General features: G+C 37.2%; 3 protein-coding genes across 5 annotated transcripts; all 3 read right to left on the reverse strand.

Annotated features, from left to right (window-relative positions):
- Positions 1-11,876: 11,876 nt before the first annotated feature.
- On the reverse strand, positions 11,877-101,535 carry BTBD8 (BTB domain containing 8). Of its 3 annotated transcripts, none has more exons than XM_081226542.1 (18): positions 101,176-101,535; positions 95,251-95,445; positions 85,713-85,963; positions 78,084-78,201; positions 51,435-51,524; positions 47,318-47,398; positions 45,668-45,764; positions 40,731-40,819; positions 40,197-40,299; positions 28,828-29,010; positions 28,034-28,171; positions 26,957-27,086; positions 24,444-24,505; positions 18,911-19,619; positions 18,555-18,642; positions 17,949-18,088; positions 14,304-16,634; positions 11,877-13,021 (listed from the first exon to the last, which is right to left on the reverse strand). In XM_081226542.1, the coding sequence occupies exons 1-18, from the start codon at positions 101,322-101,324 to the stop codon at positions 12,552-12,554; spliced, it is 5,424 nt and encodes a 1,807-aa protein (XP_081082668.1). In that variant the 5' UTR covers positions 101,325-101,535; the 3' UTR covers positions 11,877-12,551. The 3 variants fall into 3 exon arrangements, with proteins under 3 accessions (XP_081082668.1, XP_081082670.1, XP_081082669.1); XM_081226544.1 differs by having other exon boundaries at positions 101,426-101,487; XM_081226543.1 differs by lacking the exon at positions 95,251-95,445.
- Positions 101,536-110,809: 9,274 nt separating this feature from the next.
- LOC308630285 (lysophosphatidylcholine acyltransferase 2B-like) lies at positions 110,810-112,437 on the reverse strand (the record flags this gene model as incomplete). The annotated part of the gene is given in 5 exon segments (XM_081258796.1): positions 110,810-111,051; positions 111,054-111,459; positions 111,463-111,900; positions 111,904-112,062; positions 112,066-112,437. Coding segments are annotated over 5 exon segments (1,617 nt in total).
- A 2,577-nt stretch (positions 112,438-115,014) lies between these two features.
- Positions 115,015-138,928, reverse strand: EPHX4 (epoxide hydrolase 4; the record flags this gene model as incomplete). The annotated part of the gene is made up of 7 exons (XM_081258809.1): positions 115,015-115,258; positions 117,765-117,913; positions 122,687-122,790; positions 126,358-126,486; positions 128,481-128,638; positions 135,713-135,798; positions 138,698-138,928. The coding sequence occupies 7 exons, from the start codon at positions 138,926-138,928 to the stop codon at positions 115,015-115,017; spliced, it is 1,101 nt and encodes a 366-aa protein (XP_081114935.1).
- Positions 138,929-144,179: the final 5,251 nt, after the last annotated feature.

The following is a 144,179-nucleotide window of genomic DNA, read 5'->3' on the forward strand; positions in this document are numbered from 1 at the left end:
CTTCTCCCTTTTTTTCTTGATGAGTCTGGCTAATGGTTTGTCTATTTTGTTTATCTTCTCAAAGAACCAGCTTTTACTTTTATTGATCTTTGTTATCATTTCCTTCATTTCTTTTTCATTTATTTCTGATCTGATCTTTATGATTTCTTTCCTTCTGCTAACTTTGGGTTTTTTTTGTTCTTCTTTCTCTAATTGCTTTAGGTGCAGGGTCAGGTTGTTTACTCGAGATGTTTCCTGTTTCTTAAGGTGGGATTGTATTGCTATAAACTTCCCCCTTAGAACTGCTTTTGCTGCATCCCATAGGTTTTGGGTCGTTGTGTCTCCATTGTCATTTGTTTCTAGGTATTTTTTTATTTCCTCTTTGATTTCTCCAGTGATCACTTCGTTATTGAGTAGTGTATTGTTTAGCCTCCATGTGTTTGTATTTTTTACAGATCTTTTCCTGTAATTGATGTCTAGTCTCATAGCATTGTGGTTGGAAAAGATACTTGATACAATTTCAATTTTCTTAAATTTACCAAGGCTTGATTTGTGACCCAAGATATGATCTATCCTGGAGAATGTTCCATGAGCACTTGAGAAAAATGTGTATTCTGTTGTTTTTGGATGGAATGTCCTATAAATATCAATGAAGTCCATCTTGTTTAATGTATCATTTAAAGCTTGTGTTTCCTTATTTATTTTCATTTTGGATGATCTGTCCATTGGTGAAAGTGGGGTGTTAAAGTCCCCTACTATGAGTGTGTTACTGTTGATTTCCCCCTTTATGGCTGTTAGTAGTTGCCTTATGTATTGAGGTGCTCCTATGTTGGGTGCATAAATATTTACAATTGTTATATCTTCTTCTTGGATCGATCCCTTGATCATTATGTAGTGTCCTTCTTTGTCTCTTCTAATAGTCTTTATTTTAAAGTCTATTTTGTCTGATATAAGAATTGCTACTCCAGCTTTCTTTTGATTTCCATTTGCATGGAATATCTTTTTCCATCCCCTAACTTTCAATCTGTATGTGTCTCTAGGTCTGAAGTGGGTCTCTTGTAGACAGCATATATACGGGTCTTGTTTTTGTATCCATTCAGCCAATCTGTGTCTTTTGGTGGGAGCATTTAGTCCATTTACATTTAAGGTAATTATCGATATGTATGTTCCTATTCCCATTTCCTTAATTGCTTTGGGTTCGTTATTGTAGGTATATTCCTTCTGTTGTGTTTCTTGCCTAGAGAAGTTCCTTTAGCATTTGTTATAAAGCTGGTTTGGTGGTGCTGAACTCTCTCAGCTTTTGCTTGTCTGTAAACGTTTTAATTTCTCCATCAAATCTGAATGAGATCCTTGCTGGGTAGAGTAATCTTGGTTGCAGGTTTCTCTCCTTCATCACTTTAATTATGTCCTGCCACTCCCTTCTGGCTTGTAGAGTTCCTGCTGAGAGATCAGCTGTTAACCTGATGGGGATTCCCTTGTGTGTTATTTGTTGTTTTTGCCTTGCTGCTTTTAATATGATTTCTTTGTGTTTAATTTTTGACAGTTTGATTAATATGTGTCTTGGCGTGTTTCTCCTTGGATTTATTCTGTATGGGACTCTCTGTGCCTTCTGGACTTGATTAACTATTTCCTTTCCCATATTAGGGAAGTTTTCAACTATAATCTCTTCAAATATTTTCTCAGTCCCTTTCTTTTTCTCTTCTTCTTCTGGAACCCCTATAATTCGAATGTTGGTGCGTTTAATGTTGTCCCAGAGGTCTCTGAGACTGTCCTCTGTTCTTTTCATTCTTTTTTCTTTATTTTGCTCTGCAGCAGTTATTTCCACTATTTTATCTTCCACCTCACTTATCCGTTCTTCTGCCTCAGTTATTCTGCTATTGATCCCATCTAGAGTATTTTTCATTTCATGTATTGTGTTTTTAATCGATGCTTGATTCATCTTTAGTTCTTCTAGGTCCTTGTTAACTGTTTCCTGCATTTTGTCTATTCTATTTCCAAGATTATGGATCTTGGAAATAGAATCTTGGATCAGCTTTACTATCATTATTCTGAATTCTTTTCCAGGTAGACTGCCTATTACCTCTTCATTTGTTAGGTCTGGTAGGTTTTTATCTTGCTCCTTCACCTGCTGTGTGTTTTTCTGTCTTCTCATTTTGCTTATCTTACTGTGTTTGGGGTCTCCTTTTTGCAGGCTGCAGATTCGTAGTTCCCGTTGTTTTTGGTGTCTGTCCCCAGTGGCTAAGGTTGTTTCAGTAGGTTCTGTATGCTTCCTGGTGGGGGGGACTAGTGCCTGTGTTCTGGTGGTTGAGGCTGGATCTTGTCTTTCTGGTGGTCAGGTCCACGTCTGGTGGTGTGTTTTGGGGTGCCTATGGCCTTATTATGTTTTTAGGCAGCCTCTCTGCTAATGGGTGGGGTTGTGTTCCTGCCTTGCTAGTTGCTTGGCATAGGGTGACCAGCACTGTAGCTTGCTGGTCGTTGACTGAAGATGGGTGCTGGTTTTGAGATGGAGATCTCTGGGAGATTTTCGCCGCTTGATATTATGTGGAGTTGGGAGGTCTCTTGTGGACCAGTGTCCTGAAGTTGGCTCTCCCACTTCAGAGGCACAGCACTGACTCCTGGCTGCAGCACCAAGAGTCTTTCATCTACGTGGCTCAGAATAAAAGGGAGAAAAAGTAGAAAGAAAGAAATAGTAGAAGAAAGAAAGAGAGAGAGAAAGAAAGGAAGAGGGAAAGAAAGAAAGGAGGGAGGGAGGGAGGAAGGACGGAAAGAAAGAAAGAAAGGAGGGAGGGAGGAAGGAAAGAAAAAGAAAGAGTGAAAGGAAGAAGGGAGGGAGGGAGGAAGGAAAGAAAGAGAAAGAAGGGAAGGAGGGGCGGAGGGAGGGAGGAAGGGAAGGTAGGAAAAAAAGAAAGAGCAGGTAAAGTAAAATAGAATAAAGTATGAAATATAGTAGCGTTATTAAAATTAAAAAGTAATTATTGAAAAAAAAACGGACAGATAGAACCCTGGGACATATGGTGGAAGCAAAACTATACAGAGAGAATCTTACACAGACGAACACACATACACATTCACAAAAAGAGAGCAGGGGGAAAAATCAAAAATCTTGCTCTCCAAGTCCACCTCCTCAATTTGGGATAATTCGTTGTAAAAAGAGGAAAAGGGCGAGAAGTCTGAAATCTTGCTCTCTAAGTCCACCTCCTTAATTTGGGATAGTTCATTGTAAAAAGAGGAAAAGGGGGGAAAGTCTTAAATCTTGTCCTCAAAGTCCACTTCCTCAATTTGGGATGATTCGCTGTCCATTCATGCACTCCACAGATGCAGGGCACATCAAGTGGACCGTGGAGCTTTAATCCGCTGCCTCCGAGGCTGCACAGAGAGATTTCCCTGTCTCTGCTCTCACAGCTCCCGGGTCTCAGACTTGGACCTGGCCCCGCCTCTGCGCGTAGGTCGCCGGAGGGCGTCCGTTCTTCGCTCGGACAGGACGGGTTTAAAGGAGCCGCTGATTCGGGGGCTCTGGTTCACTCAGGCAGAGGGGAGGGAGGGGCGCGCAGTGTGGGGCGGGCCTGCGGCGGCAGTGGCCGGCGTGACGTTGCAGCAGCCCGAGGCGCTCCGTGCGCTTTTCCGGGAAAGCCGTCCCTGGGTTCCGGGACTCCGGCAGTGGCAGGGTGCACAGGCCCCCCGGAAGGCGGGGCGGACAGTGACCCGCGCTCGCACCCAGGCCCCGTGGCGGCGGCAGCAGCAGCCGCAGCGTCCCACGCCCGTCTCCGGGGTCCGCGCCTTACACGCGGCTCGCGCCCGTCTCCGGCGCTTCCCCAAGCAGCCCTCTTAATGCCCTCTCCTCGCGCACCAGGAAACAAAAGGGAAGAAAAAGTCTCTTGCCTCTTCGGCAGCTCCAGACTTTTTCCCGGGACTCCCTCCGGGCTAGCCGTGGTGCCCTAACCCCTTCAGGCTCTCTTCCTGCCGCCAGCCCCAGTCCTCTCCCTGCGCTCCGACTGAAACCCGATAACAGCGCCCAGCCCCGCCCGCCCTGGTGGCCGAGCAGACAAGCCTCTCGGGCTGGTGTGTGCCTGAGGGCACCGATCCTCTGTGCCAGAATCTCTCTGCTTTAGCCTCCACACCCCTGTTGCTGTGCTCTCCTCCGCTACTCCGAAGTTTTCCCCCTCCGTCACCTGCAGTCTCCGCCCGCGAAGGGGCTTCTAGTGTGTGGAAACCTTTCCTCCTTCACGGCTCCCTCCCACAGGTGCAGGTCCCGTCCCTATCCTTTTGTCTCTGTATATTCTTTTTTCTTTTGCCCTACCCAGGTATGATGGGGAGTTTCTTGCCTTTTGGGGGGTCTGAGGTCTTCTGTCAGCGTTCAATAGGTGTTCTGTAGGAGTTGTTCCACGTGTAGATGAATTTCTGATGTATCTGTGGGGTGGAAGGTGATCTCCGCGTCTTACTCTTCCGCCATCTTCCTCCCCCCATTTATAGTTATTATAGAATATTGGCTATATTCCCTGTGTTGTACAGTATATCTTTGTAGCTTATTTTATACATAATAGTTTGTACCTCTTAATCCTTTTCCCCTATCTGGCCCCTCCCCCACTAGTTTGTTTTCTATATCTGTGAGTCTGCTTCTTTTTTACGTTCACTAGTTTGTTGTATTTTTTAGATTCCACAAATAAGTGATAACATACAGTATGTCTTTCTCTGTTTGACTTATTTCACTTAGTATAATGCCCTCCAAGTCCATCCACGTTGTTGCAAATGGCAAAGTTTCATTCTTTTTTATGGCTGAATAATATTCCACTGTGTGTGTGTGTGTGTGTGTGTGTATTTATATATATACACACTGCATTTTCTTTATCCATTCATCTGTTGATGGACAATTAGGTTACTTCCATATCTTGGCAATTGTAAATAATCTCACCTTTTCTTATAGTACTTTTTGGCCTCATTGTTTCAAGTTAAATTTTGCTATCTACGGAGATGATTTTTCTATATTTGACCTATTAATATGGATGTAGTATATGAATAGGTTTCCCAACTTTAAATTGTCTTACATTCCTTAAATAAATTGCCACATATTATTATTTTAATATATCTCTGGATCTTTTAGGAATTTTGCATTGATTATTATAAGTGATATTATTTCATAATTTTCTCTTTTATGCTATCTTTAGTTAGATTTTGGTGATCACATTATGATGGCTTCTTAAATTGCATCTGGAAGCTTTCTTCTTTCTCCAGTATGCCAAAATGATAGATCTTGAATGCTTTCTCAGTTTCTTCCAAGGCTAAAAACCTGTGTAGATTTTCTGTCTTTTTTTGAGCCTGTTTTGGTAATTTATATATCTCTAGAAGTTATTCATTTCATCCAGGTTTTCTACTGTATTTGTATGTAGTTGCACAAAATACTACCTTATTAATTTCTGTTGTTTTTTCTAATATTGTGTACTTATGCTTTTCTCTCCATTAAGCTAGTGTGTGGGTTGTTTTGTTTTTAAGAATCAGCCCTTAGATTTATCAGTTTTATTCTTTTTCTGACTTCTAATTAAGTTCCACTATTGCCTGTATTAATTCCTTTCTTCTATTTTCTTTGGATTCAATTTAATGTTATTTTTCTAACTTCTTGAATTTGTGTTGTTCTCTATAATTCATCCAGATCAAAAGACTGTAGGAAAGTATTCTATTTACTTTCTTGACTTTAAAAGTAGATTATGCATGTTTTGAGAGTTTGGATCTAAGTAAAAGGACAATTTTGTAAGAGCGTTAGACATCTTCTTCCCTAAGCATGTAATTGTTTAAATGCAGGTATATTTCTATTTTAATTTTTTATCTAGCTCTCTTGCCAGACTAAAGTTGACCATAAATTGAATAAAAAGAGGTAAGCTTCAGAACATTTAATGTGAAAACCCTTTTAGGGAAAAATACTGTATTTTTTGGTGTGGAAGTATTTTTTCCTAATATCTTCCTGATTTGGAAATGTATTATTTAATTGATTGGGATAATGTTATCATAAAATATAGAATCAGAATAGAATTGAAATTCTCAGATTAGAATTAAAATTCTTGTGATAATACTGGCTAAATTTGGAAGTAATTAAGAAACCATTGTGTGTAAGATGAATCACAAATACTGAAAGTAACTCATGCAATATTAACATGATAGAAACGTATACTTCTCATATCTAACTAGCTGGATTCAAAGTAGTCTTAATATAGGAATTTATAGTATAAATAATATACATATCACTGGAGAAGAGTATGTAGATAATTCCAATCCCAAAATAGCTCCTGCAATAAATCACTAAATTGAGACAAACCAAGTTCCCACCCCCTACTCCCCCCAACCAAAAAAACCCAAAGAAACAAAACTAGCAGTACATGGAGTGGGGAGTGGAAAGATCATAGTTTGTTGGGTTTCTGAATTTTGAAAGACATATTATATACCTTGGTTGTCTCAACTGCATTTCAAATGTGACATGTCTAAATTGAAAATTATCTTTTTTTCAACTACAAAGCATCAGCCTTCCGTTTTTTACCTATTAGAATTCTGGGGTATGAAGAGGAATCACCTTTATCCGTTCTTCCAAGTCTTCATACTCAGTTGGCAACCACATCTTGTTCATTCTACCTCCTAATTTTCTCTCAAATCCATCTTCTTATTTCTATCTTCGCCATTTTTTCCTTAGTTTGGGTCTCTTTTTCTCCTTAATCATTCCAATGACCCCTTTACAGGTCTTCTTTCTTCCAGTCTCTTCTCTTTCTAAGACATTTTTCCACACCATGCAGCTAGAATAATCTTAATAAAACAGTCCTGGACTTCCCTGGTGGTCCAGTGGTTAAGATTACATGCTTCCAATGCAGTGGGTGCAGTTTCGATCCCTGCTCAGGCAATAAGATCCCACATGCCGCACGGCAAGGCCAAAAAAACCCCAAAAACAACAAACAAAAAAGTCCTATGTTTACCTTTGATTTAATATATTTAAAATATTTAATATGATTGCCTAAATGGCTTTCCCCAGTCCTTGGCATGGCTTACAGGTTCTTCATGTCCTGGCCTTCCTGTACTTTTCCAGCTTTATCTTCCACTACTGTTCCACATGCATTTAGTGCTTTAAACACCTGAAGTTCCTTGAAATGCCCTATATCAGTTAGTATTCTTTGTGCTTGATCCCACCTTCTCCTGCCTCTTCCTAGATGGCCCCTGATTCATTGATTATTCCCAACCTCTTATTTTCAAAGTGCTAAGGTTACTTGTATCTTAAAAACAACAGTAACTTCAAGCTACCACTGTCTCTTTTTCAGTCAGTCTCCTTAAAAGAACGAGTTCTACTTCCTTACTTCCTGTTCACCTTTCAACCCACTGTAGTCTAGTTTCTGTCCTTACTACTACCCTAAAGAAAACACCAATTGACAAAAACTACCAATAAAGTCCTAATGTCCAAATCCAATATACTAGTCTAAGTGTGAACCTTGACATTTCAAACAGCATTTGGCACTATTAACCGCTACTACTTACCTAAAAACAAACATACTTATTTTTCTGTGCCTTGTAGAAAACATGGAAAATATGAGTTAAAAGATAAAAATAATAATCACCACTTAACCATAACCACTATTAATACATACTTATTTCCTTCAAGTCTCTTTTTCTATGTACTTATAAGTATAGAAAATTGGATGTTATATTTATACATTAATATTCTGGGTTTTTTTCTTATAAGTATCTTCTCTTGACATGAAATAGATTTTTTGAAAACAATTTTAATCATTTCATAATGTGTTATATAGATGCACCATAATTTAGCCTTTCTGCTACTGTTGACATTTAGCTAGTTTTCAGTTTTCTCTTATATATCTAGCTCTCTGACAAACATTTTTGTAGACAAATCTTTGTCTCAGATTCTTCTTATTTCTCAATGGCAGGTCCCAAGAGGGGAAAGGACTAGTTTAAGGATATAAAGTTATAAACATTCTTGACATAGATTGCCTAATTACTTCCTGGAAAGGTAATTTACACTCCTACAGCAACATACAAGGATCCCAAACTTACCATTCTCTTGCTAACGTTGAATTTTTTTTACAAACTTTTAAAAATCCTTGCCACTTTGATAGGTTAAAGTAGAATCTCAGCCTTGATTTGCCCTTGATTAGTAGTGATTATACCTTCACCACTGTCTCCTCTTATCTTTGGCCTCCTAGTTCTCTTACTTCTGAATATTCCTTTTCAGTTTCCTTCTCCGGCTTTTCTTTTTCTGACTATTCCACAGTATTTTGTCCTCAGCCTCTTGAATGTCCCACAGGCCTCACAAACTCAGTATGTCCTAAACTAAACTCATCCCCACTCCTCAGCTTGCTTCAATTTTTGGCTAATGATGTCATCCACAACCCAGGCACTCCAGTCAGGATCCTGAGTCTTCTAAGATGACTCCCTCCTCTCACCCAAAATCAATGTTTCTCCAGTCCACATCTTAAGTCTAATATGGCCACTCTTTCTATCTCCACAGCCATTGCCCTAGTTCAAGCCTTTATTAACACGCATCACTAGTCTACCTGCCTTGAACCCTGTTCTACTCAATTGTACATACTGCTTCCAGAGTGATCATTCTAAAATGCAGATCTGATCATGCTCCTCTCTGTCCTATATGTCCCTGTCCAACTTCATCTCTTGCCCTCCCCATCCATTCCCTTCTACTCTTCAGCCATATGGAACAAGAATTCCCCACTGCCTCTAAACTCTTTTTCTGCCGAATATGCCTCTTCCTTTGTTTTGTGAACTCTTACTAGTCCTAAAATAGTAAAGGAGCCTATCCAAATATCATTCCATCATTTCTCTCTCCTGTGTACACTGATTACACATCATACAGAGCTTTATTTTGACACAACATAACAACGTAAAAAGTTTTGTTTAACAATCTCTTACTAAACTGAGATATTCAAGGACAGATACAATGCCATTCATCTTTTAATACCCAGAACTATCATAGGCCCTCAAATATGTATGGAATAAGTGTTATTTTTGATAGCAATAAAAAAATTCCTTTCTATCTTCTCCCACCATATCTCAATCTACCTAATGTCTCTGTTACCAAATCCTCTTCCATTCCCCATTTCTAAGGTTGACCAAACTATTGTAATTGCATCTTGAGATCTGAGTGCTTCTCCAAAACAGGCCATCTTGATTACTGCTGACAGTTATCTTTCTGAAACACCTGGTTGTGTTACCTATTAACTTAAGAAACAAGTTTGATGACTACCCATTGTGAGCAGTAGGTGGTTATTTCCCCAAGAATGTGCAAACAGATTGTCCATGGAGAGTTAAAAATAAATAAATGAATGCATAATGGAAAGAGACATGATGCCTACCAAATCCAGAGCTTTGACTATTTAAACATTTAAGCATAGTATTTAATAACTTCCAGAATCCAACTCCAACTCAGCTTTTTAGCCCTATCTTCTACCACTCTTTGTCTGTATCCTCAACACATCCTGGTCACCATTCCTTAAGGTGCTCCTATGTCTAGAATGCCCTATCACCAAGCAAATTCCTACTCATCCTTGAAAGCCAGCATCAATTGCAAGAGACAATCTCTTGATTGCTCCAAGAGATGGTACAAAGGGGCTTTAGACTCTTTCCATAATCTTCATCAGTCCTCCACCAAGAACTCAAATTTAAAAAAAAAAAAGATTTTTTTGTATGGATGGAGTTTTTGAGTCTTAGGTAAACTATGTATAAAAGCATGTTTTAAAAACGTTTGTATTTTTATTGATCTGTAACATACAATCTAAGGAAAAGCAAAGTACTTCCTATAAAAGTTTGTCTTCAAGTCAAGTTGCCTGGCCTACACTTCCAACTAGATTGCAGCCACCAAGCCCCTTTATAGAAATTCTGAAGCTTCACTGAATATTACTTGCCCTTAAGAAGCTTTCTCTAACCTTTTCTTCCTGACAATCTGTTCATAGCTTTTCCCTCTGAGCTATTACAACTCTGACCATATACAATTGTTATCTTACCAAACAATGGCATAATGTGTTATTTCTCTCTTAGTTTCTTCTACTAGGGTAGCTCATCCAGGGTAAGGATGCTACATCAGTCTCCTTATGTGTAAAATAAAGATAAGACATATCTCATAGAACTGTTGTGGGAATTAGATGTTAATGCATATTTAAAGCACTCAGCACAGTGTCTAACATTTAATAAGTGTTAAATAAATTTTAGTAGTTATTTTTCAGTATATGTTTGTTGAATGATGAAGAACTAGCCCAGAGTCTTGCAGGAAACAGACTGGTAGATGTGTTGTTCACAAAAGGGCATGATAAGAAAACACACGTCCTGAAATTACCTAAGAGGTCATACTTAAGGACTTAAGTCCTTCCCTACTATCTGTTTGCAAATGTGACATGAAAGAAATGAAGTTTCAATTATAAATTTGTGAACTTCTGAGGTAGTTTATTAAAGATAACAAAACAATTTCACATTTGGAGAAAAAGAAAACACACTGTCTTGGAAACCTGTGCTGTTTCTGACTCTATCATATATTATTTCTTTATGCTACAAACTATCTATGAATGAATTTGTTTTCAGATTTTATGATAAAAGTCAAATGAAGTGTGTTGTGTGGTAGAAATAACATCAAACTGAAATTAAGGAATACTGAATTCTAACTCACAAATCAGTGTGGGACCTTGGGCAATTTTAAAATTCCTCTGGGCTTCAGAGTCCTCCTTGGGAATTTGAAGGGATTAAACTAACCTTTAAATTCCCATCCAGCTTTAAGACACAAAGTTTTTATAATACTGTTTTTGACCTTTTTCTTATATGGTTTTCCCTCCTCATTAGAAACTGAACTCTTTTGGGTGGCAGGAGTCAAACCTTATTTATCTTCACACTTCAGTGCCAAGAACAAATGTGTTTCTTGACTGTTTGAATTAATGAGTGTCCCTTGCAGAGCTTCTAGTTAAAAAAGGTATGGTATAACAGGTTAGTAGCTAATGTTAACATTAATATGTTATTATATAAGAACACCAAATGATTGTGCATTAATATAATTGTTGATATTCAATATAGTTACAGGTTCTCTCTAATGCTGATCATTTGTTGAAAACTTTGTGAATTTATTATTTTTTAATTTTTATTTTTGGCCACGCTGCACGGCTTACAGGATCTTAGTTCCCTGACCAGGGATTGAACCTGGGCCACAGCACTGAAAGCGCTGAGTCTTAACCACTGGACCACCAGGGAACTGCCCGAAACTTTGTTAATTTAGAAAAGGAATTCTAAGCCAAAATATTACTTTACTTCTGATCTATTTTAGAGAAATTATGAGTTAGTTACAAAGATTTGAGAGGTGCCAATTCTACTAAATCCCATCACCCTAAGGGTAACATCCACCAATATCAAGTAGGTAACCAAGTGTTCACTCCCCAGTAGAATTTTGTAAAAAAGATGTTTATCTTTGCCTTTCTACCAAAATTACAGACTGAAAGACAATCTGATCAAGGAAATAAGGAACTAGAGCATATAGACAAATGGAAAAAGCAAACATACATGTATGTGCACACACATGCACACAATTTATAACTCAATTGCGTCGTGTACCCATTTTCAAGGTAATATTTAGTGCAGGATTACTGCAGGTGCAGTTCAAAAATATCTCTACCATGGAATGAAAAATGGAGAGTGATTAACTATAAAGGAAGTCTATATAGATAAAACAGATGGACAGCTTTCCCACTTTTTTTCAACAAGGGCAGATGCCTTTCTGCGGATATATCCCAAAAAGAGTTACAGGAAATTCCACTTCTCCTGTTTTAGCAAAAATGTCAGTGAAATTTGAGATGCATTTACTTGTCAATTTCCTGGACCTGAATTGTTGGGAAAGCGAAGGTTTTTTCTAATATTAATATCAGCCTCAACCATACCAACCTGAGTTTGAATGTTACAGATTAACTCTACATAAATTGACACAAGCACAATAAGTTTTTTTATTGTTAAATTATGGTTGCCATATGCAGAGCAAAAAGTAAAGGGACTGTTCTACTTGTGCATTCACATTTTAAATTATTGAATGATAAACACGTAAATGAATGATCAGTTAGGAAAGGAAAACTAAAGCAAGGGTTTCCTTACAAGTCTTCTAATTTCTCTAATAATTATAGAAAACATGCTCAAGATTTTTAGAAAAACACTTTTCTACATGTGATATCATATTAATAAACTATGTTTACTTCAGTAAATTGGAAAGACTTCCTCAATATTAAGGATAGTCTAATAGGCTAATGCAATTATCATTTGGATATAATATAAGCATCAAAAAAATAAAGGGGTGGCATAGTTTAACATTTTCCAAAGTGTTAACACTCTTTTTTTTTTTTTTTTTGCGGTACGCAGGCCTCTCACTGTTGCGGCCTCTCCTGTTGCGGAGCACAGGCTCCGGACGCGCAGGCTCAGCGGCCATGGCTCACGGGCCCGGCCGCTCCGCGGCATGTGGGATCTTCCCGGACCGGGGCACGAACCCGTGTCCCCTGCGTCGGCAGGCGGACTCTCAACCACTGTGGCACCAGGAAAGCCCCAAAGTGTTAATACTCTTAATGCTGAGTTTCTAGTTCCAGAATTGTCCATTCCCCTTGGGGTGAACAATCCTCAGAGGAAAAACTAGCCATGGTGATGCTTGCTGAGGAATCATCGAATGGAGATGTTAGTTCACTCCATCTGTTTAAAGTGTCAACATGTGCTTTACCCTGAGGTTTTGAGCTGTCTCGTGCTAAAAGTAGTGTCTGATTGATTAGATACTGTGCTAAATTTAAGTCTTCAGGAATAGAATTTGTAATATTTAAGTTTGAATCCTCTTCAGAGAGCAGTTGCTTTAATAGCGTCCAATCTTGTTTTGCAAAGTGTTGCTCATCTTCAAAATCCATGTCTGTAACATGTGTTTCTGATTCCATTTTCTGCTCAAATGCTTCTGTTACATCCATCTCATATATTGGAGAGAGGGTTTTTGAAGGCCGATGGTCATACATGTAGATTTGTGCCACTGTGTCACAATCATCTATGTCTCCTGAAATAATTCATAATACTACACAATGTAAAAACTGCACATGTTGGTACCCCTCAGAGTTCTGTAGAACAATATTAACACAATATAACAGTTATTGTCCAAAAAAATACAGAGAATGGGAAAAATAACATTTATACAAAATTGACAAGATTTCTGAGGCATTTCTTTTTCTATGTTTGAAAAAAACCCTCAAAGGTAATGTTTAGCAGCAAAATCAACATAGGCAACTAACAATAATTCTCCAGTTTAATTTGAAAACTTGTGATACAGAAAACAAAAATTATTTAAACATAAACAGAACGCGCACATGTATCTAATTCACTACAATAGAAACTTAAAGAGAAAATAAGAGGCCGTTATTTGATGGTGACTTTTAAGGTAAAGTCAGTTTCAAAGGGAGAATAAATACATTTTATCTAAAGACTTATATATTGTACATGCAAAGGAGGATGCAAGCAAGGACAAAAAAAAGTACAACTTTAAAGAGTTCCCTATTCTTGTGATTTTGCTGAACAGGGACTACTGGTAAGTATTTTTCTTAGTTCTGGTATACAGTAGCTACTCAGTCAGCCACTACTGCATATTTTAAATGTGGGTCATGGTTCAAATTACTATAATAAGGAAGACAAACACACAAAACAATTAGACAGAAAACCATCTATACATATGAAATAAGCCTGGGATTTGTTCACATATTATCATTGCTTCTAAATATAATCTCTTCTAGGAAATTTATCTTTTTACTTGAAAATTTTAGAATAGAATTATAGTGATCCTGAAAGTCTTAATCTCTGTAAAATGTATATAAATTTTAATAATTAATCTAGTTAAAATAGTTCAGTGCTTTTAGTTACATATTACTATACTTATTGCACAGCCCTCTTAGATATATATTAGCATAGTTCATAAATCATATCCAATGTATAATAAAATTTCTAATAGTCAATAATTCCTATGTTAAATTAGACATAAATAACTAAATAATAGCAAACTAAGTTTTTCTCTTTATTCTTTCATGTAAAATCTCTTAGTAGGTTAGCTCTAATAAACCACCAAAATTTTTACTAGATATTAATTTTTCACTAAGATTTTAAGTGAACAATAAAGAGTAACTAGCTATATTCATTCTATTAAGAAATTTCAGTTTTCATTTAAAATTTGAATCTGTTGCTTAAGTAATTATTCTATCTAACTAAAATGTAACATTCAGGGCTACCTACAACTTTAAAATTCTATAAACTCATTTTCTTATGGATTTAGCATTTCTATATCTGTACATTACCTGCAGATAAAGCAATATTAGCTTTCTCGGTAGCTGCAGAATGGCTCTCTTTCACTTGACCTTCTGGAGGCAGAACTTGACTCCAATAAGAGTCCAGAGATTTTGTAGAGCTGTTCTTTGGTATGTCAGAATTGGGGTCTCTTTGATGAAGTTCCAAATGACATGGTCTTTCTTGAGATTTTATATCACTATCTGAAAGTTTGCTGTGTGGCTGAAAGTCATTAACCACATTGCTTCCACTGTTTACTTTTTTATCTTCTGGAGGAAGCTGTCTGCCTCCTCTGGACAGGACATCTGTTGTGCTCTTTTTTTCTGTGGCTGAAGCACTCTGTTTATCTTTTCTTGAAGAGTCAATGCTACTAAGACCCAAGGGAGGGCTTTTGTTTTGATATACACTATTGCCTTTCTCTTGTCTACATTCTAAAATACTACCTTTACTTCCTTGTGAGTATCTGGAGTAGCAGACCCTTCCGTGATGTTCATGAGAAAGGCCATCAAAAACATCAGAAGGTGAAGGAGAATCTACAGAAGGCTGAAAGGGAGCATGGACTTCCCCTTCATCAGATCCTAGTTCTTCACATTCATCTACCGAAAGTAAAACTGACCTTTTAAAATTTTTGGTTGCACGAAACTCGTGACTTTCATTTTCAGTTGCATCTTCAAAAGCTAAATTAATTATTCCCTGAAACTGCTGAAGAGCTCGGTTAGATGTAGAGAAATTTTCTGCAACATTTTCAGCTTCAGACCTTTCATCTTCTGTTTCATCTGCTGAGGAAGAAACCTGATCTACTTCCTGAGCAAACTGGATACTGCCTCGTGGAATATTTTCTTTTTCCCTAGAGTGGGCTCTTGTAGATCGAGACCAAATTTCTGGCCTTTTCCTAGGAATCTCATCATCACTTGTCGAATTAACTTGGAAAAGATCATTACTACTTTGCTTTTTCATTTTCACTTCAATTCTTAAGTTACTATCATATATTTTTAATTCTTCAGGAGTACTGGTGTCACTGCTACTTCTTCCAAGAAAATCATGGCACAGCATAGTGCCACATTTAGAAATACCCCTGTCATTTGACCCATCATCATCCTGAGACCCTCCAGCATCGTAGTCTTCAGATCTAGGCTTTATGTCATCAGAGGATGTTGTAGCACTGCCACTGTCAGATTCAGGACTCTCTCTCTGATGCAGAACACTGGTACTCAAATTCCAGTGACTCATGAATGGAGCTTCTGGAGTTTCATGGCTCTCTGGAGTTTCTGTTGTTTCCATATCTTTAGGAGAATTTTTCCCTGGTATTTGTTCCAAAAAACACTTGGAGGAAGTATTTGAGTCTACTGTACCATGTTTGTCTCCATTCATGGCAGAGTCATCAGAAAGCTGATTGGGAATTGTCTGTTCTTCTACATGAATTCTAGATTTTCTGTCATCTTGACCAGAATTTAAGGTACCATTTGTCTGTTCAGGAACACAAGGTAAAACATCTTTCACACATTTAATGTTTAATTTTTTGTTTGTATCTTTTCTTCCTGCTTGCTTCTCCCTATCTGACACTGAATGGACTTGCTCTACATTTGTTGAGTCTAGGTCACAAACTGGATTAGAGTTCAAAGAGTTTTCATTTGGATTTGAAATCATGGATTTTAGAGCAGTGGTGCTATAAAATTTTGGATCTACATTATCACTCTCATCAGAATGACAATGTATTTTAGCTGTGTTGCATTGATCTGTTTTTTTGTGACCAGAAAAATTTGTTTCACTTTTATCTGAACTAATCTGTTTTGATTCCAGTTCATGTTTTATTAATTTATCCAGATTTGAAATATTTTGACATTCTAACACCAACTTTTCTTTTTCTTGATTGTTTAATGGCTTTTGTGGGTCAAGTATGCATGGTGACTGAAATGCTTCTGTATCACTGATTTTGGCTATGAGATTAATTAGAGGTTCATGAGGCTTCTGTTCAGAAACATTGCCTTTGTTATTATTATCACATACATCACGAAGCACACTTTTTTGGACAACAGATGGTTCACTTTTTAAAGGTCTCAGAGAAGAAGGCTGAGTCTTCAATATAACCTGTCCAGGAAGTGTTTTCTGTTTTGAATCTTTATTATTCAAAGTTTCACCTTTTTTAGATTGATTTAGGTTTTTAGGCATTGCTACTATTTTTGCACTAATCTTAGGCAATGTTGTTTGTCCTTGCTTGACAATTTTTCTCTTAGGTGTTTGTTTATCTGTAGTTACACCGTGGTCCAATTTTGTCACATTTTCATCAGACTGCCTTGAAGACACTGAAGATTTTAATGAATCTGGTGACTCTCCTTGGGATCCTAAGTAAAGAAAATTCAAAAATATACCTTCCAGTTTGTGAGTGAAATTCAATATTTGTTTTTAAATCCCTTTAGAAGAAATAAAATAGATAACAATGAAATGGCAACATAATGATCAAATGGACAATTACAAATTAGGCGTTAGTGACGTGATAAAAACAAATTTATTACAAATATAGAGGAAGTATTCCAGCATCTTAAGTAAAATTATTAAAATAGGATCTCTCCTCCTCAAGTAAACAGCATTGATCCTTATGCCAGAATTGGATTTGCATAAATATATGGGGGTAGAAAAATCTGATTTTCTTATGCCAAAAGAGCAGTAAGGGTCTTTCTTCCCTTTGAAGTTCTAGGGGGAAAAACAGACTGTTCCACATAGCTGAAAAGCAGAATCAAGCTAAAACACAAAATAGAAATGTTGAAATTGTTGCAATTTTTTTCCTCAAACAGTAACAAAGCTAATTTATTTCTCATAACCAGATCACTATTATTGTAGCTCATTAGGGTTAACAACTTAGATCTGCAGTTGAAACTAAAGCTGGTAACTGGAAAGAGAGGATTAATTTTGGGAATTCATTTGTTTATAATGGTTGAAGTCCTAGAGATGATATTTTGAGCATTTAAATCTGTCAAACAGAATTATCAAATCTTTTAAAATGTTTAATTTTTAGCTGTCACTAGAACATGAATAACTTTTCTCTGGCTTACTTTTAAATTTACTTTCAGTATTAATTCATTACCTACCTCAAAACTGGTTTTAGTATTTTACAAACTGCTCTTACATATGTGAATGCTTAATGCATAAAGCAAATTAATTTTTAAAATCAGTTATTATATTAGCAAATTATGCAATCTGATCAGTATTCTTCTCTTAGAATATGGAAAAACAACAGGCATAGCACAGAGTCCAGAGGGAAAATTCTTCCTCCCTACGTATTACAGCTTTCTAGATTGTACCATTACTTTTTAAAGAGCTCTTTAGTGTTGGTTTTGCAGATGGAATTCTTATAATTATCAATGAAACTTTGAAGAAGCACAGGTATAATATACAGAAGGACCAGAAATGCAGATAACCTAGTGACTCCCTTAATTATTTTTTTCACAAAAGAAAATAAAAATTAAACTCACACCCCAAATACCAAAATACTTATCTGAAAAGTGGAAGAATAAAATCTCATCTCTAAAATACGAAATGAATGTAAAATGAGTGAAACCACGTTATACTTTACTTATTTGCTGCTAAAGTTCCAGAATCAGAGTTCTGCTTATTCAATTTAAACAAGGAAGCAATACCTGGGAGTATTTCAACTTTACCTTGAGTTTTAGCAAGATTAACTGTGGCATTCTTTGTTCTCTGCTGAGCTGTAGCGCATCCATTGCCATTTCTTCTTTTCTTTAAAATTGCCTGTGGTACTGGATCACTGTATCCTTTGCTGGTGACCTTCTTTAGCACACTAAGGAAAATTATTTGCGTTCAGTATTACACTGAGATTCCAAAACCTAATTTTTTAAAAGACCCATACATGAAATATATTTTTTCACAACACTGTAAATCAACTATACTTCAATTAAAAAAAAACAAAAAAAAAGAAAAATACTTTTTCTCAAAGAAATAAAAAATATATCTCTTTTCTGAAAATAGAAAAAACCATAGGTTCTTAAGTGTTTAAGTTTATAAAACTGTATATCAACTATGGTAAAGCAATGCATAATAAGGTGCCACAAGTATAAATTATTCTTCTATCATTTTGTATCAATCATCATTTTGCATAATAAATAAGAAAAGTTTTAAAATATCATTATGTAAATATACTAAATTTTCTAACAAAGGAAAGATATTTTAACAATATTTAGCTAGAAGTTATTATATAATTAACTTCCAGAGAAAGCTAATGTCTAGGTAAAACAATGAATGCTTACCTGTTATTTATATTAGTTTCTTGTTTATGAATGCTTTTTTTATTGGAAGTTCCATTGGTAACTTTTGAAACAGGTCGAGATTTTACTGCTATAAATTAAGAAGAGTGAGCCATGAGATTGAGGAATAAATATGTAATAAGTATGTATAAATTCACTGGTCATACACTATATACAAAATTAAATGTTACGGTGAGAAAAACTGTTTTCTCTCAGTTTGCATGAATATATGTTACTAAAATCTTTTTGCATTTGAAACTAAATAAAAGTCCAAACATAGGTTCATTTTTTTCTAGGAACTTTAACTGTTCCTAAAAAGCTCCTCAAGAGCTATTAAAAATTAGAGTGTTAAAACCCACCTACAGTGGAAGCTTTTATACTTTCTACACTGTTTTTCACAGTCTGTCCTGGAGAGTCACAAAGGGAAAGTTTATGACCAGAAGGCTTCTCTTTTATTGACCCATTTTCTTTTGGTTCATCCAGACAGTCAGTGGAAGTCAGTAATTCCATACTTGAATTTGTAGATCTGCTGGAGGGCCCTGAAATCCCGAGGCATGGAGAATCTTTGCCTGTCACTTTCTTCGAAGGCTTTGCTTTGGCATGCACGTTTAAGTTCCCAGTGAGTACCTTGGGTCTGGCACCTGTAATTTGACCTTCCTGATTTCTCACTCTTTTTCCATTTACTGAATTTTTCTGTCCATTTGCTGCTGCTGTTGCTGATCTTTCCACAACTTGTCTAGGTGACATGTTTCCTGACTTTGCATTATCACCGTTTTCTGTTTTGGGCTTTATTATAGGTTTGGGCTTTCCAGAAACATTTTTTCCCACAGTTTTTAATTCTTTTGTACTCTTGGATGCGGTTTTTGTACCATCCTTTTCCTTTAAATCATCACGCTTCAAAGTTTTATTTATAGAATTTCTATTAGTACTTGATGAATGTCCAGACGCTCCTAATCCATCAGATTTCATCTTTTGATTAGTAGAGGGATAACTCCAATACTCTTTCTTGTTACTTTCTCTCCAAGATTTGTTTTTTATAGCACCAGGGTCAGAAACTTGTCTCCTTTGCTACAAAGAAGAAAAAAATACTCTGTAACTTGACTGAAGTCTTGGACACATAATACTTTATGTTTCAATAGCTAGTTTTTCAAAGAGGAAAAAGCAGCAAAATTCAGATTATGATTTAGGGCCACTTAAAAGTTGAATGATCTGGGATCATTTGAATGTGTCTTTGATCACATTACCTTAATCAAATCTGAAATAAAACATACAAAATTAACAGGAAATTCTACTATAAAAGGCATACTATTTAACTTTATGAAGTTATGGTAGAGATGAATACTTAATGGTGTCAGGATGCCTTGGGTGAATGATAGCAATATCCTACATTTTTCGAGGGCCCACTCCCAGGTTCTGTGCTAAAATGCTTTTCATGTATCATCTCACTTAATCCTCACAACAATTCTATGAGATAGCTCCTGTTGTTATCTCCATTTCTTCAACAAGAAACTGGGGATTAAAGCAGGTATGTAATTTACCCAAGGCCACATGCTGATAAGGGATTGAACTAGGACTTGAGCTCAGGATTTACTGCTTTAAGCAGGTAATAATCTGTATGTTAATGATTTTCACCAAAAATTCTCTCTTCAATCCTATCCCAAATTCCAGAAATTTTATCACTAAATATTTAATCCTCTGGAGGCAAGGGCTGGGGGTGGGGGCGAGCCCCTGGGAAAGAACACATTACACCTGAAAAGTTTTCTTTTTTTCTTTTTTTGGCTGTGCAGTGTGGCACGTGAGATCTTATTCCCTGACCAGGGATTGACCCCATGCCCCCTACACGGAGTCTTAACCACTGGACCACCAGGGAAGTCCCTGAAAAGTTTGGTTTTTGAGAAAAAAAAACAACAACAACATAGTAATACACTATTGGTTATCTGGAGAAAGGAAAAGGGGTCCTAAAAACAGGTGAAATAGATAAAAAGGGGAAAGTAGAAGGGCACTAAAGACAATGCACCTACTTTATCATTTTTCTTAGAACAACGTTGTATGGAAGGGAATAACAAAATTTTAAAAACTGGTAGGAATTACAGAATAAAATTTTAAGAATATGTTGCCATTTGTTATGTAAATACTCCCTCCCTTTTGGAAGCTGTATGAGACTGTAGAGGTATGAGGCAGAGCCTGTGTTGTCTTCATCTTTGTATCCCTTAGCACCATGCCCATCACATATGGGGTACTCAAGAACATGTGATGATGGCTATCAAACCTGAGCACATATTGATATACAGTTCAAGGTCTAGTTATTTCTAAATATGAAAGCTTCTAATTACATTTAAAATTTGCCTAAGATAAAAATAACATAAATATGTGTGTCTATATTCACACATACATATGTATATACATAAATAATAAATAATAAATAACCTAGTTAAGTTTAGCAAAAAGCAAGGTATAATAATAAAGGAGTCATTAGATTCTTGTTCTAGCTTTGCTTTTAACTGAAGAATAGAATATAGGATATTTAAGAAATCATTACTAATATCTCTGGGCCTCAGATTATTCATGTCTAGGGGTGGAGACTGATCCCATTCAGTGCTGTGTACTAGGATTCTCTGTAATACTTATAAAGTTCAAATAGGCTAGGTCCAAATAGGCTAGATCAAATCTTAGCTCAAAAAAATAACATTTCTCGGGCTTCCCTGGTGGCGCAGTGGTTGAGAGTCCGCCTGCCGATGCAGGGGACACGGGTTTGTGCCCTGGTCCGGGAAGATCCCACATGCCACAGAGCAGCTGGGCCCGTGAGCCATGGCCACTGAGCCTGCACGTCCGGAGCCTGTGCTCCGCAACGGGAGAGGCCACAACAGTGAGAGGGCCACATACCGCAAAAAAAAAAAAAAAAAAATTTCTCTATTTTTAATACCTAAAACCAGGAAGACTCTGATGCTAGACCTCTTTCCACCCTTAAAACTAATCCTTCTTAATTCACTCTATCCTTGAATCTATCTACTTTAAAGCATCATGCTACGGGTGAGATCTATGTAGTATATGGGGTGCTCTACCCCTCTAGAAATTTCACATTAACATAGTATACCACGGTGAGGATTCAACGTATATGCATTTTTAGGCAATCTATGACTTACAACTAAAAAGTTTATGTATGTTTCTTATATACAACTGACCAGTTGGGAACGGTCACCACATGCTATTGACAAAGATAAAGAAAAAAGAGTAACACTCTAAAGCCCTCCTCTTGGGACTTCCCTGGTGGCACAGTGGTTAAGAATCTGCCTGCTAATGTAGGGGACACGGGTTTGATCCCTGGTCCGGTAAGATCCCACATGGCGTGGAGCAACTAAGCCCGTGCACCACAGCTACTGAGCCTGTGCTCTAGAGCCCATAAGCCACAACTACTGAAGCCCGTGAGCCCTAGAGCCCACTAGCCACAGCTACTGAGCCCATGTGTTGCAACTACTGAAGCGTGCGCACCTAGAGCCCATGCTCTGCAACAAGAGAAGCCAACGCAATGAGAAGCCCGCACACCACAACAAACAGTAGCCCCTGCTCACCGCAACTAGAGAAAGCCTGTGCACAGCAACAAAGATCCAACGCAGACAAAAATAAAAAATAAAATAAAAAAATAAAGCGTTCCTCTTAGACACACTTTCAGGTCTAGTACTATTCCTTTTTGTTGGTATTATTTTGTTTTACTTTTTATTATAGAAAAATTTAAACATAATCAAAGAAGACAGAACAGTATCATGAATCCCCACATACCTACTACCCAGTTTTAACAACTATCACCTCTTGGCCAATTCTGTTTCATATATAACTACCACCATTTTATTTTGAAGCAAATCGCAGACATTGTATAATTTTAATCTTAAGCATTTTGGTACCAGCACTGTTCTTAAACGTTTCTATTTTATCTCATCAACTTTCTCCCACCTCCAAAAGATCTCATCTCATTTTGGAAGACACACTTATTCATACCACACTTATTGAGGACTTACTACATACTAGACAATTGCACATAAATTATCTCACTTAATTTTCACAATAATCCCGGCTAGGTTTTATTACTCCATTCTACAGATAAGCAAACTAATACTCACAGATGCCAAAGATAATAAAGTCAAGATCTGAACTCTTATGATTTTATGTCCAGCACCAATTTCAGTACAATGCTGCCTTTCTGAGAAAAACATATTAGACTGTTTCCTTCCCATTGTGGTTAACAGTATAAACCCTTGGACAACCTGAAAGTCAGGAACTGAGGAAGGGAAATGAGATTTTGTTCTGTTTTGCTGTAAGGCAAGCAAGGAGGAAAAGCCTGGTTGACAGCAGTTAGTAGATAGAACAGGGGAAAGAAAGGCAGGTAGGCTAAATCCTGTTGGCCTTAAAACACACACACACATACACACACAAAAACACATAGAGTGAAAGGGAACATAGTACATAGAAAAAATGTTCTAAGGTGCCATTTCCTAACATATGTTCTGTGGAACTGTACAACATGCTTAAAAGGGGTCAAGAGGGAGTCTAGTGGTGTTCCATGGTTATAAAATTTGAGGAAATCTTGGGGAAAACAAAATTCAGAAGTGTTCTTTACTGTAGTGTTTCTCAGAGCTTTTAGGTGCTGGTGTGCATCGTTAGTGTCTAAGAGGAGCTATGGTGTGTAGCAATTCTCAACCTTAGTTGATGCTAGATGTTCTTAGGTAGAACATATGATGGAAATAGTATATTACGGAACACACTTAGAGAAATAGTCCTAGGAGGTTTACTAGCAAAAAGCTCCAGCGTCTCACAGTTTCTCACCCAAGACATTTAGAGCTTGACCTCTGCCTCAAGCCATCAGAGCTCTTGGTTGTGGCTTGAAGTTGTGTGAGTTCCTATCTACTGGCTGATAAGGAAGATTCCCAATTCCACTCTTGCAAGGGCAATATATTCTTTGCATTCCAAACTGGAACTCTCAGTGTATGTCTCCATATCATTGTAATGAGTGTCTAGGTTAGTGTAATTTTATGCTTCAAATATATTATTAAGTGACCATTTGTAAGTTAGCTAGATTGGAACTCTAACCATCATTAATAACATTTTAGGGGAAGAAAAATGTATTTCATGTTATAATGAATATACCAACTAACGTGTGTGGTGTGTGTGTGTGTATGCGCGCTAAAAAACAAATAACATAAAATTTACCATCTTAACCATTTTTAAGTGGGCAGTACAGTCAGGTTGACTATATGCGCCTTGTTGTGCAACAGGTATCTAGAACGTCTCATCTTGCAAAACTGAAACTCTATCCCCATTGAACAATTATTCCCCTTTTCCTTATCTCCCCAGCCCCTGGCAGCCACCACTCTACTTAGTTTTTAAGAGTTTGACTATTTTTAGTTAACTCATATAAGTACACCAAGTAACTTTTAAAGTGAACACAACTGTACCCTTGGTATTACCTGCCTTTTTCACACCAAAAATATATTATGTGGATTAAAATCTTAGTATAGAGAAAATTGGGACAACTAAAATCTTCTTTTGTAAAAAGTAGGTTAATTAGAAAAACAGACATGGAACTAGATCTAGAATTCTAGACAATTTCTGATCTGGAATAGTTCCAACATGCTAGTTGCCAAAAAGGTTTTCAAGGAAATAAAAATGGTAGACAATATTTCACTTCCCATACCAGCTGGATATAAAAAGTGCATATCATTTAAAAATTTACAAAATGTTCACTTGATTAAAAATGAGACTCAAAATTATTTCCATCCAGAAACAGCTTTAGTTAATGAAAGAATAGATTTTTAAAAATTATTCTGAAATATAACATGATAAAATTTAAATTACATGGTATCTTGTTTCATCTGGGCCTGTAAAATTGTAAAAGTTTACCTGAGAGCTGCTGAATATAGGCTTTTTGCCAAGTCTTCGGTCATCACCTTTGTCAAATGCAGCTGTAGGAAAAAAAAAGCAATTTAATTTTACAGGAAGCACTATTATTACCATAGAAGTAGAGGGAAAATAGTATATTAGCAGAAAAAGGTTACATTTTGATGGAAGTAACTTTTAAAAAGTTGAAACCAATCTAGTACACATAAATAATTCCCTATTTTAGCATTTTTCTTAAAGAACTTCATTTTGAATCTTATTTTCTTGTCCCTATGGATTTTATGCTATTAAAATTAATAAATGAGAAATGTACAGTCTCACAGAGAAGATTTATACATTTTCAAAAACCTAGAATTTTCTCAAGCTTGAAATTTTAGAGATAACTTCTTTTTAGCTAGTTTTCCAAGTTTCAAAAAATTGCAGATTTTTTGAAATGTAATATTGAGATATTTTGAGATGTAATATTTTATAAACTATTCAATGTGAGAAAATTTCTATCCTAAAAAATATTAAAATACTCTGTTAAAAATTTTCTGATTTTGCAGGTATGTCCTGAGGAAGGAGTAAAGAGAAAAAAGATAAGGTTTTGTTGAAAATAAAACAAGAGACAATCCTTAAACCTATATCATTCTTTTTAGAATTACATAAAAAATTCATTTTATAGATTAGGTTTATATGGGAATTATTGGGGAACTCAGTTTATGTTCTTCAAATAAGAATTTAAATAACGTCAGGGAAATATATAGGAATAATGGTATGAGAGCCATAAATATAGTTTAGCTAATGTATTTGTTCCCTTTGAAGGTTATGTAGCTTTAAAATATATTTTGAAGAAATATATACATATATTTTCCAAAATTTATTTTATTTTTATTAAAACAGCTGATGAAAAATACATCAAATTATCTGTAACCCTACCATGTACCTTCTACTATTTCTATTCTATAGGAACTATGTTATAAGACAAAGCAGGATCCTAGAAATAGCATTACAAGGATTGGTTTGTGATTAGCAAATGACTGCACGAAAACATACAGGTGGAAATTAATACAAGATTTCTCCCAAAGATCAGTAACTCAAACTAGAATGTAAGAAATGTTATAACAAAGACAACCTAGAATTACTCCTTTATCTGGGATTTCCCAATGCAATAATTATGCATGTCAGGACTCATTATAATTCAACATATTTAAGATTTTAAAAATTATTTTTACACTGATAGAATGTAATAGATTGAAAAGTTCTTTTTGACAATTAGTTGGATTACCAATAATATTTTGTTTTAGATATGTGTATATATATATGTATGTATTTACATGTATTTTAAATTAGCACTTTGAAGAATTAAGATAAAGAACATTGTTCGGGACCCAACTTAACTATGAAATCCTCTAAAAATGAAGAAAAGCAAAGTTTACTCCCAATCAGAAGAGAGCTGAATGACACCTACTCATGGAATGCTGAGGTTAGTTTTTTACACTGTATAGTACAGATGAACTGTCATCTAAAAATCAGTACAAAAATAGTCACAAGGAAAAAAGATCCAATTTCTAAAGACCTTCTCATGACTTTTGTTGTTTCATGGATTTTGTTGTTTTATTATTTTGTTGGAATTTCTTTGAAAAGTGCTCTTGAGATCACATCTGGCTACACCATCGTGTTATGCTCTTAATGCAAGACAGAGCAAATCATATTTTGATTAAATCATTAAAGAATTTAACATATCCATGTACTATCAAGAATATATTATATCACATATGGTCTCCATGTTTTATAGGACAGAAATATTTGCTTCATAAAATACAGTCTCTTAATTTAAAATGTTTTTAAAAGTATACTTACTGAATCTGTCCATATTTTTCCTAAGGTACCTGCTTTAACCCCAAAATAGTCATGAAGCCATTTTTAGTTCCACACCCTCAATTTTTTATTTTAACATTTTTGAAACAAACACACATTCTGAGCAGTATAAATCTTTTATTTAATGCTAATACTTCAAATGGTACCTATTAAATGTCAAAGAGCACTGTGCGGCTCCTGAGGGACACTCCGCAATAGCACACATCGTTATCACTGAACCAATCGATCATGGAATAAAGCCACCTAATCTAGGCAAAACCACAAGAAAGGGTATCTTATGCAAACGATGGGAAAGCTTTATGGAAAAATATATTTTAAAAGGGAGAGAAAGTATGTTTGGCAATCTGTTCTATATGGGTTACATTTTCCTATACTTCTAAATCTCTCTAAAAGAATATTTTAAGCAAATTTGGCTAGAATATAAAGTTGCTAAGATAAAGTAGAATTATATATGTATATATAAGGAAATGAGTTTCATTTTCTAAGGACAGAAAAAAAGCATGATTAAAACTGCCTGAACATACCAGCACCAGTTTCAATTAGCAAGCTATTATTGAACAGAAGCAAACAAACGTTAATCCTACCACTTATTAGAATCCCTTTAAAATATCTCTTGTCACAAATATAAAAATAAAAAAATCTCAAGGCTAATATACCTGCTTGGATTTTCTGTTGATCATCTGCACTCATCAGCTTCCAGCTTTCTGTGTGACGAACAGCATAGAAAGACTGAACCAGGAAGATCCACAGCTTATCACGCAGAGCCTGGATCTTGCACGTAAAACCCTGTGTTCAAGCAACAAATCAGCAGCTGGTCAGAGCCACATTGTCATAGCAACCAGACATTATTCCCTTCCGAATCTACTTACTCCTAAGCTAGATCAATGATGTCATCACTTAGATTTTTAAGATCGCCGGGTACAAGTTATTTATGAAGCCTTGCTCTTTAACAACAGAATTTTATAGTGAACATGAACCTTATCCTTTCAGCATTATCCTTTTAACCAAATACTGTTTTAAACCACCAATGGCCTTTATGTAAATACCTTCCACAGTCTTTTCAAATCAGCTATGACATTAGAAGGTCAAATACTCTATGCAGTAATAATAAATATGATGAAATTTTTTGTCATTCTTGTTGAACAAATAAAAAATGTCAATAATTTGCAATTAGCTGATTAATTACCATTGATTAATTGTATTTAAAAATAAGATTTTAATTTTGCTTTTTCTCAGTCAATCCAATTTTAAATGATTTTTTTCTTAAGACAAAAATTAAGAATATATTATAAAATTAAAAGACACTGATGATTAAAACTGTAAAACATTCTTTAAAATTCTTTAAGTTTTATATTTAGGAAATTTAATGTAGTGACTGGGGAGAAATACTAAACTTATGCTGTACCAATTAATATTGCTAAGTACCAAACTATGTTTAGAATTAGCCAGCCAAACTTCCAAATTCTAAAATTTTATAATAAGTCTATTTGGAGGTAAATCAAATTTTTAAAATTTTGTATTATGAAAAATTCCAAATATACACAGAAGTAGAGACAGTAACCAACCCCCAGGTATCAAACACTTAGTTTCAATGAACCATGCAACATTTAAAACGTGTATATATTTAAAAACCTTAAAACAGTTTAAATATTCTATCATTCGTGTATATATTTAAAAATCTTAAAACAGTTTAAATATTCTATCATTTTAATGAATTTTATTACATCAAATACCATTTCCTTTGTACTGTCAGAGTTCAGTAATGTGTCCAGAGCCGTAAGAAGAGAGCAACTATTCTCAGTGGTAATGTTTTCTTCAATTGCTTTTAAAATTTTGTCTAGCAGATCAGATGTGCTACTCATTGCTTGTGACTATAAAACACAGAAATTGATATTTAATAGGAATATATGTAAATGTGTAAGAAATGTGAAAGTCTGGCGTAACAGCAGACCATTCATCATAATTGGCTATATGAAGTCAATCAGAAGTCTTATTTCCTCTGTTAATAATAATAATTATTATCATTCTAATAATAAATATGATTCTAATCCCTTTCCTCTGTTAAAAATATCGGCACATACACACAGTTCTTAAGAGCCAAAATAGTCCTAAAACAGAGCCTAGAAATAAGTTATAAAAGTTCTTTATTAAGTAACTAAATTTAGAGAAAGTGGGTCCCAGTAAGACAGAGAATTCTGCATGAACCATAATTGTATTACTGACCAAAACAATGTCTTTATGACTTCAATTTCTAAAATATGGCTTATGCCGATTGAGGGCTGGAGTTGCCAGAGTTACAATGTGCCTTGCCAGGGCACTCAACCTGTCCCCTCCTCCCTTCATTATTTTATGAGCCAAAAATCCTGTCCATCACTGCCCTAAATGCTATGCAAACATGCCATCTGCTATGGAATTTATTTAAGTCATACTAATTTAATCAAAGGCAACCTGAATTTGAAAACTTACATAATTATAATCAGAACACAAAGATGGGACTAAATATAGGATATAATTTTAGATGCAGTACCTGTAAGAGGAGAGCAAAATTTTCGCTTTGAATGATCTTGGAGAAGTTTTCTATAATAAATGCAATACATTCTTCTTGGAGCTGAGATGCCATCGTCAGTGCTGCTTCTGTCCACTTCACTCTGGGTAAACTGATGATTAGCCTGTCACTTTCCATCAGAAGAAAAGCAGCATTCTTATCATTCTTATAATTTTGAAAATATTGGGGAAAAAAGTTAGATTACTGCTCATAAAAATAACTTTCCAAGCAAATTAAATACTTTTGTTTTCTTGTGACACTGCCTGCAAAAACCAAAATTCCAGGTAGCTAATATCTTTGTCATTAGCTTTACATATTTATTACTTCATTCAAAATTATCCAAAAGGGCAAACTTTGAGCTGGAAGCAAATCACCTTTAAAAGACAGCTAAAACAAACATGAGAGCAAAGTTATAACTACAAAGAAAAGCTTGACTTCCCTGAGATTTTTCACTACTGAATTAATTTTTGTGCTTATAGATATCATTCATAACTGCATGGCTACACTGACGTAGCCTTAATTCTTTTCTGACTATAAAATACATGTTATTACAAATTTAGAATGGCTAAAAATTACTTATAAACCCCAGTGACTTTTTCTTCCTTTCTAATTAGGTAAGACTCTTCTTTTTATATTATTTATTTAATAACAATTCATTTCTATACCATAGGAAAAAATGTTCATGAATACTGATCTCTATAAAAAATGAAATGACAATTCACAAATACCATGTGCTCTAAGGAAAAGGAAAAAATGGCAACTTAAAATTACTATATTTTATTCATGTTTGATTTCTAATTCTTAAAACGATCCTTAGGAAATAATGATTTATTGAATAGTTATCTGATCGATTGTAGTAGATTGAAAAAAATGGCCACAAATTCTGTGTAGCTCAATTCATCAAGAGGTGGACTCTATTTCCTCATCCCTTGAATCTAAACTGGCCTGTTCACTTGCTTGCACAAGCAGTGGTATTGTGCAAGTTTCAGAGCGTAGGCCTCAAGTAGCCTTGCAGCCTCTATCTTTACCCTCTTGGTTCTGGGACCATGAAGCCATGAAGAAGCCTGGTAAGAAAGACCACAGGGAGTGGGAGGCCCAGCCTCCAACTTAGCCACCAGCTGAAAGCAGCTGCAGGACTGAGCTCAGGCAAGATAAGCAGAAAAATCACCCAGTCAATCCACAGAGAATAAATTTTAGTTTAAAGCAACTTAGTTTTGGGGTGGTTTGTTACACAGCAATAAATAACTAGTAAATCTGGAAATGACAGTGCTTGAAATCCTCAAGCAGAGTCTTCCCTGATCTCTATACCTACTTCAGATTCCTTTTACACATGCCATCAGAGAACCTGTCCCTTCTCTTTAGAGCACTTACTTCATTTGTAATTATTCAATCATGAAATAACTACTTGATTAATACCCATCTCTCTCACTAGGCTGTATGTTTACTGCATGTGAAACAATGTCTGTTTTGGCTCACCGTTGTAACCACAGGTCCTAGTACAGAACTGAGTCACAATAGACACAAACATCTGTTGATCTCTGAGCATCAACAGAGACTGAGAGTTTGTAAGTGAATTCGTAAGCTAAATTAAGTTTAATCCTTGAACATCAAAACTTTAAAAATTTTCCCATTTACCAAGAATTCTTCTGAAATGTATTCTATACTTCCCTTGCTTTATTTGAGTAAAAAAATCATACTTTGCTATACTTTGAGTCTTTAAAAAGTTTTTTTTACATTTTTACTATAATTTACCATTATCCTTTCCTCCTCTGGTAACTTCCTGAGTAACTGTGCAGTTACTAAGAGTTTTAGGCAATAAGCCCAATCTGCTCTACTATAGGCATTGTTCTGATATTAGAGACAAATGTAGAGTATTCAAATAAACTTGGCAGGTATCTACAAAGTGCTTATTATATACATAATGTTATGTGCTCTGACAGCAATATCTTTTTCTTTTTTGGGGATTATTAACTTTATTTAAGCTCAGGAAGAAAATCATAAAAGCAATAACTCAGTAGAATTGCCAATCAACCTGTCTCTCCTCAAACAGCAAATGGCCAGCTTACAAGCAATATCTTTTTAAAAATACAGATGTATAGTTGTCATAATTTAGCTTGAAATCTATTGGAAAACTAAAACATGGACATAAATGATAACAGATGGTATGTGATCTTATTCCATACTGATCTGAATATATGATAACATTAAATGTTAAGAGTAGCTTAAGGTTCAAAGAAGGAAGAAAATGTAATATACTTCTAGACCAAACATATAAAATTTTATTTTATTTTTTTAACATCTTTACTGGAGTATAATTGCTTTACAATGGTGTGTTAGTTTCTGCTTTATAACAAAGTGAATCAGCTATACATATACATATATTCCCATATCTTCTCCTTCTTGCGTCTCCCTCCCACCCTCCCTATTCCACCCCTCTAGGTGGACACAAAGCACTGAGCTGATCTCCCTGTGGTATACGGCTGCTTCCCACTAGCTATCTATTTTACATTTGGTAGTGTATATATGTCCATGCCACTCTCTCACTTTGTCCCAGCTTACCCTTCCCCCTCCCCGTGTCCTCAAGTCCATTCTCTATGTCTGCGTCTTTATTCCTGTCCTGCCCCTAGGTTCTTCAGAACCATTAAAATTTTTTTCTTTTAGATTCCATATATAAAAACACATAAAATTTTAAATTCAATAGTTAACACATGGTTCAAATTTCAAAACTATATAAAAGGCATTACTAAGAAAAGTCACCCACTCATTCCTGTCCCCGGCCACCTATTTTCCCTTGTCCCAATCAATATTATTTATTTTCTGTATTCTTCCAGAGTTATTTTATGCATATACAAACAAAAAAAGTAATTTTTCCCTTATTTTACTCAAATGGGGGCATTAATATGCACAGTACTCTGTACTTTACCTTTTATACTTAGCATATACCTTGAATATTTTTCTTATCACAATATAAAGAGCCTTATTATTGTTTTAATAGCTATGGAATAGCCCATAATATGGATATATCAGAAGTCATACAACCAGTCCTCTACTTGTAAATATTTATTTCTTTCCAGTTTTTGTTATTACAGTGTTGTAATGAATGACCTTGTAGATAACATTATTTCAAACATATGTGAATATATCTATAGGATAAATTCCTAGAAATAAAATTGCTGGGTTAATACTACTTGTCTTATCCTGGGTTCTGCCTAATAACTGAGCCTGAGAAATAGGCTTGTACGCAAGTGATCCCAAGATGACCCAAGAGTGAAACAGGGAAGGAGGGAAAGCCAGTGGAAGGGTATGTTTTCCAGCTCCTTGCTACTCAAAGTGTTATCCACAGCAACCATTACCTAGAGCTTGTTAGAAATGTAGAATCTCAGGCTCCGCCTCTGATTTACTGAATTAGAACCTACATTCAACCAAGATCCTGAAGTGTTTTTTTTTTTTTGCCATACCACACGGCATGCGGGATCTTAGTTCCCCAACCGAGGATTGAACCCTGTGCCCCCTGCAGTGGAAGCACTGAGTCCTAACCGCTGGACCACCACCAGGGAATACTCAGTCCTGAAGTGTTGTGTATATACATTTAAGTTTGAGAAACAATGATACAGCATTTGCTATTGTAGGCAACTGGGGATCAATCTTGTTGGGGGCCCTCTGAAGAGCCACAGAGAATACAATTTGAATTATTCATCCAAGGGATAGATCAGGGAAACATTTAATCACTGGTTAATCACTGACCAATCTCCCATTGGTCAAGGTTTGTCCCCTGGGATATTCATTCCCTTTCACTTCCAGGTTTGAAGAGCTGTAGGTACCCTGGGTAGAACAGCAGTGAAGCCTCAGGACAGAAAGTGAGAAATACGTGTGATATGGCTGAGGGAAAGTGCTGTCAGATTATACCTGTGTGCAGCTGGATGCTGCAGCAATGGTTGGAGTACATACATGGGTCAACAGGATATGAGGTGGGGCACCAGGAGGATACAAAACATTGCCAACATATATTCAACGGAGCAATGTTTTCCAAACTGTAGTTTTCTCCCCTAGCAACCTAGAGAAATATATTTAGTGGCTTTCAATCAGCATTAGAAGACAAAACAAGAAAGAAGAAAGAGATAGAAAAGAGAAAAACAGAAAATATCAGAATATCATATGGAATATGGTAAGTATTCTTTTCTGAAACTTGTTTCAGTTCTACATGTGTGAGTTAACTGGGTTATAACATAAAAAGAACTTGCTCTGGGTCAGTAAAAAAAGTTTGAAAAACACAGCAAAAGTTGTGCTAATTTATACCCTTCCCAGGAATGAATAGGAGTACTTATTCCCTACATCCTTGTTAAAAGAGTACAAATTTCCTTTTTTCCCCCATACTAAAAGGTAGAAAACAGTCTGACATGGTAATTTTAATGTCCATTTCTCTTAAATAAATGAAGTTGAAGATATGTTCATCAAATTAAGAGGCATCTATCTGTATTTTCTAAGTGAACTATCTAGTCTTACCCTACATTTAGCTATTTTTAAAAAATCAACTGGTAGGAACTCTCTATATTAGAAAAGTTAGAATAAGAGTATGATATGAACTGTCATTTGTTTTTTGACTGTGCTTATGGTAATTTTTACTATATAGAAAGTTTCCATTTTTATGTAACCAAATTCTTTTATGGCTTCTATATTTTGTATCCCCACTCCACTGATGAGGTTATAAACTAATTCTCCCAGGACTTAACTGTAGTGTTTTAGGTTTCATTTTCTTTACTTGTAAATCTTTGATCCATTTGGAATGTATACTGGCATACCAGGATGTAATGTATAGATCCAACTTAAATTTTTTCCAGCAAGCTTCCTGTTGTTGTCCTAACACCATATACTGAACAAACACTATATGATTCATACTATTTAATTCTTTTGATATTGTGTTAATTAAATAGGCCTTCAATTATCTTTTGGCCTTAGGACTAAAAGCATAATATATATACAACTTTAGTTTTATCCTAGTGACTATCCCCCATGCCTATTTTTGTTTCAATTTTCCTATATTTAAAAACTATTCATAATTTGCTTTTTTTTAAAAAAAAAGGCTTAAACAAAACTTTTTTTTAAAACATCTTTATTGGAGTATAATTGCTTTACATTATTGTGTTAGTTTCTGCTGTATAACAAAGCGAATCAGCTATACGTATACCTATATCCCCATATCCCCTCCTTCTTGCATCTCCCTCCTACCCTCCTTATCCCACCCCTCTATGCGGTCACAAAGCACCTAGCTGATCTCCCTGTGCTATGCGGCTGCTTCCATTAGCTATCAATTTTACATTTGGTAGTGTATATACATCAATGCCACTCTCTCACTTCGTCCCAGCTTACCCTTCCCCCTCCCCGTGTCCTTAAGTCCATTCTCTACGTCTGCGTCTTTATTCCTGTCCTGCTCTTAGGTTCTTCAGAACCATTTTTTTTTTTTTTAGATTCCATATATATGTGTTAGCATACGGTATCTGTTTTTCTCTTTCTGACTTATTTCATTCTGTATGACAGATTCTAGGTCCATCTACCTCACTACAAATAACTCAATTTCATTTCTTTTTATGGCTGAGTAATATTCCACTGTATATATGTGCCACATCTTCTTTATCCATTCATCTGTTGATGGACACTTAGGTTGCTTCCATGTCCTGGCTATCGTAAATAGTGCTGCAGTGAACATTGTGGTACATGACTCTTTCTGAATTATGGTTTTCTCGGGGTATATGCCCAGTAGTGGGCTTGCTGGGTCATATGGTAGTTCTATTTTTAGTTTTTAAAGGAACCTCCATACTGTTCTCCGTAGTGGCTGTATCAATTTACATTCCCACCAACAGTGTAGGAGGGTTCCCTTTTCTCCACACCCTCTTCAGCATTTATTGTTTGTAGATTTTTTGATGGTGGCCATTCTGACCCGTGTGAGGCGATACCTCATTGTAGTTTTGATTTGCATTTCTCTAATGATTAGTGATGTTGAGCATCCTTTCATGTGTTTGTTGGCAATCTGTATATCTTCTTTGGAGAAATGTCTATTTAGGTCTTCTGCCCATTTCTAGATTGGGTTGTTTGTTTTTTTGATATTGAGCTGCATGAACAGTTTGCATATTTTTGGAGATTAATTCTTTGTCAGTTGCTTCATTTGCAAATATTTTCTCCCATTCTGAGGGTTGTGTTTTGGAAGTTTTAGCCACAGCAATCAGAGAAGAAAAAGAAATAAAAGGAATCCAAATTGGAAAAGAAGTAGAACTGTCACTGTTTGCAGATGACATGATACTATACACAGAGAATCCTAAAGATGCTACCAGAAAACTACTAGAGATAATCAATGAATTTGGTAAAGTAGAAGGATACAAAATTAATGCACAGAAATCTCTTGCATTCCTATACACTAATGATGAAAAATCTGAAAGAGAAATTAAGGAAATACTCCCATTTACCACTGCAACAAAAAGAATAAAATACCTAGGAATAAACCTACCCAAGGAGAGAAAACACCTGTATGCAGAAAACTATAAGACACTGATGAAAGAAATTAAAGATGACACAAACAGATGGAGAGATATACCATGTTCTTGGATTGGAAGAATCAACATTGTGAAAATGACTATACTACCCGAAGCAATCTACAGATTCAATGAAGTCCCTATCAAACTACTAATGGCATTTTTCACAGAACTAGAACAAAAAATTTCACAATTTGTATGGAAACACAAAAAACCCCAAAGAGCCAAAGCAATCTTGAAAAAGAAAAATGGAGCTGGAGGAGCAGGCTCCCTGACTTCAGACTATACTGCAAAGCTACAGTAATCAAGACAGTATGGTACTGGCACAACAACAGAAATATAGATCAATGGAACAGGATAGAAAGCCCAGAGATAAACCCACGTACATATGGTCACCTTATCTTTGATAAAGGAGGCAAGGATATACAATGGAGAAAAGACAGTCTCTTCAATAAGTGGTTCTGGGAAAACTGGACAGCTACATGTAAAAGGATGAAATTAGAACACTCCCTAATACCATACACAAAAATAAACTCAAAATGGATTAAAGACCTAAATGTAAGGCTAGACACTATAAAACTCTTAGAGGAAAACATAGGCAGAACACTCTATGACATAAATCACAGCAAGATCCTTTTTGACCCACCTCCTAGAGAAATGGAAATAAAAATAAAAATAAACAAATGGGACCTAATGAAACTTAAATGCTTTTGCACAGCAAAGGAAACCATAAACAAAACAAAACATTTTGAAACAGAAAAATTTAATCTTGTTTTGAAATAGTTCAAGTAATTAGAAGCCCTAACTTTTCTAAAAACTTTCTCTCTTCTACTAACTCCTCTACCCTGCTCTCTCTTCCTCCCAGAAGCAACGGTTTGTACTTGGTAGGAGGGAGTAGCCACTTCTTACTGAACTGCTGCATAGTGAGCAAGAAGGAGAAAAAGCTCAAAGTCCCTCATATTAAAATTAAAAAAAAAATCTCCATATATAGTCCAATGCAGCACTTTCTTATCTCCCTTTGTATATGGCAGTGTTAGGCATATTACTGATAGAGTAAAGTGCCTGCCATGAAACATGTGGTTTAACTGAATTAGAGCCAAAGAAGACTTAAGAAGATTGCTCAATCTTTCTTTCATTTGTTTTGGATAACATATTTCATATTTTAATTAAAAAAATTTTAAATATTGTATTTTTATTAATAAAGCAAAATATATTTTATTTCTATAGTAAAATATGAAGAATATATTAAATTAAGGTTTCCTAAAATTTGAATATCCACAAAGAAAGACAAAATTTCAAATTTTCATTATAATCACCACAATGCCAAAAGGCTTGTAAGTTTGGTTGTTCTGATGTACATCTTTATATCTGTCTTGAAAGGAAAAACCAAGCATTCACAAAGCTTACAAGGAACTGATTAGAGCTATAAAATCAAAATAAAATATTGTAGGAGAGGGAGAGGCATAGTATGAAGAGCTTATTCCTCAGTTATACTCACTTACCACTTGTTAAAAAAAAATCAAACTTCTTGAGACAGTCAGTTAAGATCCCTCCCAATCTGGCTTTAGCCTCTCCCCAGACTTATCTTCTCTCATCATTCCAGTTACAAGAGAATATTGGCACTGCCCAGACTCCAGGTCCCTGGTCACATTTAAAAGTCACTTTTTTATTTTGAAATTGTCCTCTATTTTCAGGTTCATCTCACATCACTTCTCTTATCCTTCCAATCAGAATCAATTGTTTTCACTTCTGTGATTCCATGTATAAACCTGAATTATAAATTACACTTATTCACTCCTTTATTTACCTATCAATATATACTGAGTGCCTAATGTCTGCTAGGCACTGCCCTAAGGCTGGTGCTGCAAAGGTAAATAAGACTGACATGGAACTTAATGCTAGTATTCATCATAGTCTAACTTGTATTTTGCATAGTTGTTTAAGTGCCTATCCTTCCATCAATTTGTGAGTTCCTTGAAGTCAAGGCCCATACTTCCTAAAAATAATCTTTGCCCATGCTGAGCATCTATTATATTACCTTTAGAATGGCAGCAATTGGTTTTAAGACCTGGTTTTATAATTTACTGACATTGTGAACTTGAATAAAGCATTTACCTCTCTGATTCTTTTTTCTTATATATAAAGTGGAAATAAGAGTACCTATGATATACGTAATTTCAAAATATAAAAAGTATATTTTGAACCATAAAGGTCTTTTAAAAATCCACTAGATAATAATTCACTTCTATTGAACTGAATTACAGCTGGGCCATTTGCTTGCCTCATGAACAGAGTAACCATTCAATGACCAAAGAAACTAATGCAAAATAGTAAGCAACAAAACAACAAAGTCCTTCATTAGCATAAACACAGATTTAGATTTATTTTTTGCAGTGGTATATCACCAGCTGATGGCCTAAACTTATTTTCCCAGTTAGATTTAGATATTATCTTCTATGTAACCCAGTCTAAAATACCATTCATGGTTCAATCAGAGAAACGGGACCACTAGGAGGTATTTATATACATAAAGGAGTCTGTTAAAGGGATTTGACCTTATGCAATTATGGGAGCTGGTTAAGCACTCTTTGTATATGATGATGTATTGTAGTATGAAGTCCACAGGGAAAGCAGTTGAGAGAGGATGATGGATGTAAAGTGTGAGGGGTAAGGCAAGCTGACACCGAAGAGCACAAGCTATAACCCACAAGGATGGGCTCATTTTAGGTCTCACTGCCTCCAACATGGATGAAATGAGTGTCCTTCAGGAGATGCTAGCACCCATCATCATGGAGCTAAACACATCCCTGGCCCAGGGGTAAGAGAAACCAAAGAGGATACAGGGCAAGGTGAAGCAGTGCAAAGTAGGAAATTCTGGGAAGCATAGTTCATCCTCATCAAGCTAACACATTGCAGAGACACTACAGTCCAACCCTTGTCAACTTGGCATGCATGCACATTTCTTTAAATCATAGTTAATTCCTATGGAGACAAAGTAAAGTCATGCTAATGCCTAACATATACAACCATCCCCTATAAAACAAACATGCTAACCCTCTCCCTAAAATAGGATACAAAGTCTCTCTTCAAACTGATTCAGACTACCCCTTAGTATCCTGTAACTTAAATACAGAGATATAGTTAACATGTCTTATACTAAATGGTAGGGGAAGGAGACAGTGGGAAAAAAATTACTTGGTTAATATATACATAAACATTCATATAAAAAGGGGAAATGAATATGTTTACATCATAACTACTACAGTGCTAATTTCTATAACTGGTCACGTGGTCATACCTAGTATTTATTCATACCTTTTCCTGCAACCATTACATGTTCCCTTTGTCCTCAGCAAGTACCCCTGCTGTTTATAGTTCTTTATCTGGTAAGGTGGCCCAAACTTTCATTCCTGAAGAATCTGGGCCAGTATCAGTGCTGCTTAAATTGAGTTTTTCCATTGATTTTAACCATAGGACATGGGAGTACTGCATTCCAGATATATTTCTCCTTCCCCACATTATATAGCACCAACCCAATTTCTCCTTATAGTTAGCTGGTGGGAAGCAGCTGCATAGCACAGGGAGATCAGCTTGGTGCTTTGTGACCACGTAGAGGGGTGGGATAGGGAGGGTGGGAGGGAGACGCAAGAGGGAGGAGATATGGGGATATATATATATACATATAGCTGATTCACTTTGTTGTACAGCAGAAACTAACATAGCATTGTAAAGCAATTATACTCCAATAAAGATGTTTAAAAAAAAACAGTCAGGCTCAATCTAATAATAATTCCCCTTCTCTGCCTATTGATTTACAAAGTGGCCAGAAGGAGGTGGTCCCAACTTCCATTTCAATGGAATCACTGTGTTCATAGGTGAAAACATTCTTCTCTTTGGAACTAAGACCTCTAGATCAGCAGATCCTAAAGTTATAGGGACAAGAAGCAAAAATTTTGCTAGTGGATCGCTAGGAGTAATTATACGTGGAGCCACTCTCATTTCCACACCTTGATTTCTGTACCCATGAATCCTAGTTATGTTAAGAAATAGCATCATAAATCAAAAACTGATTTAGAGCATTCACAGCCTCCTGGAGGACACTGCCCCAATCCCACAAGGCACTGCCACGTAGCTGCACTGTAAACAAGTCTTCAAAAGGCCATTCCTCCATTCTATCAAGCCAGCTGCTTCAGGATGATAGGGAGCACAGTAGGACAGGTGAAATCAGTAAGCATGGGCCCACTGCCATACTTCATTTGCTATAAAGTGAGTTCTTTAGTCAGAAGTGATGCTGTGTGGAATACTATGGTGGTGAAAAAGGCAGTAAGTCCACGGATAGTGGTTTTACTAGAAACACTGGAAGTAAGGAAGGCAAATCCATATCCAGAGCAAATGTTTATTACACTGCGAACAAAGCACTGCCTTTTCCATGTTGAAGTGGTGCAATGTAATTAACCTGCCAGCAGGTAGATGGCTGGTCCTCTTAGAGAATGGTGCCACTGTTTCAGTGTTGCACCCAAATCCACCTTAATGAGTCGAGGTCCCTGCTACTGAGCCAATGCATAACCGACCCTGGCACCATGCCCCTTTTGTTCATGATCCAACGTGTACTTTCTAGTGATTGTGATTCTCTGACTGAATTCTAATGCATTTGGTACAGAGGAACAGAGTCTTAAAGACAGATTCTCTGAATTGGTTCTGGGTTATCTGGAATTGGTCCTTTCATCTTGCTTTTATAATATAATTCTACATTTGTATTTAAAACACAGAAAGTACCTATATAAAATTTAATAAATGACAAACACAAAGTATTCAGGTTATACTTACTAAAGACTGAATCAACATATTAAGACAACTTTTCTGAATCTCAGGAGGTACATTTGCAAAGCTTCTCTCAGACCAAAACCTTGCAAAATGCTTTACAATCCACCTGTTAAAAATCAAAGAATCTCAAGTTAAAGAAATGAAAATATTTTTCATTATAATATTCAGTAACATTTTGGTTTTCAATAATATAAGTTTTACATATATTATGTTTTGACTAACCCTAACAGTTAATTTTGTGAGTGCTATAATGGACTTAACTAAGTTCCCTCTTCTGTAAACATTTATTTCAAATCCACTCTGGGTTATGTGCATGGATTTTAGTAACCATGGTTCAGCTAAAATAACATTGATTCCAAGCATCTTGAGTAATATCTACATCAATACTTCTCCTCAATTGTTGTAACCAGTTAAGCATTAAGCTATTTACATTGTGCCCAAGAAAATAGGCCAAGTCTAAAATTTCCCAGAAAATTAGGAGAATGGAAGAACAGAATCCCTAAATTAATAGTATCAGCACTACTTCAGTTCACTTACTTCATGCAGTCAGCAAAAAGACTTTCCACTCCAACTGAATGAGCAATAATCAGGCATTCTAATATAGATGCCAACCTTCTGGGAACAGGCTAAAATTGACAGAAAACACTACATTTATTCTTTTTCAACTTACAGAGGCTAAAAGTATTTGGTTCATAAAAATGATCTGATTTACATACCTAAACTGGAGAATAAATATATGTAATTCAAAAGTCTGTTATTCTTTTAAAATCAAGTATCACTGATAAACTTTAGTTTTTATAGCATAGCATTTGAGTTCTTTTAGCTGCCAGAATGTACACAGTTTATATTCTAATTTCTTTTAGCGTAAATATTTTCTAGAGTACAAGTGGTATAATAATTTCTAGCACATCACATTGCAACACAACCATATGGTCTAATCTGCTTCCTAAAGTATAAATATAACTTTAAGTACATGTGAAATGGGAGGTCCTACATTGACCTCAAACAAAATGACAGAATTTAATTAGATCATGATTATATAAACATATTTTTAAAAAGCACATATACAGAGGTAATGAACTAAAACAATAAATAAATAAAACGTAGATACAAGTAGTGAAGAACTCACTGCTCTTGGTGTTAAGCCTCAATATGTGCTACATATTACCTGTGCCATGTATTTTCAGTTTTTTAGACTATGTTCCTAAGCACATCTATTGCCCTATTAGGGTGAATAGAGTTCAGCTTCTCTTTGTACACATTCATTAGTTGTTATTTGAGTTTATACACTTAATAAAGACCAGCAATCAACCAATATGTATATATAGTCTCTAAATGTGTATCTGAAGATACCCTGCACTCAGAGAAGAGCAAAAGCTTCTTCAGAAATGCCTCCAGCATAGTCCTTCAAATAAGGTCACTGATTTCCAATTTTTTTAATAGATTTTTTTTTCCATTTCATTATTAATTTATTTATTTTTGGCTGCGTTGTGTCTTTGTTGCCGTGCGCGGGCTTTCTCTAGTTGTGGCAAGCAGGAGCTACGTTTCATTGCGGTGCGTGGGCTTCTCATTACGGTGGCTTCTCTTGTTGTGGAGCACGGGCTTTAGGCGTGCAGGCTCAGTAGTTGTGGCTCACAGGCTCTAGAGCACAGGCTCAGTAGTTGTGGTGCACAGGCTTAGTTGCTCCACGGCACGTGGGATCTTCCTGGACCAGGGATCGAACCCGTGTCCCCTGCATTGGCAGGCGAATTCTTAACCACTGCACCACTATGGAAGTCCCCCAACTTTTAAAATTACAAATTGCTATTAATTTGATTTCCTAATACCCTTCTCCTAAAGGTGTTACATACTACTTAGGAAATTAACTGTAAATACCTTTTTTTGCACATCAACAATTTAGTTATTCCCTTTGAGATAACTGAAGGTACTCTAAATTGTCCTAAAATCAGAAATGGCTATTGCTATATAAATTATACAGTAATTCTACTAAGTTAAATAATTTGGTTTTCTGACCCACTTCAGATAAGATAAAAGTAGTATAAGGGAAGAGACTACTGGTATAGACATAATTGACAACCTAAAAGCATCCAGAAGCATAAAAAATTATAAAAGTAAGCACAAGAGTTAAGAAGTCTAGCAATCTAATTTTATTTAGGAATAACCAGCCCTCCACAACACAAAGTCCACTACTTGATGTATAACTTAAGAATAATTTCCATACAAAATATTAAAATGCAAAATAATTTGCTGCTTAAAGGCAAAGGCTAGCAAACCAGCTTGTGGGCCAAAACTAGCCCACCACTGTTTTGTGAATAAAGTTTTATTGGAACATTTCCATGCTGTTCCATCTACATATTGTCCATAGCTGTTTTTGGTCTACAACAGCAAAGCTGAGTAGTTGTGATGGAGACTGTATGGCCCACAAAGCCTAGAATATTAACTATCTAGCCTTTTATAGAAAAAGTATACTTACCCCTGGCTTAAAGGGATAACTTTAGCTTTCTAAGAATTTTACTTATATGGAAATGCTGATATCCTAAGTGTCTTTGTAATAGGATGACTGACCTTTAGTCATCTTCAAAACCTGCTTGTAAAATTTGGGAAGACATATATTTAAATTATAACCTAAGATATATTTTTAAATCAGTGGCAAAAAACATAATGTAAAACCCACTATAATCCTATAAACGAAGTTCTAAAATTTACTTTTAAAAAAGGCAAGATTGTGAAGTTAATGAAATGACTGAAGCTAGCTTGCCAAGAGTTCTGGGGCCGGGCCTCCCTGGTGGCGCAGTGGTTGAGAGTCCGCCTGCCGATGCAGGGGATATGGGTTCGTGCCCCGGTCTGGGAGGATCCCATGTGCCGCGGAGCGGCTGGGCCCGTGAGCCATGGCCGCTGAGCCTGCGCATCCGGAGCCTGTGCCCCGCAACGGGAGAGGCCACAGCAGTGAGAGGCCCGCGTACCGCAAAAAAAAAAAAAAAAAAAAGAGTTCTGGGGCCAGTTAACCACCATATTATATCCCATCATATATTACTGTGGCATGTGCTATTATAGATTTACTATATTTAAGTCACTGCCAAGAAACTGCATAATTGAGATCTAGAAGTTAAAAATTATACATTCAAAAATATATCAAAATATATATTGTTAAAATATGTAAAGCAAATAATTTAAAGATCAGGTCAATAAAAACAAAAATTCCTCTCAAATATCTATTACCACAGTAATACAGACTTCATCAAAATAAAGTAAAATTTTCAACAAAATGCCATATTGATAATTTAAAAGCATTTCATCTTCTGTTGTTTTAATGGCAACAAATATGCCTTTTGTATTTTTAAAATTAAGTGAATTATTGAAAGTAAAATATAAGAAGCTGCATGTAACCTGTGTATACTCATGAACATACTAAAAAGTAGAGGCAATGGTCCAAAGACAATACATATAAGAGATTATTTTTTAAATGTTTCATGCAATTGGTTTATTGAGGAGTCTCAGTTTAAAGGAGATACTAACAAAACTTTCTTTCCCCAATTAGTGCTATCAACCATGCTGTGTCAAATTCCCTCTTTTCCCATATTTTAATGATTATAGGCAAATTCCAGTAACTTCTGGTTACTTTTGGTATTGAAATTCAGTATAGTACTATTTAAACACCTATCTCATACTCGATTTAAATCTTTCACTCCCCATCACTGACTACACTTTTAGTTGGGGAGATCTGGAATGGAGAATAGAACATGGTCTCTTGCTCCTCCGTTTTGTGGGTCTAACTCCTGTGGAAGAGGGTTATGGATGGCTATGGTCACCTTATGTAACTAACCAGTGACCAACATGGTAATAGGGAGATGTCCTTGACTACTACTCTAATCCAGATGTTGGTGGCCTTTGCTAATGTGGTGGCTTGTTAAGAGAGAGACTGAACTTCACCCTAACCTCTCAGTGGTAAAAGTTCTTCTAGGGTTCATGATGCTTGATGCCTCCTTATGTGGGACACTGTCATTTGACCCTGTATCAGTCTCTTCTAATCTTCATTGAACCACTAAGGTCCCTTTACTTCCCTGCATACCATGTATAATTGGGGTGTGGAATGGACTCTCCATTATTTTTTTCTATCTATGACAATAACTATTGCTTCTAGTCACCAGGCTAGTACTGGCTTCTCCAGCAAGCCTCCTCCTCCCTTAAGAAATCTCCATATTCAAGTATATTCTCACTGGTTCCTGAGACATATTCCAGGCTCTTCCAAGAAATCTCTTAGTACTTTCTTTTCTTCTTTGATGGAAGTTCCAGAGTGGACTGGTTATACAGATATGATAGATGTCCATCTCGGGGCTGAGAAGACATTATCTCCTCACTGCAGATACCCCTATCTTTAATCTTTATTTGGAACAGGCTCTTAACTTTCTCTTGGCTGGGAAGATGGGGGAAGATGAAAGAGAAGGAAAAGTCTTTCACCAGGATTCTCCACTTTCTGCAATGCTGAGGACACCACAGACTGTGCTCCTTCTTCTAGCTCCCTTACTTATAGAGGCTGGAATGAATGGTTGATTAAAGGTAGCTAAGGAGTTTAACTGTTTCTCTGTGAACCTTGAAGGGTTGGTAGGGGTGGTAGACCCAGTTCATGACTCTGTTTTAGCACATGGGGTAATTCCTCAGCTACAACTTATAGACAGATAGGAAAAGTCCTATCCAACAAAAAAATCTAAATTTAAATGTGATTAAAATTATTAAAATTACATAATTACAATGCATATTGTTGGCTCAAATAGCCAATAAGAGGGGACTATTGATGTAAAAAATTCTTTTAAGATTTGTTTTTTGTTGATTATAATAGTAATACATGACCATGGTAGAAAATTTAGAAAATGTAGAAAAGCGTAAATAAAAAAATAAAAAATAGCAGAGAAAATTAGAACAATGGTGAATCTAAGAATAATGTACAAAATGGCTTTGAAATGCATAGTATAGTATCTTTTTTTAGACAATAAATTTACATTTGCATAAACTAAAATTAAAAAGTCACTATTCATATAGCACCTGGGGGAGAGAAGTAGAAGAGAACTATATCACACCCCAAGTACATGCTATAAAGAGAAGTGGTAGGAAGGAGGAATGTCCTTTCAGGGAAAAGAACCAATGAAGCACTGTGTAGCCCTTTGATAAACGGAGAAAGTAGTTCCCAAACTTCCTTTCTCTTAGCTCCAAACCCTAACTGCGAGTCCCAACCATACACTCCACCTTTGAATTATATAGAATATTTCCATATCATTTCAGTAAACCCCCACCTCAACTTTATCTTACTTAAAATGATCTGAATTAATTTCTGTTTTCTGCAAGCACATCCTAAGAGTTATTTCTCAGTTAGGGTTCTCATTAGTTAAAATGACAACACTAACAGAGTTAAAAAGCTAGTAGGTAATAATGGGTGACTTTAAGCACTAGGTAAAAGATTTCTAAGACTCAATAATTACCTTCTGAAAGAAATTACAGTAATCTCTTCTTAAAATATAGATTGCTACTTCTTTTAATCCTTCTAGTCCATACATATCAGCCATATTGAGTATCTGCCTAAAATAAAAATAGATGCACTGTTAATTCTTCAATTTAAAAACCAAGGCATAATACACAATAATTTTTTGATAATATATAGTTTAGAAAAAAGAATAATCTTAATTTTTTCTTTTGGCGGTACACGGGCCTCCCACTGTTGTGGCCTCTCCCGTTGCGGAGCACAGGCTCTGGATGCACAGGCTCAGCGGCCATGGCTCACAGGCCCAGCCGCTCCACGGCATGTGGGGTCCTCCCAGACCGGGGCACGAACCCGTGTCCCCTGCATCGGCAGTCACACTCTCAACCACTGCACCACCAGGGAAGCCCAATCTTAATTATTTTAATTCCAACTTTATACCCTACATAATAGATACTCTTTATAGATTATAAAAAGGACATAGGTCAAAAGTTGAAAGCCCATAACTTGATTTGATTTGTGGGGAATAACACGAAGTAAATTTGGAGATGTTTCAATCGAACTCCCCTCATATTCCTAGTCATATGCAACAAAGCCCAGGAAACTGCTTCAAAGGCTGTAGAAGTTACAACTCTTCACAACAAATACGAATAATAAAAATTTAGGGGGAGGGCAACTAATTGATGCTTATCATATTGAAAATGCCTACAAATGACCATAAGATTGGAGATGGCATCCAATGATTCAGAGGGTTTCCGTTGCTTCTTTCAATTGGCAAGTATTTCTGAGTACCCACACATACTTTAGGTACTTAGGAAACCTACAAGCCTTGATACCATGATAAAATTTCTTATAGGTTTCCAGGGGCAAAACTTCAGTACTTAATCCCTTTGACTCATGATACCTTCTCCCCCAAATCATATTTATTCAGTTTATAACTAAAGGAACTAATGAATATTTAAAATTAAAAGAGCAGCCTTCATTTGCCTGATGTTAGAATAGCAATAAAAGGAGAGAACATTCAGAAAATTAGAAGAGCAAAATAGATTTCACTCTCCAGTAGGATTTCAGCAGCTTAGACGGCATTTCACCATAGAGTACTAAAGAATCATACTACTTTTTTTTTTGGCCACATCACCCGGCATGCAGGATCTTAGCTCCCTGACCAGGGATCGGACCCACTCCCCCTGCAGTGGAAGCGTGGAACCTTAACCGCTAGACTGCCAGGGAAGTCCCGTTAATCTTTAGGATGCCTAAATTCTCAGATTAATTTTAGGGTTTTTTTCCTTTTCTTTTGACACCCTAAAATTAAAAAATAAAGTAGTAAAAAAATTATTCCAAATTTGATAAAAGTTCAGTTAATTTTATAAAAACCTGTCATCTATTTTCCAAAACAAATATTAAGTTTTTCTAACATAATTTAAGTGTAATAGACTTTTCTTAATCTTATTACTGTGAGTTGCTAGATCATCTTTTCTTCTAAATAAGGTGACTTACTATTTTTAGATATTCCCAAAATACACATAAGATAGGCAAAATAGACAATAAAATTGAAGCTTCTACTTCATTGACACTTTTAAACAAAGCTCAACAAAGCAGAAGCCACAAAATATTAATACTTTTATATTTAAAATCATTAAAAAATCATACATACCCAACATTAGCTTTGTCTGGAAAGTCCAAAGTTCCGCCATATATAAAATGTATCAAAACATTCATTTCTACATGGCTTATCCTGAAAAGTAAAAGAAAGCTATACTCAAATCCAGAAATAATTAAGATTTAACTGATAGCAATGATACATTCTATTTTCCCATAAACTTTAGCCAAGATAAAGTTCTAATCTCATTTTTATCTGAAGAATATATTCTTCGAATAACATCCATGAGGTATGCCATTAATTTAAAAATGAAGCATAACTGCAGCTATGGGTTTTTATATGCTATAAAATGTTATTAGTATATTATAAAATAACGGATTATTTTTTGGGCATCTTCCATGATAGACAAAGTTAGAAAGGACTTTAGAGGTCATAGTTCAACCTCTGGCTCATTAAGAAATCCTTCTCAGCATCCTTGACAAATGGCCTCTGGTCTTGCTTAAAGCCTGGGATGGACAACTCTACTCACTAGAAAGAGTCTTGTTATGCTGTATAGATTTCTTAATTTGTAATACCTATCCAGTGGCTCTAGCTCTGCCAAGATCCTCATTTTACAGATTTAAAAGTAAAGACATGACTTAAGAAGTAGTCTGAAGTGATAATCTTTATGTCCCACTGACTACTAGATCTCAAACTCTAAATTCATGACTTCCTCTCCCAACACCCCAAATTCGGTCTTCTTTCTGTTTTTCTTATTTTGTTCATAGCACTGTTACAGGACTTCTTCATCTTGTCCCACCCTGTATTCCTCTGTATCAAGGGAAGTTAATTATCTGGTTGGTAGACAACAACCACTGGCTGTTGATCAAGAGGAACTTGAGATGAGAGGTAATTTGATTCCTTTTCTCCTTTCTTCTCTGCTGAACCAGTGGTAAGAGGTGATGAGGAAGAAGTGCATCCGCTGTCCAGATTCAGACTTTCTCTCATGTGGGCTGTCTTAGAGTAGACATAGCAAGCAAATCAACTTTGGCTCTTGCGTTAAAGCACATTTTACTGCTTTAACAGTTTTTATCAAAAATCAACAAAATGTTTTCTAACTTCATCTGCTGAGTCTTTTGTCTCATTTTGAGCAGGAAGAAAGTATACCATTTATTGAGGCCCCCTCAAAACTCCAACAGATAGCAAAGATGGATAGCAGATGCCCCTCTTCCCCATCACCTCTTTACACGGGTTCAGCAGAGAAGAAAGGAGAAAAGAAATCAAATTACCTCTCATCTAGAGTTCGTCCTGACCAATGCCCAATGGTTGTTGGATAATTCACTCTCCTTGGTACCGAGGAATAGAAGGTGGGACAAGATGCAAGAAGTCCTGCAACAGTGCTATGAACAAAACAGGAATAACAAAAAGAAGACTGAACAATAATCTAAATGCCTAAGTCAGAGCTGGAGGTTCATCTTAATTCTCTCCCTCATTATATTCTGTCATTTTATACCTTGAAAATTTTCTTGAATTCAGCCTCTGCTGTCTAATTCCCCCTTTCACTGCCCTGGTTTAGCCTCTCAGTTTCTCTCCTCTGTACTATGATAATGTATCCTCTCGTGTGGGCTTCTTGCCTGAAATTATCTCCTTGCATCCCATTTCCCACATTGTTATTAGAGTGACTTTACTAAAATGTAAATCTGATATAGCCCCTGACTTTAAAAACCCTTCAACAATTCTCCATAGCACCTTGGAAAAAAGCCTAAATTCTTTAGCTTGGTGTACAATGTTCTTTATCATCTGATCTCTAGTTCTCCCTCTCTAGCAGCTGTTCCAAGATAAGTAAACTGCCATTACTTATACCTGAACTACTTATAATTCTTTATACATCCATGCCTTAGCAGATACTGTTCACTCTGCTTAAAATTCTCTTCCTCTCTTGGGGCTTCCCTGGTGGCACAGTGGTTAAGAGTCTGCCTGCTGATGCAGGGTACACGGGTTCGTACCCCGGTCCGGGAAGATCCCACATGCCACAGAGCAGCTGGGCCCGTAAGCCATGGCTGCTGGGCCTGCACGTCTGGAGCCTGTGCTCCGCAACGGGAGAGGCCACAACAGTGAGAGGCCCGCGTACCGCAAACAAAAAAAAAAAAAAAAAAAAAAAAAGACTGATTCTAAAAATTAAAGGGCACCATAAGTGTGGAAGAAACCTAGAAAATATATGATGTTATTGTAAGGTATTATCACTACTGAGGACAGAATCTATTTGGAGAGAGGAACAAAGGTATATATACGTTAATAGGTATCAGATAGTAAAAATTGTCACTAAACATATAAGCAACTAAGATTTCTTCTACAAAATTAGACAAGTGTTCTCTGTAAATTACTTTCCCCTGCTGTCATGTAAGGTCCAATAATCATACACTTCTTTTGACCTTTATCTCACTACATAGAATTGCATGATTTTTAATAAATGCCAAAAAAGTTGCATTCTGAGTCAAACTAGGTTATCTCTTCATTTAAATTTTATTGAATTCAGTTCTAATGAGAGAAGATTGACAGTTTTAAAAAATGATATCTAAAACATCTGAAACACAGTCCCTGGACATGTTTCCAAAATTACACTAGAGTGAATATCCCTAGGATTGACACACTTAGAGAAATTCTGGCCTCTGCTAGCATTATCCCTCTTCCTATATTCAGCAGATATTTTAAATCCCACCATAAAGGAAGAGGACTTCTTGGTAGGATATATATATCTTTCAGGTTGTTTTTCAACAGTGAATGATAAGATTTCACCAGCTGATTCAACTACACATTCCTTTTACCCATAGGCTAATAAACTCTTTGCTTGGAGTACAAAATCTTCCATAATCAGAAACTACCTGGTGATTGTCAGATTGTGATATGTGTATCGAAACTGTGATAGGTAATATAATTAAAACACAACTCTCTAAAACCCTGGTAAAAAAGAAAGGAGGTTTAGGTTCTTCTGCATATGTGTTTCATTTCTATTAAATGAATGAAATACAAAAAATAAATAAAAACACATAACATATTCTTACAAATAATGTTTCAATTTTCCATATTTTATAGACTGAGAAATTAAAAATGAGAGCCATTTGGGGATCAATTTTAGTTAGTAAGCAAACCAGACAGCTGTAACCTAGAAGGCTCAAGATTATAGGCCAGTGTAAATAATAGTGAGAATTTATCAATACTTTCCATGCATCCACTGTTATGGAATCACCACTACCACCATTCCACACCCAACCCTCTAGCCATGATTGACCCAGTCGAGGAAACATCAGCAGTGTAAATGATGCAGGGCTGACAGGCTCCCTCAGGACGCCCAGGCAGTTTTCCTACTGACAGAGCCCCTCCCATATTGTACCCTCCAGATTCTCACAGTGATCATCTGTGACCAAAAAATATTCTATTTCACCATTTAAGGAAGTAGTTCATCTCTTAATAACTGTCTCAGCAGTTTAAACTGCCACCAACTGTGTAGATTCACCATTGCACTATCACAGGTCAGTGAAATCCACACCTATCCAAATTATTCTTTAAGAAACTACCTATTACAGACTGAATATCTGTGTTCCCCCACCCACTCAAATTCATATATTGAAGCCCTAACTCCTGTGTACCTATATGGACATGGGGCTTCTAAGGAAATAATTAAGGTTAAATGAGGTAGTAAGGGTGGGGCCCAGCCCTGATGTGATAGGATTAGTATCCTTATAAGAAGAACACCAGAGAGTGAGCTCTCTCCTTCTACCTTCCTTTTACCTCCCTGCCCCCCAGCCCCATGCACTTAAAAAGAACGTCCTTGGAGTACACAGTAGAAAAGTGCCTATCTACAACCCAAGGACCCAAGGTAAGAGCTCTCACCAGACACCAACCTTGCTGGCATCTTGATCTTGCAGAACTGTGAGAAAACAAATCTTTGCTGTTTAAACCACCCAGTTTGTGGTATCTTGTTATGGTAGTCTGAGAAGACTAACACACTATCTCTATTACTAAATGTTCCCAACTACCTCTCATTTTCAGAAAGTGTACTTTGCTGAATTGTACCACATGAGAAACATTTCATTGAACATACAGGGAAATCAGATTCATGAAAAGTGCTTTGTATTACAAGCATTATTTATAATCATTTGCAGTCAAGCTGCCTTGTAAAAATTCTGCTTACCCTTGAAGAGTAATGTACTCTTGGGAGCTTTCAGCCCAACAGCCACTCAGCATTGCAGCAAAATAACTAGATCTCACACTTAAAATGGCCCTAAAGGGAAGAGGGGGAAAAAACACAGGCAAACATTTATGCACAATGCAAAATGTAATTTTTTATGGAACTCTTCAACTTTACCTCTTAAAACATGATAACAATTTATTCATCTTAATTGTATTCACTGGTAGATTTTAATAATACAAATTATAAGCCTATACTTATACCAAAGAATTTTGATTGCTTGATTAAAACATTAATTCCAATGTCCTTTTCATCTTTTTAATTTTTTTTCTCTCTCTTTTTTTTTTGGCTGCGCCATGCACTTGAGGGATCTCAGTTCCCTGACCTGGGACTCAATCTGGGGCACAGCAGTGAAAACCCAGAATCCTAACCACTAGGCTACCAGGGAACTCCCACTTACTTTTTTTCTCTTGAAAGCTCTTAAATTTTAGTAACAATTTCCATGAGTAAGAGAGTAAGAAATCATTTACAAATGGAGAAATAAAGACCAAACGATGTCACATAACATGTTGAGGAAACATCAATAAAAGACTAGAACTCCTCTAAAGGTCCTGAGCTCCAGTTCAAAACTCACCATAATTATGCTCAAGAATAGCTACTTAGCTATCTCTTAAGTTTGAGAAAATGATAGTAAAGATATTTTCTTTTGAATGTCCATTCTATCTTCCCAGATAGAATGTTAATTCATCCATTCTTTCACTGAACAAATACCTACTGACTTCTATTCTGTGCTAGGCACTATTCTAGGGAATATAACAGTAATTGAGATACAGAGAAAATGTGAATATTCTAGTGGAGGTTGGGAGGGAAAAGTAGAGGGGGAGAGGAATAAGAGAAAGACACTTCTGGCAATGGCTTACTAGGTTGTCTCAGACCAACCCTCTTGCTGAACAGCTTGGAAATATATATATATATATATAACATATATATATATTACATTATGTATGTATTATTTTTTTTAAAAGAAAGAAAGAAATCATGATTTGAAGGCATCAGAAAGCTACCGTGGTGGTAGCTTTTGAGACAAGTTATAAGAGAGAAGACAAAAGAAGTGATCCAAGTATATTTTACGTAACTTTTCCCATTGAGGCAACTGCCAAATATGAAAGCAAAAGCAATGGTTGAGAGGCTAAGAAGCTAAACATAGCTTCTGGCAATCTTCACAGGCTTGGAGGCACACAAATTGGAATTTGGGATCCAGCAATGAGGAGAGACTTTTTTCTTTTCTTTTTTTTTTTTTTTTTTTATGGTACACGGGCCTCTCACTGTTGTGGCCTCTCCCATTGTGGAGCACAGGCTCCGGACGCGCAGGCTCAGCAGCCACGGCTCACGGGCCCAGCCGCTCCACGGCACGTGGGATCTTCCCGGACCGGGGCACGAACCCATGTCCCCTGCATCAGCAGGCGGACTCTCAACCACTGCCCCACCAGGGAAGCCCAGGAGAGACTTTGGTGGATGCCCCAGGATTCCAGTTGGACTCTGAAAGGTCTACACATTAGGAAGAAGAATGAACAGGAAATAGACAAGCCCTTATTAGAACTGAAGTCCAGCTTTTAATGAGCTCAATCCCTTACTGGATTAAAGTGATCTCCACCTAGCCTAAATGCTTTCCAGAAGCAAAAGGAAATCTTGTCTTCATTAAAATTACATCACCCAGACTATTAAATTATTTCTATAAATTTTCAATAAAATGTCCAAAGATAATCAGGCATAATAATGAATAACTAGAAAATGAAGGAAAAGAATTTCATTTACACTATTAGCGAACAAGGTCAAATACACAGGAACAAATATAACAAAACAGTACAAGACCTCTACATTAAAAGTTCTAAAACATTGCTGAGATAATTTACAAATACCTAAGAGAGAGCTAAACTGTGCTCATGGATTTGCAGACCCAAAACTGTTAACATGTCCATTCTGCCTAAATTAATTTCTAGATTCAACACAGTCTTGATCAAGTTTTTTTAGTGGTACTGGAACTGGAGGTTTGGAGGGGAAAAAATGAATGTTGACGGTTAACCTCACACCATAACACAAAAATTAACTCAAAATGGACCAAAACCTAAACATAAAAGCTAATACTATAATATCTCTAGGAAAATAAACAGGTGAAAATCTTTGCAACTCTGAGTAGGCAAAGATTTCTTGGGAACCAAAAAGCATGAACCAATTTTTTAAAAAACAAAAATTTAAATGTTAACAAAATTTAAAACTTCAGTCCTTTTAAAGCCACTTTTAAGAAAATGGAACGATGAGCAAAATGTTGGGAAAAAATATTTGCAGAACATATATCTGCCAAACAACTGAATCCATAATATATAAAGAACTATACAACTCAATACAAGAACATAAGCAATCCTATTAAAAAATGGGCACACTCACACAAAAAATTATCAGACAAGAGCCAAATTAATTTAAACAGTTTTACTACAAAACTAATGTTTATGGCTTGTTATAAAGAATAACATCACATCAAGTTTTGAGCATTAGATTAAAATTAGAAAAAGCTATGGTCAGAACAGTACATGATTCATTTTAAGGGGGAAAAAAGGTACATGTCTGTTTCTCAATAGTTTCTGTATATTAAAATTTGTAACAAATCACTCTCTCTAAGAGTGCTTTAAAAAAATGGGTAAAAGATTTGAACAGAAACATCGTAAGATATGCAAATGGCCAATAAGCACATAATATGATGCTCAAAATTGCTAGTGATCAGGGTAATGCAAATTAAAACCACAATGTGATACCACTACACACCTACTAGAGTGCAAATATTTAAAAGACCGACAACATTAAGTGGTGAGGAAAATATGGAAAAACTGGAACTCTTCACAGCATGCAGGTGGGAGTGTAAAATGGTATAACTTCTTTGGAGAAATGTTTCTCAATTTCATAAAAAGTTAACATACACTTACCATATGACCGAGCAATTCTACTCGTAGGAATTTACCCAACAGAAATGAAAATATATATTCACACAAATACTTGCACAAAAATGTTAATACCAGCTTTATTAATAATAGCTAAACACTGAAAACAACCAACATGTCCAACAGGAGAATGGTTAAATAAATTGTGGTGTATGCATACAATGCAATATTACTCAGCAATAAAAACTGAGTGAAACACTGATATACATAATACCCAAGGATGAAGCTCAAAAACATTATGCTGAGCAAAACAAGCTCAATAATATGTCTGAGTTCATTTATATGAAATTCTAGGACAGGTAAAATAAACTATAATTTAGAAAATACAGCAATAAGAAAACAAACAGCCCAACTAAAAAATGGGCAAAAGATATGAACAGAAAACTCACCAAAGAAATACAGATGACAAATAAGCATGTGAAACTCAGTTTTTGCCTGGGGCTAGAGAGAGGGAAGGTACTAATGGTAAGTGGGCACAAGGGAGCTTTTTAGGTGATGAAACTTCTCTGTATCTTGATTGTGGTGGGAGTTACCCAGGTTTATACATTAGTCAAAACTCATTAAATTGAACTTTCAAATGTGTGTATTTGATTGTATATGAATTCTAATTCAATAAATTTAACTTTAAAAAAGGATGAAAATAAAACTTAATAAAGAAAAGTGGCCTGTTATTACAGGCCAAGATGACTTCCTCAGTGAATTCAAATAAATATTTTAAAAACATATAAAATCAATCTTACTCATACACATTAAAAAATGAATAAAATAGAAAGAAAAGAAATGCCTCCCAACTCATTTTATGAAGTCAACATAAATTTAAGACCTCAACCTGACAAAAACATTATAAAAAAAGGAAAGTTATAGGCCAAACTATCTCATGAATATACATTAAAAAAATCTTAAACAAAATATTAGCAAACTGAATCCAGCAATAGACAGAATATATAAAACATCACAACCAAGTTGAAATTATTCCAGGAATGCAGGATTGCTTTAACATTTCAAAATCAAGCAACATAATTTACCACATTAACAAAATAAAGGAACAACACAAAAAAAGGATCATACACCATGATCAAGTTGTATTCATTCCAGGGTCACAAGGATAGTTCCACATACACAAATCAATCAATGTGATACACCACATCAACAAAAGAAAAGAAATAAACCACATAATTATCTCAATAGATGCAGAAAAAGCATCTGATAAAATTCAACATCCATTCATGATAAAAAAAAAACTCTTGCCAAAATGGGTATAGAGGGAACATACCCCAACATAATAAAAGTCATTTATGACAAACCCACAGGCAAAATAATACTAAAGGGTGAAAAGCTGAAAGCCTTCCTGCTAAATTCTGGAACAAAACAACGATGCCCAATTCTATTCAACATAGTATTGGGAGCCCTAGTCACAGCAATCAGACAAGAAAAAGAAATAAAAGGTATCCAAATCAGAAAAGGAAGAGGTAAAATTCTCATTATATGCAAATGAATGATACTCTATATAAGAAACTGTAAAGACTCCATACAAAAACGACTAGAACTGATAAATGAATTCAGCAAGGTAGCAAGACACAAGATTAATATACAGAAGTCTGCTGCATTTCTTTACACTAACAATGAAATATCAGAATGGGAAAGTAAAAAAAAAAAAAAAATCCTGTTTAAAACCACACTAAAAAACAAAAACCCTAGGATTAAACCTAACCAAGAAGGTGAACGTCTTACACACTGAGAACTATAGAACACTGAAAAAGGAATTTGAAGAGGATTGAAGGAAATGGAAAGATAACCATGCTCTTGGATTGGAAAAATTAATATTGTTAAAATGGCCATATTACCCAAAGCAATCTACAGATTTAATGTGATCCCTATCAAATTACCCATGACATTTTTCACAAAACTAGAACAAATAATCCTAAAATTTATATGGAACCACAAAAGACTCAGAATTGCCAAAGCAATCCTGAGGAAAAAGAACAAAGCTGGAAGCATAACCCTTTCAGACTTCAGACAATACTACAAAACTACAGTAATCGGAACAGCATGGTACTGGCACAAAAAGAAACATATAGATCAATGGAACAGAACAGAGAGCCCAGGAATAAACTCATACCTATGGTCAATTAATCTATGACAAAGGAGGCAAGAATAAACAATGGAGAAAAGACAGTCTCTTCAGCAAGTGGTGTTGGGAAAGATGGACACCCGTATGTAAATCAATGAAGTTAGAACACTCCCTCACACCATACATAAAAATAAACTCAAGATGGCATAAAGACTTAAATATAAGACATGACACCATAAAACTCCTAGAAGAGAATATAGGCAAAACATTCTCTGATATAAATCATAGCAATGTTTTCTTTGGTCAGTCTCCCCAGGCAAAAGAAATAAAAGCAAAAATAAACAAATGGGACCTAATCACACATCAGTATTGCACAGCAAAGGAAACCATAAACAAAATGAAAACACAACCTATGGACTGGGAGAAAATATTTGCAAATGATACAACTGACAGGGGTTTAATTTCCAAAATATATAAACAGCTCATACAACTCAGTAACAAAAAAACAAATAACCCAATCAAAAAAAAAGGGCAGAATACCTAAATAGACATTTCTCCAAAGAAGACATACAGAAGGCCAACAGGCACATGAAAAGATGCTCAACATTGCTAATTATCAGAGAAATGCAAATCAAAACTACAATGAGGTATCACCTCACACCTGTCAGAAATGGTTATCATCAAAAAATCTACAAATAATAAACGCTGGAGAGGTTGTGGAGAAAAGAAAACCCTTCTACACTGGCAGTGGGGATGTAAATTGGTGCAGCTACTACGGAAAACAGTAGGGAGGTTCTTTAAAAAAGTAAAAATATGATCCAGCAATCTCACTCCTAGGCAACTATCTGGAAAACAAAAGTGCTAATTCAAAAAGATACATGTACCCCAATGTTCATAGTGGCACTATTTACAATATCCAAGACATGGAAGCAACCTAAGTGTCCACCAACAGATAAACAGATAAAGAAGATGTGTTATCTATACACACACACACACACACACACACACACACAATGGAATATTACTCAGCCATAAAAAAGAATGAAATAATGCCATTTGCAGCAACATGGATGGACCTAGAGATTATCATACTCAGTGAAGTAAGTTAGACAAAGACAAATATTATATGAGACCACTTATATGTGGAATCTAAAAAGAGTACAAATGAACTCATTTACAAAACAGAAACAGACTCACAGACATAAAAAACAAACTTATGGTTACCAAAGAGGAAAGGAGGGGGAGGTAAGCTGGGAGTATGGGATTAAAAAAATAATAAAATAAAGGAAAAAGCCATGTGATCATCAAAATAGATACAGAAAAGCATTTGCAATTCTTATGATTTATAAAATTTAGGCAATTTCAATCAAAGTCCTAGAAAGCTATTTTGTAGATATTGACAAAGTGATTCTCAAATTTATATGGAAAGGCAAAGAACCTAAAATAGCCAACACAATATTGAAAAAGAAGAACAGAGTTGGATGATTCACACTACCTGATTCCCAGAATTACTATACAGTTAAAGTACTCAAAACAGTATGCACTAGTGAAAGTAGAGCCTCATCGATCGATGGAATAGAGAGGTCAGAAATAGACCTACACAAATACAATCAACTCAGTTTTGACAAAAGCACAATGGCAATTCAGTGGAGAAAGGATAATCTTCTCAACAGTGGTCCTGGAGCAACTGGACATCCACATGCAAAAAAAATAAACGTAGATACAAACCTTATACCTCACATAAAAATTAACTACCTCAAAATGGATCGTAGATATAAATATAAAATATAAAACCATAAACTTCTAGAAGAAAACATAGGATCTTGGGTTTGATGATGAATTTAGATATAACATCAAACATATGATCCAAAAAAGAAAAAACTGATAAGCTGGATTCTATTAAAATTTTAAAATTTTGCTCTATAAAAGGCACTGTTAAGAGAATGAAAATCAAGGCACCAATTGGGAGAAAGTATCTGCAAAGCACATATCATATAAAGGACTTCTATGCAAAATATCCAAAGAATTCTTAAAATTCAATAGTAAGACAACAAACAACCTAACTTGACAATAAACAAAAGATCTGAACCAACAACTCTCAATAATATACAGATGGCAAATAAGCATATGAAAAGATCTTCAACATCACTTGTCATTAGGTAAATAAAAAGTGAAACAACAATAAGATACCAGTACATACCTATCTGAAAGACTAAAATCCAAAAAAAATAAATAAATAAGAACAGTATCAACTGCTGATGAGGATGAGGACCAGAAAGAACTCTCATTCATTGCTAGTGGAAATGCAAGTGATAGAGCCACGTTGAAAGACAGTTTCAGTAAGACCTGAAAACTCATGTCCACACAAAAACTTGTACACAAATGTTTACAGCAGCTTTATTTATAATCACCAAACTAAGGCAACCATAATGTCCTTCAATAGGTGAACAGATAAACAATGTTATATTCATTACAACTGAATATTAGTGATAAAAAAAAGGAATTAGCTATAAAGTCACACAAAAACATGAATGAACTGTAAATGCATATTGCTAAATGAAAGAAATCAGTCTGGAAACGCTACATGTTATATGGTTCTATTCAAATGACATTCTAGAAAAGGCAAAAAAAAAAAAAATTGCCAGAGGGTTGGGGAGGGGGAAAAGCTGAAGAGACTGATCAAAGGGGGTTTTTAGTTGAAACTGTCTGTATGATACTGTAATGGTAGATGTAGGGCAATATCCATTTATAAAAACCCACAGACATTTCTCGTGTGTCAGCGCGGCCCGCGCTTTTCACATGTCGCCTCAGGGAGTGCTAGCCTCGTGAAGAAGCTTAGGGTAAAGGCACAGCCACCAAAGCAGAAGTGAGAGTGACTTGACACAGGGAGGGAGACCCCAAAGAGGCTGCGGCCACAGGAGGCCGGAGGCCAGCGGCTGTCACCCTTCCCCGAGGGCTTTGACTGGGCCCCTCAGTCCATGCAGCAGCTGAGCGCTGCCCGCTTAATGGATCCCATCCTGCCTCATGTGGCCGACCCAGTTGTCCTGCTGCCAGAATGAGGTGAAGTCTGGAAACTGCTCAGCAGGACCAGGCATAGCACGGGCCTCTTCCCTTGTGGTTTCACTTGCCAATGACCACTACCTTGATAATTCCCTGTGGCTGACAGGGTCTTGGTGCTCCAGCCTGGTGTCAGGACTGAGCCTCTAAGGTGAGAGAGCCGAGTTCAGGACACTGGACCACCAGAGACCTCCCGGCCCCACATAATATCAATCCGTGAGAGCTCTCCCAGAAACCTCCGTCTCAACCCTAAGACCCATCTCCACCCAACGGCCAGCAAGCTACAGTGCTGGACACCCTATGCCAAACAACTAGCAAGGCAGGAACACAACCCCACCCATTAGCAGAGAGGCTGCCTAAAATCATACTAAGTTCACAGACATCCCAAAACACACCACCGGACACGGCCCTTCCTAGCAGAAAGACAAGATCCAGCTCCACACACGAGACCACAGGCACCAGTCCCCTCCAACAGGAAGCCTACACAAGCCAATGAAACAACCTCACCCATTGGGGGCAGACACTAAAAACAACGGGAACTATGAACGTGCAGCCTGCGAAAACGAGACCCCAAACACAATAAGTTAAGCAAAATGAGAAAACAGAGAAATATACAGCAGATGAAGGAGCAAGGTAAAAACCCACCAGAAAAAACAAATGAAGAGGGAATAGGCAGTCTACCTGAAAAAGAATTCAGACTAATGACAGTAAAATGATCCAAAATCTTGGAAACAGAATGGAGAAAATACAAGAAATGTTTAAAAAGGACCTAGAAGAACTAAAGAGCAAACAAACAATGATGAACAACACAATAAATGAAATTAAAAATTCTCTAGAAGGAACCAATAGCAGAATAACTGCGAAGGAAGAATGGATAAGTGACTTGAAAGATAAAATAGTGGAAATAACTACCACAGAGCAGAATAAAGAAAAAAGAATGAGAAGAATTGAGGACAGTCTCAGAGACCTCTGGGACAACATTACGTGTATCAACATTTGAATTATAGGTGTCCCAAAATAAGAAGAGAAAAAGAAAGGGACTGAGAAGATATTTGAAGAGATTATATTTGAAAACTTCCCTAACATGGGAAAGGATAGAGTCAATCAAGTCCAGGAAACACAGACAGTCCCATACAGGATAAATCCAAGGAGAAACACGCCAAGACACATATTAATCAAACTATCAAAAATTAAATACAAAGAAAAAATATTAAAAGGGAAAAGCAACAAATAACATACAAGGGAATTCCTATAAGGTTAACAGCTGAGCTTTAAGCAGAAACGCTGCAAGCCAGAAGGGAGTGGCAGGATATATTTAAAGTGATGAAAGGGAAAAACCTCCAACCAAGATTACACTACCGAGCAAGGATCTCATTCAGATTTGATGGAGAAATTAAAACCTTTACAGACAAGCAAAAGCTAAGAGAATTCAGCACCACCAAACCACCTTTACAACAAATGCTAAAGGAACTTGTCTAGGCAGGAAACACAACAGAAGGAAAACACCTACAAAAACAAACCAAAAACAATTAAGAAAATGGTAATAGGAACATACATATTGATAATAACTTTGAATGTAAATGGATTAAATGCCACAACCAAAAGACACAGACGGGCTGAATAGATACAAAAACAAGAGCCGTATATATGCTGTCTACAAGAGACCCACTTCAGACCTAGGGACACATACAGACTGAAAGTGAGGGGATGGAAAAAGATATTCCATGCAAATGGAAATCAAAAGAAAGCTGGAGTAGCAACTCTCATATCAGACAAAATAGACTTTAAAATAAAGACTATTAAAAGAGACAAACAAGGACACTACATAATGATCAAGGGATCAATCCAAGAAGATATATAACAATTGTAAATATTTATGCACCCAACATAGGAGCATCTCAATACATAAGGCAAATGATAACAGCCATAAAGGGGGAAATCAACAGTAACACACTCATAGTAGGGGACTTTAACACCCCACTTTCACCAGTGGACAGATCATCCAAAATGAAAATAAATAAGGAAACACAAGCTTTAAATGATACATTAAACAAGATGGACTTGATATTTATAGGACATTCCATATGAAAACAACAGAATACACTTTCTTCTCAAGTGCTCATGATACATTCTCCAGGATGGATCATATCTTGGGTCACAAATCAAGCCTTGGTAAATTTAAGAAAACTGAAATCGTATCAAGTATCTTTTCCGATCACAATGCTGTGATACTAGATATCAATCACAGGAAAAAAACTGTAAAAAATACAAACACATGGAGGCTAAACAATACGGTACTAAATAACCAAGAGATCAATGAAGAAGTCAAAGAGGAAATCAAAAAATACCTAGAGACAAATGACAATGAAAACATGATGACCCAAAACCTATGGGATGCAGCAAAAGCAGTTCTAAAGAGGGAAGTTTATAGCAATACAATCCTACCTCAAGAAAGAAGAAAAATCTCAAATAAACAACCTAACTTTACACATAAAGCAATTAGAGAAAGAAGAACAAAAAACCCCGAAGTTAGCAGAAGGAAAGAAATCATAAAGATCAGATGAAAAATAAATGGAAAAGAAATGAAGGAAACAATAGCAAAGATCAACAAAATTAAAAGCTGGTTCTTTAAGAAGATAAACAAAATTGGTAAACCATCAGCCAGACTCATCAGGAAAAAAAGGGAGAAGACTCAAATCAATAGAATTAGAAATGAAAAAGGAGAAGTAACAACTGACACTGCAGAAATACAAAGGATCATGAGAGATTACTACAAGCAACTCTATGCCAATAAAATGGACAACCTGGAAGAAATGGACAAATTCTTAGAGAGCACAACCTTCCAAGACTGAATCAGGAAGAAAGAAAAAATATAAACAGACCAATCAAAGCACTGAAATTGAACCTGTGATTTAAAATCTTCCAACAAATAAAAGCCAAGGACCAGATGGCTTCACAGGCAAATTCTATCAAACATTTAGAGAAGAGCTAACACCTATCCTTCAAAAACTCTTCCAAAATATAGCAGAGGGAGGAACACTCCCAAACTCATTCTATGAGGCCTCCATCACCCTGATACCAAAACTAGACATGTCACAAAGAAAGAAAACTATAGGCCAATATCAGTGATGAACATAGATGCAAAAATCCTCAAAAAATACTAGCAAACAGAATCCAACAGCACATTAAAAGGATCATACACCATGATCAGGCAGGGTTTATCTCAGGAATGCAAGGATTCTTCAGTATATGCAAATCAATGTGATACACCATATTAACAAGTTGAAGGATAAAAACCATATGATGATCTCAATAGATACACAAAAAGCTTTCGACAAAATTCAACACCAATTTATGATAAAAGCTCTCCAGAAAGTAGGCATAGAGGGATCTTACCTCAACATAATTAAGGCCATATATGATAAACCTACAGCCAACATCGTTCTCAATGGTGAAAAACTGAAACCATTTCCTCTAAGAACAGGAAGAAGATAAGGTTGCCCACTCTCACCACTATTATTCAACACAGTTTTGGAAGTTTCAGCCACAGCAATCAGAAAAGAAAAAGGGAATACAAGAATAAAAAAATAAATAAAAAATAAAAGGAATCCAAATTGGAGAAGCAGTGCAAAGCTGTCACTGTTTGCAGATGACATGATACTACACATAGAGAATCCTAAAAATGTTACCAGAAAACTACTAGAGCTAATCAATGAATCTGGTAAAGTAGCAGGATACAAAATTAATGCACAGCATTTCTTGCATTTTTGTTGTTGCACGAACAACGTAAAATCTGAAAGAGAAATTAAGGAACACTCCCATTTACCATTGCAACAAAAAGAATAAAATACCTAGGAATAAATCTACCCAAGGAGACAAAAGACCTGTATGCAGAAGACTATAAGACAATGATGAAAGAAATTAAAGATGATACAAACAGATGGAGAGATATACCATGTTCTTGGATTGGAAAAATCAACATTGTAAAAATGACTATACTACCCAAAGCAATCTACAGGTTCAGTACAATCCCTGTCAAACTACCAATGGCATTTTTCACAGAACTAGAATAAAAAATTTCACAATTTGTATGGAAACACAAAAGACCCCAAATAGCCAAAGTAATCTTGAGAAAAAAAAAGGAATCAGGCTCCCTGACATCAGACTATATACTATAAAGCTAAAGTAATCAAGACAGTATGGTACTGGCACAAAACTAGAAATATAGATCAGTGGAACAGGATAGAAAGCCCAGAGATAAACCCACGTACATATGGTCACCTTATCTTTGATAAAGGAGGCAAGAATATACAATGGAGAAAAGACAGCCTCTTCAACAAGTGGTGCAGGGAAAACTGGACAGCTACATGTAAAAGAATGTAATTAGAACACTTCCTAACACCATACACAAAAACAAACTCAAAATGGATTAAAGACCTAAATATAAGGCCAGACACTATAAAACTCTTAGAGGAAAACATAGGCAGAATACTCATGATCTAAATCACAGCAAGATCCTTTTTGACCCACCTCCTAGAGAAATGGAAATAAAAACAAAAATAAACAAATGGGACCTAATGAAACTTAAAAGCTTTTGCACAGCAAAGGAAACCATAAAGAAGATGAAAAGACAACCCTCAGAATGGGAGAAAATATTTGCAAATGAAGCAACTGACAAAGAATTAATCTCCAAAATATACAAGCCGCTCATGCAGCTCAATATCAAAAAAACAAACAACCCAATCCAGAAATGGGCAGAAGACCTAAATAGACATTTCTCCCAAGAAGATATATAGATTGCCAACAAACACATGAAAGGATGGTCCACATCAGTAATCATTAGAGAAATGCAAATCAAAATGACAATGAGGTATTACCTCACACCAGTCAGAATGGCCATCATCAAAAAATCTACAAACAGGGCTTCCCCAGTGGCGCAGTGGTTGAGAGTCTGCCTGCCGATGCAGGGGACACGGGTTGGTGCCCCGGTCCGGGAAGATCCCACATGCCGCAGAGTGGCTGGGCCCGTGAGCCATGGCCGCTGAGCCTGCACGTCCGGAGCCTGCGCTCCACAACGGGAGAGGCCACAACAGTGAGAGGCCCACGTACCGCAAAAAAAAAAAAAAAATCTACAAACAGTAGATGCTGGATAGAGTGTGGAGAAAAGGGAACCCTCTTGCACTGTTGGTGAGAATGTAAATTGATACAGCCACTATGGAGAACAGTGTGGAGGTTCCTTAAAAAAGTAAAAATAGAACTACCATGTGACCCAGCAATCCCACTACTGGACATATACCCTGAGAAGACCATAATTCAAAAAGAGTCATGTACCACAGTGTTCACTGCAGGTCTATTTACAATAGCCAGGACATGGAAGCAACCTCAGTGTCCACTGACAGATGAATGGAGAAAGAATATGTGGCACGTATATATAATGGAATATTACTCAGCCATAAAAGGAAACAAAATTGAGTTATTTGCAGTGAGGTGGACGGACCTAGAGTCTGTCATACAGAGTGAATAAGTCAGAAAGAAAAAACAAATTCTGTATGCTAACACATATATATGGAATCTAAAAAAAAAATGGTTCTGATGAACCTAGGGGCAGGACAGGAATAAAGATGCAGAGGCAGAGAATGGACCTGAGGACACAGGGAAGGGGAAGTGCAAGCTGGGACGAAGTGACAGAGCAGCACTGACATATATACACGACCAAATGTAAAACAGATAGCTAGTGGGAAGCAGCTGCATAGCACAGGGAGATCAGCTCGGTGTTCTGTGACCACCTAGAGGGCTGGGATAGGGAGGGTGGGAGGGAAACGCAAGAGGGAAGAGATATGGGGATATATGTATACGTATAGCTGATTCACTTAGTTATATAGCAGAAACTAACACAACATTGTAAAGCAATTATACTCCAATAAAGATGTGAAAAAAAAACCCCCACAGAACTTTATAGTACAAGTGAACCTTAATGTATGCTAATTAAAACAAGAATACTTAGGAGGAGGTCAGGAGATCCCAGGATGCAGACTGTGACAGAATTACCTAACTGTATTACAAATGTATGAAATAACCTCATTGAAGTGGGAGATGAAGGTACTGACCTAAATAACTTTGGAAATGAGTATAGACTGTACAAATAAAGGCAAAGGAACTGTGTAGTACAAGCAGTGTACTCTAGTTCAGGAGTCCACAACCCTTCTGGCACCAGGGACTGGTTTCATGGAAGGCAATTTTTCCACGGACTGGGGGTCAGGGGGGATGGTTTCGGGATGATTCAAGCGCATTACATTTATTGTGTACTTTATTTCTATTATTATTACCTTGTAATATATAATGAAATAATTATAGAACTCACTATAATGCAGAATCACTGGGAGCCCTGAGCTTGTTTTCCTGCAACTGGATGGTCCCATCTGGGGGTGATGGGAGACAGTGACACCCAAAGTGTGTTGCTTATGTCCAGTCTACTCCATAAGATGCAGCTTAATTGTCACTTGCCACTCACTGATAGGGTTTTGATATGAGTCTGCAAGCAATTGATTTATTATGGTCTCTGTGCAGTCTAACCTCTCTGCTAATGATAATCGGTATTTGCAGCTGCTCCCCAGTGCTGGCATCACTGCCTCAGCTGCACCTCAGATCATCAGACATTAGATTCTCATAAGGTGTGTGCAACCTAGATCCCTCACATGTGCAGTTCACAGTAGGGTTCGTGCTCCTATGAGAATCTAATGCTGCTGCGGATCTCAGGCAGAACTCAGGCAGTAATGTGAGCGATGGGGAGCGGTTGTAAATACAGATGAAGGTTCACTCGTTCACTTGCCCCCCGCTCACCTCCTGCTGTGTGGCCCAGTTCCTAATGGGCCATGGACCAGTAACAGTCTGTGGCCCAGGGGTTGGGGACCCTTGCTCTAGTTGGTAAAGCTGTTTCCCATGCAAGTATGGATTAACAATTCTGAAACCACTATACATGAATACTGGAATTGAATGATTAAGTATTAAATGTTGGATGATGAAAGCCAGTTTCTCACTGCTATACTGGAAGATTACAGACAAGCAAGGAGGTAAGAGTAGGATGATCAGTGTGTTAGTGTGATTAGTGTTGGAGATCTCACGATGAATTCATTTTTAGCTTAATACAAATAAAGATGGATTCATACAGAAACATTTACAGATATGTGCATATCTGCAGATTTATATATACACATCTATTTCCTTGCTCTGTCAGCTGAGAGGATCTAAAGGAACTAGCAACAAGCGCACCCAGTGTCCAAACAGTAGTTTCTAATACCATTAGAATAAAAGGAATCAGGGTTCATTAGAGAAATGTTTGATTCTAGGACAGATGAGTCTATTTTTTAGTGTCAGTAAGTAAAGAAATGCTACACACACACACACACACACACACACACATACACACACACACACACACACTGATGGGGGGGTTGTATGTCAAGAACCAATTGAAGGAGCTCCCATAACTAAAACTGGAACAATTTCAGCAAAAAATTAATAGGCCAAAATGCAAGATAAACCAAATTACAAACCAAATTACCAAAATGAGCTGAAGTACAAAATAAATATCCATGAGTACATGCTGACATATAGAAATGATTGAATAAATAAAGAGGGGAGAAAAGACAAATTTCTTGTATAGAAGAATGTCAAATAATTTAAGTAGATACTATCCCCTCAAGAAGGTGGACCATAACTCCCCATCCTTTAAGTGTAGGCTATACACGGTGACTTACTTCTAGAGAGTACAGTATAGAAATGGGAGATAGGGGAGAGGGGAGTAACTTTACAGTGAAGAAACCAGACAAAAACTAGTGTAGCCAAGTGATCAAGGTTAACATAAACAGTGGTAAGTCATGCTGATTACACGTACCCTTGAAATGATGTAATAAGAATGGCAGTTTACCTTTGTGAACTTCCTCCCCAAAATTCATAACTCATTTAATCATATGAAAAACATTAAGTAAACTACAACTGAGGGACATTCTACAAAATAGTTGCCCAGGACTCCTCAAACTGTCAAGGTCATCAAAGACAAGGAAAGTTTGAGAAACTATCACAGCCAAGAGAAGCCTAAGGAAACACGACCACTACATGTAATGTGGTATCCTGGATGGGATCCTAGAATATAAAAAAGACATTAGTCAAAAACTAATGAATTCTGAATAAACTATGGACTTTAGTGGACTTTAGTGAATAACAATGTCTCAATATTGGTTCTTTCATTGTAACAAATGTACCATACTAAGATGCACACATAAGATGCTGATAATAAGGGAACTGGGTGTGGGGGCATATGGGAATTCTCTGTACTCAGTTTTTCTGTAAATTTAAAGCTGTTCTAAAAATAAAGTATATTAAGAAAAAATTAGGGTTTCTGCTTCCACCCATGAAAGATAACAAGTATGGGATTTGCCTCACCTCGATTAACAAGTAGGAAAGTGAATAAAATATGACACTGAAAAAAAAGGCAGTACAAAACTCTGATCCTTAAGAGAAAGAAAACAAATGAGGCAAGCCCTACAATCATACTTTTCTTCCCGGAAACAATTAGATCATTGCACAGGGAAGGTAAACAGAAGCAGAGCCTAGTTGTCTTGCTGAGTTGAGAAGACAAATATGGGAGCTCGGGAAAATGAGTCAGCTGGAATTTATGGGGCACAGTACAACAGAAGAGGAACTTAAGAAAAAGAGCTCCAAAAATTAGAGGAGGGATCCCATTGAGCCTTCATCTGAACACAGTCTGAGCACACATAGGGTAAAACTTCATGAAGCCCAGCAAAGAATAAAGGTCAGGGAGCTATAAGCCTGTTCATACAGGCCAGGCAGATCAAGTTCCTTCTGGCAAGGACTGAATACTGATCCTAGGTCCCAGAAGGGTCACACCTCAGTAGAAGAGCTAACCACCCTTCAGAGTAAAGGCTACTCTAGAGCCACCCTAAGTTTAAAAACAAATCTCAAAAAGATGAAGATGATCCACAATAACTTAATTGCCTGCTAAAACAAACTTCAACACTTTTAAAAGAGAGACAACAAAATTCAAACACTCAACAGCATACTATTCACAATGTTCTGAATCTAATAAAAAATTATCAGGTATGTGAAGAAGTAGCAAAAGATGAACTATAATCAGGAGAAAAATCAGTCAATAGAAATAGACCCAGAAATGAAAGAAATGGTGGAGTTAGCAGAAAAAGCATTTAAAAATGTTATTATAGGGGGCTTCCCTGGTGGCGCAGTGGTTGGGAGTCCGCCTGCTGATGCAGGGGACATGGGTTCGTGCCCCGGTCCGGGAAGATCCCACATGCTGCGGAGCAGCTGGGCCCGTGAGCCGTGGCCGCTGAGCCTGCGCGTCTGGAGCCTGTGCTCCGCAACAGGAGAGGCCACAACAGTGAGAGGCCCGTGTACCGCAAAATTAAAAAAAAAAAAGAAGCTATTATAGGGACTTCACTGGTGGCACTGTGGTTAAGAATCTGCCTGCCAATGCAGGGGACACAGGTTTGAGCCCTGGTCCGGAAGATCCCACATGCCGCAGAGCAACTAAGCCTGTGCACCACAACTACTGAGCCTGCACTCTAGAGCCCACGAGCCACAACTACTGAGCTCGTGTGCCACAACTACAGAAGCTCGCATGCCTAGAGCCAGTGCTCTGCCACAAAAGAAGCCTGTGCTCCGCAAGGAAGAGTAGCCCCCGCTCCTGCAACTAGAGAAAGCCCACGTGTAGCAATGAAGACCCAACACAGCCCAAAATAAATAAATAAAAAATAAATAAATAAAATAAGATCTTATTATAGATACACTCAAGGATTTTTAAATAATGAACATAATGAAGAGATTTTTTTAAAAAACCTGACAAAACTTTTATTTATTTATTTTTTTGCGGTACGTGGGCCTCTCTCACTGTTGTGGCCTCTCCTGTTGCAGAGCACAGGCTCCAGATGCGCAGGCTCAGTGGCCATGGCTCACGGGCCCAGCTGCTCCACGGCATGTGGGATCCTCCCGGCCCAGGGCACGAACCCGTGTCCCCTGAATTGGCAGGCGGACTCTCAACCACTGCGCCACCACGGAAGCCCCTGACAAAACTTTTAGAGTGAAATATGCAATATCTGAAATGAAAAGAAAATTCATGAATGGAGTAAAAAGATTAGATACTGAAGAAGAAAAGATCGGTGTACCTGTGTATATAGCAATACAAATTATCCAAATAAGACATAGGGAGAAAAAATAAACTGGTTAAAAAAAAAGAAGCTTAAGCGAGCTTGGGACTAACATAACATAATTGGAGTCCCATGTGGAAAGGAGAAAAAGAAGAGGATGGTAAGAAAACTTGAAAAAAATAACAGTTGTAGAATTTCCAAATTTCATAAAAACTACAAACCCACAGGTCCAAGAAGCTCAATAAATCATAAGCAGAATAAACAAAAGCACAAGATATAACCAAATTGCTAAAAACTAATTATAGAGAAAAAAAACTGTAAAGCAGCCAAAGAAAAAGGTACATCAAATACTGACACGCAAAGCTAGACATGATCACAGGCTTCTTGTTAGAGACAACACAGCCGAAAAAACAATGAAATTACATGATTAAAGCACTGAAAGAAATACAAATCAGAAATTTATAATTTTGTATTTAGCAAAAATATCTTTCAATAATGGAGGCTAAATGAAGACTTTTCTAGACAAACAAAAGCTGAGAAAAGTCATTGTCAGCTGAACTCTATTACAAGAAATTTAAAGAAAGTTCTTTAGGCTGAAGGAAAATTATAACAGATAGAAACCTGGACCTACACAAAAGATTGAAAGTGTCTGAATTGGTAATATAACTAAAGTATAACTTTTTCCCTAATTTTTAAAATTACTTAAAAGATAATTGTTTAAAAAAATAATTACAATTTATAGTGGGGTTTTGAGTATATATAGAAGTGAAATGTATGGCAGCAATAACACAAGGGACAGAAGGGGGAAAATGTCCTAACATCATACATAAAGGTGTATAATATTAATTGAAGGTAAATGGTAATAACAATGCATATTGAAAATCCTAAAGTAACTACTAAAAAAACAAAAACAACACACACACACAATATAGCCAATATGCCAATAGTGGAAATAAACTGCATTAAAAAATTTTTTTTCTCAATTAATACAAAGAAAAGAAGAAAAGAGAAAAAAGAAAACAAAGAAAAAATGAAAACAAATAGTAAATAGTAGCCTTAAATTCCAACACATTAATACCTATATTACCATAAATAATCTAGATTCTCCAATTAAAAGGCGAGATTATGAGACCAGATAATAAAAGAGCAAGACATAACTATAGCTGTCTACAAAAAATTAATTTTAAACCCATTTAAAATACAAAGACACAGAGAGGCTAAAGGTAAAAGGATGAAAAAACATATATCATCTAGATGCTAATCATAAGAAAGCTGGAGTGGGATGCTAACTAGACTTATTGTGATGATCAGTTTATTATGTTAAACACCTGAAACTAATACAATGCTATATATCAATTATACCTCAACTGTTAAAAAAGAAAGCAAGCTGGCACAGCCCTATTAACATCAGACAAAAGACTCACAATAGGAATATTACTTGGGGTAAAGACTAAAATTTCATAATGAAAAAGGGGTCAATTCATCAAGAGAAAATAACAATCCTAAATGTGTGTGTACCAAATAACAAACCTTCAAAATATATGAAGCAAAACTGATAGAACTGAACGGGGAAGTAGATAAATTTACAATTATATTAGAGACATCAACATTCTTCTCAGTAATTAACAGAACAAGTAGACAAAAAGTCAGTTAAGGATATGGAAGACTTGAACTAAACATGCTAAACAGCATGTTTAAACTAAGCAGCATGCTAGCCATTCCCATCTAAATAAGACCAAAAGCATCTGAGGCTTAAACAATTACCCTGCCCTTAAGACAGAAACTTAGGAAACATTCCTATTTAATTCAGATACAAGCCTCAGTTTAAAAAATTATGCTGTAGATAGCATGGTGTATTAAAAATCTTCACCAGATTTTTCATTTTCCAACACATCAAAATTTTTTTCTCTTTTTGACTAAATTTAATCTCAGCTGACAAGGCTGCTTCTGACTCTGTAGAGATGCCCTAATTTCCCCCTTGCTCTTGCTTTATAGTACATTGCTATTCAATACGTCCTGATTTTAGCTGAACTGGGTTCACCTCTCCAGGAAGAATAATGGCCTGGATTACTCAGAGAAACTCTAAAGAATTTTTCACTAGGACTATTTTTTTAAGTACTCTTGCTCAAAGAATATATTTTTTTCCTTTTAGTTCAACATAACTGAATAAGGGTTAAACGCAGAGCAGTGAATCCAGACTTTCTGTTGCTGTCACCATTACCCATTACACTTTGCAAATATTTTAGAGAACATAAACTTTAAAAATGATAAGTTAGCTTTCTCCTGAGACATCCATTTTGACATACATTGACTACAGCTTTCATAGGATTAGCCTTTCCTAAGTTAAAAAATGATTTGTGAAGTGTAATGGATGCCCTGTTATCCAGTACAATGAGGACTGATAGTTGTTTGGTTAATCTAAAAATTAGGAGAGAATTTTTAAAATGATTTGTCTATATCATAATCATTTTATTCTAACTTAAAAAATAAATATGTATTCATTCACAAATCTTTGACCATACAAGGCCAATCTTTATTTTTTTATTGTGGGTTTGCTGATTGGAGCCTCCTATTTCTTGCAAAAGCTATATATACCCATATACCCTGTCTATGATTTTTAGTTCACACTTCTCTGAAGTGAAGAAAGTTAAAAATTTTTATGAAGCAATCTGAAGTATAGAATAATTTAAGACTTTTATAATTTCCCCTCAAACTTTTATATTGTTTCATCTAAACTGAACTCAATAGCAGTTTTACTTTATTTTTTAATTTATCTTTTATTTTTTGGTCATGCCACGTGGCATGTGGCATCCCAGCTGCCCAACCAGGGATCGAGCCTGTGCCCCCTGCATTGGAACTGTGGAGTCTTAACCACTGGACTTCCAGGGAAATCCCTGAATTCAACAGCAATTTTAAAAGTGCCTCTCCCCGAGAGGAGTCTGGGGGAGAATGGATACATGTATATGTATGGCTGAGTTGCTTTGTTGTGCACCTGAAACTATCACAACATTGTTTATCAGCTATACTCCAATATAAAATAAAAAGTTAAAAAAAAATGCTCAGGGCTTCCCTGGTGGCGCAGTGGTTGAGAGTCTGCCTGCTGATGCAGGGGACACAGGTTCGTGCCCCGGTCCGGGAAGATCCCACATGCCGCGGAGCGGCTGGGCCCATGAGCCATGGCCGCTGAGCCTGCGCGTCCATGAGCCATGGCCACTGAGCCTGCGCGTCCGGAGCCTGTGCTCCGCAACGGGAGAGGCCACAGCAGTGAGAGGCCCGCGTACCGCAAAAAAAAAAAAAAGCTCAAAAAAAAAAGTGCCCCTCCCTTATTAATATTTCTAAAACATTCACTTTGGTTTTCATTGTAACAACAAATTCTTTTCATACTTCATGTATCATTGGTTTATATGATATGTCATTAAGTCATGCTATCAAAACAAGAAATTCAAATGGCATCAAACAGGTTTGGGAATAACCCCTAGTGACTCAGGAGACACAAACTCAATGAAAGGAATGGAAATGTTATAGGTATACTAGAGAATGACATCCTAGCCTTGAGAGTTCTGCCTAACATGTCAGCATGCTCTACAGAGAACAGCTGAAGAGTACATTTAGTCACATTCAGTTAAGGAGTTTCTACTCTAGGTGACTTGTTTCCTTTTAGGCGCCCAGTGCCTTTGGCTTTGGTTCCCCATTGCAACCTCCCTCAAAGGCCCATGGTACCAAAGAATCTCACCTCTTTTCTCTCTATTGTTCCCATATCTAATTTATTATTTTAAACCTTTTAAGTGGACAGGGTTGACCATCTATCATTAATAAAGTAATTAGTATTAAGACGTTCATAACCCACTTTATTGTATGGGAATCTGGAATTTTATTACAATTACTTCATAAAGCTTCTTGGCAATCCTAGTAAGATAGGGAACAGCAAACTTTTTCTGCAAAGGGCCAGATAGTAAACATCAATATAAATATAAATATAAATATATTTGGGCTTTTCAGGTTCCTGTTGCATGTTGTTGTTTTTTTTGTTGTTGTTGTTGTTTTATACAAAAAGAAGCCACTGACCAGCTTTGGGTTGTGTCATAGTTTGCCAACCTCCACTCTAAGATAAGGTAGAAAAGGCAACAATGTGCCTCCCTCCCAGATATCTAATATATACTTATAGCAACTAATATTTACTGAATGCTTCCAATGTGCTATAGAACCATGCTAAGTGCTTTATGTACGTTATCGGATTCAATCCTCACAGCCATCCTATGCTACAATTACTATCATTATTTCTTTTACAGATAAAGAATTTGAGACTTGGAGAGATTAAGTAACTTCTCAATAATTATTAAATGGTACAATCAGAATCTAAACCCAGAAAGACTGACTTCTGGATTACTAAACTGTATACTTCTGAAAAAGTTTTCAGCTGATGGACTCAAGAATATATAGCTAATTAGTCATATGGCACAGACTAGGACATTGATCTCCTGACTCAGTGCTGATTTACTAAATATTCAGAGAAATCTACATTTTAAAGGAAGATTTGACAGCATTTTAACCCCATGAATGAATGTCTGATGTTATAATATCAGGCACTGAAAAAAAAGGTATTCTGGAAGGGATACAGGATCTTAAGTGTTACAAAGCTAAAATTAGGAATCACTGCCCTGCTTTTTCAATAAAGCAGCACAAGAGAATCTTAATTATGGAATACTGAAGTGCAACAAATAAATTATTTTTAAAATACAGTGGATTCAATTTCACTCAGAAAACATCAGAATAATAATTAACACTATAAAATGGGAGATCAGCAGTGCAATGGATAAGTTAGGTACTTGGAGGTACGCTAAAGATGACAGGAAGAAATAAAAGTAGAGAGAAATGCCCAATATATGGATGGTATTCATCTGGTGATTGACAGTAATTCAGGAAAGAACGTAATGTTACAGAGATCCATAACAGGAGTAATGTGTTGTAGTACTCCAGGAAGCAACACTCAGAAAAGTAGCAACATAATTAACAAATGGGATCCATGAACTCTAATGGGTCCTTTTATTATAACCTCTCTCCCGCCAAATAAAAAAAGCTCTCTTTGTTTCTCCTTTGAGCAGAAGTATTGGAGATAAGCAAGGACAAAGATGTGGGAAGGGTGGAGAAGTTATGCTTTGGAGAGGGAAAGGCCTGTGTAGAGGCAGAACAGTGTAGTAAACGTGACTTTCCCTGGAGGCCTACTGCTATCCCTTTCCTCCTTGGACTGGGGGGAAATGCAAGTGATTCAAATCACCTTTCTCTCCTTGTCCCACATAAGTAAAGGACATACAGACTGTTGCTACCATCTACACAAAACCTTGTATCAAAGGCCTATTACCTGGATGATGATAGCAAACACTCACATGGTACTTACTATGTGCCAGGCACTGTTCAAAGTACTTTAAATGCTTTTAGTAATTTAATACTCATAATAACCCTATAAGATGAGTATTATTATAATCTCCACCGTTGATGAGGATGCTGAAACACAGAATGGTTAAATGACTTCTCCAAATTCATACAGCTAAAGATGGTAGAGCTGGAATTCAAACCCAGGCAGACAGGCTCCATACATAGTCCACATACTCTTAACTACTCATTTATAAATGACTTCTTTGGCTTAGTTGTACCACCACAAGCAAGTGATTGTCATCAGATCGTCTTGCAGCACATAAAGGGCTCCAGGTATGGGGCTGCAGATCAAGGGAAAGGCTGGACAGAGCAACTAGCAACTGGAGACATAATCTTGGAAGAACTGGGATACCAGGGATGTCTTTTGAAGAAGGAGCTTGAGCATAAGAGAAAGACAGTGACTCAATAAAAGAAACTATCTCTTTACCATACCAGTTTGAACAATAAACTAGCAAACTAAACTGTTCTAAAATTTGAGACCTAAATTGAATGTAATTCTGCCCATAAATCCTGGTCTTTGTGAGTACTTGCATTGATCATTAAATATGAGTACATATAATTAAAGCAGTCATTTTACAAACGGATTTTTAGCCATACCACTAGGATAAATGCTGACATTGATTATCTAGAACAAGAAATAATTCAGAAAGTTCTGTTGCTGGGCTTTAGGTTATATTACATGATACAAGCATACATTGGAGATATTGAGGGTTCAGTTCCAGACCACCACAATAAAGCAGGTCACACGAATCTTTTGGTTTCCTAGTGCATATAAAAGTCACGTTTACACTATACTGTAGTCTAATAAGTGTGCAACAGCATTATGTATATACCTTAGTTTAAAAATATTTTATTGCTAAAAAACGTTAACCATCATCTGAACCTTCAGTGAGTTGTAGTAGTAACATCAAAGATCACTGATCACAGAACACCATAACAAATATAATAATGAAAAAGTCTGCAATATTGTGAGAACTACTAAACTGTGACACGGAGACATGAAGTGAGCCAATGCTTTTGGGAAAAAAATGGTGCTGACAGACTTGCTCGATGCAGAATTGCCACAAACTTTCAATTTGTAAAAAATGCAATTATCTGCGAAGTGCAATAAAGGAAAATGAGGTATGCCTGTGTTTTCTGAACTACTGACATAATATTCTTTGAACTGAATAATAAAGTAAATATGTACAAACAAAGAGATGTTTAAGTTTGGAATAGGAAGGTAATCTTGGGATTTAGAATTTGCCATTTTAACTCACATAAGGGCACTAACAACAAAGCAAGAATACTTAAGCCAGATCTTCCTGAAACACATTCTCAGGAAATTGCCTTTCTAGTTAATATAAATTTATTTTTTATTGCTAGGTGAACAAAATAAGCCAGAAATGTGGGCAAGAGCTGTCCTAAAATACAAACCTAATATTCTAGATCCAGCTCTTAAACAGTCCACTGTCAGGCAGTACACAGGGAGAAGCCAAATACAGACACTGTTTGAGGACATACTGCAAATCGTCACAGCATCCTGCTTTCCTTGGATGACAACAATAGCCTTAGGGCTCCATAGGTAGAATTTTGCTAGGATGCCCATATGGTTTCAAGAAAAATCTGGCACAAAATAAAATCAAAGTAAATTAATTCTAAAAATAAAATTGTGCTGTCCCCCTACCCCAACCAAAAAGAAAGGCGCGTGCGTGCACACACACACCACTTGGGAATTTGTATATTCCCAAATATGAGAAATACATATTCATGATATGGAAAATATATGAATAAATCTGTATCACACTCTGTATTTTACTATACCTAATGCAGATTTCATAAAAAATAGGAAAATGTGTATATATATATTTACAAAACATATGTTCCCAGAAAGAAAAGTTCAAATTCTGAATGGTAGTCTAATGGAAACTGGCAATCCTAGGGTTTAGCAATGTACTACAGTCAGTTAACTGGCAAAACCAGTATGATTTCTGAGAGTACAAACATCACTACTATTTGGCTTGGTGGATTTCTGTAATCTAAACTCACTGCTAATTTCAGTAAGGGCTGTGTACCCTTGAACCTACAAGACTGCTTCTTGCATCTTCTAAAATAGTCTGGTTCTTCCTCTTCTGCAGCACCAGAATAACTTAACATTCTATTTGAAACACAAAGAGATAGGGAGGAGAACTCTGGGTTCCTCAGCTTTCTGGTTCCAATTCTAGTCTGTTATGAGGCCAGCTGTACCTCTTTCCCTTGAGTTCCAAGAAAAAAACCCTGTATTTTTATTAACATCTTTTCTTTCTTTAAGCAGATTTTAGTTACTTACCAAAAATAGAGCCTAACCAAAACAGGCAGCAGGCTTTCATTTAAACTCTAAAAGTCTGGAATGTCTAAGCAACCCAACTCTACAGCAGAAAAAATGATTTTTAAAAAGTACACTGAAATATTAAACCTCCTAATCCATGCTATTCAGGAGAATCGGCTATTTTGAATCAAAGACTTTGAGCCAGAATGAATTCAGAGAAAATACATGTCATTCATGTAGAAATAATCATTTTCAATACCATAATGCCTGTGAAATTAAAAATTGCATTTAATTACATTTTCTGTGACAGTGGCTTTCAAACCTATTTTAGGCAACAGTATATTTTCTTCTAATAAAATCTTCGGTTCATGCCCAATGCACAGCACAGATCTTCTCTAGCTGAGCATGTGCACATGTCTGGGTAGGGTCACCTGTGCATGTGTGAATGTGCAGATAGAAAATCCTGCCTAATGTCCAAACTCCTCCCCTGTCAGAGACCTCCTGAGGCATCACCATGGAACCCCTGTAGCCTATATGAATCAGCTTGAAAACCACCGTGCTAGAAAAAGACAGCTACCCTTTTACACTTTACTGTCACAACCAAGACACCAAATTAATCACATGCCTATTTACCTGTGAGCTTTAAAACTTTTTCCATCAACATAAATATCAATATCTGGACAACACTGTTTCACATAAAGCTTCAATAAATCTTCTCCTAATTCAGATGCAGGTTCCAAGTCATAAATATCTTTAAAAGAGAAAAACAAGACTAAAAAAAGTTTCTTTAATAGTATATATATTCCAAAATTGTGTATTCTAATACTAGCAAAATGTTTTTCCACAGTTATCTCAATTAGCTACTGAAAGAGAGTAACAGTGACTGAAACATTTAAGTGGTAAATTCAAAGTAAAATGAAACTTTAAAATCATCTATCCTTTCTGCTCTGAAATATATATTTCTATTTATATTTAAATACAGATATACCTTTAAATATAGATACACATTTAAACATAGGTAATATTGTTACAGAATTATATGCCAAAACTGAAGCCACTTCATGAACATCTGACTTAGAACATTTTCCAATCTTGATATTCTTTTTCACCACTTAATTTTTTCCTGTTCCTGTTCATGGACTTATGGCTAGGATAATCTGTGAACCAATAGAATTTCAACTAAAATCAATGGGATTCATAGGACACTTACTATGAGTTTAGTACTGTACATAGTATGGAGAGGTATAGAAAATAAACACTTTAAGAACTATCTCTACTTCAAAAGATTCACACTTTAGGCAATGGGAAGTGAAATATAAAACATGTACATATATATAAAAAAAGAAAAATACTAAATTATATACTATAGCTTTGTCAGTTCAGAAATTTTTGTTAGTACACCTGGTGAGGATGGATCACCAGGAACATATTCCCACTAACCAATTTACAAATGTATACATTTATAAACCAGAATGCCAATACTGACTCTACTATCAAAAGAAATCCAGAATCCAACCACTACTCAATATCTCCACTGCTACCACTGTAAACAGATAAGTTAGGGGGTCCCCGGAAAGAGAACCATGAATGGCTTTCTTGACATAAGAGAACCCATTTTGGCCTAAGCCATTTTGTGATCTAGGCCTAGCTGCAATGCTTGCCCTTGAACAGGTCTCAGTAATTAATGATCTTAAGGGAGGGGATGCAGAGACAAGGGCTGAGAAGCCAAGAAAAAATGGTGCAGCCTTGGAGCCGGAACAATATCTTCTGAGCTCCTTATAGAACTAAAACTCCCAAGAAATGGAAGATGAAGCAATCCTCATTCCAGAGAGAAGGTCACGGTTTGATAGCCTCAAGAACTAGAGAAGCTTATATGGAGACCACTTGAAGCCAGATTAAAGGAGTGCAGGCCCTGCACACACCCTAATCTTATGAGCAACCTCACCCTTGAACTGTTGCTATAAAACTCTCATCAAATCTTCTCAGGTTGGGACACACAGTTTTCGAGGGGCAGGAGCCCACTGTGTCCCCCTTTGCCTGGCAAAGTAATAAAGCTATTCTTTTCTACTTCACCCAAAACTCTGTCTCCAAGATTTGATTTGGCACTGGTGCACAGAGGCCAAGTTTTCGGCATCACCATCCCAGTTCAAAACAATATGGTTCTCTCCATTTTTTTTAGAGTAAAAGCCAAAGTCTTACAATGGCTTATCAAGCCTCACGTCTGGCTCCTCACTACCTCTCTCATCTCACTGTCTACTCTTTTGCTTATTTCCATACTGAACTCTCTCTCATTCCTCCAAATGGCAAGTTATGTTCCCATGTTAGGATATTTCTACTGCCATTTCTTTTGCCTTGAACTCTCATCTCCCAGATATCCACTTGGCTAACTTCCTTACTGGATTCAAATCTTTGTTTAAACATCACCTTTTAATCAAGGCTGACTCTGACCACCCATTTAAAATTGCAACTCCCATCACTAGCACTCCCAATCCTCCTTCCTCTGTGCTATTTTTTCTATAGCATGTCACCTTCTAACTTCTTTATTACATTATTGTCTATCTCCACCCCCACCATACCTTCTCCAACTGGAATCTAAGTTCCAAAAGAGCTGGAAGTCCACTTTAGTCATTGAAGTATCCCTTAGACCTAGAATAGTCCTAACACATAGATCCTCAATAAATATTTGTTGAATAAATTAATATATCAAATACTACATAAAAAGATTTTTGAAGAAAAAACATAAAACCAACCAGAATAAAGCAGGGGAAGGAGGCAGATCCTACCACTTCCAGATATTCCTATAGAAGACTTAAAGCACATAAATTAGTGGGAGATGTTGAAGGAATAGTCTTCATTTCGATGATTCAAAGATCAGAGTATAATTTTTGACACAAAGGGAAAATCTAGAAACTTTTCAAAAGAAAACCAAGTTAATTTGATAGATGATTACCTATCTCAACTCCCAATTATGTACTCAAATAGCCTCCTGAACTTGATATATCACAGTGTGGTATAATAAAAATATATATTTGGTCTTTCTCCCCCATTCCTGGCACAGAGCTTAAAACTCTTGAAATTTCCTAAATTATAGGAATGTCTTACTTGAGTTTATGTTAATGACGTGATTCAGGGTAGGGTTCCTAAATAGCTTCAGGATGGGGGCTGGTCACCAGAAAGGACAAATATGTGATTAAACAGTGGGAACTTTCAGTGCTCCCCCACCATCTCTAGGGAGGGAAAGGGGGCTATAGATTGAATTATAAAAATTCTTGAACAATAAGATTCAGGGAGCTACTGGGTTGGTGAACACACTGACTTGTTGGAAATATAACAGGGAAGAACCAAATCTGACTACATATTGGATGTTTCTTTTACTTTAACCCTTGCTTCCCACTGCTTTTGTTCATTAAAAGGATACTGTCTATACATAATGGCCTGCCTCAGGGAACCCTGCCCCTCTGCCTGAATGTTAAACCAAAGTGCCTTTGATCAGAGAAACATCTGGACCCTGTCCACCTGTAGATGGCTGCAAGAAAGAAGAAATTAACACATCCCCTCCCTGAGGCTGGCCATTCCAGGGGATATTTGCAAAACTTATGGGCTTTTTACTTTACTTCCTCGTCTCCTCCCCCTCTCTGTGCTATAAAAGAAACTGGCATCCAAACCCCGATAAGATGGTTATTTTGAGACTTTAGTCTGCCATCTTCCCGGTCTGCCGGCTTACCAAATAAAGTCATATTCCTTGCCTCAACACCTCGTCTCTGATTTATTGGCCTGTCATGCGGCGAGCATAGCGAGCTTGGACTTGGTAACAGAAAGATGGCGCACCCTGAGGGGGCATGGAATTTGTTCTGTATGCTGCCCTTGCCCATCCCACCCCATACCTCGCCCTATGCATCTCTTCCATTTGGCTGTTCTTAAATTATACCTTTTATGAAAAACAGGTAAACATAAGAGAAATGTGTTCCTGAGTTCTGTGAGTCATTCTAGCAAATTATTGAACCTTGGAGGAGGATGGTCATGGGAACTCCTGAATTTGTAGTCACTGGGCACAAGACTGGGTAGTAAAAAGCGCCAGAATATGTCACCCCAAAACATGCCACTTTGGCATGAGGATTATTTTGAGCTAAAGGTACTTGAGAAGGAGCAGATGCAGGAAAAGCTATTTACATCTCCCTAACTGCCTAAAAATAAAAGTACAAATTTTCCCTTTTGTAAAGGAAATTTCCATTTGTAAAGATATCTCCTTACTATTCTCATCACTTGACTCTTATTTGCATAAAAAGACAATCCTTATTCACCATACATTTTCTCCCCTCACCTTCCCATAACTTGCCTCCACCACCTAGTAGCCCAAAAGTCCTTTCTTTCGTTTAGCCTAAGATGATATATAAGCCTCAATCATCCGGCCACCTTCTTGAATCTCCTTTCTTTGTGAAACTCCTGGTACAAAAGAAAGTAATGAAAACCATTTTTCCCCCTTCTGTTAATCTGTCTTATTTCAGTTTAATTCGTAGGCCAGTCACAGAACCTAAGAGGGTAGAAGGAACTCTTTTCTCCTCTACAGTAGCCTAAGCACTCCACTTGTGTTGAAGTGGGGGCAATATTGTAGGACTAAGTCCCTAACCTGTGGGGTCTGTGCTAACTCTGGATAGTTAACTGTCAGAATTGAACTGTTGGATGCCCATTTGGTGCTAGGAGAATTGGTTGGTGTGTGGAAAAAACCACACACATTTGGTGTCAGAAGTGGTACCCAGAAAAACAAAAACAAAAACACATTCACAGAAACCCAAAACTGTTCCACAACCTGAAGTCATCATTCCACTCTACCTTAAATTTGCTCTGTTCATACTCCTTAAGCCTGCAAAACAGTACCACCTAAACTCCTTAAAATAACTTATGAGTAAGGTGACCACATCTTTTGGTTTGCCTGGGGTAGTCCAGTTAATGCCTCTTGCCCCAGAATAATTATCAACAGCAATAATAATTTTTCATCTTTCACTCTCTCAAAAGAATCCTAGTTTGGACCATAGACTATAAAGTCATCCTTTATAGAAGGCTTTCATTATCTGGCTTTTGCTTATATATCCAGGTTCATCCCTTACTTTGACCATTCCTGCCCCCTACTCTACCCTACACCCACAACAAACCATTTCTGGCTTTCCAAATTTGCTATGTGCCTGGTTCTCTTTGCCTCCAGGCATGTTGTTTCCTTTGCCTGGAACACTTCTCCCCTAAACTCTTTATGCCTGGTTAACTTCTGATTTTTCCTTCAGGATTCAATTCAGATATCACTCCCTCCATGTAGCTTTCTCTGAAGGCCTAAGCCTAGGTTACATGTGCCCTATCTGTGTCCTTATCACACTTGGTACGTAACTTACCTGACTGTACCTCCTACTAAACTGCAAAATAGGAACACTATCTGTTTTGTTCACTATCAAATCTTCAAAACTAGCACAAAGTTGATACTCAATGTAATGATTAGAATAGCATTTCAGGAATAAACAGCAAGAGCAAAAGAACAGAAGTGGCAAAATATACTTCCTTAGGAGGAAATGCCAAGTCAGTAAGAATAGACCTCAGGGGGTATGAGGGGTTGTGAAGACAGGAGGCAGCAGCGTTCTAGGCAGTAGTCAGTTCCCAACATCCCCTTACACCATGGGAAAGAAGCTAGGATTTATATTAAGGCTGTGTGAGACTACTGCAGGATTTTAATAAGGGAAGTGCCATGACCACACTTGCAATTGATGGACGTTGTTCTGTACAGTAGAGATGGAGGGTGGCACAACAAGAGGCCTGGTGACCAGCTGGGATTCAAATTCTCAAGGAAAATAGCAAATTCCTGAAATAAAGAAATGGCAGGAGGGTAAAGAAGAGAAGTATTTAAGAATATTTAGGAGACAAATCAACAGACATGATCATGAATCGAATGAAGGGTAAAAGAGTAACTGAGGAGAAAGATGGTAATATAATTCACACTGATACAGTATTTAAGAAAAGAGCAGGTTGAGAAAGTGGATGATTAGGTCAGTTTGACACAAGTTAAATTTTGAGATATTTAAGGTATATTTAGACAGATATTTCTAGTCAGTGGTTAGATACGAAGCTAAAAAAATTGGAGAATACCAATTATTTAAGGGGCAGAAAGAGGAAGTTCCAGTGAAGGAGACTGAGGAGTGGCCAAGAGGGAAGGAAAGGAAAAAGCCCCCTTATGCCCAAATTGTTCCCTAATATGTCAATTGTGTTCGATCAAACTCATGTTTTGAAAACAAGTGTTATAGTAGAATTGGATGTATTTGAAAGTATCTGTTAACTAAAGAGTTTTATTACTGGTGTTTAGTGCAACAACAGTAAAAACAAACTGATTTAAGCTTAGTTAGATTGCTTTTATATATGTTCACCGTATCTCATTATGGTGAATGAATGAATACATGCATGCATGCCTGTGCTAGGCTTGAGGTAGATCTATTCATATTTTTTAATTATCTCATTTAGTCTCAGTCCTAAAAAGTAAGGGTTACAGACTGATTTTATAGATGAGGACTCTAAGACTCAGAGAGTGTAAGGGACTTTCCCAAGGCCACATAGTTAGAGCAGCTGGCAGAGCTGGTATTTGATACCCATTTTTCCTGCCTATAGTCTAGAGCTCTGCATGGTCCCACAGCAGCCTATTAAAGTGGCCAAAGAAGTTTTGAGTATAAGTGAATAGAGCTCATTTACCCCTCAAACCCTTGCCTTCATCTACTTTCTCCATCACTCCATGGAAACCTCCGTGTTGACTGGTTTACCAGACACTTGCTTGTCCACATCTTACACTTGCTTGTCCACATCTTATTAACTCCTTTGCAGTATTGCATACTGTCAATGCCACCCTCCTTGAAACTTCCTTTGTCTTCTCTGACACTATGCTCTTGATTTTTCCCTCTTAGGTGCAAGCTAATCCATGAGAAACACTAGGTCAATGCAAAGAACTGCACCAAGCTGAACTCAGCCCTGTAAGAATACACAAAACATAACATAAACACCTAAAACATCTACCAGATACCTCAGTTCACCCACACCTACCCATTTCTGGTGTTACAAACTTCTATCTGATTTCAGATAGCAACTTCTGGGAGACCATTTTCTATGAATATTTTTGTGCTCCTGTATGGTCTGGCCTTTCTGAGCAGAGCACTGGCAAATTTGGATAAAGGATGGTTAAACAACAAACATGTCTTAGAAGTCAGAGATAATGTGATGCTCCAGAGATTCAGACTACCATCCCCTCAAAACCATTTCCTTACATTCTAGGGTACTGAAGCTACCTTATCCTAACCAGAGAAGATTTATTTACCTTCCAAAGTAAAGGTGTCTCTCTCTCTGCAGAGGAGGATGGGCAGACCTGCCAGCAGCCTATAAAAGTCTCATAATGTTGGTGTTCCCCTCCTATGGTGCAATCCCACTGCACGTGCAGGACAGGTAACATCAGGCCCTTACCACATAGCCTCGTGGGGACTGAGGGTTGGGAAGTTGTGCTGAGATGCTCTGTAAGTAACAAACAGTCTGTTTTCTGATCCAGGGGTCTCGAGTTTCCTGTTAGAATATCTACTATATATATATATCTATATTCTTAACATTCTCCTTCCACCAATTCACAATAATTCACAAGCTGCAACCCTTCTGACACCCACTTATACAAACAAACTAGAGGTCTTTTTCAAGGTCAAATGCCACATTTATTGTAGTACTTATGCATTTCTGAACCATTTAACATGGGTAAAACTATGCTAACCATTTTTATTAGGTTCCTATCTTTTAAAAATGTGTCACGACAAAAGTTTCAGTGATTTTGTGTCATGACAAAATGTATTGGTGATTTTTGAGTTGCATGGTGTTTTTTAAGGAACGCATATATTGTGTTATAACAGAATTGATTCTATAGTCTGCTAAAGCTTTTATTGGTGTAGATTAGAATAAGGATGACAATATATGGAGGCTTAAAAGGAGAATTATGAATTATGTGTGTATTTTTTAACAATAACCCCATATCTAATTACTTAGGAAAACTGGGAGTTGACCATATTATTATTTCTATTTACCCATAAATTATTTACTTTCATTTATTTTTATTATATTGATTTTCATTTACTTTTATTTCATTTACTTATAAAAAGTGATCAGTAGAGCTGACTTTTGAAGTATATTTTTCTCTAATTGTATCAGAATATAATTACTTTCATGGTTATAAAATTTTATAAAAATCCACAAAAAATACCTCACCAGTGGAAATTAAATTGTCCTCTTTGTTGTTATCTTCTGGAATGTCCTCTTTGTTGTTATCTTCTGGAATTTCATGCTTCAGAAAAGAATGGTCAGATGACCTTTTACCTACAGATGACCTTCCATCATTGTCAGTACACTTTCCAGCACTGAAGTCACATTTCTTTTGTGTTACTCCACTCTCCACTATCTTTTTCCTGAGAATTTCCTCTTCATAGTTTTTTATGTTTCTGTTTGATGAGTACACAATCCTAAAAGATAAAATGTAAAATGTTAATAAAAATAATATCAGTGATTCTTAAAAGCTAGTTTTCCAGCATGCTGCTTTTATAGATAACGGCTATATAGTTTTAAAACCTTTTTAATCTGGACTAACTAGAGGAAAGATCAATCTAAAATAACAGAAAGTTTGAAAAGTAGTCTATAAAAAAGTTTAATGTTAAAAAGGAATATATAATGCCAACAAATTATATAAATGAAATGGACAATTCCTAGGAAGGATACACCTTACCAAACTTGATTTAAGAAGAAACAGAGTATCTGAATAGACAAATAACAAGTAAAGAGATTGAATTAGTAATCTAAAACTTCTCACAAAGAAAAACGCAGGACCAGGTGGCTTCACTGCTGAACTCTACCAAATGTTTAAAGAAGAATTAATGCCAATCCTTCACAAACTTTTCCAAAAAATATAAGACGGAACACTTCTCAATTCATTATGTAAAGCCAGTATTATCCTGACACAAAAGCAGACAAAGACAGGGCTTCCCTGGTGGCGCAGTGGTTGAGAGTCTGCCTGCCGATGCAGGGGACACGGGTTTGTGCCCTGGTCCGGGAAGATCCCACATGCCGCGGAGCGGCTGGGCCCGTGAGCCATGGCCGCTGAGCCTGTGCGTCCGGAGCCTGTGCTCCACAGCGGGAGAGGCCACAACAGTGAGAGGCCCGCGTATCGCAAAAAAAAAAGAAGACAAAGACATCACAAGAAGAGAAAACTACAGACCAATATTCCTTACTAATATAGAGAAAAAATCTTCAGCAAAATCATAGCAAAGTGAATCCAGCAACATATAAAAAGAATTATACATCATGACCAACTGGGCTTTATTTCAGGAATTCAAGGGCAGTTAAACAGATGAAAATCAATATTATATACCATATGCTATAGCCTGAATGTTTGTGTCCCCTAAAATCATAAGTTGAAAGCTAATTCCCAATGTGATGATATTAGCAGGTGGGGCCTTTGGGAGATGATTAGGTGGAACCCTCATGAATGGGATTAGTGCCCTTATTAAAAGCGGCTCCAAAGAGATCCCTCGCCTTCTTCCACCATGTGAAGGAACAATGAGAAGTCAGCAGTCTGCAACCTAAAATAGGGCCTTCACCAGAACCCTACTGGCACTCTGATTTTGGATTTCCAGCATCCAGAACTATGAGAAATAGATTTCTGTGGTTTATAAGCCACCCAGTCTGCAGTGTCTTGTTATAGCAGCCCAAATGGACTAAGACACCATATCAATAGGACAAAAACTACATGATCATCTTAGTTGATGCAAAAAAAAAAAAAAGCATTTGACAAAATCCAACACCCTATCATAATAAAACAGTCAGCAAACCAGCAATACAGTAGAGGGAAAGAAACATCCTCAACCTGATAAAGGAGATCTATGAAAAACTCAGAGCTAACATCAGACTTAACGGTAAAAGACTGAAAGCTTTCTTCCTAAGATCAGTAAGGATGTCTGTCTGCTCTTACCACTTCTATTCAACATTTAACTGGAGATTCTAGCCAGGGCAATTAAACAAGAAAAATAAATAAGCTGGATTGGAAAGGAATAAGTAAAGCTATCTTCATTTACAAATGGCAAACATGTGTATAGAAAATCCTTGGAAATTCACCCAAAAACTATTTGTTAAACAAGTTCTGCAAGGTTGCAAAGTACAAGATCCATATGCAAAAATCACTAGCAATGAACAATCCAAAATGAAATTAGAAAATAATTCAAGTTACAACAGCATCAAGAAAATAAAATACTTAGGAATGTATTTCACAAAAAGTACAAGACATATCCTGAAAGCTACAAAACAATGCTGAAAGCAATTAAATAAATGGAAACACATTCCAGATGATTTAATATTATAAAAATGGCAATACTCTCTGAATTAATCTGCAGATTCAGTGCAACACCTATCAAAATTCAGCTAGTTTTCTGCAGAAATTGACCAGCCAAACCTCAAAGTCAAATAAAAATGCCAGAATAGCCAAAACAATCTTTACACAGAACCAAGTTGGAAGATTCACACTTTCTGAATTCTAAGCTTCCTACAAAGCTATAGCCATCAATACTGTGTGGTACTGGTATAAGGATAGACATATAGATCAGTGGAATAGAACTGAGTGTCTAGAATATAGATTTATAGGCAATTAATTTTCAACAGGGGTGTTGTGATATTGTGATTTATAATATGAACTATATATTTGGTCTTTGTCCACCATTCCCAGCACGTAGCTTCTAAAACCCTTCTAATTTCCTATGTAAAAGCCACAGAACATCTTTTATTATAGTACTTAGGTTTTGTTCCCAGGTCCTGAAATAGCTCCAGAAGGATAAAGGTGAAATGAATGTCTTTGGTTATTCACAGCAAGCCCCTTTCAATCACACCAGAGTTTACATTAGTGAAGTTGGTGACTTTTAGAAAGCTCCTAAAAATGGGGGCTGGTTGCCTGGAGAACCAACCAAGTGCTTTGAAGGTTGGAACTTTCAGCTCTCCCCTCCACCTCTGGAGAGGGGAGAGGTTGAATTAATCACCAACAGTCAATGATTTAAACAATCATGCCTATGTAATGAAGCCTGCATGAAAACCCTAAAGGATGGGTTTCAGTGAGCCTCTGGGCAGGTGGACACATGGAGGTGCTGGGAGAGTAGTAAACCCAGAGAGGGCTTGGAAGCTCCTTCCCACATCCCTTGCTCTATGCATCACTTCTATCTGGCTGCTCCTGAATTTTTTCCTTTTATAATAAACCAGTAATATGGTAAGTAAAATGCTTTCCTAAGTCCTGTGAGCTGCTCTAGCAGATTAACTGAACCTGAGGAAAGGGTCATAGGAATCTACATTTATAGCCAGTTAATCAGAAGCACAACAATCTCCAGGTAAATAGTGTCAGAACTGAGTTAAATCTGTAGGACACCCAGCTGGCATCTGGAGAACCTCAGAATTGCTTGGTGTGGGGAAAAACTCCTGCGAATTTGGTGACCATAAGTGTCAGAAGTAAAGTACTCAATGAGCAGAGTATTAAGAGTAAAGGAGACACACAGGAGGGTGTTTTTCCTTTACAGGTATTTAGACAATCCAATGGGAAAAGAAAAGTCTTCAAAAAACAGTGCTGGGCCTCTCGCCTTCTGAGACGGCCCACACTTTGTCTGTGGAGTGTGTTCCTCCCAGGGCCACTCTCGCCTTTTGAGACAGATCACATTCTGTATACGGAATGTATCTGTGTATCTCTCTAAATAAATCCACTTCTTACCTATCCAAAAAAAAAAAAAAATGGTACTGGGACAACTAGGTATCCAAATGTGAAAGAACAATGTTGGACCCTAGCCACACACTATATACAAAAATTAACTCAAAATAGGTCAAAGCTCTAAATGTAAGAACTAAAAAGGTATACACAGGATAAGTAATTGTGACCTTGGATTAGGCAATGGTTTCTTAGATATGACACTAAAAGCACAAGTCATAGAAGAAAAAATAAAATGGAAGTGATAGAGATTAAAAACTTTTGTGCTTCCAAGGATACCATCAAGAAAGTTAAAAGACAACCCACAAAATGGGATAAATGTCTGCAAATCATATATCTGATAAGAGACTCGTATCTAGAATATATAAAGAATTTCCAGGGGCTTCCCTGGTGGCGCAGTGGTTGAGAATCTGCCTGCCAATGCAGGGGACACAGGTTTGAGCCCTGGTTTGGGAAGATCCCACATGCCGTGGAGCAACTAGGTCCATGAGCCACAACTACTGAGCCTGCACGTCTGGAGCCTGTGCTCCGCAACAAGAGAGGCCGCAACAGTGAGAGGCCCATGCACCGCGATGAAGAGTGGCCCCCGCTCGCTGCAGCTAGAGAAAGCCCTCGCAAGAAACGAAGACCCAACACACCCAAAAGTAAATAAATAAATTTATTTTAAAAAAAAGAATTTACAAAACTCAATAGTGTAAAGACAAATAACCCTATTTCAAAAATGGGCAAAGAATGCGAACAGATAGTTCTCCAGAGAAGATATACAAACAACCAATATGCACATGAAAAGATATTCGACATCACTGTCCATCAGAAGAATGCAAATCAAAACCACAATGAGTTACTGCTTCACACCCACTAGGGTACCTATAATCAAAAAGACATAATAACAAGTGTTGTCAAGAACACAGAGAAACTGGAATCCTCATACATGCTGGTAGGAATGTAAAATGGTGTAGCCAGTTTGGAAGAGTCTGGCAGTTCCTCAAAACGTTTAACACATGACCCAGCAATTCGACTCCTAGGTACATAACACAAGAGAACTGAAAGCATATGTTCACACAAAAACTTGTACATGAATGTTTGTAGTAGAATTATTTATAACAGCCAAAAAGTCAGAACTGAAATGTATATCAACTGATGAATGCATAAACACAATTTATATCCATATGTACAGAAAAGAGTTAGCACAGGTGGGACTGCTATCTTTTGAAAGACTTGATTGTAAGAGTTGTCCTTGGCTGGTATCTGGGAACATTATTTCAACAGTGTTCCTAGCATTCTCTAAATGACAAGGGTGGCTCAGCTGTTGTTAGCTTGTGCATTGTTTATACAAATAATATGGTTCATGCTGAACACATGCTTTCCTTCTAGGAGTCTGGAATATGGGTACACATCAGGCAGGAGACCAACTCCCGGTAAAAACTCTGGGCATTGAACCTGTTAATGAGCCCCCCTGGTTGGCAACATTACAGAATTGCTGTCATAACTCACTGTAGGAAAATTAAACATGGCCTGTGTGGCTCCACTAGGAGAGGACCCTTGGAAGCTTGTGTCTTGTTTCCTGTGGATTTCACCCCATGTACCTTTTCCCTTTGTTTCCTTTGTAATAAATCAGAGGCTAGAGTATAACTATATGCCGAGTCCTATGAGTCCTCCTAATGAATCATCAAACCTGGGAATGGTCTTGGCAACCCTTGATCCATCACACAATGAAATATTCAGCCATAAAAAGGAACGAAGTATTGATAAACAACACAACATGGATGAACCTTGAAAACATCACACCCAGTTTAAAAACCCACACATAAAAGGCCATATACTATAAAAATCCATTTACATGAAATGCCCAGAATAGGCAAAACCATAATGACAGAAAGTAGATTATTGGTTGCCAGGAAGTGGGGGGAGGAGAGAGTGGAAAGTGACTGCTAATGGGTATGGCAATTGCAATTACCAAGAATTAAGTTATTAGAGAAACTGACAATAGTCAATTTCTTTGAGGAATGAAGAGGACTGACCTGGAGGGGTCTATGGATGACTGACCAGTGGTACAGATTGGTAAGATGAGATTCAAAGATAGGGGGTTTAGGAAGAAGGGAGGGAGAAAGGTCTAGAGGCAGTAATGAAGTTCACAAGTGTTTTAAAATGTACCTGGGGGGAGTTCCCTGGTGGCCTACTGGTTAGGATTCTGGGCTTTCACTGCTGCAGCCTAGGTTCAATCCCTGGTTGGGGAACTAAGATCCTGCAAGCCACGTGGCAACAAAAAAAAAGTTACCTGAGAATTTAGGTTTATTCAGGTATGGTGAGGCCAACTGATCAGGAGATGATTACCAGTGAATAGTTTTCAACTTACAGTTCACAAGAGGAACGGGGAATACCATGCCAGGTAGGGTCACATGGGGAAGCAACAGGGTCTATTTAGAGACAAAACAAGGAGAGCAAAGCATAGGCAAAAGTGGTTTTTGTGGGAAGGAATGGGTGAGGCAAGGTAAGCAGCTGAGCAAGTTTAGGATTAAATAGTTTGAGTGCTCGGTGCTTTGTGACCGCCTGGAGGGGTGGGATGGGGAGGGTGGGAGGGATGGAGATGCATGAGGGAAGGGATGTGGGAACAGATGTATATGTATGACTGATTCACTTTGTTATAAAGCAGAAACTAATAAAAAAAAATAAAATTAAAAAAAAAATAGTTTGAGTAATTTGGGGGAGAGGGGGCTCTGGGCTATAAGGGTGGTCTTTAATTGTCTGGTACCTGGCTCTGGGATGGTTAGGGAAGAAGAGTGTTGCCTTCTAGAGTATAAGAAACAGACAGAAGAGGTGGGTGTAGGAATGGATTCAGGATTACTTGGTTTGCATATCAAAGGCATGCTCAGGGAATTAGCTAAATCTGGAAGGGGCAGTCTCTCCCCAGTTAGTGAGGCCCCAGATGCCAAGTTACAAATATATATAGTTAATATTACAAGACACCTATTCCATCCACTTCAGCTGTACTAGTGTAAGGGATGTGGGAGAGAAAATAGTCACCACCTGAGAAAGCTGTAGGGGAGACGGGATCGTTTATACTGTGCTGCTGTTCTATGTGTTTACCTGAGTGACATTTTATACTAGCAGTTCCCAGTTATTGATGTTAAATTGAAAATTGAAAGGTCTTCCCTTTTTTCTTTCCTCTACACACACATGTGCACACATACACACAAACATGCACACACAACTATAATGTGGTAAGTCTTAGGAAATCAAAGATTTTTACTGAATTTTAATCATGAGGTCATAAAGCAGGAACTACTTTCCAGTGCCAATCATTTGAGCCACATCTGAAGACACGGTACATAAAAAATTTCTTCGAAGACTGTACTTACTACGCTAACTTAAGTGCATAGCAAAGGACCCTACAATAAGTAGCAATATGACAGAATACTTCAAAATCTTTATTGGTTATTTAAAGAGAAGGATGTGTATTGAAGATACTAATAAGGACTGCATTTCATACAATAAAAATTTAAAAATCTATGTTATCAGAATTTTTACTAAAAAATGTTATCTCAATACTCCACATTATAATCCTCTCCTTATGCTTTATATTAACAGAGAAATTTCAATACAATCTGCCTTTTAAAAAAGGGGGAGGTATATCACAAGCACTTTCTATACGAAAGACACTGATGAGATACCACTGGGAATGCTCACATCGATGAGATGATCTAATCTCAAGGAGTTTACATAACCACAGACATACTTCACTAACCTAACACAAAACAGAATGTGATTAAGTGCTTAAAACAGAGGACTGTGAAGTGCTAGGAAGCACAAAGCCATTTACTCCAATGTCCTTGTTCTAAACATGAGAAAATTGAGGCTCAAAGAAATCATAAAACAAGGTAATGCACAGCCAGAAGGCATATCTCTGTCTTGTTGCCAAGTCCAGTGCTTCCTCCACTCTACCATACTGTCTCTCATTCAATCTTTTTTTCTAACACTTTTAAAGACAACAAATAAAGGATAACATTAATGTAATTTCTCTTTCTCTAATATATAAAAATTTGACTTTTCCCAAGCATCTTTTTCTAAACATACACTCAATAGCTGGAGAAATGTATAATATCAAAGGGCTACTACTATGAATAATACTTATAATGTATTCAGTGCTTACTATATCTCAGGTCACTGTGCTAAGTGCTTCCTAAGCATCTAATTTAACCCTCACAACAACGCTATGAGGTAGGTATTATGTCCATTTTTCAGGTGAGGAAACTAATGTAAGTGATCAGTCCAAGTTCACTCAGTTAGAAATGGTAGACCTGGCTTGACCACAGAGCCTACTCTACAACAAAGCTACTATACCACCTACTAGAAAAACAAAAGTGTATATTTTAAAATTGATGGTTGGAACTCAGTGATGAACCATTATGATCTATACTGGAAAATGATGATGATTTTCTAAATTGCACTTAAAGTATTTGTTTAAATTATTGTATGTCATACTGTTCTTACAAACAGAGGAAGCCAAGGTTACCCATTTTTCTGTTTATGCTTATTGGAGCTTCATATAAGAAACTCTGAAATAATAAAAACAGATCATTCAAGCAACTGTCAGAGCATAAAATGAAGAAAAATACACCAAATCACACACATATACTTAAAGCTTAATTATCCAAAAAGAATTTTCAACATTAAAGTAAACATGATTTTGATTATAGGCAAAAAGTATGTCAGCAAATAACTAAAAGACTAGCATCTAAAAAATACCTAGGATTCAGGACATAAAAACACAAAAATCCAACTCTGATTTCTCATAAAAGTTAAAATGATAATTGGCACTGGCATTAAGGACAGACATACAGACCAATGGAAAAGAATTTAGAGACTGGAAATAAACCCTAACGTTTATGTGTGTATTAGTCAGCTTGGGCTACCACAACAAAAATCATAGACTGGTGGCTTAAACAACGGAATATTATTTCTTACAGTTCTGGAGGCTGGATGTCAAGATCAGATGCCACCATGGTGGCGTTCTGGTGAGAACTCTCTTCGTGGCTTGCAGTCAGTCACCTTCTCACTGTACCCTCACATGGCAGAGAAAGAGAGAGAACGAGCTCTCTGGTGTCTCTTCTTATAAGGGCACTATTCCTATCATGAGGTCCCATCTAAAGCTAATTTACTTCCCAAAGGCACAATCTCCAAATACCATCACATTAGGGAGCAGAGCTTCAACATATGAATTTTCAAGGGAAACAATTCAGTCCATAGCAATGGGCAACTGATTTGCAACAAGGCTGTACAGACAATCCAATGGAGAAAGAATAGTCTCTCCAAAAATAGTACTGGGACAACTAGATATTCACACACAAAAGAATAAAGTTGGTCCCCTTCCTTACATTATACACAGAAACTAACTCAAAATGGATCACAGACCTAAATGTAAGAGTTAAAAGCATAGACCCAAAAAATTCATAGAAGAAAGTATAAGAATAACTCTTTGTGACCCTAGAATAGGCAATGGTTTCTTATCTACAATAGCAGGAGTACAAGTGACAAAAGAAAATTAGATAAACTAGGCTACATTAAAAATCTAAAACTTTTGTGTTATAAATGACACCATCAAGAAAGTGAAGACAACCCACTGATTGGGAGAAACTGTTTGCAGATCATATGTCTGATAAGAGCCTAATATCCAGAATACATAAAGATCTCCTCTAACTCAATGATATAAAGACAAATAATCCAATTGAAAAATGGACAAAGGATGTGAATAGACAGTTCTCTAAAGCAGATATATTTCTCCTCTCTCAGGATCAATCTCAAGCAGAAATTAGCCTCTCCTAATACTAAGCCTCAAAGACTCTAATACTAATACTTAGCCTCTACTAACACTAATTACTAAGATAATATGGAATTTAAGTTAGAAGGTTATAAAATAGATATGAAAATACATGAAATAAAAACACACACATATGTTTAAAAAATAAGCAATTACATATTAGATTTAAATATAAGAGAAAAAAAGATAAAGAAAGCACTTACTGTAAAAATATTCTAAATTCTGAAGCTTCAAAGTTCTCCACAGCAACAGGTTCATGATTTGTTAATTTATTTGTATGTCCAACAGTATGAAAATAGAAATCAGGAACCCTTGCTAAAAGGACTGCTTTGTGTGCTTTGAACAAAGTACAACCTATTGAGAAAGTGACATCTGTATGGACTTCTTCTCTTAGAAGCCTATAAGGAATAAAAAGGAACCACAGTTTAATTAGTGATGCTTAGAAATATATAATATGCCCATTTTTATAAAATAAGCTTTAAAAATAACACATAGGGCTTCCCTGGTGGCACAGTGGTTGAGAGTCCGCCTGCCGATGCAGGGGACACGGGTTCGTGCCCCGGTCCGGGAAGATCCCACATGCCGCGGAGCGGTTGGGCCCGTGAGCCATGGCCGCTGAGCCTGCGCGTCCGGAGCCTGTGCTCCGCAATGGGAGAGAACACAACAGTGAGAGGCCCGCGTACCACAAAAAATAATAATAATAATTTAAAAAACACATAAACTAAAAATTCAGAGATAACAAAATAAAGTTAGTATGAAAATGAGTTTATTCTCAGTTCATCCAAAGAACCTTGTCTAACATTGGTTTAGAAGGCAATTTTCTAAAATTTATAATGAAAACAAAGGTAATTGCACTAAAAGAGTAAGACTATTTTTTCAAAAAATATCTTTTCCTTTTAATTCCTTCTACCAATAAAATTTATCTTCTGCTACTTATGTTGATTTTCCTTTATAATGTATGTACTTTATTTAGATTTATTTTGGAAAGAGAACACAAAGTAATGTGATTGTTGACTATTGAATCAATTTTTAAAAATCTTACTAAAACTGAAGCAAAAAAAGTAAACAGTCAACACCACCAGCAAACCACACGCAATAATAGACAATCCAGTCTAGAAACTGGTACACTGCACTTTGACTATTGTTAAATACCAAGTCTGAAATGCAGGCTTGGCTGTCAAGAATGTGATATTTAAGCCCTTTTCCATTGCCCACCCCACAAAAAAATAGAACTATGCTCTAATCTATTATTAAAACGATGGACTCGAGGAAAGCCCATTCAAATCCCTTTACTAATGTGCAGACATAGTTATGGTAAAGCTCACATGTAAAGTGATAGAAGAACAGAAATCAGCATCATAATAGAAACTGTCACAATGTTTTTTGTGTGGTAACTATATATTTCTGCTCTGTAAATATTAAATAATACTTCATATAGTATAACATTATCATCAGCAAGTTATGTATTCTCAGAGGACTTCTGTATTGCAGGATATAACTGGCAATCACACTAGTACACTACAGGAGGTCCAAGTATGGATAAAGATATCCATTACAGTTGAAAGCTTAGAATGTTGCCACTGACACTCACTCCCCCAAGACCCAGTTAATGGCTCCTTCCTCTGATCCCTCGGTACATACCTCTATCACAGCACTTCTGTCACTGTATCATTATTATTTTTATAATAATAAAATTATATTATTTTCATATAACTAAAATATATTATACTCAGACAATGAACTCTCCAAAGGCAAAAAGTGTACCTTCATTAGATAGCAAGAGCTCAATATCTGCTTTTTTGGATTTGGCTGTATTTTACCCTAAACAAAACAAATGCTTCAGAGCACAAAGCTTTCAGAACCTTGGAAACAATGAGCAAATAGAGGCATTTTAGCCAATATTTTAATCAATAAATTATTTTCATAAGCGATTGTTAAAGTTATGCAAGAATGTATTGGTCTCCCAAACATTAATAAAAACTCAAATTGTACAATACAAATACACCATTTATTCCTCCTTCCCACCCACCTTCTACCCATCCCCCACTTCTCCCCAAGTGAATAAACAAGCATTGCAGCTGGTAGCCATACAACTGTCACTAGGGAATCTGCATTGTTCATAATAGATGCTCATGAGTATTCGTCAAATAAAAAAAAGTTAATGTTTTAAAAAATGTTAATGTGAAAATACAGTGCTTTTTATTTTATAAAACTACCTGTATCAGTTATAAGCATATCTTGTTATCTGTTACAAGTAACAATATCTGACTCGGACCTGCTTAAACATTAAGGAGGGTTTTATTGGCTCATCTAATAATAAACTCTAGAGGAAGGATAGGCTGGAGCAAAGGCTCAGTGGTGTCAAGGCCCAGCTTCTTTCCATCTTATTTCTCTGTCACCTACTGAATTCACCTATCTAAAGCATTTTAGACTACTGATTAAACCCAATTCTCACTAAAAATTTATTGAGCATGTACCATGTACGAAGCACTGGGGACATAAAGGGGACTAAAGCATAGTATCTGCCCTCAAGGAGTTTGTAGAAGAGTATGGAGACCAGGTCTAAAAATTAAGGCGTGTGATATATTCAATAGGACAAACTAGTAAATTTTTTTCAGGGACAGACATAAGAGAAGATCTTATAGAGAAAAGGAAAACCAAAAGGAATTTTAAAGATTGAGTAAGAGTTGGTCAAGGAAGCAAGGCAAGGTATGGGGGAGCTCCTGCCTCCATGCTCCTTACAGAGGTTTGTGTTGAGTGTGGAGCTACAAACTGGTCAGCAGAGTATTGAGGGGATAAGAAGTGGCAGATGAAGCTGCACGGATAAAAGTGAATAAGAGACAAAGAGTTTAACTGTATCTTACAGTTGAAGGGGAATGATCAAATAGTTCAAAACAAGGGCAATTTTATTTTTCAGAACATCTCCTGTTAGTTGTGTAGAAGGGGAATTACGGGAAAATGAGAATGAAGGGGAAAAAAACTACTGCGCAACACAAATGAATGATGTAGAGGGTGTGAGCCAGGAGAGAAACAATGGTGATAGAAAATAAGGGATTAACTTAAAATATATTTAGGTAATAGACTGGCAGGAGTTGGTGACTGGAAGTAGAAGGTGAAGGGAAGGGACTAACCTAGGATGTCTCTCATATTTAGCTTAGACAACTGGGTGCTGGTGATGCCACCAGCCATTGAACTACATCTGCTATGCCAACTTCCCTCTTAAACTCCAGACTTATCTTCATTTCTCCTGGATATGGCTTCCTGAACATTCACTATACTCCTCCCTTTCAAATGTCCTAAGAATTAGCACCATCTTTTATGCTTCTCTTTCCCTGTGTTTCCACGTGTAATTGGTCACCAAGCCTGTGAATTGCACACAGGAATCCGTTTCACCTTGTCCGTTTTCACTGCCATTATGTATCCCTTGACTATTACAAAATCTCCCAGTTGGTTTCCTTTTTTTTTCCAATTTCTTTCCTCAATTCAAGATCTAATTATGTTCATCCTCTATTTAAAAAACATCAATGTTTCTCCACTGCCTCCAGAATACATTCCAAATTCTTCACTGAAGAGTCTCTATGGTCTAGTCTTAGTTTACCCATTCACCCTCATCTACTTTGCCTGCCATACCCACAATCCCCTTCCAAATAAACCTACCAAATTGTACCACATGTCCCTGATGCTCTTAGTCACATCTGAATGGACAACAGACTGAGGCAAGGTTAACCATTAGCCAATGTGGTAGTTAAACAAGTGAACTCTAGCAGAGATGTTCTATAATAATCAAGAGCCAACTGATCACACTCTTAAGAGAGTTTCAAAGAAAATCCAAGGTAGAGTAAGAAAAAGGAATGGGTAAGGAGAGAAGCAGAAATGAAGGAACAAAGTTACTGGAAGATCATTTTGCATAACTACAGAACTTTAGAGAAGGTAGACTGACTGGGTCCATATTCTGGTCATGAGACCTTGGGCAAGTCACTTTAATGTCCCTGAAGCCAGACTGCCAAGGTTCTTACTCTGACTTCACCACCTCTTCTCTAAGGCTCAGTTTCCTTATCTGTTAAATGGGAATAACAGCAAGATTTACCTCACAGGGGAGTAAATAAAACACTGCATGTCAGCCCAGTGTCTAGCTAATAATAGGATGGCAATAAGAATTTTTATTACAATTGTCTTGAACAATGGTCCATATCTCAATGAGGTCTTATTGTACAATAAGACCCTCTGTCATATCCCAAGCAACTTTCCAATTCTACACCAGAGCTGGCTTTTTGACTATTGAAGCTGTTTCCTATTTTTTCTCACTTCTCCATATATCCTATTGCCTCAGGTAACGCAGAGGAGTCTCTGTTCCTTGCTGTTTGAAGCAATTCAATACAACTTGCTTTCCCAAAATAAATGAAGCTCTTCCAAATCTCTATGCCTTTGTAAAAGCCATTCCCCTTGTTTAGATACTCTCTGACTTCTCCCTTCCTAATCTCTATCTAATCAATTTGTAATCAATCCCCAAGAGATCACTCAAACATCACCTATAAAACCTCCCCCAAATCACCTCAGTCCCCATTATCTCTGTTTGGCTATTACCTTTTTCAGTAGAGTGCAAGCACAACACCAAAGTTATGTCTTATTAATCTTTGATTTTCAGAACCTAGCACAGTACTAGGTATATAGTGGGTGCTAGCTACTTTATTGCTGTGCTTAAAGAAGATTACTTTGGCATAGCATTCAAGGTGGCTGGGTAAGTATATGAGATTTTTTAGTTGTTTAAAAAAAAACACACAAAAACACTTTTGCTTCTAACAAGAACTTGGGACTTCAGGATCCTATCCTTTAATTGCTGCTAGGATGAGGATAAACTGTTCACCTGCTATACTTATGACCTCATTTTCTTTATATAAATTAGATGTATTATCTTCTTTAAATTCATGACACTTCAAGGCTCACAATACAGCCAGCAGAATAGAGCCACTGAAGAGGAGTACCTCATCCTTAGAGATTCATCCTAGAAACAGAACAACTTCACTCTCATTTTTTTTAATGTTGTACATCAATTCCCCCAGTGGTGGAGACAAGGTAGAATCTCTCATAGACAGGCCCAAATTAAAAGGAAATTTATTTGCTTTATAAAGTTCAGTTTGTAACTGGTGGAGCCTTAAGTGTGGGCAACAGTAAGCACTTTTTAAATGTAGAATGCTGCACAACTGTTATTAATAGTAATTATGTTTACACTAGTTCAATAGTTCTCAAAGTATGACCCAGGGCAGCAGCATCACCTGGGACCTTGCTAGAAATGAAAAAATCTCACGTTCCATCCCAGACCAACTGTATCAGAATTAAGGTCTGGGTCTCAGTAAATCTAAGCTCTCCAGGTGATTCTAATGCACACTAAAGTTCAAGAATCAATGTTTTGGTGGAAATGGAAACTAGCTAGGGAATATTTCCAAGCTTCATTTCCTTTATAAACTGAGATGGCGTTCCTGGATTCACTACAGCCTCTCCATTTGCTAGAGTCCTCATGGGAACTGGGAATTGCTGGGAGTTGCTGCGGGCTGTAGAGTATTCTAGGAGGAGAGGGGAAGCCAGGTTGCGATCAGGAAGTATTTCTACGATAGCATTTCTGCTAAATCGTTTAAAGAGAGCTCAGAAGAAAGAGACCTCCAACGCTCCAGTAATCTGATCCATTTTTACTCATTCTAAATAGATACTCAAAAAAAATTTTTTTAATATATACTCTTCTACCTAATTGTATCATTTTTCTTAGAATTGTTTGAGCTTACAAAAAGTTGTGTAAGTTTCAGGACCACGAAACCTGTATCCACCCCGACATTAGCGAGTCTTTCAAGACTTAAGCCTACCCGTGTTATTTTGGCATAAACTGGTGCTGCACAGAACTATGATGGTAATTTTGGTTTTCTTCTTGAATCTGGTACGTGGTCTCCGAGGTGCTCTGGATTGGTTATATAGGGCGAAAGAACCCGCTTTGTAGTGAGGAGACAGGTGAGCGTCCTGCAGTGGCCTGAGGTGAGGAGGACAAAGCAGGGAGGGATGGAGAAACCGAGGAGCCAGTTTCTGGTACGGAGGTGGGCGCCTTAAGAGCTGAAGCAGCCTGAGTTCCCGCCTCCTCCTACCTGAGCAGATCCTGGCTGAGCTGCTCCGACACCATCGCCTTCAGCCGGCGCCGCTCACTGGGCCCCTTCCTTTGCAAGCCCTTACTGCAAACTCCAGGGGACTCCAGAAGTACCACGGGGGCCACGCTATCCTCCCCACAGCGGGCCATGTTCCACAAAGGTACGGCGGCGCCCCGCAGGCCCAGTACAGGGTCTCACTTCCCCACCTCTGGAAGAAACGGGCGTTTCATACCGAAAGCTCGGCTCCTACCCGAATCCGCCCCCTAAAGGAAAAGGCTGACGCCTCTCGTCTGTTTGTTGACGGTCCCTTATGGCTGCCGAACCTCAGTCCCGGAGAATCTCGGAGACCCGGCCCGCGCCGGCACGTGACCCAGGAGGGTGTGCGCAGGCGTAGTAGCTCTGTTTTAACTCCGCCAGCAGGCGCTCCGCGCAGCCCTGCCCAGGGAGCGAACTGTTATGCGCAGCTAACCAGGTCTGCGCTGCTAACCAGGTCTGCGCTTTATCCCTGTCCCTCTGCTTTCCAGTTGGTGCTAACCAGTCATTTAAATAAATGTTTTATCGAGAACTGAGTTCAAATCAACCAGTGCAGCCTTTCAGCACTTTGTCTTCCTAGGGTGTCAGCGCTTTTTTCCCCAGGAAAGACAAGTTCACTAGACCTTTACTGCGGCGAGTCACACTCCTTCACTTACTGCTTTGGGCAAGAAAAATTGGGGGTGGTGAGGGGCGCGGGAAGAACTTTGTAAAATCAGCAGGAGTTACAACACTCCAGAGCCCCCTGCAAAGGGTATGGTATAATGTCTAGAAGACTCCTTCCCCTTCTAATCCAGGGGGTGGCTCATATAACTGCTCTTGGACTTAAGCAGAGAAATGTCAGTTATATTCCCCCACTTTGCATATAAAGCTATAAAAGTTATGAGGTGGAAGAAAGGAAGTAATGTTGTAGGGGTAGAGTCTTTAATTGAGCAAGGAATTGGGTGGATTGATGAGCTATAGAATTTTGAAAATTTGGTGTGGAGAAAAGAGCTGGAGCGAAATTACTTAAAAAGTCTTTTGTTTTTTTATTTGATTACTTCTTCCAAAGGAGGAAAATTCAATCCTTCTGCATCGTTCATAAGCTCTGCACAAGGTAACAAGTACATACTAATTGCTTGGAAAATATATGGATATTGTACCAGAAGATTGGCCAAGAAGTAGCCATTTCTCCAAATAACGACCTTCTCAATTGTTCAGACACCTTAATTATGAATACAGTGGATAACTGATTTTTAATCATTCCTATAGAAAAGAGGAGTGTCAAAGATAATATGATAGTTAATATTTATTAAGTGCTTTTTAGGCGAGAAAACTGCTCTACCTGCTTTCTATGTATTAACTCAGTTAATCCTCACAACCACCATTTAGGTTGGTACTGCTATGAGCCCAATTACAGCTGAGGCAGCTGAGGCATGAGAGGCTAGATAACTTGGTCAGGGTCACACAGCCAGTAAGTGGTGGTCTAGGTATTAAAACCCAGACAGTTCAGTACAAGATTCTTTCCCTCCAAAGTCCTGTAATACTTCTACCATGCCCCTTTAGCAGCTGATGAAGCAAAAATTAGGCTACTCTCTGGTTGGGAATGGATGACAGATGGTTTCTGGTCCATGTAAATTTAATTCTCTTAAACTACCTTAGGCAGCTTAGTCAGCTTTGTGAAGTAATTAAAGAAAAAGTACCCTCTTAAAAAAACAAAACAAAAAAATAGTTTTAATGATGCTTCACATTCCACCATTAGAGATTTTTTACTTAAAGCATTATTTCTATTTTAATTAATTTATATCTGTAATCATTTACACCTTAATGTGAGTGAAATTATCAAAAATTTTTTCCTCGAAGGCTTTATGATCAGGAACACTAGAAAGTCCTGGGAAACTAGCAACAGGAGCTCTGAAGGTAAACACTGCTAAACCCATAATTTTATTTAGGGTTGGCCTTAACTGTGATCCTTATGTGTGAAAAATAATTTTAAGTAAAATTGCCTTGGAAGGCAAAAAACTCATGTAAGTACTACATTTTCATGAAAAAAAGTGATTCTCTTAGATGTATTTTTTCTTTCTTTAAAAATGTTTTCAAATGAAGCATTTCAAACATACAAAGAAATAAAGAGAGAGGTACAGTGAACCCTGATATACCCATTACCAAAATTCAACAATTATCAAGATTTGGGCATATATGTTGTATCAGTTTTTCTTTCCTTCCTCATCTTTTCTTCCTTTCTTTTTTCCCTCCTTCTTTCCTCCTTCCTTCCTCCCTTCCTCCCTCCCTCCCTCCTTTCTATCTCTCTTCCTTTTTCTTTCTTTCTTTTCTTTTCTTTCTTCCCTTCCTTCTAAAAATTTTAAAAGTAAAGCCCCAGACATCATTTCATTTTCTCCTATATACTTCAGTTTGCATCACTAAAAACTGTACATTTTCTTACATAACATTACAAAACCATTAATGGTATTCCTTATAAAGCAACAATAGTTCCATTTACTATGTAGCCCATTGTAAAATTTTCCCAACTGTCCTAAAAAATATGTTTTACAGTTGGTTTGTTTGAATCAGTTTTCAAACAAGATACAAGGTTACATTTGGTTCTTACATCTCCTGAGTTTCTTCTAATCTCCTGTATTTTCCCTCATGACACTGACATTGTGGCAGAAGCCTGAGCAATTTGAGCTGTAGCATATGCCACATTTTAAATTTGACTGCCTCTTTGTAGCATCACGCACTGTGCTCATCTATCCCATATATTTTCTGTAAATGGAAGCTGTTTTTAGAGGCTTGATTATATTCAGTTTCAATTTTTTAGCAAAAAAAAATTTTATAAGTGGTATATTAGTTTTCTATTGCTCTTTAACAAATTACCACAAACTTAGTGGCTTAAAAACAACACACTTTTTTTTACTTTCAATTCTATAGGTTGGAAGTCCCACATAGATCTCATTGGGCTAAAATTCAGCTTTGGGCCGGGCTGCTTCCCCTTCTGAAGGCTTGAGGGGAGAGCTTCCTTGCCTTTTCCAGCTTCTCAAGGCTGCCCATATTCCTCAGTTCTCGTCTCCGCTTCTCCAACTTCAAAGTTAACAGGTTGAATCCTCCTCACACTGCATCATTCTGAACTCTTCTTCTCCTTCCTTCTTCCCTCTTTTAAGGACTGTTGTGATTACTGGGGACCAAGTGGATAATCCAGGATAATCTCCTTTTCTTTAAGGTCAGCTAATTAACAACCTTAATTCCATCTGCAACCTTAATTCCCCTGCGATGTAACCTAACATATTCACAGATTCTGGAATTAGGACATAGATATCTTTGGGGGCAGGGGGAGCAAGCATTATTCTGCCTCCCACAAGCAGTAATTCATTTTGAATCCTGTCAGAAGGCACATAATCTTTGGTTATCCCCATTTTACTGTTGCTAAAATGTATCACTGATTTTCATCTGATAGTTTTGTCTGTTGATGACTCTTACTTTAATCAATTAACTAGGGATTGCAAAATGATTTTATAATGCTATCATTCTTTCTACATTTATTTGCTAGAAATTTGCTGTAAATCTTCTGTAAAGAAGATTTTTCCCTCATCAATTAGAAATACTGGATATCCAGAAATACATTTCACACTGCAAAGGCAGGATAAATGCTTAATTCTCTTATTTAAATTATCCTTTTTTCAAAGGCCCACTCATATTATGGAAGGTAATCTGCTTTACTCAAAGTCTACTCATTTAAATGTTAATCTCATCTAAAAAATACCTTCGCATCTAGAATAATGACTGACCAAATATCTGGGTACCATGCCCTAGCCAAGTTGGCGTAAGTTTAGAAAATACTTACTCTTCTCTTGTGTGTCTCCTTTACTCTCACACCACTATCACACTCACAGTATTTCTGACACCAAATGTGTGTGTGGGGTTACACACACCTAGCAATTCTGTGACACCAGCTGGATGTCAGGCAATTTAACTCAATTCTGACACTATGTATGTGGAGACAGCATCCAATCCAACAGGTTTAAGGCTCAGTCCCACAAGACTGCTCCCCTCCTTTGGTTGCCAATTGCAACGCCAGGTTGTTACTATGGTTCTAACCAATCAGCTATAAATATAAGGTTCCCACAATCCTATCCTTGGGTTCAATTAATTTGCTAGAGCAGCTCACAGAACTCAAGGGAACTGACTTACTTACTGTTTGCCTGTTTATTATAAAAGGATACGATAAAGGGTACAAGTAAACATCTAGTCGAGAGAGGAAAAGTATTGGGTGGGCCAAAAGGTTTGTTCATTTTTTCCTGTAAGATGGCTCTAGTAGCACTTAGTTGTCTTTATCATTTGAAACAATTTTGCTAGATTGTATGTGACAGCTGTCATATCAGCGTGCATTTAAAAAAAGACATCAAAATTGGTGAATTTTTGTGTAGCCATTTTAATATTGGAGATGGAAGAAGAAAAGCAACATTTTCAGCATATTATGCTTTATTATTTCAAGAAAGGTAAAACTGCAACTGCAACACACAAAAAATTTGTGCAGTGTATGGAGAAGGTACTGTGACTGATCGAACATGTCAAAAGTGGTTTGTGGGGACTTCCCTGGTGGCACAGTGGTAAAGAATCCACCTGCCAATGCAGGGGACATGGGTATGAGCCCTGGTCTGGGAGGATCCCACATGCAGTGGAGCAACTAACCCGGTGCGCCACAACTACTGTACTGAGCCTGCGCTCTAGAACCCACGAGCCACAACTACTGAGCCCCCATGCCACAACTACTGAAGCTCGTGTGCCTAGAGCCTGTGCTCCGAAACAAGGGAAGCTACTGCAATGAGAAGCCCACGCACCGCAATGAAGAGTAGCTCCCACTGGACACAACTAGAGAAAGCCTACGCACAGCAATGAAGAACCAATGCAGCCAAAAATAAATAAATTAATTAATTAAAAAAAAAGTGGTTTGTGAAGTTTTGTGCTGGAGATTTCTTGCTGGATGATGCTCCATGGTCAGATAGACCAGTTGAAGTTGATAGTGATCGAATCGAGACATTAATTGAAAACAATCAACGTTATACCACGCAGGAGATAGCCAACATACTCAAAATATCCAATTCAAGCACTGAGAATCATTTGCACCACATTGGTTATGTTCACTGCTTTGATGTTTGGTTTCCACATAAGTTAAGCAAATAAACCCTTCTTGACCATATTTCCACACGTGACTCTCTACTGAAACATAACAAAAACGTTCTGTTTTTAAAACAAATTGTGATGGGCGATGAAAAGTGGATACCGTACAATAATGTGGAAAGGAAGAGATCGTGGGGCAAGTGAAATGAACCACCACCAACCACACTAAAGGCTGGTCTTCATCCAAAGAAGGTGATGTGTATATGGTGGGATTGAAAGGGAGTCCTCTATTATGAGCTCCTTCTGGAAAACCAAACGATTAATTCCAACAAGTACTGATCCCAGTTAGACCAACTGAAAGCAGCACTCGACAAAAACATCCAGAATTAGTCAACAGAAAACGCATAATCTTCCATCAGGATAACCAAGATCGCATGTTTCTCTGATGATCAGGCAAAAACTGTTACAGCTTGGCTGGGAAGTTCCGATCCATCTGCCGTATTCACCAGACATTGCACCTTCAGATTCCCATTTATTTCGGGCTTTACAAAATTCTCTTAATGGAAAAAATTTCAATTCCCTGGAAGACTGTAAAAGGCACCTGGAACAGTTCTTTGCTCAAAAAGATAAAAAGTTTTGGGGAGATGGAATTATGAAGTTGCCAGAAAACTGGCAGAAGGTAGTCGAACAAAAGGGTGAATATGTTGTTCAATAAAGTTCTTGGTAAAAATGAAAAATGTGTCTTTTATTTTTACTTAAAAACCGAAGGTACTTTTTGGCCAACCCAATATATAGGAAGGGACATGGAGTTTCCATGTCCTCTCCAGGGGTGCCACTCTCCCAGAACCTCCATGTGTTCACCAACCCAGAAGCTCTCCAAAATCCATAGTTTGAAGATTTTTATGGAGGTTTCATCCTATAAGCATGACTGATCATTAACTCTATTTCCAGCCCCTCTAACCCACTAGAGAATGGAAGGGTGAAGATTCCAAGCTTCTAATCATGAGTTGGTCTTTCTGGTGACCAGCCCCAATCCAGGAGCCCACCAAGAATCATCTCATTAGAACAAAAGATGCTCCTATCACCCAGGAAATCCCAAGGGATTTAGAAACTTAGGAACGAGGATCAAAGACCAAATATTAGAACTAAGGATGATCCTAATGCTCTTATCACTTAGAAAATTACAAGGGTTTTAGGAACTCTGTGCCAGGAACTGGGGAAAAGGCCAATATATATTTTCTATTATTTCACAGCATATATAAGGAACCATCACAGTGTCAAAGTATGCATATTTAGATAACAATAATGTAAAGAAACACAAGAAGTGAAACTATAAAATTCAGGAAAGCAGTTTAAATTTGGGAGGAAGAAAGAGGTTGTAATTATGATTGGGGGCATAGAGGAACTTATAGGGTGGCTGGAAAAGTTTTAATGTCTTGAGCTTAGTTGCAACAGTGTTTATCTTAAAACAGATTATATTCATAATACATAATATGTAATAATTATTATTAGCTACATATTTGTTTGGTATAGTTTTTAACTGTAAGTACTTTACAATAAAAAGGTTATTTTAAGTGTTACCTGTTACAGAGAACTAATGGTTACCATAGGGGAGAGGGAAGGGGGTTGCAGTTAGGGGTAGGGAATTAAGAGGTACACTATTATGTATAAAATAAGCTACAAGGATATACTGTACAACACAGGGAATATAGCCAATATTTTATTTATTTATTTATTTATTTATTTTTTTTGCGGTACGTGGGCCTCTCACTGCTGTGGCCTCTCCCGTTGCGGAGCACAGGCTCCAGACGCGCAGGCCCAGCGGCCATGGGTCACGGGCCCAGCCGCTCCGCGGCATGTGGATCTTCCCGGACCGGGGCACGAACCCGCGTCCCCTGCATCGGCAGGCGGACTCTCAACCACTGCGCCACCAGGGAAGCCCTAGAATTTTTTTTTTCTTTTTTTTTTTTTTTTTGCGGTACGCGGGCCTCTCACTGTTGTGGCCTCTGCCGTTGCAGAGCACAGGCTCCGGACGCGTAGGCTCAGCGGCCATGGCTCACTGGCCCAGCCGCTCCACAGCATGTGGGATCTTCCCAGACCAGGGCATGAACCCTTGTCCCCTGCATCGGCAGGTGGACTCTCAACCACTGCGCCACGAGGGAAGCCCCTGCCAATATTTTATAATAACTGTAAATGGAGTATAACCTTTAAAAATTGTGAATCACTATACTGTACACTTGTAACTTATATAATATTGTACATCAACTATACTTCAATAAAAAAGTGTTATATATTAAAGAGGGTTTAAATAAAGCAGTGTTTAACATTTTGAGGTTAAAAGGTAGAGTATAGTGAAGTAATGACCCTGACATTTTGTATAGCTCACTATCTAATTAGAGATAATTTCAAACTTCATTGAATATTTGAGTAATAGTACCCTTGTTTGAGTAAAGATATATCTTGGTAACTATTTTTAAGTGAAAATCTCTTATTTAAATGAATAATTTCCATTACCTTTAAAAGATCATTGTATTTGAATTACATATGCATGCATTATTATCATGGGACTATCAAGCTGGGGGGTTGTTACAGAATGAATTATTTGTGTCCTCCCAAAATTCATATGTGGAAAACTAATCCCCAATGTGATGGTATTTGGAGGTGGGGCCTTTAGGAGATGACCAGGTCTCAAGGGTGGAGTCCTCATAAAAGGGATTAGTGCCCTTATAAATTAGACCCCAGGGAATTCCCTGGTGGTCCAGTGGTTAGGACTCTGTGCTTTCACTGCTAAGGGCGCAGGTTCGATCCCTGGTCGGGGAACTAAGATTCCACAAGCAGCACTGAGCAGCCAAAAATAAAAAAATAAAAAATACATAAATAAATAGAGACCCCAGAGAATTCCCTCTGCCCCTCCTGCAAGGTAAGCCCACAATGAGAAGACATCTATGAATTAGGAAGCAGGGTCTCACCAGACACTGAATCTGCCAGTGCATTGATCTTAGACCTTGCAGCCTCCAGAACTGTGAGAAATAAATTTTGGTTGTTTAAGCCACCCAATCTATGGTATTTTTGTTATTGCAGCCTGAATGGACTAAAACAATGGGGATTATGAAATATCATTTATCCATCTCCTTTTCTCAGATCAGAACTGCATGGAAATTATTTCAAAATAATATTTGATTTTTTTCTTTCCCTTTCCTTAAGCTTTTTCCATCTGTTCACCTTTCTCCCACTCTTATCTCTTCTTCCTTTCTACTCTTTCAAAATACCAGGAAGCTAACTAATGACCTTTAAGCTTTAGGGGCCCCACTTGCACAAGCCCTTGCAAAGGTCTAGTAGGGTCCCTAGGAATGTGTCTACTTGGGTATGTTTTTGTAAGGTCTGCATAAGTAAGAGATTTTGACTACAAGTGATCAAGACTCTTCCCCCTTAGTCATATATCCCTTCATATCTGATGGCATTGAGTGGCTGTAGGCATTTTGAGGATTCAGCCACAATGAAACTGAGTTGGGGATACAGTAGTTTGGGTTAGCAAGGCATATTTATTGGTTCAAAATCACTTCCACATCTAGATAAGTTGTTGCTCCCTGTCCTGGTGTAGGAATGGCTTCTAGGAATACTTCACTGATTCATCCTACAAGGTGACATGAAGGGGTAGGGCTCAAGGTCACATCACTATGTGAAGATGTCTTACAGCAAATGATACTGGAAGTACATGGATAGTGAAGGAGGTACACAACAGTAAGCAGAAGTTTCATGGGTGCCTAGTCAGAACAAAAGAAATATTCTCAGTAATGCAAAACATTCGACTATAAATACAAACTTTTCCTTTTTGGTGAGAATCATACATAACAGAATTTATCAGAACTCCTGTATTTATAACCTATGTTTATTATATTAACTTTTCTTTTTTCATTTCTTTTCTCATGATTTCCCATTTTAAATAATCACTTTTATACCTTAAAAATAAATAAATAAAGGGTAGTTATGCCATATATAAGTGTTTCAATGGTATTCCCAATACTAGATCTTCCTGATGTTTATTTTTATTTTGTCTTGTACAATAAGAACATTTGGGCTACTTTGAGAAAGAACAAGGAAGCATTTATGCAGCAGATCCTTTTTGGAGAGAAGAATAATGGTAACAAAGTATTTATTTATTGCTAGTAGAGCTCTTAATGAGGTATTTTCTCTGCAAAAATGAGGGAGAGGTTGTGGGCTGTAATATTCCTCTGGCCTTAATTTAGCAAAAAGAAGGCCGTTTATTTTACTTCTTTATTTTTCTTACTTTAAGCAGAATAAAGGCACTAACTAGAACCATGCTGGGTGAACAAAGTTATAAGCAGATGTCTTATTTTTCTACCTTTAGGCCACATTGAAACAAACATACTATCTGAAGAAGAAAATTAGGTACTATAAAATCAAATTGAAATATATATTCCTTAAGCATATTTTAAATATCATAATTAAGTGCCCAGGCCACTTAGAGTAAAAACTATTGTGTCTTTCCTCAAAGGATAATTTTTATTTCAATCATAGTTTCAACTTGGATGTTAACTTTCACCATTTTCAGGGCTGACTTTAACATCTGAATACAACCATCAAACCTGTACTTGTTGTGGTATGAATATATATAGGCTGCCTGGAGGTCTAAGTATGAACTAAATAACTTGGCATATTCTGGATGCTTCAGGGCAAAGTTCTTAAAGGTCCTGTATGAAATGTACTCTGAGTTCTGTCCAGCTATCTCCCGAAGAGTCTGGAAACATCAAGATTTGGCACTCCAAAAGCTGCCCGAAGTATAGCAGCTAACTCCTGTTCGGTTATGAAACCATCATTATCAAGATCAAAAAGCTTAAATGACATTTGCAGAATCGTTTCAGTGTTGGCAGGATTGCATAGGACAGTCAGACCTATCACATACTCTCTGAAGTCTATGCTGCCATCATTATTCCTGTCAAAGAAGGCAAAAAGTTGACTCAAGGGCTCTGAAATTGGGAGTTTCAAATAATTCGCCAACTCTGTAATTCCTATCTTCCCTCCTTTTGAGGCAACTGCAATTGCAGCATATTCATCCAAACACTGATGAATATTATCCCAATCTAACTTTAATTTCTGGCTAATTTTTGTAAATTCAACCAAACCAGCTTCCACGGGTAGTCAAAGGTTACCTGCAGAAATCATCAGTCTGCAATCTTCATAAGTGTGATCTGTCACAGGCACCCCAAGAGCATTGGCCATGATGATCCTCACTGTATTGGCAAAAAGGACGGGGTCTTTTTTTTCTCGGTCATTTGGGATATAAACGGGCATAAACTCAACTTCTACCCTGGTGAAGAGTTGACTCAGGGTCAATATATAGGTCTGGAAGCCTGTAAACCCCTGCCAGGTCCAGGTCACGGTGTCCAGGGTGTTTGGGTACCTGAGCAGCACTGGCTGCACAGGAACACCTGGAGAGAAGGCCCCTAGTTTAAAGGTGACCAGACAACTGCGGTTGGTACACACTCCTTCCAGGAAAATCAGGATCTGTGGCCACTTCCTATCAGATGTCACTCGCCTCAGGATTTCCTCCCGGGTATTCTTCCTCGAATTGGGGTCATCTCAGGTCACAAGCACCGGCTGCGTTGACAGTAAGAATTTCCCAGCCACGGGGATACGCACATTTTGACTCGCGGAGACCACCGAGGGGAAACCTGCCACGACACAGGCGACTGCGTCAAAGAAACTGGAGTGCGGTGCTGCAACGAAGATGTGGGCCTTGTCTCAGGTTGCCTTTTTCCCTTTCACTTTAACCAGGAACCCTGCTGAAAAAAAAGTCACCTGAAACAAAAACTTGAGAGTGGGTTGCACCAGTCTTCTTCTCCAACTCCTGGAGGGCTTGGTTGTTCTAGCACGACGACCTATGGTGGAAAGCGCAGCCACCGGCCAGAGGAAGATGAAGAGGACGGCGATGCAGGACACGCGCACCGGCACCGGCGCAGCCCCCATGAGGACGATGTAGGCCCAGCACCACGCGCTGATGTGCGTCTGCTGCATGAAGGGGTTGTCCACTGCTGCCGGGTACGGGAACTTGCTTGTGTCTTGGCTGAGGACGGATTCCAACACCGCAGCCTCGGAGTCCGAGGCGGGCTGTGCCATGAAGCCCACTATTCCTTAGTCTCAGGACGCTTGGATCTGGGGGCGGCCCCCGGAGTGTACCCCTGCCCCATATTTAAGTGCTCTTTCCGTTCGCACATAATTAGAACTCTTTGAGGCAATTGTGGGTTAATAGAAAATGATATATTACCTTTAAAATCAAAAATGCTAAATGATATAACAGGAGAATTAGAATCATATCAACAGCACAATCATTTTTGCTTTTTGTAAATGGCCTCCTTTTGAAATATATGCTTAATAAATTATTTTCACATAATTTCTGAAATTTACATTAAGCATATTTATATACCTACTAAGGATGAATTAAATAGATGAACAGTTATTAATCACAATTTTTTAATTTAAATGCCATTACCAGTCAAGTTTACTTACAGTGAGATGCTTTGGCAGTTGGTAAGTCAAATTCATTTACTCTTCCTACAAATGGATCTCTTTATGCTAAGAGGTCTAACTGATGGCAACCTTGAGCCTTTATATCTGTTACAAGTACTCTTCTACATCCACTGAAAATTAGAATACATCCATTATCATAGGCCAGGATTACCCGTGGCATGTTTTGACGTGTATTGTTAATATTAGTCCAGATGAACTGGTCAGCATTCCAAACAGACATAAATAACAACAACGAGAAACCTTCACCTTTGTCAGAAACACGTTTTCTTTAAAATAAGTCAGAATTACTTCATTGCGTCACCACACACGGTCAATAAAGTCTTGTTCCTTCCTTTGTTGCTGCCCTTTGAAAATGATCAAGAGGGAAGCATAATTAAAGTTGGTGTGAATCAGGCTCTCTGCTAAACCTTGTAGCATTTGCTGTATCAAATACTCCTGTTTGCTAATTGCTAATTTAAATTCCTCCAGAATTAAAAGTCAAATTGTAAGTTTCTGAAAGATGTTTCTAATTATTGGAACACAACAGGTTACCCATAAAACAGAAAGAGCAGTGTGGATACCATAGCCGGTTAAACAGAATGTGATCTAAGTGGAAAGATTATGGGCTTTACAACCAGATGGATCTAGGTCAGATCCTGGTTCCAACCCTTGTACTGTGGGCATTGGCCAATCTCATTTTCATATCTGTAAAGTGGTGATACTCCCTACCTTGCGATGTTATAAGGCACAAGTACTCCCTACCTTGAGATGTTATGAGGCACAAGCACAATGTACATAGAAAACTGGGCTTTTATTGGTAAATACACGTTGCTAGGATACAATGATGAGAATTCTTAGGGACATTCCACTTTCTTCTGTCACTATCAGAACTATGATTAGTGAGGGAAACATTCCTTTCACCAGCTTAGTCTTATTTGGGAACACAGTTGTAGTCTCTAAGGAGCCATGATTTGGCAATGTTACTCGTTGTCTCGCATGCCATATGAGAGCAACCCAAGAGAATGAGTAGTAATCCCTTGAGTTGGTCTCATCCTCTATTCTGTAATTCTTCCTGCCATTTTTTTTTCTTTTTTTTTTTTGGCCACGCCATGCAGCTTGTGGGATCTTAGTTCCCTGACCAGGGATTGAACCCGGGCCCAGGAGTGAAAGGGCTGAGTCCTAACCACTGGACTGCCAGGGAGTTCGCTTCCCACTCTTATCTGTAAGGCTCATTAATACTTTTGAACCCTTGTTTGATTTAACTGCATTCTGTATATGGTTCTTAAGGGAAAGATCAACATTACCATGTCATCTTTCTTTCATATTTCCCGCACAGTGCCTAGCAGTGTATCAAATATATCATTTATTCATTTAGCAAATATTTGAGTTCCCACAATGAGTCAGGCTCTTACTCTAGATGCTGGATATATGTCAGTTAATAAAGCAAAAATCTCTGCCCTGTGGAGCTTAGATTCTAGTGCACATAGGAAGTACAGTATTCAATCCTTGTTGCATTAAATGGGGCAAAAGCACATTTTGATCTCTTTTCTATATCTCTCACCAATTTAGCTGAAGAATTAAGGCAAGTAATTTAATGGATGTGCTTCCCTACAATGTTTAATAAATATATATGTATATATAGAATCTTCATATCCTCTTTTGTTACTCTTCCCAGTGTAAGTAGTATCTATGGCCTATTTTAAGATGCACGTTCATCTTGTCATATCTGCCTTCAAACTAATAAACATACTATAAATCCAAGAGATTTGATAATAGAGTTTTTAACGGTTAAAAAATAGTAAAAAGAACTTTGGAACAATAAAATAAAAATTTATACCATTGCAGTTTTGCCTTTTAATATGGCACAGCTAATCTTTAATATACATTTGTAAAAGGCACCATATATTAACAGGGTAAATAACGCAAAAAACCAAAACTGAGCCACTTTCTCCAACTTCCTTTTTGCACAAGTGTGTACATTTTAAGGCAGATGCTTTTCTGTGCAAAATACAGCAAGAAAAAAACCAACATTATGTTACAAGTTCACACATTCTCAGATTTTTTTCGATGTCATTTGTCAGGATATTTATTTATGATAAAGCATATTAAAACAATTTTTCCTAATGAAGCTTAAAGAAGTTGATGAACAATTTAAAAAAATTATTTAGAGATTTCATTACAGACTCGTCACAGAAAAAGCCAGTCTTTTCGCCTTGTTTCTTCTTTTAGAAATGTCCATATCAATTTGTTCACTATGTCAGGTTGTTCTTGCTGGAGCCCGTGACTGGCTTCTGACAAAATAGTTAGCCTGAAATAGTTCTTAACGTAAATCTTTGTGCCTTCAGCCATCTCAGCCTCCATAAATGCATCTTTCTCTCCCCACAGTAGTAGTGTTGGAGTGATCACCATGTGATGTTTGAGAGGCAGGCAGCTATAAAAACAAAATACATGGGCTTGGGACTCACTGTAAACATTAAAATAACATTCCCCCAAAATGTTTCTTTAGGCCACAAATTTTTAAGGAGGGCAATATCACCACCAAAGGGATGAAAATTTGTTCTTGGGAGAGTGAAAAAAAAATTATGCTTTTTATATATAAACCATGAATATACACACAGTACATAAACAGATACTAAAATTTCATGGGGTGGGGGGCAATTAGGAAAAAAAATGCCTACAAAGTCTCTGAAGGGAGGTGATGACGAAAAAAATGGTTGAGAAACACTGCATTAGGCAATCAATCTGTACAATAAAAAATTTAATGGTCTATTTAAGAAAGGGCCAGATAAAAGTTTTAATTGGATCAGCCCTGCAAAACTTATAATGCAGGCTATAAATTAAATATGAAATTCATCACTATGAAGAATAATTTGCTTCAAAAAGATAACAGAATTTTTGAATAGTGTGATAAAAGGGAGCTTTAAACAGTGTTACTGTTCAAATGTATTTCAGTTGTTTGTTGGATAATCTAATGCATTTTATGTGAAAATTGGAACTGAGAAGTCAGAAAATATATACGGAATGAGCCTTAATACTACATGATACTATATTTATTTTGCAAGAAGATTCTTTGTAAAATATAAAGTTTTTATTTTATATTTTTTAAATATAGAAAAGTATAAAGAATAAAATCATGCATAATTCCATCATTAAAACATGGTCATTTTCTATGCATATCGTTGAAACCATAAGTACAATGCAGTAAATATATACAGTTTATACACAGTATACACATGCAAATTTCATATTAAATTATAATAACTTTCTTGTTTCATATAGTTTTTCAGAAATAATTGTAAAACATACTATTTTATGGCATAATAACCCATAAATGACTCTTCCTGTATAATTGAATATTTAGATTATAGCATCACTTAAAAGAAGGGATGTTTTAAGTGATACTACAATGAGCATTTTGTGCCCAAATCTTTGTTAGCATTTCAGATAACTTCTTTGGGCTATAGCCCTGGGAGTGGAATTCCTGAGCTGAAGAGGATGCATATTTTTAAAGCTTTTGACATCTTCTGCTAAGCTGTTTTTCAGAAAGGTGGGATGGTATTAATTACACCCCTGTTAACTAAGAATGAGAAGGAACATCTAACTAGATACTCTCCAGCACTGAATTACATTTTCGCTAGTTACAAAAAAGCTTGACTTGTGGCTACTTGGGGTTGATAAGATGCTGCTGGAATGTGAAGGATATCACATATGTCCACCAAGGTCTTAACTTTTGATTCCCATGCAAGTGGCCATCATTTGGTTGTAATGCTCCTAAAAATTAAGTTCTTGTTGAATGGGTAAACTGATATAAAACTATATTTATACTTAATTATTGATACATGGATTGCTACACAAACTTGCAAGTCACTTAAATTCTGGAGCTCATAAAGTGTTCCAAAACAAAACATTTTCTAATAGTTACCTGAATATTTAACAACATGTGAGCATGTAATAGTTGAATCAGTACAGAAAGGGGACTATTAGTCCCTATTAAAAGGACTGTTAGTGAAAAAGTAAAGAGGAATATAAATTCTTCACCAGATCGAATTGTGGGTAAAAGGGAGGAGTTTTCAGAAAATTAAAAGAAAAGCATATTTTCTGGTCCTGAGGTTTCAAATTGTTAAATTTCACATGAAACCTAAGTTACAGATAAAACAAAGTATGTACAGATAGGTGACTGTAGTTAATACTGTATTACATGTTTGAAAGTTGCTAAGAGAGTAGATCTTAAAAGTTCTCATCCCAAGAAAAAAAATATATAACTATGTATTGTGACAGATGATTAACTAGACTTACTGTGGTGATTATTTTTCAATACATACAAATATCAAATCATTATGTTGTACACCTGAAACCAATATAATGTTATATGTCAATTATACTACAGTATAAATAAATAAATAAACAAAACAAAGAAAAACATTAAATATTTTAAGAGAGTAGGTTTTAGTATATTAAGCTAAAGAACTTAATGGAAAATACTTGATAAAATAATTCTCATTAAAAATTATCAGTAAATATAGTTCTGAAGAACCTAAGGGCAGGACAGGAATAAAGACGGAGATGTAGAGAATGGACTTGAGGACACGGGGAGGGGGAAGGGTAAGCTGGGACAAAGTGCGAGAGTGGCATGGACATATATACACTACCAAATGTAAAATAGATAGCTAGTGAGAAGCAGCCACATAGCACAGGGAAATCAGCTCGGTGCTTTGTGAGCACCTAGAGGGGTGGGATAGGGAGGGTGGGAGGGAGATGCAAGAGGCAGGAGATATGGGGATATATGTATAGGTATAGCTGATTCACTTTGTTATAAAGCAGAAACTAACACACCATTGTAAAGCAATTATACTTCAATAAAGATGTTAAAAAAATCAAATATTGGCTCGGTATGGAATGAATATTTTGTTTAGTTAAAAAGAACAAATTATACTGACCTGAAGATATTTCGGTAATGGTTAATTGGACCACTTAATGCTCCAGGCTGAGAAAAAACATAAATATAAGCTTCAAGATCTTCTGCTGTTAATCGACATCCTTTCCTTCCAATGCCAGTGCTGTGACTAGTAAACAGATGTTTCAAAGCCTGATAAGTGAGAAGAGAATAATTAAAACTTTTCAATTACCTAATAGTAACTAAATATTTGGCTCTTGAAAGAGAATGATGGTCAGTGTGCAGTGATAGCTCCCAGTTTCTGCTCTAGCCAAGTTGGAGACCTCATTGTTTACAAGCACATTTTATATATTTCTGCTTTCCTGGCTTTATTTTTGATATTATTCCATTTTAATCCCCCATGGACACTTCACCCTTATAAAAAGTATCCTGTCTTCTTGGTGTCTCTTCACATTCTACAAGGCTGAGCTCAAGTACTATCCCTGCTCTAAAGCCTGATATTCCAGTTAACAGTTTATCTATTTACTGACAACCACTCCACACACACACCCCTAAATTGTTTGAACTTCTTTTGATCACAACCTAGAGTAATAAATACATTTTACATCATGATCCAGTTCATATCCCTACATATATATTTCTGAAACAAAAGTTTAAAGAAATAGCCCTTACACTTATTGCAGCATGTAATGATATTTTCAATTCTGTTCTACTTTATTTTTAAAAACTCAAATTGCAAGCCACTTTACTGAATTGCAAAACTTATTTCATGACTCACTAATGGGTCTCCACCTACAATTTGAAAAATACTGCTCTATACCAGCATTTCTCAAAGTGTGTCTCTAAACAACCTGAATCAGAATTATTGGGATTCTTGTTTAAAATTAGTTCCCTCAACCCCAAAACACCCTTGCAAAAATATGAAATGACATGTGCAGGAGGTGATTCATTGAAACATTATTTGTAATAGAAAAAGAATGGAGGACTTCCCTGGCAGTCCAGTGGTTGAGACTCTGTGCTTCCACTGAAGGGGGCACAGGTTCGATACCTGGTTGGGGAACTAGGATCCCTCATGCCCCGTGGTGCAGCACAGCCAAAAAAAATTTTTTAAGAAAAAAAAAAGAATGGAAACAAATGTCTATGGGGGGTTGGATGAATAAACTATAGTATAGTTACACGATGGTGAATTATGTGTTCTTAGTACTCTAAGAGAAGATGGAGATAATCTCTATGCTGATGATGGAGTCATCTGCAGGGTATATTGTTAAGTAGAAAAAAAGCAAGGGTAGAAATAGTGTTTATAGTATGTTATCTTTTGTGTGAGAAGGAAAAGATAAATATATACATGTTTGCTTATATTTTTAAAAAGAAACAATAAAAAGAGGAAACAAAACTAACCAAAATGGTTTTCGATGGGAGACAGAAGAAATAGGATGGAGACAGAGAAACAGAGGAAACAGAGACAAGTGAGACTTCTCTGAATGTACCTTGTTTTAGAGTTTTGACTTAGAACCATATAATGTTTTATATAAAGTCATAGAAGTTAAGTGAAAACCTGTCGTCTTAAATTTGCTTTGGAAATGTGAATAAGAACTCATAATTTTTTTCTAAAAAATATGTATGTCTACATTCTGTCCAATGGAACGATCTAGAAGCAATGAAAACTCAGTAACAATGATCACCTTGACACCCAAACTGTGGTCTCCAAATACCACTTCCTACTAATAGGAGCCAGAGTTCCTTCAATAAATGACTCATTCCAGATCTGGAACAGGAAAAAAATGATGAACTTAGGACATTAAGGAAGCAAGCTATCACTGACTAAAGGGCTCCTGTGTCAAGAGGACATAGGAGCCAACCTGAAGGAGTTCACACTTGCAACAAGGGCATCAAAGAGAACAATGACTGTAATCAATTGATAAATATCAAATATATTTTTAAAAATCATGAGCTCATAATGATATGATAAAAAAAAACCCTCATTGGTTATCAATGGAGGTTTCTAGGGCACCAATTCATTACTCTGGAAGTTGTTTATAAACGGAAATAATGAAGCATTTGTCCTGCCATTCTTGTGGGAACTGTATTTCAGAATAACCAAATATAGATGTGGAAACTCTTCTTTATACATGAATTCCAGTTAATAAAAGCAGAAAGAATAATATTGGGTTGGCCAAAAAGTTCGTTCAGTTTTTTTCCATAAGATGGCTCTAGTAGCACTTAGTTGTCTTTAACTTTATTCAAAACAATTTTGTTGTATTGTGACTGCTGTCATACTAGCATGCATTTTAAAAAAAACTGGTGAATTTTTGTGTAGCCGTTTTAATATTGAAGAAAAAAAGCAACATTTTCGGCATATTATGTTTTATTATTCCAAGAAAGGTAAAAACGCAACTGAAACTCAAAAAAAGATTTGTGTAGTGTATGGAGAAAGTGCTGTGACTGAGCGAACGTGTCAAAAGTGGTTTGAGAAGTTTCTTGCTGGAGATTTCTCGCTGGACGATGCTCCATGGTCGGGTAGACCAGTTGAAGTTGATAGTGATCAAATTGATAAATTAATTGAGAACAATAAACGTTATACCACGCAGGAGATAGCCGACATACTCTAAATATTCAAATCAAGCACTGAAAATCATTTGCACCACCTTGGTTATGTGAATCGCTTTGATGTTTGGGTTCCACATAAGTTAGGTGAAAAAAAACCTTCTTGATCGTATTGCTGCATGCGATTCTCTACAGAAACGTAACAAAAATGTTCCGTTTTTAAAACAAATTGTGACGGGCGATGAAAAGTGGATACTGTACAATAATGTGGAATGGAAGAGACCAAAGGCTGGTCTTCATCCAAAGAAGGTGATGTTGTGTATATGGTGGGATTGAAAGGGAATCCTCTATTATGAGCTCCTTCTGGAAAACCAAACGATTAATTCCAACAAGTACTGATCCCAATTAGACCAACTGAAAGTGGCACTCAACAAAAAGCATCCGGAATTACTCAACAGAAAACACATAATCTTCCATCAGGATAACCAAGGCTGCATGTTTCTTTGATGACCAGGCAAAAACTGTTACAGCTTGGCTGGGAAGTTCTGATTCATCCCCATATTCACCAGACACTGCACCTTCAGATTTCCATTTATTTTGGTCTTTACAAAGTTCTCTTAATAGAAAAAAATTCAATACCCCGGAAGACTGTAAAAGGCACCTGGAACAGTTCTTTGCTCAAGAGGATAAAAAGTTTGGGGAAGATGGAATTTAGAAGTTGCCTGAAAAATGGCAGAAGGTAGTGGAACCAAAGGGTTCAATAAAGCTCTTGGTGAAAATGAAAAACGTGTCTTTGATTTTTACTTAAAAACTGAAGGAACTTTTTAGCCATCCCAATAGAACTAAAAAATCACTGTTTTCTAAAGAAATAATGAACGTAGGCAGTGACGATCAAGGTATGCTAAAATTATTTGGTGAAAGGTTGGTTGTTAGGCAATTTGGATAGGCTGACAATTTGTGAGCCCACTGGTTAGTGTTAGCATTACTAAAACTGGGACAACTAGGCATTATGTGCTTCCCTGATGTGATGCATTAGGAAGTACACAGAACCACCTATAAAATATTCTTGTCAAATTAAACTTCAGTCTAATCAAGCCTCTAGATCAGTAGCACCTATGAAGTAGGAAAGACAAGGGTTAGCAGAACTAGTTAAATAACACCATGATGAAGCCGTCAGTCAAATCCAAAATGTGGACCATTCCTCAGGGTAAATGAACAAATTTCTTCTTAAAAAAGTGATGGTAAAAAACAAAAGGAAAGAACCGTTAAAGATTTTAAAAGGCATAACAAACAAATACAATATGTAGACCTTGTTTGGTTCCTGATTCAAACAAATAAAGTGTATAAAGACAGTTGAGACAATTAAGAGAATTTGAATGGGCATTAAATGATTTTAACAAGTTGTTCATTTTGTTAGGTTTGATAATGGCATTGGAGTTATGTTCTTTTTTTCAAAAAAGTCCGTATTGTCAGAGGTACATGCAGAAGTATTTCCAGGTAAAAATAATATTATGTCTTTTTTTAACCTCCCTAAATATTTAACACCATGCTGGACAAACAAGAAGCAACTAATTAACTTCGAAGAAATAGATACTACATATGACTTCTGATGTCAGTGTATATGGTACACCAATACCTGAAGGCTTAATTTTGTTTTGGGGTTTTGTTTACTCCCCAGGGCTTCCACTTCTGCTGTTGTCAAATTCTCTTACCTGGCATTCATATTCTTTCATCTCCCCATGGAATGTTCTCTAGAAAGAGGTATGCCTGTAGGGGAACAGGCTCTCAGAAAAAATTGAGTTAACACCCAGGCACTCAAACATACGAATAGAGACTGTAAAAATAAGTAAGCCTATAGATGAAGCCTTAGAAACATTTATTAAGTTTTAGCATTTCTGTTTTTCTTTTCCCTTTTTTTTTTTTGGCAGCACTGAAAACCTTTGGGGATCTTAGTTCCCCAACCAAGGATTGAACCCGTACCCCCTGCAGTGGAAGGGTGGAGTCCTAACCACCTGGACCACCAGGGAATTCCCTGTTTTTCTTTCTTAAAGATGGATTTTAATTTAAAATGTTTCTCATTAACATTATTTGTTTGACTTATTTTTTTGCATAGGAGGAAATGCCTAACAGTGCATAACACATAACAGATGTACAATAAATGATTATTTAAAATAAATCAGAACAACATAGGCAGAACCGGTTTTCCTGGGTTTTTTGTTTGTTTTTAGTGTTTCAGTCTATGTTTTAGTTTTGACCTCCTATTTTGTCATCCTCTTGGGCACCAGTCTTTTTTAATTGAGGTGTAATTGACATATAACGTTATATTGGTTTCAAGTATACAACATACTGATTCAATATTTGTATACACTGCAAAATGATCAGACAATAAGTCTGTAACATCCATCACCATGCTTGACTTACCTTGAAATCATTTATGGAAAACATAAATTCTGGGAACCATGGTATTTGGAAGAAATAATAATAGCTGGATTTGAACAGCTGGGCAGGGTGTCGTAAAATATATTCTGAAATTAAAATACCATGTTAGACCTTATCCAAGGGGTATGAATTACTTACTATTGAAGTAACTTCTTTTTAAGGCAATTTCACCTTTGAGATGATCCCATAAAAGAATCTACAAATAAGGCTTCTGTATATTTCTCTTTGGAACAATTTCTATGTACTTATATTTTATTTTGGATAATTTTTGGTATTTTAAATACTTAAAGCACTTTAAATAAAAAGAAAGTTCCACTTTATGAAGTGTTGACTCAGAAAGGAACAGGAAACCCAAAACAACACTCCCTTTTCTCCAAGGTCATTATCAGTGACCAAACACTTTTCCTGAGGATACATGGGGAAGCAATTTTCCCTTGTTGAAAAGATTTTCCTTACAGGCTGATTTGAATATCTTATTCATTTGGCCTCAACAGAAACTAAAGCCTTTCCTTTAAATTCGTTCATGTATTGAGAAAATTCATCCATTCAATGAATCTTTGAATATCTACTGTGTGTGAGGGGATTTAGCAGTGAACAAGAGAAAAGAGGTTCCCATTCATAAGGAACATACATAATAAATAAGTAATGAATACTTAAAAGATCATTTTAGTTAGCAAAAATACCATAAAGAAAATAAAACAAGGTAATCTGATTGAAAGTAATGGTTGGGTGGTGTGGAGGGTCTATCCTTTAGTAAAGGTGGTGGAACAGGTTTCTCTGGGGATGTGGGATGAGCCTTGAACGCAAAGATCTAGGAAGAGCATCAAGAACAGAAAGTAGGTACTGGGCTTGGCACATTCAAGAAGCAGAAAGAAGGCCAGTGTGGCTGATGTGTAGTGAATGAGGAGGGGGAGATGGTATGAGATGAGTTTTAGAAAGAAAAGCAGAAACCCAGTCAGGTAAGGCCAGAATGATGAAGATTTTAAGTGTTTTGGGAAGACACAAGTTTTAAACTAGGGAGTAATGTGATCATACATATTAAATGTACATATTTGTTGTGTATTGTGTACTATACTTTTATTTTCCTTGCTATAGAGGTGTTTTTTTTTCTTATTTCTAATTGTGTAACTGTACTCAACATGGTTGGAGTTTTTAGAATTATAATTCTCAGGTAAGTGGAGCACTGTTATGCTATACTTTTTGTAAAGTCGTCATCGAATAAGATTTATTCAGCTCTGCATTAAGAGATATCAATACAGTTAAGGGAAAATATAGTCATATTACTTGAAGACTTCATATTGACCTGACCAGGGTTGAACCTATTATTGATAAGATAGTTCCAGAAATATCCAAGTATTTTCTTACTGAAATGACCAATTACAGTTTGTCAGTATAGCAGTACCAACAAAATAACATTTACTCTAGGGTCCTGATCAATTGAACAAGCATGTAGCACAACTTCTATTGACTAATGCAACTGAGAGAAACATGATGAACCTCAGTTTGATATTTGATTCCTAAGCAACCATGCTATTACCTCAGCTGAGATAGGACAATTGAATATGTATCTGAAATTTAACTTTTATGCTTATACAGTATTTATGTAGTCATGTTCCCTTTCTCCCTCACCTACTTTAATTCTGAGGAAGAAATAAAAATATGTTTTTCTGAATTTTTTGTTCCCTGGAGTGCTACTGTGGGTCATGACAGTACTGAACCTCAGAAAATTTGACAAGGGTAGTTAAAGAGGAAAAAATTATACTTTTTGTCAAAACCAAATAAAAATGTGCCTAGCCATTGTTCACAGGTTTTTTTGTTTGTTTATTTGTTTTTAATCACTCTTAAGATTAAGGGTTCTCTTTATAGCAGAGGTTCTCAAAACATAGCCCATGTGGACCCCTGGGGATCCTTAAGACCCTCTTAAAGGATACAGATGGTCAAATTATTTCAAAACAATACAATTAGCTTTTCTCATTTTGCCGACATTTGCACAGATGGTACAAAGGCAATAGTAGATAAAGCCATTGCTGCCTGAGCACAAATCAAGGCAGTGACACTAAACAATACCAGCAGTCATTGTATTCTTCACCACCACACACTTACTGTAAACAAACAAGTACATAAATACATAAAATTAAGTGGAGCTTTCACTTAAGAATGTCTTTGATGAGATAGCAAAAATTATTAATTTTATTAAATTTCTACCTTTTTGTATACGTCTTTTTAACATTGTGATGAAATAGAAAATAAGGCAGTTCTGTTGAACACCCAAATACAATGATTGTCTTGAGGAAAAGCACCTCTGCAATTGTCTGATAAGTTGAATTAGCTGCATTTTTAATGGAACACCATTTTTACTTGAGAGAACGACTAACAAACTATCATCAGTCAGATTGGGTATTTAACAGATAGTCTCTTGAAAATGAACAAAGTGAGCCTGTCACTTGAGGGAAAACAATCAACAGTGTTTGTTGTCAATGATGAAGTTCAAGCTTTCAAATGAAAATTAGAATTTTGGAAACTTGTGTCTGCTACTGTGAGCTTGACAGCTTTGCAAAGGCTTTTTTGATGAAACTGGGGTGATATTAATGAACATGATTTGATAGCATATAATGAAATGTGTCAACTTATGGAAGATCTACATAACTCAGTGAACCAGTATCTTCCAATGCGTGATGATTGCAAAATCATGCATAGGTAGAAAAAATCCATTCAAAGTGCTAGAGAGACCAATGGATTTTCATGTGACAGAGTATAAAAAGTTCATTAATATGACATCAGATTCCACACTGTTACTAACCTTTCAGAAATAACTAATTTTTGAGTTTGGTGTAGTATTAAAGGAGAACATACGCAGTTATTTGAAAAGACTATTAAAATTCTCCTTTTTCTAATTACAAATCTGTGTGAGGCCAGATTTCTTCATATACTTCAATTCAAACATTTGCAACAGGTTGAATATAGAAGCAGATATGAGAATCCAGCTGTCTTCTATTAAGCCAAAAATTAAAGAGGTTTGCAAAAATGTAAAACAATGACACTCCTCTCACTAAAATTTTGTTTTGGAAGATATAGTTAGTTTTCAGTAAAATGCTTATGCTAATATGTACTGGATTAATTATTTTTTTAAAATGAATTAATACATAAACATTTTTTAAATTCTCATTTTTTAATTTCCAATACAGTGAATGTTTATGGATATAACCCATATAAACAAATGCTCAATGCGGTCTTTAATACTTTTTAAGAGTATAAAGGAGACCAAAAATTTGAGAACTGCTGCTTTAAAGAATGCTGCCATTCCTGACAGCCAAAGGAGTCAGGCAAGAGGAAAATTTATTTCTAGGCTGTCAAGATTCATTACTGTCAAAGTAATGTTACTGCATTTTCCCTTTAACTCTCCCTAAGGTAGCGGTAAAATGTTTTCTAAAAAGAAATAAAATTATGCAAGCAAATATAAAGCAACACTTCCTGTGACTCTTCAGGAATATTTAAAGCTGAGATAGCTGACATTATCATGTGATAATATCATATTTTAGTCATTTAATTTAAAAAATATTATGTTAATCAACTTTTGCTGTTTTTAATCTGTGTCAGTGACAATAGTGAGTTGTCACGCTATCAAAGATGTCTTAAAGGAAATTTAAACTCACCTGTAAATACATTTGGATGAGGGAAGTTAATAACAATAAGCTTCATCACCATTTCAGGATAACAGATGGCAATTAGCCAAGCAATCATGCCTCCCCAGTCATGGCCAATCAGAACACATTTGCTATACCCTGTAATTGAGAAATGAATGTTGGCATCATTGGAAAGAAACTGGTGGGTGCATCATTACCGCTCATAAAATAGGTATGTTTCTAAAACTAATCTTTCTACTCTCCTACCCTAATTATGCACTTTGTGCAGACATTGAGTTTGGTGTTTCCAAAACCTTGTATGTCTGAATCACCTGGGGTAGCTTTTTAGAAAATTTAAATGCCCAGGGTCCATTATAGACCTCAGAATCTCTCTTGGGAATTTATACTTAAAAAAAAAATGGAAATAGTTCACCTCTGGTCACATAAACCTGAGTTTGGAAAACCATGGTAAAGACTACACATAATTAGGTCATAAGCAAGATTACATTATTGATTTAACTGGAAAATTTCATGATGACAAATTTAGGCCAAGTTTGACTGAATTACCACAAAATGTGAATGAAATATGGCTGTCGGAAATCAGTGTCTCTGAGTCTATTTTACTGTAATCACAGTAAATTACAACACTGCACTGACACCCCCAGACCTCATCCATTTTTTCCCCTCTAAGAACATTGACCTGATCTACATTCTCATTAGATTGTTGTAGGAAAGGGTCTTTAATTTGATTTCATGGGTTTCTCACTAACTGGCTCTGTTAACATATCGATGGTAGCAGCTGGGTTTCAGTCAAAAGGGATGTAGTGTATTAGATTATTGTTAAAAAATATTTACTCCTCCCCTCTCCCCACTGCCATAGAGGTAGTATACTTCACTGCTCCCCCACTTTTATTAATAAATTTATTTATTTATTTTTTATTTTTGGCTGTGTTGGGTCTTCGTTGCTGTGCGCGGGCTTTCTGTAGTTGCGGTGAGCAGAGACTACTCTTTGTTGTGGTGTGTGGGCTTCTCATTGCGGTGGCTTCTCTTGTTGCGGAGCACGGGCTCTAGGCGCTCAGGTTTCAGTAGTTGTGGCATGTGGGCTCTAGAGCACAGGCTCAGTGGTTGTGGTGCATGGGCTTAATTGCTCTGCAGCATGTGGGATCTTCCCGGGTCAGGGCTTGAACCCATGTCCCCTGCATTGGCAGGTGGATTCTTAACCACTGTGCCACCAGGGAGTCCCCCCACCCCACCTTTTTTCTGGCCATGCTGAAAAACAAGAGGGATCTTAGTTCCCGGACCAGGGATCAAACTGTGCCCCCTGCAGTGGAAGCGCAGAGCCTTAACCACTGGACCACCAGGGAAGTTCCCTCACCACCCCTTTGATGGTTTGATGTTAGACTTGGCAGTGTGATTTGCTTTGGTTTTGTGATGGCTGTTAGACTTGATTTGGGGCTCAGCCATATGACTTGCTTTGACCAATGAGCTGCAACCAGAAACTTGAAATATGCTTTTGCAACTGGGCTCATCCTCTTGCCACTTCAACCGTAGCCAGGAGAAGAGCTTTCCGCAGAGAGCTACTCCACTTTAGCTGGGGCTCCAGCCCCATTCTCAGTGAGAGGCCAATCCCAGCTGGACCTGTAGCCTGAGGCAAAGACCCAGAGGTCTCCAGCCTACAGTTGACCTGAAGATCCAGAAGCACAGGAATGAATGCCTATGGCTGTATGCCACTGAGTTTGGGGTGGTCTGTTACACAATATTATTGTGGCACTAGCTGATCAATACAAGAAAGATAATTCAAGTGTTTCTGCATCTTACAACATGTTTAAATAAATATTTAGGTTTTGGTTCTGAAGAAATAAATTTTCTGAGAACAAGAATCAAATTTCTAATAATTAGTTCTGAAAATAATAGATAGTATATATTAAGTCAATCTTTAAAAACAAATTTTGAGAGTCAATTTTGGCTGGTAGACAGAATAGTTATTCTGGTTGTGTTATTTTAAATTGCCTCTATAAATATTTTGAGCTGTATGCACCAAGGTGACAGGATCTAGATAACAGCTCAGGTAGATGGAAGAAATGAGGTAATCAGTTTAAATTTGTTGAATGTTAGTCCCTTAAAAAGAATTAACACTGTTTTTTAAAACCTACCTAAAGAGTCTAAAATATCCTTTATATCTGTAATTAGACAGTCCAATTTATAATTCTCTCGATGAATGGGAGCATCTGTTTCTCCATAGCCTCTCAAGTCCAACGCTACAACTCTATATTCACTTTTAAATTCCCTTAGTTGGTGACGCCAAGAATACCTGCAGGAAATAAGAAGCATTAAAAATACCACAGTAACTAATACAAAGAATAACATTACAGATTTTCTAAGTGGAAAGCTGTAAGAAACTCCTCGTTTTTGAGAAAGATTATATAGCTGTGTGTGGGAAGGAAAGAAAAGAACTGTTTGAGAAATAAGCACTGACGTTCTTTATTAAAATTACATTATTTTTTTTTTTACCAGGTCCAGTGGGGTGTAACAAAGGGCCAGGGTTTATAGAAACTACAAAATATCAGATACTAAAACCTTAAGAAATGTATTTAAGAAGTCAATTTTCTAAGCTTTTCTTAAATAATGCTCACCACTATCACTGAGTCTGTACCTATAAATGCTTCCACACATTGCACCATTTGATTCTCTCAAAAAATTTGTGAGATGAAAATATATTTTCCTAGAAGGGAGATTTTACTTACCTTAGTCCACTGTCAAATAGGACTCAATGTTTTTAGGAATAACAATGGGTTACTCATGGATGAAAATGTCTGACGATTTAAAAAAATATTTTCACGGAAAGAATCCAATAAAATAACTACTTAAGATAAACCTCTGGGCTTCCCTGGTTGCACAGTGGTTAAGAATCCACCTGCCAATGCAGGGGGCACAGGTTCGATCCCTGGCCTGGGAAGATCCCACATGCCACGGAGCAGCTAAGCCCAGGCGCCACAACTACTGAGCCTGCGCTCTAGAGCCCGTGCTCCACAACAAGAGAAGCCACGACAATGAGAAGCCTGCGCACCACAATGAAGAGTGGCCCCCGCTCGCCACAACTAGAGAAAGCCCGCACACAGCAATGAAGACCCAACACAGCCAAAAATAAAAACAAACAAAAAAGATAAACCTCCACTTGCTAAAACAAAATCTTGGGGGCAAGATCCTGAACCATCAGCATAAGCTAGTGTGATATTTAAAACATTTAACAACCAAAATGGCACAGGAACTGACTAATTAGAATGGTGACAGCCAAGTCCTAGTAGTTTCTGCTGGGCCAGGTGTTCCCCCTCTGCTTGATAATAAAACTGAAGAATTAATTGAAATACAGAGATCCACGAGATTATCTTCTTCTAATAAGCAAAATCATTATGGATAACAAATAGAAAAAGAGACATGGATTTTTCAAAGTGACTCACTATGTTATGGAACTCAAAATATGCATTTATCAAAAAGCATCTGCATGCAAATCTGTCCATGAAAACACAGTGCAAAATTATCTGACACAAGCCAAATGGGAGATTGTTGTCTGGAAAGATTTTTGGAGCACAATAGGAAAGTGAACAGAGTGATCTGAGATTATAAACCAATAGTGGAAGGGGACTGCAGTGTGAAGTGACACAAAGCTATGAGAACAACGAAGCAAATCAACCACCTTACATCAGCAGGTAGATTATCAAGAAGGGTGTCAAGACACATATTTGGAATTATGAATGGATAGAGTCTTCGATCTATTACTAGGATATCTATAATTTGTAAAAATCTGCAAAAGCATTGCCAATTAATATGGATTTGAAAATGTTAACAAAAAGTGTCTTTCTTAGCAAGGCCATAGCAATATTGATAATCTTGTCTCTGGTTTGTAATAAACAAATGAAGCAGTTTCATTCCTTAAAGATACTCATCTGTCAACACATATGATTTTATTATTTTCTCATAGCCTTACTTAACATTGTGAATTGATTTTTTTATGTCTTCATAACTGAAGCCCAACTCTTCACTCTTTATAATCCCTCATCCTCAATCAATAAAGTTCAGTAGATTTAACCTGTTAAATATTTATTTAATCACTTTTCCTGTCCATCCCTGCTATCATTACCTTCATTCAGGCCTCCATTAACACAGCAGCCTATCGACTGGTCTGTATCTATTTCATTCCCCTTGGCTCTGTCTTCTACAAACCAGAGTGGTTTAGCAAAAACACAAACTCTCTCAGGTCATTTCCCAGCTTAACAGCTTTTCTTGACTCTCTGTTACTCATAATGTGAAGCCCAAGCATGTTATTCTGGCAGACATAACCTCCAAGATTTGACTTGCCCGATCTTCCAGCCTGACTACTTTATACTCTGTCATTTGCTATATAATAAAAAGAACTAACATCTATATTAATTTTACTACATGCCAGGCACAATTCTAGGTGCTTCACACATAGTGATGTTGATCTTCAAGGCAGTACTATGAAGTAGGTACTATTATTATCCCCATTTTACAGATGAAGAAACAGAGGCACAGATTGGTTCCTGGATGTGCTGAAGGTCACAGATTTAGCAAACGGCAGAGCCAGGATTCAAACCCAGGTGGTCTGGCCTGAGAGCCCATGCTATGCTGCCTCTGTGGCACTAATCTACTTGCAGTGAATAAACATGGGTATTGTCTTTGTGACTTTGTTTATATAATCTCCTTGTCTGAAACATCATCCCTTCCCATCATTCCCCTACTCCCCACAATCCCTGTTCTTCACCCCTCATTGAACTCCTCATGCTGGGCACCTCCTCTTCCAGGAGACTTCCCAGTCTCCCTCCTTCACAGGTGGGTTGGGTGGCCCCTTCCATACTCTCCCACTTGTCTGTACACTCTTCAGTGCACTGGGAAGAGTCTACAGACAAGTGTACTAGACACTAATCTGTTGGTGCCTGGCACTTCCACTTGATGGTGAGCTCCCTGAATTATCTGATAGACATGTAGGTGCTCAATAGAGATTTGTTGACTGAGTAAAACAATGAACAAATGAAAGCACTGAATTATGATAGTGCTAGAAATACCAGTTGTTCCATAAAACTCTGTCTCAGTTCAAACCTTGAGACAACCTTGAACTAAAGTTCCCATATTCCTGTTGGGGAATTTATACTCAATTTCTATTAAATTGTGCATTGTTTTAATATCTTAAATACTTGTGTCTTCACTTAGAATTCATTTAATTAGAGATTTCAAGGTAGAAATTTGACTCAAAAAACGTGTACAATCCTGTAACATTTTACATTTAATGTATTAGAGATTATGCAAACATAATACCTGCATATCATTATCTTATTAATAACTTAAATTGCCTTCCAAATAAATTCAACTATTGCTATTGTCAATGAGTGGAGCCAAACAATATCTTAAACATTTCTAAGAATATTTAAGGATTGCAACTGCTATCTTAATAAAGTACAAAATAAATTTTAAATGCAATCTTCCTAGAGTTCATAAATAAATCATATTTGATTTACACATTAACTGTAAACTGAAGAAGAAATCACCCCAGCAATAGACTGATGGGTATGTCATTCACATGAATAGAACAAAACAACCCCCTTGATAGAGGAATGAAACATACTACAAAATCAGTAACTCCTGACAATATTATAAATAAACAAATCTAGCTGTTTTCATCCACATTGTTTTTTCCCCCTCTGGTAGCTTCAGGTAATAGCAGAGGACACTTCAAAAAAAAGCAACCTCTTTCTTAGTTATTATTCTTAACATAAGGAGGACCCCTGGTTTACCAGGCTAGCCTCTTTGAAACGTAGAATACCCTCTTCCCCTTCACAAGAGAGAAAAAGTTGCAGTCATCAGATTCTGTTCAGCTGTATGGATGACGAGACCTCACTTGCCTCAGCACTTGAGTAATGACGAATGCATCCCATACAGCTGGTGTATTGCCAGAAATTGCCTGCATCAGCTCAAAATATTTTTAAAAGCAATGCAAACTGAGGTGGAGATAGAGGGGGAGAAAAATCATCTTTGACAAACAGCCTTATTTTGGGCTAATTTAGCTAAAGTTCTCATAAATGTGTATATTGTTTGATGTTTCCTTTATATTTTAAGAAAGAAGACAGAATTTTATTGTTTCTGTGTAACACCTAATAGTATACATTAAATGTCACCAATTCTCAACAATTATTCTTAGTTAATGATGATAAATGCAAATAATACATTACATTTGTATAGTGCTTTTCTGTTTAAAAAGCACTTTTACATGTTGCCAATTTATGATTATTTTGTTTTCACTGTACCAAATAATCTGACCTATCTGATCTACAAAGAAGCTTATAAATTCATGTGTATTTAGGCAAAACTTGATTGATAGAGGAATAATATTTATATTTATAATGTAAATTGAAATCGGTTTGAAGTGCCAGATAAAGGTTTTTTTGGCTCTTAAAAAGGGGAGAAGTGCAAGAGAAGGGGTTTTTGGAAAAAGAAAAGGGAAAGTTCAAGAGAGAGAGACTTGAAGTGGCTTAATCAAAACAGCTTTATCCTAAATTCTGATTCAAATTGACTTTTTCCTGAATGGAGCACATGAATGGAATTGACTAGACTGTATAGTGGGGAATAGTGGTAATTTGGAAGGAAAGACAGAGTAAGTGTCAACATAGAGGTCTTGGTTTAGGGTAGGACACACTCAAATAGAAGTTTTTGATTAACAGCAATCTCCATGTAGTTGCTCTAGGAATCTCCCTGAACAACCAGGTAGCTTTCAGATTAATGGCTAGCAAAGTTCAGTGAATTCAATATGGTCTATTTGAGTAACTCAGTTTTCAGGGTTTGCTGTTATTGTTGTTTTAAATTATAGCAAGCCTCTTGCTGGAGTAACAAATAGTACATTTGGTGAACAGAAGGGGACTCATTCCCATGATCTGCATATATTTCCTAACATATGCTCTTCAAAGTAAAAATATCTCTAGGAGTTTTTTCAAAACTAAACCATTCCTCTCAATAACCCTTTTGGACAAAGCCAAGACTTGATTTTGCTGGAGAAAATGGGTCTAATGTCCAGTGACTGGTGTTGGGCCCCCTCCTAGGCTGTCCTATCCACTGAAGATTCTAGGACATGGACAAGAATCACCAGACATTTCTGTTTTGCAAAAGGGGTCTCATGAAGAGTAAATAATGGGACAATGTTGTGAAAAATGTGCAAAAGTATCATTTCTTAAAATATGACACAGAGCATCTACTGTCCTATATTAAATGGGTATCACTGCTATTTTCTGGGGCTCCTCAAAACAATTACCAAGTGGCTGAAGTGGTTGCAGGTTCATCTTTATCTTCCACATATAAAGAAGTGATGTTCCAGGAGGAAAAAGAGCAGGGACAAGTATCGGGGTTGGTATGAGGTACAGAAAGAGAAGAGCCTTTAAATCTTTTCTTTCTAAAAAGTTAACTCTTCCCACTCAGATCATGAATTTTATATAGAATGATGATTTAAAATGTTAAAGTAAGGTATACTTACATTGTTGGTTAACTTTTGAATTTTTCTATAAGGTGTGAAATTTGAAAGGTAAAAATCCATGTATGTTATTAGATCATTATCATTCCTATATACCAGGGATATATTAGCAGAGGTCAGCTCTGAAGTTTAAGAAGGTATACCTTACTTTCTGGCACTGCCAATTTCAGAAGGGTAGCTGTGACACTCAGAAGAGTGCCAGGCACATAGTAAATGCTCAGGAAGTATTAACTATCATCATCAGCAGCCAGAATCAGGAAATTATTTTTTAAAGGTCTGGGACAATGCTCTGTCCCCAAATTTCTCCCTTACTTTCACTCTTAACAACCTGCAGTTCCATCATTACATATTCCTCACATACTTCAGAGTTTTAAAGATTTTGTGTCATCCAAAGCCCTGATTTAAAAAGCCTCTAGCTCTGAAAGAGGTATTACCTTAATACACTTTAGAAATACTTTATGAGTGAAAGGGACTTTATTAATAAATGCATTGAGGATGCTAGTGGTGGCACATGGATCTCCACACTGAGTGAATGGGAATGAAGGAAGAAAATGAACGTTTATTGAGTATTCACTGGGGCCATGGGAACAGCCTTTCACATATTTTGACTCCCTTTATCCCCACAACTCTGCAAGACTCTTGTAGATTGTGCAGGGTCCTGCAGCAACTAAGTGGCTGAGCCAGAATTCACTGCCCGTGTTACTTTATGCAGATTTGACTAACGCTTCAGACTAACATTTTACTTGTGAGCCAGTCATGTCATAGACTTTTTGCTCTGGGAAAATGATTAGCTAGATGGGTGTTTGCCATTCTCCATTCTTTTATTCGATGCCTAATACTTCCTAGTGTGCTAGCAATCTCAATGCATTTATTAATAAAGTCCCTTTCATTTGAAAAGTATTAACTAAAGTGTATAAGGTAATATCTCTTTCACAGTTAGATGTATTTTAAATTAGGACTTTGGATGACCCAAAATCTTTAAAGCTCTAAAGGAAGTGAGGAATATGTAATGGTGGAATTCTAGGTGTTAAGAGCAAAAGTAAGGGAGACATTTAGGGACAGTGCATTGTCCCAGAACTTTAAAAACATACCATATATTCTACATTTGAGTCAGTTCAGAGAATATGAATTTTTTTTGGTCCATTTAGCCATCTCAAGATCATAGCCTTGAGCTACCAAAAATATGATTTTCTTTTTACCACATTGATATGTACCATCTTTTAAAAAGATATTCATTTTTTAAAAGTTTAATCATGTGATGTTTCATCTGTACTTACTTGGCTCTGTGGGGTTCAAAGGGAACAGAACATTTTCTTCTAGGTAACTAGCAACTGTGTATTTTTGGCTATAGGTTTTCTTCTCAATGTGAAATATTCCAGTCCTTCATTTGTCCTGCATTCATCTGAGCCTGTTACTATGTGCATAGGAAAGAGTTCCTTTCCAGATTCCATGAGCCCTCTTCTCCCTCTGCCTTTCCCTCACCCCAGGTCTCACCAAAAGCTGCCAGGTAACAGGCACTCTAATCCTTTGGTTTCTTGCAAATCTCCTTTTCCATCCAATGTTGTATTTTGTCCACAGTAGGTACTATAAAAACTGTTTTGTAATTGACTATTCAGAAATTTGAAACATTAAATGATACTTCTTTTAATTATCAAAAAAAATTTAGGATGATAATATGCACGTTTCTTTAAAACAGGAGGAACACCATTCCTGTGATTGAGGAACATTTAAGAATAATAACTCTAGACCAGTACTTGATCATAGCATGGGGTCTATTAAAAGTCATTGTAAGAAAATGACTCTATGATAAGCCGAGTCTTTAGTGCAAAAGAAAAAGTTAGTTGGTAAGTTTACCAGAATTCTGGAAATCCATGAAGCAGCAGCATAAGTGGTTTGCCTCTTTCTCCAGCGGCAACATAATGAAATCTTAACCCCGAATCCTGCAGTACGAAATAGAGGGCATGAAATTTCAGCGATGTTTTGTGTTGACTGTAAAAAGTAGTACATTTAGTATTTCCATGCCGTTAAAAAAATTTCACTTGCATTATTTTTAATATAAAGAAATAAAATAAGTATATTAATTTTCAAAAAGAAAAAATAACCATGATTTATTAACAGGGTAAATTGAAAGATTCACTTTTGTCAACATTCCCTTCTCCTTCTATTTACAAGGTCAATTTATATATTATGAGCTTCTGAAACAGTCACAATTTTCTTACTGATGTGTCACATTTCATCGCACTCAAATTCTGCAGGACATGTAAATAATTCTGATCTGCATTTATATTCCTGCCATATTTACCTCCTACTCATGTACTTTTGTCAGCTTGCCCATCAAGAGCTGTGCCATCAGTTACATAATTCACACCACCTTTCCTTATTTTTAGTTCTCTCCTTCCCACGTTAGTATTTTCTGTTGAGGTTGCACGTACAGTTCCCCTGGCTGCCTGCTCCTCATGTCACATCAGTGTGTTTCTTTTTTTAAAAATTTTATTTTATTTATTTATTTATTTATTTTTGGCTGTGTTGGGTCTTCGTTGCTGTGCGCTGGCTTCTCATTGTGGTGGCTTCTCTTGTTTCGGAGCATGAGCTCTAGGCGCACAGGCTTCAGGAGTTGCGACATGCAGGCTCAGTAGTTGTGGCGCACAGGCTTAGCTGCTCGGTGGTTGTGGGATCTTCCCGGACCAGGGATGGAACCCGTGTGCCCTGCAATGGCAGGCGGATTCTCAACCACTGCGACACCAGGGAAGCCCCCATATCAGTGTATTTCTAATAGCCGAACGATCTGAGTGTTCAAGCCTTCACTCTGCATATGGGGGACAAAACTGCCCAAGGAAAACAAAAATCATGGGAATGAGACAGGAATACAGCAAATACAAAGCAAACAGAAAAGAGGAAAGTGGAGGAAAAAGCAAGAAAGAAAAACAAAAACTCAGAAGGAAGTGAGGAAAGAAACCAAGACCCAAAACCCAGAGACTGGGTTTTTTATCAGATAACCCAAGCAATTGGGTTTCCAGATGTGAAAAAACTCTTGAAGTTCATATAGTTCAACCCTATCATTTTTGCAGAGTTAGAAACTGAGGTCCAAAGATGTTAGCACAGGTCGTAAAGGTGGTTGGGGGCAGGGCTATGACTAGAGCCTCCATCTTGTCCTGCCACCCAGGGCAATGCTCTTTCCACTCCTTGGTTCTATGGTCTCTGGGGAAACTCTTTAGGTGGCCAGAGTCAGAACAAGTGCATTACGAGGAATTCCGGATGATTCTTAAACTGCTTTTCCCCTTCAGGTAGGATGAAGATAACAACTCTGACTTTGCCCGCAACTGCTTTTCCTTTTTAAAAAAAATTATTTATTTTATTTATTTATTTTTGGTTGTGTTGGGTCTTTATTGCTGCGCACGGGCTTTCTCTGGTTGCGGTAAGCAGGGGCTACTCTTCTGTGCAGTGTGTGGGCTTTCTCTGGTTGCGGTGCACGGGCTTCCCATTGTGGCGGCTTCTCTTGTTGCGGAGCACGGGCTCTAGGTGCCGGGGCTTCAGTAGTTGTGGCTCAGGGGTTTTAGAGCGCAGGCTCAGTAGTTGTGGCACACGGGCTTAGTTACTCCGTGGCATGTGGGACCTTTCCGGACCGGGGATTGAACCCGTGTCCCCTGCATTGGCAGGTGGATTCTTAACCACTGCGCTACCAGGGAAGCCCTGCCCTCCACTGCTGAATGCCTTCCCAGAAGTTCAATAACTTCTTTTATTGGTGGTGAGTCTTGGAAGCTGAAAGGCTGTGGATGCTTGATTGGATTTAGTGAATAAATACTCCATTTCACTTACTATGTGCGAGGCACTGTTCTAAGTTTTTTGGTTTCGTTTATTTGTTTTTACACATATTAACTCATTTAAATTCTCATATCGACTCCAGGCTGAGTAAGTGTAAGAAGGACATGCCCCTTGGTTTTCTGAACTTCAGCTGCTGGGCAATCTAGTTCCTAATAGGAATCCCAGACCTGGTGACAAAAATATCCTTTCACGTAGGCTATTTTTGAAAGGCCTGCAAGTCAGACTGTAGGGTGCATTTCAAGAAGCCATCTCCCTTCACCACCTGGAGCCTCAGGAAGTAGAATATCCGAGGGCTGTAAGAAAGCTTGGGACAAGCACGGACAATTAGAGTCTGCATGCATAGTTGACATTTACTTTTTGTGCCATTCCTTTGGTCTCTGGCATCATAAGTCTGCTTCCTTCCCCACAAACGTACACAATTTATTTATTGTTTCATGTTGCTTAGGTCATCTGTGAATGCTCCATTCTGCTGATCTGAATAAACTCCTGATTTCCAATGACTTATTCTGTTTACTCTTTCAATCTCTAAAGTTTGGACGAGGACAGCCTTCTGAGACAGTAGGGCGCCACCAGTAACAATTCCCTACAGCTTAACTGAGCTCTAAAGGGCAAAGAGGTGACAGACGACAGCTTCCCCTTACAGGAGGAGAGGGAGCAGAATTATTCTGGGTTGTTGTTGTGGAGGAGGAGGGGACAGTAATATAATAGGACCCAGATTATTAGAGAAATTCCACATAACCTTCTCTCTCTGTCTTACACACACACACACACACACACACGCGCGCACGCACGCAACAAACAGGGACCGTAAAGACACACAATCCCGACCCTCTCCCGCGACACCTCGCCCCTCTTGCATCCCCTTGGCACCTTCCCCGTCCCCGCCGCACGCCCTGCGAGCCCCGAGAACACTAGGGGACGCTGGGCCTGGAGTCATGCAAGGATCAGCCCGGCGCCCTCTGCTCTCACAGTCGTCACGTTCCCTCGCGATAGCGCCGGGCCCGCGCCGGCCTTCACCTTGATCCGCACGTAGCAGTGGGTACCCAAAGAGGGGTCGTTCAAGCACGCTGGAGGGTGTTCCCGGGCGACCCTCCGGAAGGTCTGCGTGGGTCCCTTGCCGATGCTCCACAAAAGTTTGAGCAGGTAGACGGAAGCGCAGAGCCCGCAGTAGCAGTAGACCAGGGACCAGAAGAGCAGGGACCGGATCGTGACCATCAGGCGGGGGAGGCAATCCCGCAGCCTCGCCATCGGGCGGCGGCAACGGCGGGGTCCGCTGCACTTCCGAGGCGCGGGGAGCAGCGGCGCGCACTCCGGCTACGGAGCGACACTGTAAGCGCGGCGGCGCGTCAGCCCCGCCAGCCGGTCTGCGGTCGCCGGCTCCGCGCGCGCCTCCCCGCGGGCCCGGCGCGGATCCTGTGTCACAGCCCCGGGCTCCCGCACTCACGGTGAGCTCTTGCGGCCACTGCGCCCAGCCCCGGAGCGCCGCGCCGTAGACCCACTGCGCTGCGACGTCCGCCCCGGGCTAGGTAGGCTAGGGTGGAGACCCGGCCTTCCTCCGCAAAGTAAAATCCCATTTCAGAATTGCTAAAATGTGGGGAAAATGAAGGTGAGACTTTCCCAAATCATCCTAGGTACTGTGGACGGAAGAGCCACTCATTTTGACCAGTGTTCAAATCCTCCCATTGTCCTCAATTAGGCCTTTTTCTGGATCATGGAATTATGGGGCGCGTGGAGGAGTAGCAGTAAACGATTTTCATACTACCTGACAGACATTATTTCTTTATTCATTCCAAACAATCATCTGAAGGTGTTGATATTCTCCAACTAGATTCAGAGTCGTTATCTGCCCAGCCAGGTGTTTGGTTCTAAAGTCAAGCCTCCGGAAATCCCTGGTCTTTTTTCTGTTCCTCTGAGTTTTTCCTTTACAAGAATACTGTATAAATAGAATCATGTAGTATGCAACCTCTTGTTTCTGGCTTCTGTCGCTTAGCATAATGCATCTGAGATTCAACTACACTGTTACATATATTGTTTCTTTTTTATTGCTTATAAGTGTTTTGTTGGATGGATGTACCATAATTGTTTATGGAACGGTCCCCAGTTGAGGGACATTTCAGTTTTTTCCAGTTTTTGGTAGTTATGAATAAAGTGACTCATATAAAGTTTTTGGTTCGAACTTAAGTTTTCATTTCACTTGGGTCAACACTTAGAAGTGGGATTGCTGGGTCAGGTCGTTAAGTGTGCATTTAGCTTTATAGGAAACTGCCAAACTGCTTTCCAAAATGGCTGTAATTTTAATTCACACTAGCAATGTGTGAGAGTTATGGTTAGGTCATATTCTTGAAAGCACTTAGTTTATCAAAAAAAAAAATCCCGATTTTAGCCATTCTAAGAGTTGTGTAGTGTGGTATCTCATTGAAATTTAAATTTGCATTTCTCTAATGATAATAATGTTGGGCATCTTCATGTACTTGTGTGCCGCTTGAATATATTCTTCTTTGACAAAGCAGCTGTCCAAATCTTTTACAGATTTTTTTAAAAATTGGGTTGCTTGTTTTCTTACTATTGAGTTTGAAAGTTCTTTATATATTTTGTATATGAATCCTTTATCACACACCATGTGGTTTGCAAATATTTTCCCAGTCTGTCTTTTCTTTTCATTTTTAGGGACTTCTGAAGAGCAGAATTCCTTAATTTTGATGTTATCCAATTTATCACTTTTCTTTTATATGTGGTACTTTTGGTCTTGCATGTAAGAAATCTTTACCTAACTTCAGGTCAACAAGGTTTTTTTCCCCCATATGTTTTCTTCTAGAAGTTTTATCATTTCATGTCTTATATTTAGGTCTTCGAGTTAATTTTTGCATAAGATGCAAAGTATGGGTTGACATTTATGTTTTCCATGTGGATATCCAATTATTTTGGTATCATTTGTTGAAAAGAATATTCTTCCTCTATTGAACTGCCTTTGCACCTTCACTGAAAGTCGCTTGACATGTGGGACTATTTTTGGACCCTCTAGTCTGTTTCATTGATCTATACGTCTATCTTTTCTTCAATACACACTTTTTTTTTTTTTCGGCTGCACTGTGCAGCATGCGGATCTTAGTTCCCCAACATGTGCCCCCTGCATTGGGAGTGTGGAGTCTTTTTTTTTTTTTTAAAGGTTTTTTTTTTTTTGGCTGGGTTGGGTCTTCCTTGCTGTGCAGGGGCTTTCTCTAGTTGCTGAGAGCAGGGGCTACTCTTTGTAGCGGTGCACGTGCTTCTCATTGCGGTGGCTTCTCTTGTTGGGGAGCTCAGGCTCCAGGTGCGCCAGCTTCAGTAGTTCTGTTACACAGGCTTAGCTGCTCAGCGGCCTGTGGGATCTTCCTGGACCAGTGATCGAACCCGCGTCCTCTGCATTGGCAGGCGGATTCTTAACCACTGAGCTGCACCACAGGGAAGTCTGAGTTCGGAGTCTTAACCACTGTGCCAGCAGGGAAGTTCTAGTACACACTTGTCATGACTGTTGAAAGTATAGTCAGTCTAGAACTCAGGTGGTATGAGTCCTTCAAATTTGTTCTTCTTTATCAAAATTGTTTTGGCTATTCTGGTTAATTTTCCATACAGATTTTAGTATTAGCTTGTCAATTTTGGCAAAAATTGTTGATTGGAATGAATTGAATCTACTAATCAATTTTGAGAGAACTGATATTTTAACAATATTGAGTTGTTCAATCCATGAACATATCTATCTATTTATTTAGATCTTCTTTGATTTATCAGTTTTTCATACTTTTAAACATACGGATGTTGCATGTATTTTGTAAGATTTATACCTAAGTATTTCTTTTAAAAATATTATTGTAAATGCTATTTTTCAGTTTCCAGTTGCTTGCTGATTCTAGTGCTTACATGATTTTTTTTGTTTTATGTCTCAAATCCTGAGACCTTGCTAAACTCACTTTTTAGTGCTGGTAGCTTTTTGAAAAATTCTTTGGGATTTTCTGTGTAGACCATCGTGGTATCTGTGAATAGAGGCAGTTTTATTTCTTCCTTTCCAATATGTTTGCCCTTTATTTCTTTTGCTTCCCTTATAGCACTGACTAGGACCTCCAGTTCAACACTGAGTAGGAGTTAGAATGGGCATCTTTACCTTGTTCCCAATCATAGGGGAAAATCATTTAGTCTTTTACTATTAAGCATAATATTAGCTGAAGATTCTTTTCTTCTGAGCCACACAGCTTGCAGGATCTTAGTTCCCTGACCAGGGATTGAGCCTGCGTGCTCGGCAGTGAAAGCAAGGAGTCCTAACCACTGGACCACCAGGGAATTCCCTGAAGATTTTTTTAGATGTCATTTATCTTATTGAGGAAGTTCCTTTTTATTTCTAGCTTCTGAGAGGTTTTTTTTTTTTTTTTTCACAAATGGGGGTTGAATTTTCTAAAAGGGCTTTCTGCTTCTCTTGAGATAATCACAGTTTTTCCTTTTTAACCTACTGATATGGTTAATTACATATAAATTTTTTGAATGTTGAACCAGCCTTTCATTCCCAGAATAAACCCCAATTGATCATGAAGTAGTGTATTTATTTATTTATTTATTTTTTATTTTTTTGCGGTACCGGGTCTCTCACTGCTGTGGCCTCTCCCGTTGTGGAGCACAGGCTCCAGACGCGCAGGCTCAGCAGCCATGGCTCACGGGCCTAGCCGCTCCGCGGCATGTGGGATCTTCCCGGACCGGGGCACGACCCCGTGTCCCCTGCATCGGCAGGCAGACTCTCAACCACTGTGCCACCAGGGAAGCCCGTGTATTTTTAATATATTGCTGAAATCAACTTGCTAATATTTGGTTGATGATTTTTGCATTTATATTTGTTCTTCTTATATATTATGGAATAATTTATATAGAATCGGTATAATTTGTTTCTTAAATGTTAGGTAGAATTCTCCAAAAAAGCCATGTTTGCCTGGGGTTTTTTTTTTGTTTTTGCTTTTGTTTTTTTTTTAAATGGTTCTAAAATACAATTCAATTTACGTAATATTTGTAGGATTATTCAGGTGATCTGTTTCCTCTTTAGCAGTTTGTATTTTTTAAGAATTTTATTCATTTCATATAAGTTGTTGAATCTATGGCCATAGAATTTTTCATAACATGCCCTTATTATCTCTTGAATGTCTGTGGATCTGTAATATTCTCCCTTTCACACTTGACATTTGTAATTTGTGTCTTCTCTTTTTTCTTGGGAGGTCTGTCTAGAGGGCTTATCAATTTTATTGCCTTTTTTAAAAAAAGAAACAGGTTTTGGTTTTATTGATTTTTTTCTCTATTTTTAATTTTGTTTTAATGAAACGTAATTTCATTTAAGTTTAAATGATTTCTGTTCTTTAGTATATCCTGTCTTCTGCTTGATTTAGATTTAATTTGCTTTTTCTAGTTTCTTAAGGTAGAAGCTTAAATGACTGATGTGACATCTTCCTTCTGTTTTAATATAAACACTGAGTGCTAAAAATTTTCCTCTAAATATTATCACTTCACTGCATCCCACAAATTTTAATGTGTTGCATTTTCGTTTTCATACAATTCAAAATATTTTCTAATTTTTATTGTGATTTCCTCTTTTACCATGGGTTATTTAGAAGTGCTTAATTTCCAAATATTTTGCAGATATATTTTTATTATTAATTTCTACTTTAAATCTGTTATGGAATCTTATAAACTACCTATTCTTTTCAATTTGTCAAGGTTTGCTTTATGTCCCTAAATACTGTCTATTTGGTGAATGTTGCAGCTGCATTTGAAAAGTGTATTCTGCTGTTGTTAGCTAGAGTGTGGCATTAATGTCAATTAGGTAAAGATGGTTAGCAGTGTTGTTCAGGACTATTAGATCTTTACTTTCTGCCGACTCATTCTATCAATTGCTGAAAGAAGAATGGTGAAATCTGTCTGTAATGGTGGATTTGCCTATTTCTCTTTTTAAATCTATCAATGCTACTGTTTTTGCTTCAGCCAGTTATCTTTTTTTTTTTCCCCCCTTTGGCCACACCGCGTGGCTTGTGGGATCTTAGTTACCTGACCAGGGATTGAACCCAGGCCCTTGGCATTGAGAGCGCAGAGTCCTAATCACTGGACTGCCAGGGAATTCCCCTTTAGCCAGTTATGTTTTGGAGCATTTATAAATAATAAAACATGAGTTTTATAATTACCTCCATTTATGCCATATCTAGTGTTCTTTATTCATTTTATAGATACAAGTTTCTCACTGGAATCACATCCCTTCTACCAGAAGAACTTCCTTTAACATTTCTTGTAATACAGGTCTGCTGGCAATAAATACTTTGTTTTTGTTTGTTTGAAGAAGTATTTATTTCTCTTTCAATTTTGAAAATGTTTCCAGTGGATATAGAATTCTAGGTTGACAAGATTTTCATTTTAGAACTTTAAAGATGCCATTCCACTGTCTTCTGACTTTTACAGTTTCCTATGAGAAGTTTGCCATATTCTTTTCTTTGTTCCTCTG

Source organism: Mesoplodon bidens (assembly GCF_964165515.1).
Source record: "Mesoplodon bidens genome assembly, chromosome: 2".
Classification (NCBI taxonomy): domain Eukaryota; kingdom Metazoa; phylum Chordata; class Mammalia; order Artiodactyla; family Ziphiidae; genus Mesoplodon; species Mesoplodon bidens.

Coding starts and splice junctions, on each gene's coding strand:
- BTBD8 (XM_081226542.1), bottom strand. CDS start 101,324: ATGGCCCGCTGTGGGGAGGATAGCGTGGCCCCCGTGGTACTTCTGGAG. Junction 40,820..45,667: donor ACTGTAATTTCTTTCAGAAG/GTAATTATTGAG, acceptor TGTCAATTTTAG/CCTGTTCCCAGAAGGTTGGC. Junction 19,620..24,443: donor CTATATTCAGCAGCTCTCAG/GTAAACTTTTAC, acceptor TCTTCTTTGTAG/CAAAGGAGACAAGTTTCTGA.